The sequence below is a fragment of the Ptychodera flava genome, chromosome 13 (genome assembly GCF_041260155.1).
Source record: "Ptychodera flava strain L36383 chromosome 13, AS_Pfla_20210202, whole genome shotgun sequence".
Lineage (NCBI taxonomy): Eukaryota > Metazoa > Hemichordata > Enteropneusta > Ptychoderidae > Ptychodera > Ptychodera flava.
In genome coordinates, this window is record NC_091940.1 from 14,070,448 (window position 1) to 14,214,626 (window position 144,179).

The following is a 144,179-nucleotide window of genomic DNA, read 5'->3' on the forward strand; positions in this document are numbered from 1 at the left end:
AGTTCAGCTGTTAACAATGATTATGCAACAAACCGCACCCAACGACGGTATGTACCACGGGATTTTGACCAGTTCATGACAGATGTCGCTCGTGCATATATTGAGTGAACTGGTCAAAATCGAGTGGTATACCTGTTGTTGAGGTCGTTTAATGCTATTATATCATCAAATTAAATTGTAATTATGGCATGAAACGTCGTTTTCTCTAGCTTATAGCTCGTGCTTGTTCCAAACGTGCTAGATTGCGAACACAGCACGGTTATTTCACGTCTAGACCAATGAGATCGCAGTATTTGCGCCATCAATATACTTGTATGATATAATTAAGGATATTGCACACAGTAAGGTTGTTGTATGGGCGAGATGAACGCTGAGCATTTCGACGTGACTTTGCCGAGGATAGAACAAAAAAGTATATTCTACAAAGAAGACTAAAAAGATAAAATTTAAATCATATGGTACAACTAAAATCCAAACACAAGATAAGGACAAGATAAATTTTTGCAGTTTATGACGGGTCCAGGATGTCGACTTGGAAGTTCGAGACTCGCTTGCCACAACATTCAACTATGTCCCACAGCAATGGTGTACATGAGGTAATAATAGGATAAAACGTTTCAAATTTAATGATGCTTCTCATCATAACGTTGTCGGCACTTATAGAATGCGCCTCGAGGACAGATATTCGGACTCTCAAACTTTTACAATTGTACACCGCTTGTAGGGATTCATTTTAAAGCACTGGGTGTAAGAAAACTTTTCACATGCTTACTTTTCTGTAATTCGAAAATTTTATATTTCTCCATAGTCTATAAGCTTAAAAAAAACACAGGGATTGCGGCCATTTTGAATTTCAAATATTGGTGGATCCGTTGCAGTGGTAGGCCTAAATCTTGGGTAATTTGATTTTCTAGTACCAAAATTTGCACGGTGACCCCCAAATTTTATTCTTGATTTTGAAAGAGAACGGATGAAATATTCTTCAAGAAAAGTTTGAGCAAAAGCTTCAGTCGATCTTTCACCTCAACACCGTCTAAATTACTAGGATTGTTTCGGTCAGCTGATTTAGGTGTTTCCCGTTCCTTACCGACAGATGCCGGGATAGGATACCATGTTTCACACATCACTCGAACAAATGCTGAAATTCGGAAGAGAAGTCGCCGTGGCTTCGTGGTTTACATGTCTGTAGACTGTATTTCGAAAGTAAGCATTTTAATAATACACGGAGGTGTCCGGTTTATGCATAGCCTCCCTCCCTCCCCGAACCCCGCTGATCTTGATGGAAACGAGCTCGATACGAAACAGTCGTGAAGTAAACAAATAGTGAAATATCCTGGATAACAACATGTGTCTAAAAACTAACTTTAAATTTGCAGTTGTACAATTCCTCAGAATTGCATTTGTCCGTATGTTACTATTCAGCCTCAGAACAAAGTTGTCACTGATTTACGAAACCCGTCCGACAAGCCTCGGCTGGTGGTATGTCGTTATGTATTCATATTTTTAAAAAAATCGTTGCCACACACAACCTGCACCATCTCAACCTCTGCGTTAAAACCGAACACATAAACATGTGCAAAGTGCTGAATAATTCTGAATCCGTGTCATATCAGTGGTGGGATCGCTTTGAACAACTTATATTCGCGAAAGGTTGAGTGGATTGCCTCCAGTCTCGGAGCAAACATGATTTTACGCACGCGCACTACTTTCCTTTTTTTTGTAAAGTTAATTCCTCCTATCTTATGTTCTTTGACATTGTAGTTACTTGTTGTGGTAGCGTTAATAGCATGCAGACAATAAAAACAATGAGAAGTGTCCACCGCCTGCATTTTGAGTTACGTTCATGGATATACCTCCGATTTTAGGCAACCAATATTAATTTTTCCTGCTTACAAAGTTAGCTGACTGACATTGGATTACGCGTACTTTCTTCGTTCACAATACACAACATTTTGAGGACTTTCCTCTTTGAAGTGCTTTTATCGACCAAGACAAAGAGACGAAATGGAGTTACTCACCAAATACCGAAGACATGGGATGCTATCATAAATTGCTGTGTCGGTCGGTATGGGATGGCAGAGTTTCTGCGGCCCGTGTGAGACAAAATATCCCCAACTTGTGTGAGAAATCTGATCCCAGGTCCTTGGGGGGTGTGAGATTCTATTATTCTCACATGACCACAAAATGCGTTAAATTCACATTGGACGTACAACATTATCCAAAATCGTGAAAACTATGTCGTCTGCCACTGTACTCTGACCTGCTTACTTTGTAGTTCCGGCCCGTGTGTTACTCGTCGTACCATTGGATAACTTTTGCGCGTGGAACGAAACAGACTGTTTATCATCCAATCAGAACTCGTGTAATATTTACTGCAGAGTGTGGGACGATTTCTGAGAGTGTGGGATCTATTTTTCCCACACCGTCGATCCCGCACTCCCAGCTGCCAGGAATGTGAGAAAAATATACTCTTGCCATTTTATCTTCAATGCATGTATGGTGGTATCGTCTTCGAACACTTTTTTCATGTAAGCTATGCTGAGAGTTCGAGTATAAAATTATAATAATACAGTGTTTTCTGGTACTTTTACAAGCCACTCAATGATATGTGATTATACACTGCATCCTATAAATTGTACAGAAGTCAAATGCACCCCTACGGAAGCCTTTTTTCCTAAAATTTCCCATAAAAGATCTTCAGTGTTATGATTGTATGGACTCTTTAAAATTTGAAAACTGACAAAAGAAAGTTCAGGCTTTTACAATCTTGTTTTTACGAATCTGATTTCACAATCTGTTCTCAGTGATTCAACAGCGAATTGCTGCCCCGGGTACGAGGGGAGTTCAAATAACGGTCAAATTTAACAGAGTTTGTTAATAAACTTGAATAATTCAAAACTTTGAAGAAATGGTCCCGTCTCATACTCCTTGAACGTTATAGAGCCCAAGTTCAAAGTTTTGTTTTGTATGACAATTGCAAGTTCTTGTCCTACTCCCCAAAACATGTTAAAACACGGACTATTTATCTTGTCAACATAGGGTTTTTATGTGTAAAATCTACTGTTATTGTTGACATTTGAATTCTGGCCCTTACGAGAATTCACTTGTCTATATCATGTTAAGCTGTACACCCACCATTTCACGTGAACAGGTCCACGCTAACAATGGATAACAATGGGTTTGGGCTAAACCATAGTGTGAAAGGGTAAAACATTGTATTTGTGACGGGCAGACTAACAGAATCATTAAGAAGGTAAAAACAACAGCCACCATTGCATATACTGGCAAAAAGAAATTTTACTAACACTTTTTTAGAAAAAAATTGTACATTTCTATTGTACTGAAGTCAAATTTATGAGACTGATTGCTGAGTCTAATGGAAAACAAATGAAACGGAACATTAACTTTGTCTATGTTAAATGAAATATATCATACAACTGTAGAAACAACATCTGGTCATCTAAACTTAACATGCAAATTTACTCTATGTATGCTGATGTGAAGGAAAGAACAGTCTAATGCAGCATGAAAAGTTGACCTCATTAACATAACAGAGACAAAATTACCGCAGTTGCAGTTTAAGTGAGTAGTCATGTCAATTGCTTCCCCCAAAATAAAACTAGATATATTTCGCTACCCATAACTGTAACCCCTGGAATGAAATCTAAAACGAAGACAAAAAAGTGGCTGCAAAATTTAAGGTTAAAGTGCACAGTATGTAAATATGGATATGCAAATATATGACATACTAAATATGCATTTATTCATTCATTCAGGACACTCCCATCACATTGACCTGCAACATGCATGCCAGAGATACGAGCTTATTGGTTTCAAAATTTATGCACATGTTACGCAAATTCCCAAAGTGGTCTACCCAAGAAAAAATAATATTTAGAACACAACTGCACCAATACAGACCAATTACAGATAACTTTGACAAACACCTGCCAGTTTGCTGCACTGCACCATCGACCCAATCCGGCATTGGACCGCATTAAAGTTTGACTGGAGGTAATATTTGACAGAGTGCAGTAGAACTTGACGAAGACAGAACGATACCAGGCTGATCTGTAATGGCCAACCCCATAATGGAGACATGTCTGTGAACCTGGATTCGGTACACTGGAAAGTTTACGATATAAGAAATCTATTTTAGAGAAAAATCTCAGAAGAGGATTTGAGTACATTTGTATTCACAGGACAGTTTACCCCAAGGATATTCATCCACTCAACTCTATTCCTACCCATAGTGCAAAGTGGCTGGTGGAAAAGGTCTCGGTGTCAATAAATATAGCATATGGGGTAACATTCGCTAAAAACCCCAAATGATTCTGGAGACACTAGCAACTCAGCACAGCTTCATACATATCAAATTCAGTCTCTGTTAGTTGTGATGACATTGTCCCTCTTCCTGTTTGTATGGGACTACCCTACTGCAAAATGGGTAGTTGACCTCTGCACCCTACACCTGCACACACAAGGGCAAAAGTTCAGAGTTCACTTTAATGTGTCACACTACCACGGAGGGACCGTGACACTACATTAGATCACAGAGGGAAGGTGATTAGATACGGCGAACACTGCTTTGCAATAATGTGACTGCATTTAAAGAGCAGCCGTAGTTTATGCAAATGTAATAATGATAATGAAAAGTCACACACAAGACAATTTTTCACAAGCAAAAAATTATGACCAAAAATTAAAATGAAAAAAAATTTCAAGGATACTGTAAAATAAACTAAAAAGCATAACTATCAAGGCACCATTGAATCAGTGTTTGTTTTTTTCATTTCTGAGATTGCTGTAGACAGAAATTAAAAACAAATTAAAATTTCATTGGTTAAATTTTCGCATATCAAAAAACTTCATCTTTATACCACATATGAAATATCTGCGTTATTTCCATTTATAATAAAAGTGAAAAAAAAAGGAAGAAAAACATTTCACATAGCTCATAGCAAAATATATAGACAATTTTTTTGGGAACACATAGAGGCACAACCCTCGTGATTTTGGAAAGCCATTGCTGGATGTACTCTTTTCCAAACAAAAAAACATGAAAATAACCGATTTTGTTTGTTAGATTTTCTACAATATTTGAAGACTAAACTATTATACAATATATAATTCTCTATTTTTTTCTATATTCTATGAAATTTGCAGCCAACTCAGTGGAAGATGGCATGAAAGGTGACAAGACTTGGTGCACGACATTGAGTTATACTGTTCATGTCTGCATTTCAAGGAAAAAAACAGAAGCAAAAAAAATCCCATAAAAATCCTCTGAAAAGAGTCCCCCCCGTAAGTAACATTTAGGAACAGTTCATAAGGAAAATTATTTTTTTCAAAAGTATTAAATATGGCACTTGTTTTATGAGTTGCTTTAAGTGATTTCGCTCTCGAGGGATATTTTTTAATATCATAACAAAATTTTGAAATTTGCAAATCATGTTTGCATTCTTTCTTAAATCATACAATATAACTTAGTACTAATGGTTTTCTTAATTATGGGACTTTACACTTGTTTTGAGTGGAATACATTGCTACACATCATCTGTTTATACTGACTGTTGAAAAAATCGACCAGGTATGAAATTTAAATCTCTGTGAATTTCACTACCATTATGAAAGGACTGAGCCCAGGGGAAATAAACATTCGATGCCGTCTTTATTTAACACTGAAAAACAGATAGAGTGGGGGATCTATCCTGCGTTGGTTTGTCACATATTTCAACCTCCATAAACAGTAACTTTGATGTGTTTTTCGTTATTTTTGTCACATTTGTAAAATACAGTTTCTTGCTCTACTCCCAAAACAATGTCAAAATGCCAAGTATCCAAATTGTCAACACTGCCTGTATGTGTGGTTAGAGTAGAATACACCTCGGGTACAAATATCTAGACTGTCAAATTTCTACAATTTTTTTCTGATCTATCACTTATGGGGGCTCATTTTAAGGCTCTTAGAGTAAGAAAAATTTTCACTGTCTTAGGTTTTTGAAAATTGAAAACATTACTTTCCCCATAGAGTTAACACAGGGATGACAGCCATTTCGAGTTTCAAATATCGCAAAATGTTGGGTATTTTGTTTCTCTAGTACCAAATTTTGCACGGTGACCCCTGATTTTTATTCCTGATTTGGTAAGACAATGGTCGAAAGTTTCAATGAGGAAAGTTTGAGTGAAAGTTTCAGTATTTCCCTTTTGAGGCACATTCTGCCTTACTGACCAATGTTATTGTTGATGACCAAACTTTAGCCAGGGCTGGAATTACTTTGTCAGCAATAACATTGCATTTTTAATACACACATTGTCTTGTGTATCAAAGGCTGACACTTTGGGCTCTATTCAGGCTGAAGTTGAAGAAAATGCACTTGTTTTCATGAACAAAAAAAAACCCATAAATTTTATCAAAGTTACAGCTACTGTCCATCTCAGGAAGACGTCTCACCCAATGCATATACTGGTACTGGTATACGTTTAAGCCTAATGCTTGTCGGCACCAACAATAAAAAAGAAATGCCACTTTCTTCAAAAAAACTTTTTCGGAACTATAAAAGTGAATACTTGTCTCATACATGTACACACACATGATGTAAGATTTGGATAACATAACTGATGAGGCTGTTACTATGACGATGGTATGCTATCTATGGAATGAAAACGTCCAACAAAAATGAACTGATTGCCGTAGTTATTGCGATAATTAAGCAGATATTTCACTTTTATGTTAAAATAGTTACTGTGAGTACTGGAAGCATTAGCGTATATAACTTTTTTAATAAATTTTAAAAATTCCTACATTTGGAAGGCACTTGAGGCATTATAATAATATATGAATTAATTTACTGGGAAAAATAGTTTTGTTATCACGACAATTAGAACAATAAATGGGTAAAATCTATGGCTTTATAACTTCAGAGCGACTGCTGTTTACAAGTCTTTTCGCAGCCAGTAACAAAAAATTTCAAATTTGTTAGCAGGTTACAATTTTAAAACTGTCGTCAGTAGGTGTTAAACCAGGTGATTTTTCGGCCACCGCAATTGATGTCAGTGACAGCTAGTGACAGCTCGAAAGTATCTGTACAGTGGGATCTGTTCAAGCCTTATAAGCTGTAACCCTCCCATGTACTTTTTAATGTTTTTTGTTCCAACTCTGAAGTACATTTTCTCATTCTACTCCTAGGATCACGTTGAAATTCTTAGCGTTCAATTTGTCAATGCAGCCTGTATGTGTCAAAGATCCAGTGCTATTGTTGAGCTATGGATTCCGAGTCCAGACTAGAATGCATTTTTCAACCACAACATTGCATATTTCACACAATACATGGCACTGCCAGGGTCTAATACTTCGTATTTCAACATGACTGAGAGAGTCAAGTGAGAAAATGTGGTTGTTTTCAACGACAGAATGATTGAAAATCTTGTCAAAAGTTGCAGCTATTGTTCCTCACACGGTAACGTCCATACAACTACGTGTAGAGCCAATTCTGTCAAGGAAGGGAGATATGCATTTTCTCTAATGATCAATTTTGATACCAATTCTACAGCCATGAGTCTTAAACATAAAGACTTACTCATAACGCCTGCTAGGTCATATGAATGCAAAGAAATACATGGACATACAAAGTCACTGAACAAGTATAAATATTATGTTACAATTTCACAGCTTTAGCTACAGCAATCCCTCTGTGTATAACTAACTGCCATAGTAGTGTATGGGACTGTACACTTACTGGTATTGGTGTGTATGTATATATATTTGTGTGTACATATATGTACATGTATGTACAATTTTTTCTTTGTTATATGTGTGCATATATGTGTGTGTTTGTGTGTATGTCTCTGTATGTGTGTCAGTATGTGTCTTTGTGTACATATGTATCATGTCCAAATGATCTCCATGACCGCCTTGGCACAGACGCTGAAATTCTACATTATTCCTGTATTCATTCTTACCACTGCACTTTTACGACTCAAGGGCTAAAATAATGAATATTGTGAATTTAGTAACCAGATTGGTATTATTTTTGATCTATCTTGTGTTCTCTTTTGTTATTTCATAATAACAATACAACACGTTTTGGCTGAGACTGCCCATAAGGGTTTGAGATAGTTTGCTCTGTACACGTCATGGACTGCTCCTACTGGTTTATGAAACTGTTGTCTGATAATTTACAATTTACAGCAATTAAACCAAGAAAAATGTTACAGGAAATTAGTACAGTATTAATCAGAGTTCCGTCATACGAAATCCTGGCGTTGAAGTCAGCGACGGACTCGGCGACAGCTGCGGGCTGTGCGACAAAAGCGGAGACTTGGCGTGGGACGACATGGGTGGCACCTTGGCCGACGGCGGTGACGGGGACTTGGGAATGGAATGGTGTGGCAGTGGCGAAGTCACGGGCGACTGGCCGTAGCGAGGACCGTGCTTCGGGGATGACTGGTTTGGGAACGACGGCTGGAGTTGGTGGTAGTAAGGCTCGGGCTGAGGTGAGGAGTATGGCTGTTGGAGTTCCTGCAATTTACTGATGTGGCAGGCGTGGCAGAGTAAGTGATCTTCGAAGGGGTAACACCATTTCTCTGGTTCGTCCGTTAGTTCAATTCCACATTCCTACAAGTGACAAAGAGCAAATACAATACCAAGGTTCACTCATAGTACTATGCCTTATTACATATTGCAATAGCATAGCATTCCATATGAAAGAAATCATTCAAATTTGCCATTCTCCCTTCATGTCAACCATAACACATCTCTCCTTCTCTCTCTTTACCCCCCCCCCCCCCCCCCCCCGCTCTTTCCTTCTCAAATGGGAGTGTTTTAAAGATCCTTCAGTGATTATATTTTAATACTTACCATAGAAGCAACAAAAACAAGACAAAAATTATGTATCATGCACAAACTGAATCTGCGATGACAAGGTACACACAACACTGTGATCAAACTTAAACACCGTTGCTGCTTTCTTGTGGAATACTTTCAAAGCGGTCTAGATTTCATGTTTTCCGATGTTCACTTAAAGTCAAAAAAGATCATTGCAGATTTACACTTAAGTAAGCAGACATCTTCTTATTTGGCCTTTTTTCATTGAAGCAACTTTCTTGTTTGGAAACCTCCGGTTTGGTTTGTTTTATTTATCAAACTGTATTTTTCTTTTCTGCCGATGTAAACTGAGCATCCTTAATAACTATACTTTGTATTGATTAAAATTCAACGTAGAAATCTATTTTCCATACTTATCAGTATGGATATGGATGGACAGTTTGACATGAACTAAAACTGAGATATATTGTTATGGCGTGTACCTACCTCACAGCGGTAACATTCAACATGGAAGTCTTTGTTCATTGAGACAACTCTGACGGTTTCGTCGGATCCCTTGAAGTGGGTGCAAAAAGAAAGGTTGCAGAGTCAAAATATGTTGGAAAACATATCTCACATAGTTGCTGTTAGTTCTGTAGTTAGTTTAAAATGTGTGTCGTGTCGATGTCCTCATGCCTTTCTTTCTGGGTTAGTGTGGTAGCTTTGGGGTTTGTGAACTTGACCTTGGTAGCTTTAGGGTTTGTGAACTTGACCTTGGTAGCTTTAGGGTTTGTGAACTTGACTTTCACGAAGCAGCAACATAGAGCATCAGCTATTTCATCACAACTGCACCAAAAATTATCAATATTTCTTCTTTGTGAGTGCGTAAATTATTTTTTTTTGTCCTGTAAACACATGCTTGTTAGTTTTGATTTCTGTTTGAAAATCAAAGTAATATCCAATCAAAAAAATTCAAAAGGCATAGATGCAGTTTACGTTAAAACTACTGGTAACACCACTCTAACCTTAAAAAGTTGTTGTCAGTAGTGTGTTTTAGTGCAGCGGCAAGGGAAAAAAAGATGATAGAAACAAGGCAATGTGGGCGATAGGATGATGCATGGATGTTTTAGCAAGCAGCATGGAAGCACTGCGAACAACATAGGGCTGAAGATAGCTGTGGAGACTGAAGAAAAGGTATGTAAGAATGGGTGTACTGTTAAGAAACAGACACATAAAATTTTTATTTTTTTTTTCAAATAATTTTTTTTTCAGACATGCTGTGTTAGAACCAGCAGATGCAGGTAACTTTTTTCTAGCATTAGTGTCTTACCTTCTAGAAAGAAATCTTGATAAACAGTTGATGATATTGGCTAAAATCACTACAAATCACTTTTCTTGTAGAGGTAGTACAGCCTAACAAAGACTTGTGTTTTCAGAATTCTGCCAAAATTTTCATTTGTTTTGTTTTTGAATCTGAGTGACTTTTGTTGTCAATATTTTAGAAACGGTATTCAACAGTTTTCAAAAATTGGGACAGACAACAAAATCTGATAAGCACAGCAAATATTCAATGATTTCAACAGCTCACCATGCTGCATATACAAATAGCAAATGGTGGCTTTGAAAGAATAGAACACACCTATTGGACGTAGAAGTTGTCAGGTGACGAAACTAAAGTCATGAACATGACCAAGAAAATGCAAAGAGAAGAGAAGATGGAAAATGAAGAGATAAAAAAATAATGAACGGGTATTTTGTACTCTGAGAGAAGAGGATGAAGAATGCCAGCTGCACTTGGGTGCGGAACAAAGGAAATACCTGTACCGGAGTGATGCTGTCTCCGCATGCAGCACATTTTGGAGCAAATTGCCTAGAGACAGAGACAGAGAAAAGGTGGTATGGAATAAAAAGACAGCTTTAGAAATGAACACATAAAGCATTTTTTTGGTGATTTTTTTATGTCCTTTTCCAAACTTTGCTGAGATACCAATGCTTGTGGATTTTTTTTTCCAGATTTCTGGTCAAAAAGCTCATTCTTTTAATGTGATTTCTGGCAAGCTTGAAAATGGTGAGGCATTGCATGATTGGATGTTTTTATGACCAGGATGAGTCAGCATTAATATTTTCAGCATTTGAAAGTTTGCAAAAAGACAAGATTTCCTCCAGTGCAATGATTTTATTTTCACCTTGATTGGCAGCGGATGGCTATTTCCCTATAAATTCCCCCATAGTGCATGTGCAGTGACAGATTTTTCTTTTTGTGCAGTCCATCTTAGGACGAACGATTTGCAGTTTATTCTGTGATAAAATTTTTTTACCAAAGATACAGCTGGAGAAAACGCAGAAAGTGAACAGCAGTGACAAAATGGATGGAGATCACCACAGACTGGTCTGGTACCAGTCTTGAGAGCACCGATGTTTTACAATCGAGGAAAGCCGGTTAGAAATATGAAGAGAAACCAACAAAATTAGCAATTATTTATTGTTGTGATTGATGTGGCTTCAGTACATAGATTTTAATATGAAACTTAAAAAACTTAATAGACTATGGTAAAATGGCACATAAAATTCAGATTGCAGATTTGAAGGGGTGTGTTGACTCTCTCCCAGCCCCTTCATGGCAGTTTGGCTTCCTCCTGCCCTGTTTCCACACCAATATATACCCTGACTCTGAGGCACATCAGTGTAGGAAAGAGATTAGGTGCTGTGTAGTGAACCAGGGGCTGCGAGAGAGATCTGGGGTATACTGCAATTGGAAAATGATGAATTGATAGACAGCAAATACACTTTGTACATATCACTTTTCAGAGTTCAGAGAAAAAATAAAACATTTCATAAAGTCAGGAGTCTAGCTGGGATCTAGTAATTTCCATAAAAATATGACAATGTCTTTAGCAAAATGATTTCTATATCACTCTATACTAGTTTTACTACCCTGTTCTTTCAAATAATACATTAAACAAGGACTTGTCATCTTCCATTCAACACTGAAGAAAGATACAATACCAAACGGCTGGTATTATCCAGCCTTGCTTCAATGGCTATCTTTGCTGTGGACTGCCGTGGGGAATTTGACAGCTGGAGGTCAGAGGTCACACAATACTCTGCCGTCAAAGGTGTTTTTTTTATGATCAAATGTGTCAGACAATCTGTATATTTACATAATTTTACGACAGTTACCACAAGGACACACTTAAGTGCCTGCATCTTCAATAACCAGCAAATATGTTTTTGCCATCATGAATGTCTTCATGCTATTCATAATTTCATCCGTACTTCAGATAAATGCAGGTGCCTCAAATGCCTGAGGAAATCTTGGCAAGACTGAAGGAAAGTGGACCCATGCTATACTGTTGCACAATTCCACATCATCCAATGGAGTCTGTTTCTATTTATTCAACATTACAGGGACCATAAGACAAGCACAGATTTCTAACATACAAAGCGCTTAAATCCTAAACTGTTTCTGGTCTCTCTTTTTTCATAGTTCTTTATACAGGTTTTGCAACAAACTCTTATCACTCAATTGCACAATATTACAATTCTGAAATTACTTTTTAATTGACTAAAAAATATGGGTGATATTACACAAACTTCTATAATTAATAGCCTGTGCTGTATTTGAAGTTTGTCTGAGATTTGCCACAGTATCATGAATATTGCAATATTTGTACATTAATTTTACACTGAGAAATTTTCCCTCAATATAGGTCCAACTCCAATCACAAAACAATGAGGTTGTACCAAATCTCGGTAGTGCAAGGGGGACTGAAAGATATTCAGACTCTCAAATATTTACAGTACTCTTTTGGTCTGCCTCTGGTGGAAGCTCATTTTGAAACTCGTGGAGTAAATAAATTTTTCACAGGCTTAGTTTTGTGAAATTTAAACATTGAACTTCTCTCCATAGAATTAAAATATGGATGGCTTGTCTTTATGGAGTATCAAAACTTTCATATCTCCCCACGGCACAATGTTCACCTAGGGTCTAAGCTCCAATTTTGAATTGCAAACATCAATAAATTTTAGGTAATTTGCTTTTCTAATCAAACTTTGCTTGGTGACCTCTAGTTTTCCTTAAAGAGACAGGATAAAATCTTTATTGATGCACGTTTGAGGAGAAAAAATTTCCTTACTGTTTCAAGGTGCATATTACTTCAAGATGAAATATGAAGTAACCATATATAACCATGCATGACCACAGTAAGATGTCTCCCCATACCCCCAACCCCCTCCCCACCTCCCCCCCCAAAAAAAACTGTGCAAAATCCATGACATTTTATACCCCTGCACACAATAACTAGACATAACATAATCTTTGTGGATGAAATCTTTGACAGAAACTCACTTGTGATAATCATTGACACAGTATATCTTATTTTCTGCATCAATAGTGAAAGGCACTCCATCCAGACACTCGTTACACTCTATGCAACGGAAACATCCCGGATGATAGGATCTTCCCATGGCCTGTAAGATCTGAAACGGAAAAGACAGGAAAATCCATCAAATATTCGTTGTTAATAAATTTTTATGTATTTCCAGTATTTTTCAAATGTTTCTTTGTTCCCTCAAAAAAGTATGTTAAAATTCCTAGTATTTGACTTGCAAACAAAATCTGTATGTGCGCTGTATGTTGTGTTATCGTTGATGACTGATTTTCAGTCAGGGCTAGAAGTGATTTATTAACAACATTTCATGATAATATGGTTACGGCTATTACCATTCTCTGTATTTCTACCTACATTGGCAAGCAGAATGACAAAATGTACTTGTTTTCTGGAACAAAAATACTTAAAATGTTATAAAAAGTTGTAGCTCTTTGCTGTTCAAGCAGTCACATGGAGTACCTATTCTGGAACTGGGACGGTGCGTCTATGTTTTACATGGAGGCAGGACACACATTATTGACTGGCCATGAGGGGTAACAGCATACGTTTTGTTTTAAAACCACCATATGCTGTTAACTGAACAGCATGGGTCACCGATATGTGTTTTGTACCACACCTCATCCATTCTCTCACTGAGAATAAGCAAGAAATATCTCTATCACGCATCTCTGTCACACACAATATTGCCATCCTTGTTTATATTTTCTAGAATGTACATATGCATAGATGGTCCTGTCCAAACTCATCAAGGTAACAGATATCTGAACCGTATTTCAGAATAACTGGTATCAATCCACCAGTTTGCCTGGGATATTTGTATAACAACAGCAAACATATTCACCGAATTCTGTAATGAATTTCCACTGTAGTTTATTTCTGAGCAGAAATTTGCATTTTCAACAGAAAAAACCCAGAATTTTGAATACTACATGCACCGTTAAAGGAAAGGGGTTGGGCTTACACCAATGAGATACCTGCTGACCACACATTCGGCAATGGTTAACCCTTCCATCACAATGGTTTGGCCCAAAGCAATTAAAATTAACAGTGATTGTGGACCTGTTTACTAGGAATTGGGGTGGGCAGCTTAAAGGGAAAGGTTACAGGGGAAACATAAAGTGTGAAAACAAGAAGATTTTCAAAACTTACTGTCTCCATGATTAGATGTCCACAGATGGCACACTTCTCAGCCGTCTGCTGGAATCCTGAATACTATGTTACAGAAGGAAAAATAAAATACAGAGAAACTGGTGTAATGGCAATAAAATATTTTCTAATTTATGATTTAGATTATGCCACTCAGAATAAAATGAGTAGGCCTGTGTTTGTGTGTTTATTGCATTTTCACTACAGAGATACCATATGTGGTACAGGTCTAAAAATATAAATGTTGGTTTTATCATACATTTTTAAGTCATATTAACCAAAGCTTTGTGTGTTTGTTTTATAACATTCAAAGGTGGTTTTATACACAACATCATAAGGTGAATATGGTAATTAATCCATTACCTTCTTGGGGTCAAAGTTCACAGTCACCTTACTGAATTTTAGTTCAAATGATGTGTAGCTTGATGAACTTTTCCAAACAAACAAGCTCAGAGTTCTCCACAAGGAGACTTTCAGAGGTACCCACCTCTCTTTTTGAGCAATGGCCAAACAAAAGAATACACTTTCACAACAAAGGAATATGCAAATTATGCATTGTCATGTAAATTTGCCACCCTCTGATTTTCAAGGCTGTGGAGAGGCCTGTATCTTCAAAAAGTTCCATTTTCATTGTCCTGAGATGTTCAGTATCCATCATTACGCTGACTGACAAAGAATGTTTATAGGTAGCTAATTTGGTCTTGAATACCTTATATTTTTGCAGGTGTCATGAGCTAAAAATGGAACTTTTCATAAAAATTCAACAAAAGTTACAAAAAGGTCAAACCAATGTAGTAAATTGAATGATTAGAAAACTTTGAAGGATATTACAACAGGTGACAGTGTTCTACTTGTGTTTTACTGTAAATGGGCGCATGTATGTACATGTCTATGGTTTGCATGTATTGAACGAGACAGATGTTTGACTTACCAAGTAGTCTTCTTCACAGTACACTTTACCATGGACGTTGTAGAAGGCCTTCCCTCTGAGAGTGCGCCCTGCAAGATATTAAAGCGTAATTTTTAGTACTCATTGGACCATACACTTTGCATTACCCTGTACAGTGCGATGGTATACACTGAAATTTTAAAATCACTTTTTATGTGGCAACTCAGACAGGAAAAACTCATAACTATTTATATGCCAACTCTGTTCCATGGCACGATGTCTTAATATCATGTATACCAAAAGACACGGTTACATTGTTTACAAAAGTGAAAGTTGTAAAATAGCAATGACTGTTTTGGGGTTAAGACACCAACAGAACCAAACTTCTCAAGACATTCTGTTACAGCATTCAAAACCTCTTAACCAAAACAGTCAGTCCTATTATGTACCAATTGAAATTTCTCAAATGCATCATTCATAAAGAAGAGAGAGAGAAATAAACATTCTTCCTTAAAAACACAAGGCAAAGGTGACGCTTTCATATTGAATTTACTACTTTTAAAAAAATGCCATGTAAAACATTGAACCAGTGGCAGGGAACACGCTGCTGGTGACACATGCGATTTAGAGTGCTCAACATTTGTACCATGATATGGAATTTCTACTCAGACTGATAACATGTGAGTACTGGTACCCACATAATCATTGGCTTCTAGACTGCTCATAATCATTTACATTCATACATTTTAATGGACTCCCCGAGACTGTTCCTGGAAAAGCTGAAAACCAACCTGTTTTACCAAAAGCTCTGAGGAGGATCCTGGCATTATTTAGGAGCTTGTTGTTGTAATGTGACAATTCTATTTTTTTTCTAATCACAGCTGCACTGATTTTATTTTATTGTTATCAGACATGAGTATCATATTTTACATGTTACGATCCGTTCACTGCATTTTTAGCTTGTTTGTTTGAAATATCCCTAAAAATATCCAATTGAAAAAAATGATAAAATTGGACTGCCTTCACAAGAATAGGCAATATATTTAAGAGTTATACTCCCACGTGTGCTCTCAATTGAAAAATTGTTGAGAACATTGATTTTGATGTTAAGCCTAAATGCTGCTATTGTTAGCTACTTTCTGTTTGTAATTTGATCTTAAAATAGAGCAGAAAACTTTCATTTATAAAATGCCCATGACAATCAAAGTGAGACTTGAGTGGACACCGTGGGTCATCAGTATGTATTAGGGAGATGGTGCAGTGGCAAAGAATGTGAAATTTTCAGAAGAGTTACTTTCAGAATGTGCTTAGGAATACAATTCAGAATAACATTCAGACACTCACTATGTGAGATAATATTCTGTATATTCCAGAAGAGTCCTTTCAGAATGTGCTTTGGAATACAATTCAGAATGATATTCAGACACTCACTATGTGAGATAATATTCTGTATATTCTAGAAGTAACAAGTCATTGACATTGACATAGTCCCCACTTGTAATAGGAGTATTAGTCTTGATGGGGCAGGGAAATGAGGTCATTAAGAAGTATCACTGGAGTGTATATGTTCAGATCTATGGACACATAGGTCTATGTCATTGTTCCCATTTTGAAACAAGAGGCATGTCTAAGTTATGGTTCTAAATCGGGAAAAAAGATCAGACCTCTAGCTGTATTGGCCTGCCAAGAAATACATTGTGCATAATAAATGAGGTACAAGATGTGACATCTTAAGGTCTACTATCCTATCAAAATTGAAGCGTAAAGAACTTGTGGTTACTGAGTTATGCATATATATGCATATTCAAGGTCAAAAGTCATCAAGGTCACGTGACATTTTGAAAAAAAAAAAACCCATTGTATTGCTAATTAATCCATATATGCCAAAATTCAGACCTCTAGCTCTATTGGCTTGCCCACAATTATATATGGGCATAATTAACGAGGCAAAGCATGTGTTGTCATAAGGTCTCCCATCCTACTAAATATAAGGACATAGCACTTGTGGTTACTTATTTATTGACATAATCGTGTATTTTAGGTAAAAGGTTATCGAGGTACATGACATTTTGCCAAAAAATTCTATCCTATAGTCTGTCCCTATATACTAAAAATCATACATTTACCTCTATTGGCTTGCTCAAAATTAGATATGCACATAATTAATGAGGTACAATATGTGGCGTCATAAGGTGTCCCATCATACCAATTATGAAAGGTGTAGCACTTGTGGTTCCTGAGTTATGGACAAATATGTATATTTGACGTCAAAGGTCATTGAGGTGACATGACATTTTTTCAAAAAAATTGTATTGCTAAGTTATCCCTACATACCAAAAATCAGACCTCTAGCTCTATTGGCTCGCTCAAAATTAGATATGTGCATAATTAATGAGGTACAATATGTGGCGTCATAAGGTGTCCCATCATACCAAATATGAAGGGTGTAGCACTTGTGGTTACTGAGTTATGGACAAATATGTATATTTGAGGTCAAAGGTCACCGAGGTCACATGACATTTTGTCAAAAAAATTGTATTGCTAAGTTATCCCTACATACCAAAAATCAGACCTCTAGCTCTATTGGCTCGCTCAAAATTAGATATGTGCATAATTAATGAGGAACAATATGTGGCGTCATAAGGTGTCCCATCATACCAAATATGAAGGGTGTAGCACTTGTGGTTACTGAGTTTTGGACAAATATGTATATTTGAGGTCAAAGGTCACCGAGGTCATGTGACATTTTGTCAAAATAATTGTATTGCTAAGTTATCCCTATATACCAAAAATCAGACCTCTAGCTCTATTGGCTCGCTCAAAATTAGATATGTGCATAATTAATGAGGTACAATATGTGGCGTCATAAGGTGTCTCATCATACCAAATATGAAGGGTGTAGCACTTGTGGTTACTGAGTTATGGACAAATATGTATATTTGAGGTCAAAGGTCACCGAGGTCACATGACATTTTGTCAAAAAAATTGTATTGCTAAGTTATCCCTATATACCAAAAACAGACCTCTAGCTCTATTGGCTCGCTCAAAATTAGATATGTGCATAATTAATGAGGAACAATATGTGGCGTCATTAGGTGTCCCATCATACCAAATATGAAGAGTGTAGCACTTGTGGTTACTGAGTTATGCACAAATATGTATATTTGAGGTCAAAGGTAATTGAGGTCACGTGACATTTTGTCCAAAAAATAGCATTGCTAAGTTATCCCTATATACCAAAAATCAGACCTCTGGCTCTATTGGCTCGCTCAAAATTAGATATGCACATAATTAATGAGGAACAATATGTGGCGTCATAAGGTGTCCCATCATACCAAATATGAAGGGTGTAGCATTAGTGATTACTGAGTTATGGACAAATATGTATATTTGAGGTCAAAGGTCACCAAGGTCACATGACATTTTGTCAAAAAAATTGTATTGCTAAGTTATCCATATATACCAAAAATCAGACCTCTAGCTCTTTTGGCTTGCTCAAAATTAGATATGCACATAATTAATGAGGTACAATGTGTGGCATCATAGGGTGTCCCATCATACCATATATGAAAGGTTTAGCACTTGTGGTTACCGAGTTATGGACAAATATGTATATTTGAGGTCAAAGGTCACGTGACATTTTGTCAAAGTGTCTGAGATATCTGCGTGAACGGATGGACTCACATGGATGGACTAACGGACTGACATGACCCAATCTATGAGCCCCCTGGACTTTATCTGTGGGGACTAAAAACTGTGTCACTGCATCCTTTTGGCAATATGAATACGATGAGAAACTAAATTTTTATTTTTCTTGGCCTTATACATGGGAGTCTATGGACTGCCTTATACATGGGAGTCTATGGACTGCCTTATACATGGGAGTCTATGGACTGCCTTATACATGGGAGTCTATGGACTGCCTTATACATGGGAGTCTATGGACTTCCTTATACATGGGAGTCTATGGACTGCCTTATACATGGGAGTCTATGGACTGCCTTAAACATGGGAGTCTATGGACTGCCTTATACATGGGAGTCTATGGAGGTGAAAACTAAAAAGTCCTCTAACACGGCCAAATTTGATTGCATTGTGAAACAAATCAACATGCATCTGTATGAGGTAGAGTACTATCCTTTTACCAAGTTTGAACGAAATCGCTCCAGGCGTCTCTGAGATATCTGCGTGAACGAAAAAAGTCATAAAATATGCAAATGAGCAATTAATTAATAAGCCACACCCACCAAAATCTAATCAGATCTAAGTCTCATCATGATAATACCAAATACCAATTGCATGACATTGGACCTAAGGGTTCTTAAGTTATGAGTGGAACAAAATCTGTCTACGGACGGACGGACAGACGGACAGACGGACGGACAGACGGACGGACGGACGGACGGACAGACGGACACACACACAGACATTGTGGCGACATAGGACACCTTTGGTGCTTTGCACCACGGTGTCCAAAAACAGTCAAAACATTAAAATATGCCAAAATATGGCTTCATCATTTCAGGCAATAAGTCTATCCTATCTATACAGGTATCTATGGTAAGTTCCGAGAAGGTCATGTCTGAACAGGGTAAATAAACGGTTCAAATAAATCTTTAACCCTTTTCCTGCCAGACAGTATCACTTCCCCATCAGCCAAGTCAGTAAAAAGCGGTATTGAGCCAAAACATGACGTATTTTCACCCGCTTGGCTTGGTCTGTTATAGCATCTTTAGTCCAAAAAAATCAAGTTTACAGTATTTATGTTTTCAACAGCCTTCAAATGTACAGTATTATGTTAAAATACACCATATGGAATATGTTGTGTTTCATTAATTTTAACCATCTTGACCTGATGGTGAAATATGGACTTGGCAGGAAAAGGGTTAAGGGCCAATAGCTGTCACTTTTGATGATTTTACCACTATTTTTGTTTATAATGTCAACTACAGTCTGAATGTCTTGTTTTACTCCCCAAAGTATTTTGAGATACGCAGTGTTGGGTTTGTCAACTCAGCCTGTACATGTGTAAACTGCAGTCTTTTTGTTGACATGCGAATATTAATCCAAAGTAGAATTTCAACATACACAATAACAATGGTTTTAACATGTATCAACCCTGTTTTGACAAGCTATGTAGTTGATGTGTCAACATGATTTTGGGAGTAGCAAAACAACTTGCAATTGTATATGAAAAAATAAATGGAAAAATAAACATAGGGCCAAAGTCCCTGAAGCTACTATAGACATGGATACAAAATTAAGTATTTCCTGACTGTATGAAATTATCTCACTAAGGTCATCCTAGGGACATGTAAACCAAATATTAAAGCTGTCTGACCAGAAAAAACAAGCAACTCAACAGTTGACAGAGCTCTGCTGTGTTAACCTTTTATGACACATGTATTGATGAAGAAGGTGGATATCTTTGATAGCTCATTTCAGGATGGCCTGACCAAAAATGGAAAAAAAATTCCGTAAAAATACAGATTTTCATATTTCATCAGACTATATTAGTCTATAATAGCAAATAAACCAGAGTAATTACATTCTAATTAAAGTAAACAAGACTTGCTTAAATCAAGATTAAGTCATAAAAAAACAGCATATCTGTCAGGTTATAAAGAATCTTGAGCTGGTTACCTTTATCAGTATTTTCATCCTATTAACCAAGCACATTTTAACTTTCAAATTAACATTGTAAGTAAGTTCTGTTGAATAAGTTGAGACTGTACGTACTCAGAGAAAGCACACTGAAGAGACAAATGTTTGAAACTTAAGAAGTTCAAGGTCATCAAAAGCATTATAAGGAATCATGTTACACTTTCATTGCACTGTTTACACAGATTGCATAATTGCTATAAATAGCACATGAGGAATCTTACAGCCAAGCTTTACCATAAAAACCCTATCACTTTGACCACTCTTTTAATTGACCACTCTATTTTTTCCTCAAAAAGTAATCTTATTCTATCCTTACCAAGTCAACCATAAATGGAAATTAGAACTTTCTCTATCTCTATTTATTTGACCACCCTATCATGACAAACTATTATGAGCAATTTCTTTTAGATAACATAAATGGTGGTTCAGAATATCAAAGTTGGGATTCAGGAAAGTTGCCTTTACATGTTTTAATCCTCCAAGATGGTAAGCATTTCACTATGAACTGTCAAAAAAAGTTGAACTTTCTAATAATTCCACACTAAAATTATTTTGGCTTTAATGATTTCCTAATTAATTCAATTATTTAAAATCTTATTAGTTATTTTTTTCTGGGTGAATTGATAGGGTTTATACAGTACAAGAATTACAAACAATGTAAGTCAAATTTTGACCAAAAATGACAAAAAATTCCTTAAAAATACACATTTGCATATTTCATCACAATTTGAACAAATCTAAGTTGGGTTATCCCTAGGGACCTGTATACCAAATAACAAAGCTGTCTGACCAGCGGTTATAAAGAAGAAGATTTTTTACCAAAAACACCTTTTTTGGCATTAATTTGCCTATTTTCAACAATATCAAAAAATTAAAAAAAATAGTTTCTCAAAATCATATTTTTCATCTACACAACAAATATCAAATCAGTAAGTACTGCGGTTCTCAAGATATTTGAGTGGACGGACGCCTCACAAACGGACATACATACATACATACATACATACATACATACAGACTGACGACGGACGCCGGACAGATACCCATCCCAATAGCTTCTATAGACTATAGTCTATAGTAGCTAAAAATCATCAGAAGTTACAGCCACTGGCCCTGAATCAAGACATAAACTTCCTGGTGGAACAACTGGAGAGCGTAAGTATCATGTCGGGCCTTATTTCTATAATGAAAACAGTGTTAGAAGGCTTGCAGTATTGCATCATTGTGTGGCCCTGCTAACCTACGATACCATCTGGTTTCACACTCTGGCCTTTAACCCTTTCACCACCGTGGTTTGGCCGATGCCATTGTTATCAATGGTGGTGTGGACCTTGTTTACAGGGAATTGGGTGAACAAGGCTAAAAGATGAGGACTTTGCACAGCAAAGCGTAATGATGCCAAGGTGACACAATATGTTGAGCTTATTTAGATTCTCTGGGCAATCAATGACACTTAATTTTGTTGTCATTGGTTGAATATTTGTCTGTAGAGCTTTGTTGACATTCATGACACCAAATTGGGCAGTTTAGTTCACAGCCAATCACTGAATGAATATGACCCTGCATATATATGCCATGGCATCATACTATATCACAGTTGGAGGTCTTCCCTAGTCAATTTTAGCATGACTGAAGAACCCTGGGCTCATGCTCTCCTAGCAGTGAAATTCAAGACTATACTGGGGGGTTTGATTGTATTTATTTATAAAAGAAGGTACCCTCAGGCAGGCACTGATTAGTACAATATACAATAAATAAGACAGGCCAAATTGTTCTTCAGGTGTGTACCATGAGTTCAAGAGCACAAGGTTTGCTGTTCATGAGATTGCAGAGCCACAAAATGGCTGTGTAGTTTCTACACTAGAAGGCTCAGATTTATTTAGTGTGCACGACAGCACAGTCGTGCGGAAGAACGGTTATTTTGATGGAGCTCTTTCCTGAACTGCAGTCCACTGCAGGAAGCAATCTGTAACCGCGCCACAATGGTACAAATCTGTTCTGGGCTGGGAACAAAGGCCAGAGACGGTTGTCATTCAACTACGGGAAATATCCTTTTCCTGGTGTGAGGGATGTCATCAAATCAAATCAGCCATCACGGAAGGAGGAAATAAAATCCAAGGAGGGTGAATGTGGCAAGCGCAGGAAGAGCTTGGATGCTGCCTGATCTTTTAGCACAACACATCAGAGAAATGGAAAGCGAGGTCCTCAGACAATAGATTTTTTTTAAATGCAGTCACCCGGACAAGCATTACTAATAATGTTATATCCTTGGGGTAAAACTGTGTTGAATATGTTTTCTGCTTATGACATAGTCAAATATGTGACAAATCTTGAGAGTAATTTGCATATGTGAAATACTAAATATTCATATTGTTACGTGCAGAGAAAACGAACAAAAGGGTGAACCCAGCAGTTAACGTTTAAACAAAATTTATTACAAAAATAAAACTAATTGCTAAGTCAGGGATAGAGTACAAGCTTTAAAATTGTACAGACTACTTATCTCAGCTGGGACGGCAAAGCTCCAGTCTCAGAGTTGTAACAGTCAGTCGGATGAATGAACAGTCCTTCGGCTTGCAGGCTTGTAGTTGCACAAAGTCCACAGTATAAATCCAGCGTTGGCAGTGAAGGTCTTGAAAAGTCTTGAGAATGACTACTGCTGGAGTTTAGTAACACACAAGAGACACGATCCCAAAAGTCTGACTGCAAGCCTGCTGTCCCAGTATTTATACTCATGTGTTTACATAAGCATATAAGAACAATCTAGAACTTTTATTGACATGCTAATTACTGTTCTAAAATTATCTCTCTTACACAACTAATCAACTTTCCAGAACATTCCAAACATGACTAATTGAATTCAAGGTTGTGAGGTCATCAAGGGCAGTGACCTTGAGAATGTTCTAGACTAATTGAACTCAGGTCATGATGAGTGTGGGGGAAATGACCTACATAACACACCCCTCTTCAAAAAAAGAAAATTTTTCAAGAAAAATCTTTCTTTTGCAAATGTAATCTTGAAAAAGATTCAAGTACTCATTTTTTTCTTACTCTAAAGTAAAACTTCTTGAAAGTGAACAACAATAAACTCTAAATACGAGAGAGACAGTCTGCAATTAAATTGTCTCTGCCTTTGATATGTCTAATGTCAAGATTAAACTCCTGTAAAATTAAACTCCATCTTAGCAATCTCTGATTTTTGCCTTTAAATTTCTGTAGAAATACAAGAGGGTTGTGATCAATATAAACCACTATTGGCTGATTTGAAGAAGTAACATAAACTTCAAAATGCTGTAAAGCTAATATCAAAGATAAACACTCTTTTTCAATTGTAGAGTAGTTTCTCTGGGATTTGTTAAATTTGCGTGAAAAATAGCAAACAGGATGATCTACACCATGACTATCCTCTTGCAATAAAACAGCACCAGCAGCCGTATCACTAGCATCTACAGCTAATTTGAATGGCAAAGTGAAATCGGGTGCAGACAACACTGGGGCACTTTGCAGTATGGCTTTAAGTGTATCAAATGCCTGTTGGCATTGCTCTGACCAAACAAACTTTACTTTCTTTTTAAGTAAGTTAGTCAAAGGCTCAGTATTGTGGAGAAATTTGGACAGAATTTTCTGTAGTAACCAGCCATACCGAGAAAGCGCATCAGTTGTCGTTTGCAGTTTGGTATGGGAAAACTTGAAATGGCACTGATTTTGGCATCAACAGGTTTTACCTCACCCTGTCCTACAGTGTGTCCGAGGTAAGTCACCCTCGCCCAACCAAACTCAGATTTGGCAAGGTTGACAGTCAACATTGCTTTGCTCAGTCTCTCAAAGAACTTCCGCATGAGCTTGATGTGTTCCTCCCAGGTGTCACTATACAGGACGACGTCGTCAACGTAAGCTGCACACCCGTCTAGCCCGGATATGACGTCGTTGATCATCCGTTGGAACGTTGCCGGAGAGTTCTTCATTCCGAATGGCATCACCTTGTAATGGAACAATCCGTCTGGTGTAACAAAGGCGGATATTTCACGAGCACGAGCCGTCAGAGGGACTTGCCAAAATCCCTTCAGTAGGTCAAATTTCGTCACATACTTGGCTTTTCCCACTCGGTCGATGCAGTCATCAATCCTCGGGATTGGGAAAGTGTCTGTCTTTGTTAAAGTGTTGACCTTCCTAAAGTCTGTGCACATACGATAACTGTGATCTGATTTGGGAACAAGTATGCACGGCGAACTCCAGTTACTTTTACTGGGTTCAATAAAGTCATTGTCCAGCAGGTATTTGACTTCTTCCTGGAGATATTTTGCTTTTGTTGGATTCAGTCTGTATGGATGTTGTTTTACAGGCTTACTGTCCCCAACATCAACGTCGTGATAGATGACGTTTGTCCTCGTTGGAACATCTTGAAACAGGTGTTTATATTCATGGAGCAGTTCTTTCACCTGTTGTTGTTGTTCTGGCTGGAGGTGTGCCAACTTTGTAGACTCCAGCTTCTCCAGGATTTCTGAGTTCTGAAGCTTGACCGAGCCCAGCTTTGAGTTTAGAGTATTTTCACTCAAGTCAGTTTCAGTATCACTATCTTCATAATGGTTTGAACTGACTGCACTGACAGGCTGAGTTATAGTAGGATTATCCCTATCCAAATATGGCTTAAGCATATTTATGTGACATAGCTGTTTTTGTTTTCGCCTGTCAGGTGTTATTATGATGTAATTTAAATCACTCAATTTCTTATCAATAGGTATGGCCCAAAGTAACGAGCATGGAGTGGTTTGCCAGGAACCGGAAGTAGAACAAGAACTTTTTGACCTGGTTCAAACTTCCGTTTTGAGGTGTTTTTGTCATATTGGTTTTCATTGACTGCTGAGATGACTCAAGATTTTCTCTGGCTAATTCACATGCTTTAGAGAGTTTTGTACGAAAATCTGACACATATTGCAAAATATTCAGACAATCATCATCGTCTGATAGGAATTTCTCTTTAACGAGCTTAAGTGGGCCACGGACTGTATGTCCAAATACAAGCTCAAATGGGCTAAAACCAAGAGACTCCTGAATTGACTCTCTAACAGCAAAGAGCAAAAAATGAATTCCTTCATCCCACTGTTTCTCTGTGTCAAAACAGTAGGTCCTAATCATGTTTTTCAAAGTTTGATGAAATCGCTCAAGAGCACCCTGACTTTCTGGATGATAGGCGGATGACCTGTACTGTTTAATGCCTAGCTGATCCATTACTTGTTGAAAAATACCAGACATAAAGTTGGAGCCTTGATCGGACTGGACACATTTAGGGAGGCCAAATAAAGTGAAAAATTTGACTAAAGCTTTCACTATAGTCTTTGTCTTTATATTTCTCAGTGGTATGGCTTCTGGGAACCGAGTTGATGTACACATAATTGTCAACATGTACTCATTTCCTGATCTTGTTTTTGGTAGGGGCCCAACACAGTCTATTAGTATCCTACTAAATGGTTCTTGAAATGCAGGAATTGGCTGTAAAGGGGCCTTTGGAATGGTCTGATTGGCTTTCCTACCATTTGACATGTGTGACAAGTTTTACAGAAATGTGCTACATCCTGCCTGAGATTAGGCCAATAAAAGTGACTGAGAATTTTATGATAAGTTTTCCTGACTCCTAAGTGACCAGCCCAGGGAGTTTCATGGGCCAGGCGCAATATTTCAGCACGGTAGGGCTTTGGAACCACAATTGATGTTTTATAGCCCAATCGTCATCAACCAAAACATCTGGAGGTCTCCATTTACGCATGAGAATACCAGATTTTGTATAACAGGAAACAGGGGTATCTGATGTTTTACCTTCATTATCAGCTCTATCAAACAAACACAAAATATCTGGGTCTTTGTGTTGTTCTACAATGAAATTTGATCGAGAATATGTCTGACCTTGGTCAGCAGATGTTTTACTGGAAGTTTCAAATCCACGAGGGATAACGGAATGATCCGTGTCAAACACCTGACTGAGAAAGGTGTCATTTAAGTCAACATCTGTGACATTATTTTTGAGAGTATTTTGATTCTCGGAAGTTTTCTTTGACATGGCTCGAGTAATGGCACATGAAGGAAATAAATCGGGTATCTCTTGTTCAATTGGCTCTGGATCCTGATCTAAACTAGGATTATCAGTCACAAGTGGATTAGTAATGACCTTGTCCCCAGCAAGGTCGTTTCCAAGAAGAAGGTGAATCCTTCAAAAGGCAAAAAAGGCCTAATACCTAAAGCCACAGGTCCAGAAACAAAGTCCGAAGACAAATAGACATTATGGAGAGGAACAGGAATGTAGTCATTACAATCTACCCCCTTAATAAGAACTTTAGAACCTGAAAATGACTTTTCAGAAAACGGCAGGGTATCTGCCAACAAAAGAGACTGGGAAGCCCCGGTATCTCTTAAAATTTTGACAGGGGTAGCGGAAGAAAAATCACTAGAAGTGATATAAAACCATCATGAATAAATGCAGTGTTCGCGGTGACTTTTTTCTCCTTGCGTACGGCATACGCATTAGTCTGCTAAAATTGCGTAATGGCTGGATTTGAGTGCGTAATTTCACTTCCGCACTCGATTGATGAAAAAACTGACAGCAAAATACAATGTGCCGTTGAATAAACCTACACTACATATTCGGATTGTATGATGTAACATTATTTTAATGAAAACAGTTTAACGAACAACTTGAACAATGTTGAAACGTAACAGCGAAGGGTATACATGCAACCGTCACAACACATCGGGCAACCCAAAAGTTAGAGTTATGGCAGCTTATCCAGACGGTTTCTGGACGTTTCAGCACCAAGTCGTTTCGGCCCAAGACGTTTCGGCCTTCCAATTTCAGGCCCCAAGTCCGAGTCGTTTCGGCACCGCAACCCAAGACGTTTCGACACCGCTGAAGGCTACCTGTGGGAACTAGTGCTGGAGCGTAATGTTACAAATCAAAGTACTAAAAAGTATAGTGTCAACTAACATTCACGTACATGCTTAATCTTTGTGAGAACATGGGAAGAGACCGTAAGAAAAAAACTTCATATCATTTTCAAATCTATGACACAAGTTTATCGATATCAATAGCCGCCGACACGGAAAAAGTTTGAAAGCGATGAGGAAACAGCACGGCAAAATTCACACAAAATGCACATAAAGTACTGGTCAGAACGCAAAGGTCACGCTTACGAATATGACGGATCAGTCAATTACTAAATAGTTTGAAAAAAAAATCGAAACACAGATGCCGAAACGTCTTGGGTTGCGGTGCCGAAGTGACTTGGGACCGGAAATTGAGAGGCCGAAACGACTTGGGCCGAAACGACTTGGTGCCTGAACGACCAGTTACCATCCAGATACTTCTGCAGTGTTCAAAATTTATCGGGATTCCGACGAGCTCTACCAATGAATCATTTTTTTCACGGACTCGTAGAGCAAAGTTGAAAGAAATTAAAACAGATTTATCTGCTTCGACGCCATGCTGCATGTGTGCTTGATCAAAATTTGGGAACAGCGAGACGCGATGATCGTGCACGGTTGGCATTTATATAATTTGTCGCAACATTTCTGTCAATCACTCACTTTCAGAAACTATCGCTCGCCTGAAAATTAGCAACGTAATTCATAGGCACAGCTGACATGATAACGTGCCTAACGTGATAACGTGTGGACTACGATGCCGATTTTTGAGACAACGCCCAGAGAATTCGAAACTCTCCACACAAAATGAGTGATTTACAGAAATGTGTTGCAACAAATTTCGTCTGGTTGTCGCCTAAGCTCAGTCGTGGGGAGTGCTTTCGGTATTATCCTTTGCGTATAGAAAACGCATAACGATGAAAAAAATGCGTAGAGAGTCAATTTCAATGCGTAAATACGCACGATTTTTGCGTAAACGCAAACTCTGAAATGGTTCGAAAATACCCATAATGCTATCTTGAGAAGAATTGACCTTGACCTCATTAATTGGGGATAAGAGGGATTTAACCTCAGAAAATGTGTTGCACACATTATTAGACTCTAATTGAGTTGATGAAGAAATAAAGCGGTGGGCTTAGATCCACTTTGACCACTTTGACCTTCACGTTTTCTTTTCAATTTGAAACACTCTGACATTAAATGGCCGTCTTTCTTACAATAATTACAAGAAAGTGTACCAAACTGTTTGTCAGAAGGAGATTGAGACTTGGCATCTGATGATGTGGGAGTGTTACTTGAACTCTGTGAACTGTTGTCATTTGATTTTCTACTCTCCTTTGAAAAATTCTTGGATGAAAAGGACGAGTTAAATTTACCTGCATTGTTTCTGTATGAAAAGGACTGGGATGGTTTGCTGAGAAATGAAGATTTGTGGGTCAACGAATAATCATCGGCCAAACGTGCAGCAACCTCCAATGTATCTGCCTTTTGTTCATTGATAAACGTCTTGATGTCACTCCGGATGCACCTTTTAAATTCCTCAATCAAAACAAGTTGTCGTAATTTGTCATAATTCTGACTGACCTTTTCAGAAGAACACCAACGATCAAACAGTTGTTCTTTTGTTCGAGCAAATTCAACATAAGTTTGATCTTTCGCCTTCTCACAATCCCTAAATTTCTGACGGTACGCTTCAGGCACCAACTCATAACCCTTGAGAATTAATTCCTTCACAGAATCATAATTTGAAGCCTGCTCTACTGACAACTGAATGTAAATTTCTCTGGCTTTACCCACCAAAGCACTCTGCAAAAGCATAGACCAGGACTCCTTAGGCCAATTCAGACTCTGAGCAATTTTCTCAAAATGGAGAAAATATTTGTCAACATCCTTTTCTTGGAAAGGGGGAACTAACCTGAAATGCTTAGTGATGTCAAACTTGTCTGAAGGGAAGAATTTTCCTGACTGTCCAAGCTCTAAACGTTTTATTTCTACCTGTAATCGCTGTTCTTCTAATCGCAATTCTTTTTCTCTCTGTCTTTCTTCCATTTCTAATCTTTCCTGCCTTTCTTTTTCTTTCTGTCTTTCTTCCATTTGCAATTCTTTTTCTTTCATTTCCTTTTCTAATTCCAATTTCTTAAGCTCCAAATCTGCCTGTATTTCTAATTCTAATTTTTTGAGTTCGAAGGAGGACTCCCCGTCAGGCTCATAATCTTTTAAGGCAGACTCCTCAAAATGGCCAGAATTAACTAAATGTTTTGCAATCTTGAACTGTATTTCCCGCTTGCGCATAGATCTTTTGACATCTACTTTAAGGAAATTTGCCAGTGTTATGAGGTCGTCTTTTCTGAGGGAATCAAATGTGTCCTGATCAAGGTCATCCATTTCCTCTGGTTTAAATTCCGCCATGATTAAATTTCGCTGAGTTCACAGTATACAGTAGTTTTAAAAAGGCTGTCAAAATGTTGTCAAACGGCTCAAAATATTCGTATCCCGGACAAGCCCCCAATTTGTTACGTGCAGAGAAAACGAACAAAGGGTGAACCCAGCAGTTAACGTTTAAACAAAATTTATTACAAAAATAAAACTAATTGCTAAGTCAGGGATAGAGTACAAGCTTTAAAATTGTACAGACTACTTATCTCAGCTGGGACGGCAAAGCTCCAGTCTCAGCAGAGTTGTAACAGTCAGTCGGATGAATGAACAGTCCTTCGGCTTGCAGGCTTGTAGTTGCACAAAGTCCACAGTATAAATCCAGCGTTGGCAGTGAAGGTCTTGAAAAGTCTTGAGAATGACTACTGCTGGAGTTTAGTAACACACAAGAGACACGATCCCAAAAGTCTGACTGGAAGCTGTGCACGTCCCTTTTATAAAGGCATATAAGAACAATCTAGAACTTTTATTGACATGCTAATTACTGTTCTAAAATTATCTCCCTTACACAACTAATCAACTTTCCAGAACATTCCAAACATGACTAATTGAATTCAAGGTTGTGAGGTCATCAAGGGCAGTGACCTTGAGAATGTTCTAGACTAATTGAACTCAGGTCATGATGAGTGTGGGGGGAAATGACCTACATAACAATATTCATAGTCTTGACTGGCATTGGATGGACGACGACGACGACTCAAACAATATGGACCTTGTGGTAGTTACTTTGAATCACAAATCATCAAATATTTGGTGTGCTTTTCAGTAAAATTCAACGCAGCAATAGTAAAGTGTAGTCTCTTGGGGGAAATAGAGGATTAGAGGGTCAATAGCTGTAAATTTTTATGATTTTTTTTTTAGCTACATTTGATTTTTAATGTCAACCACTGTTCCTTATTCTGCTTCCGAAATACACAGTACTCAGCTCGTCAAACCAGACTGTACATGCATCAACTGCATTAATGTTGTTGACAACTGAATCCTGGTTTGAACTTAAATTCAAATGCAAGCAATGATAGTGTGTTTCAAATGCATAGACACCGTATTGACAAACTAATATTTTATGTTTTGCTCTGGGGAGTAGAACATGAATGTGAAAGTGACACTGTAAAACAAATACAATGAAACAAGCATCAAAAGTTACAGCTACTGGCCTTTATGTGTTCTCAATCAAGAATACGTGATACTTTACTAATTTTGATGAAAGAGATCAAATGTTGTACTGATACTTCTGTGTAGTGATAATGCATTATTACAAATTCACTCTAATCATGGGAGTTGGACTGTGTGAGATTATGACAAAGGTTGAAATATTCCTGTACTGTTTATGGCACAGACAGAAGCATACTTGGTTGGTACAAAGAGTACACAATTACTGTTAACCCTTTGAGTACTGCAATTTTTTCCAACAAAATGTTAATGCAACATTTTACCAATTTTTATGAATTTTTCCATAATTCTTTTGACAATTTTGGACCAAATGGACATCACATTTCATTTGCTACAGTTTTCTATCAAAATTTTGGCAAAAAATCTGCAAAAAAATTGACCGGAGTATATTTTATAAAGGCAATAAAAATTGACTTTAGCACTCAAAGGATTTAACACACTATTCTAGGTTTTGATTTCTGAAACCTTTACACCCCAAATGGCTCATCCAAAACCTTTCATTATCAATGGTGATTTTGGACCAGTCTATAGGCAATATAGGGGAGAACGGGTTAACATGTACAAAACTCTGAGATAAACATATTATAAGCACATGATATGACCCATCATTTCTACAGGTACATGAGAAAGATTGTACCTTGGGGACAGAAATTTGGACTCTCAAATTTTTACAATACATTTTTTGGTCAATCACATCTCGGTGCTCACTGAGTAAATAAATTTTTTACCCACTTTATATTGTTATGTAAATTGAAAATTTAATTTTTCCTCATAGGGATAACACAGGGATGGCAGCCATTGTGAATAACAGTGATCGCAAATGACGTCACTGTTCTCTCCTATTAATATGCACAAATAAATATGTGTCTGCATTTTCTGCATGAACGACGAAAATAAAACCTGCAAGCATTACAATGGCTACTAAAAGTCACGCTACTTCGTGGTATTTAATGGCTCAGACTACAAGCTGCAACAACAGTCGCGTATGCAACAACAACGTTTGTCCGAATTTTAGGCAGCGTTGTCCAAAAGTCGCGTGCGTGCAGCTATAGTTAGTAACAAACCTGAAATCGCGATCAACGCTATTTCAAGCGTCTGTAAATATTGGGTAATATGTTTCTCCAGTAGTACAAAATTTTTCACAGTGACCCCCGATTCTTATTCCTGATTACGAAAGGGGATGGTTAAAAGCTTTCTTAAGGAAAGTTCGGGCAAAAGTTTGAGTCTTTCAATTTCGAGGCACGAACTACCGTAAGGCTGCAGAATAATGGTTAGTTGGTAATTGCTATGATATTTCTCTTGAATCTAAACATGATTGTTTTGTTGGCCCAGGAGAAGCAGAAGCAATGAATGCAGCATACAACAGGTGTTTTTAACAGCCCTATCATCACCTTCAGCAGTAGTCTAGACATGGTCGTTTTGTGGCTTTGAAAACAACAAAATGACCTCCATGTTTTGAGGTTTTGCAAAATCAAGAACTGGATCAGCTGGATTCTAGTTGACAAATTCAAAGCCTGGCATTGAAGTTATTGCCTAATCTCCCTTGATGAGTTCGCAACTATTCATCGCTTCCTCTTAAAAAACTTGGTTGAATCCTGCATTATATCAAACCACAGGACGCTGCACACACTATTGGAGAAGTCTCCAATATAAACCTGACAAACATACTGACTTAACTCTCTAATTGTATTCAAACCTTTTGTACAAATTGCCACTTTATCATACATAAGTTTACAATGCTATAGAATAAAGTAATAAAAATTCAACTATTATGTCAATTTGATTTTTTCTCTGAGAGGGAGAGAAAGATAGAGAAAGAGAGGGCATTCCTAGTTTGAAGGGTTGTCATTTTTTCTTCTCTAAAAAGCACTAAATGTGTGAAAATCAGTGCAGTGGTTAAGATATTCCTTTTCCTAGAACAGTATCTATCATTCACACATTAAAGCTCCATTGGCTGTAACTCTTGATATATTTTCAAGTATTTTTTTGTTTTTTTCAAAATACAAATACAGTATTTGTTCTACTCCCAAATCATATCACAATGCCATGTGTTCACCTTGTGTAAATGTCCAGAAATACTGAGGACCATAAATTTTAGTCAGGGCCAAAACTGATTTGTCCAACAATAGCACTGCATTTTGTACACAAATGCATTGTGTGGATTAGGCTAACACATTGTATCAATGCACTTTAGGGAGAAGAATACGACAAGATACTTCTTAAATCAAACAAAGATAATGAGAATATCATCAAAAGTTACTGCCGCCGTCCCTTTGGAATGAGAAGGCAAAACTTGGGCTTACCACAGGAGCAGCAATTGAAGCAATCCGTGTGATAGAGGTTGCTCATAGCTTGGCAGGCCTGGGCTGTTCCGGTCACCGGATCTCCACATTTGTAGCAGACACCTGCATGGAAACATAAGATTACAGAAACACAAGATGAATTGACGAGATTGAATTATGGACACTGACTGTACTGCGTTGAATATATCTATCAAAAGGGAACATCGTCAATGCTTGTTTTGTATTGTCTTACAATTTGAAAGACAATGTCTGACATACACCACAGGGTCTACATGTATACCGGTAGTTGTAACAATGAGAATGTATCATCTACAGTGTTCACCATTACTTATTCAAGTTGAACAATACGCCTTTCCTTTCAAAGGGAGAAAAAAATATCATCAAATACAGCAAGTTAACTTCAACAATTACATCACATAAAATAGACATATACCTCAGGACAATCACCCGTGTAATTACTAGAGCTTTAGGGTGATGAAATGTTTTTCATTTTACATGGACAGACAACAGACTCAAATGGCACAAAAATAAAAAACGGATAATAGAATTAAAACTGGTGTCGTGACAGTGCATGTAATCTTTTTTAGATTTTTACACAAGGGAACACACACGCTAATAAAATTATCTTCCTTCGATGCTCTAAAGGCCAACTATAAAAAGCAAAGATTTATATAAACAAGAATGACGTTACTAGACTCTGAACGTGGATTCGAAAATCAGAGAATACTAGCTTTTGAGTGTTAAACAGGATATATTTTTTTTATCCCTTTTTATTTTTGGAACAGTAATGCATCTTCAGTTTAATGCCTCATATCTGAGTTATTTTTACACATTGTACATCTCTTTACATAAGCCATTGGCATCTTAAATTTCCTGTAATCTAATTCCCTCTTGGTGAAAGAGAAAAAAAAAGTCTTGCCAATAATGAGCTATGTTCAATAATAACAGCGTTAATATTGATCAGCTTTGGAGGGTTTGTGGTGTGTTATTGCTGTTGTGGGGGGAAAAAAAATTCAATACGGCATTTTCACAGATTTCAACTTTGAAATCTTTTTCTGTTCCATTCACTCAATGTATGTGTACGCTAGGGAGTTTCTGCGGTCAACTTGTAATTTGGTCAGGTACAATATTGTGGTTTAGCAGCTTTCATTGAGTCAGTGTGTGTGTTCACAAAGCGTATTTATTGAGAGCACATATGGCGTACAGTGTACAACAACACATGCATAGGCTTCTCATGTTTAAACTGTTCCCTGTCAAAACATTTATGCATCAATTATGCTCTGTCTGCTGTCACTTTCAATTTCCATTACGTTTAGTTATTCAGAATGTATACATATAATTCATCCAAAAATATTTATTTCAGAGTTTGTAATAGATATAGGCACTAATTTGTTACAAGTCGCCTTTTCAGTGGCCGTCACTAGTCTCTGAATGTGGCCGTTTCATTCCAGAAATATCAAAACTGCACATCATATTAGCTGTATTGAACTTTGTAATATTTTTGGGAGACGTCGTGAGCCTAAAGCAGATGTTTGATAAATGAGGTTAACTTGTGCTTTGTCAAGGATCTTTTGCCCGTATCTGAAATTAAAATATTATTTGAAAAAATTTATGAAATTTTTTTGTGAAGTACTTCACGTCCACATGGTACAACATACCATGCATATTCATTTTAAATAGTTGTGATGGTGTGTGGCCTGCATAAGGCATTAACCTCTTTTGATCAAGAAGAATTATTTTAAGACATTATTTGAGACTTAGAAAAATGATAGCAATTTACATTCAAAACAACTTACAAAATGAAGTACAATTTTTACAATAGAAAATTTATCCACATGAATGAGATGTACCCAGGTAGTTCTATTGGGCCAAAAATGAGAATATATATAAAATCAAGTTAAATTAATCATCAACTCCTAAGAGATACATGTATATTTAACTAAAGTTCATTGAGTGTTGGGTATATTTCCTATGGAATTTCACCTGCATTTTGTAAACTGTCAGTCCTCTGCTGGCATCATTTGTACTCATTCTGTAGAAATGAAGGCCCCTGACCTACTGAGGTAGTATGCGCCTCAAAATTGAAAAAATTAAACTTTTGCTCAAACTTCTTTCATTTCAATGAAACAAATCACAGGTCACTGTGCAAAATTTGGTACTACATCTACAGAAACAAATTACCTACGATTTTTCTGATATTTGAAATTCAAAATGGCTGCCATCCCTGTGTTAACTCTATGGAGAAAAGTAAAATTTTTGATTTCAGAAAATCTGAAAAAACTTTTCTTACACCGATAGCTTTAAAATTAGTACCAACAAGTAATAGATCAGAAAAGAGTTGATAAAATTTGAATGCCTGAACATATGTCCACACGGTGCGGTCTTCCTTAAGAATACATGAAACCATGAAACGATATTCCTTTTGTTTTTCAACAGATGGCACACACACAGGCAAAACCTTGATTGTCTACTTTTGCAAAGTAGACAAAGCCAATCAAATTAATGAAAAGAAAACACTAATTCCTGATTAAACCATTGTCAAAACAACTATCTCCTGATGAAAATGAAAATAGTTTCGGGGGGAAGTCACTTGGCCTAATACTCCTGCTATAGATTGCTAATTATAAAATGCAAATGATGACACACACCCAGCCGAAAGCCTTATGGTAAGTCACCTTGAATGTCAAACACATTTCAATTTTATCACAACGCAGCTGTTTACCAGTGAGAGGCTTTCTATGGTCAATCTATTACGTACCATCTGCACCCAATGACTGTAATTATCATCACATGCAGTACATTTGTGAGCTTAATTAACTGTTGTCAGAAAGATGAGAATTTTATAACCTGAAAAAAATACTTGATTTTTGCACAAATGTGTATTCAGCCTACATTTGGCAAACGACAAAATCCATCTCAGACATTTGATTCTACCTAGGCCTTAACTTTGTAACATTCCACACTGTGTTCTGTTGTTTCATTTGCATTGTCAACAGATACACAGTGCATTCACGGAGTTTATACAAGTGGTTTTTACCAGTATATTTACGCCCTGTGCATCAAATTACGGAGCTATTAAATATCAAACTATAGAGGGCGCTATTCTGAAAACTTGTGCAAGTAAAATTTGCAGACTTGCTTGGTAATTTTGTCTGTTCACTTGACGCATTCACAGTTATGTAGATTTGATTTAATTGCCATTTTTGTTGGAACAAACTTATCTTTTTTAAAAAAAGAAAAATAAAAACCCCAGTAACTGGAAAGCAGAAATTACAATGCATTCTTGACTTTAATTACTCATATAGCTTAAAAATTAAGCAACAGAGTTGTCAACTTTGTTTTGATTTTCACAGCAACATATGTGCAACTGTCATGCAACTTTTCATACTGATGACTGGCAGATCAGTTTTCAATTCATGAATAGACTTTTACTTAAAAACAAGTACGATCTCACCATGGCAGGTTTTTGTCTGATCAAAAAAAGACAGAGTGGGATCCAAATAACAGACTTCACTTTAGCAAATATGTACATTAATACCACAATAACAGTTTTATAACTTTGCAACATATTTCTGTTTGTGTGCTGCACATTGAAAATTCATAGTTGTATTAAAGTTGCATTTCTGTTGAAAAGGGACTCCTTGCAGAGGTTGTGCTAGATGATACAGGTTGAAATGCCAGTCTATTATTTCAATGATAATGCAAAGTTAGCGAATGTAAGATGGTTTCTACGGACAGCTGTTCTCACAGGACATGTGGCCAAAATTCTAACGTCCATGGACCTAGGAAGAAATTCACCGGGCAGACAAAGAAAGAGGTGGCAAAATTGAAGAAAGCTCAGCAATTGGAGTGAAGCATTTCCATCCTCAGACCCCAAGTTGATTACGAAATGCAAATCAGTTACTAATACTATCATTCTAAAAAAATACCTTTAGGTTCAGACTTAATTTCAAATATTCTGTTTATTTTCATATCAATGCTCGGTTTTATTGTGGATCTCTAGGCCAGTATTTATTTTGACATTTTCAAGCTTCAACTATTCGATTGTGCAGATATGTATACAAGTTAATTAATGGCGCCATTAAATATCGTGATGCACTGCATATGAATTTATCATTTCTATTCAAACCAATAATTGGAAAAGTAATTAAAAACATTGATAAATGGACAGTTAGAGTACTTAATTTGCTGCTAAACTTATGAGGGTATAGAAATGGACGATGAAACTGAGCTGTATACACCACTATTAGTTCAAGAATGAATGAATACCGTATTGCTGAGGCCTAATAGAATGCAAACTAGTGTTACATTACATGTAAAAACTGTTCTGAAGAGAAAAATACAAGCAACAACAATGCAACAACACAAAATAAATGTGTGATGTGAGATAATCGCCGATGACACATTTTTAAAAATATTTTCACTTATAGAGATTTGAACTTGACTTGAAAGCATGGCTGGTGTAAATCCAGATCTGCATGATTGAAACAAACAACTGCAGCTGCCGCATCATCAAATGCTGTACTTTGCTCTGACGACGACAGCTTTGAAATTTATACTCATAATTTTGTGCTATTTCTACTAAAACCAGCACATGGGACAGACTGACTGTATGCAGTGCCTGTGTCTCTGGCTATACTAACCAAGCACCACTGAGGAATAATTCTGCATAGAACTGTGCACAAATGGCTACACAGTCTCAGTTGATATTAACATTCATAATTATGAGACAGAGCATGTAACACATTCAAAAAGTGCCTGGATTAAATCTGAAATCAAGCCAATATTGCCTGAGGGTGTTCCCAGAAGAGAATGAGACTACTAGTATGTAAGTCTTGCAGCATCCAATGGGCATGTAGTAGTACATGGTATAGTCTTTAGGGCAGGACCATGCCTGGCACTGTCTGTTACGTTTGTACCACCATATACCACAGCATGCTTTTCAAGAGCGAATGATTTTAACTTTTGCACAATTTTTCAGAACAGAAACTTTTAACCATTCTCTTTCAAAATAAGGGTAACAGCAAAGTGATGGAAAAATCTGAGTTGGAATATCTGCCCCGATGTGTACAGTACATGTATACTTACAGTACCATAATACGTTTGTATTTATTGGCATGACACTAATTTGTATTTATGTAGGAAGATACATCAGTTAAATCAATTTCTAAATTATTTTATAATTATTGAGTCTCTCACTTAACCGCAAACTACCTCAAGCAAAATCTAGTACAACTGAGTGCTTTTAGAGAGAAAACAGACACTCACAAGTTGTTTAATCACGTCCTGTATAACTATAAATGTCTAGCAATTCTGCAATAAATCTAGAGCACAGCAAAGTGTATGTATATTTATCTCATGATAAAACACATCCATGGGAAGTGAATGAGCTGTACTTTGATTGTACACTGACCATTTGATAGCCGTAATGCGATATTCAAGAACTACAAGTGTAGTTGTCCTGATTTCATCATACCACGCTTGAATTTGATTAGGCAAAAAAAACCCACAAACAATAGCAATTTAATTTAGCACATGTGTACATGTATCTTTCCCCATGTATGAAAAAATAGTTATTTTATATAGTTATTTTATAATTATTTTATTTGAAACACTGCTATTTGTCGTCAATTGCTGTTTAAACCCAAATAAATGTGCCATGCAAACTGTACATTATGGTAATGTAAAACAGCCTGAAAATTAACAAACTGTGTTGCACTTCAAGAGAGAAAATCTCTCAAACCTTGCTGCCACCAGATAAATGACCTACATTCGATGAGATTCCATCAACTCATCACTACCTTATCTCTAGGACTAGTGTCAAGTGTCGATCATGACCTCACTGAGGACAAAGGTCACGCCAGTCTATCACTTTGCTGAAGTAGGAAATTCTGACATCAAAATGGCCATCAATGAGCAGATTAAAGCACCTACACACCCGCCCCCAGAGATGACCTTGATAAAAGAAAGCCAATCGCAGTGAGTTAATCAATCGTAGGTTATCAAATTATGTGCTTGACAAAGGGATTAAGTCGTAAAATGTTGATTTGACATTCTACAGTGATTGGGTCATGGATAAGCTGTACATAGTGAGCTACAGACACAAATACTACAGTTTGTGTAATATGTATGGAATATGACAGCTGCACTTGGTGCATACAAGTCCATGCATTGCAACAGCCTTGGTAATGACTACATTGTATACTATTACTACCATCAACAGCCATGGTCACGGCTATACTACATGTAGTTTCATTTAATGACTGTGGTCAGATTCTTCTCAACATGCACATGCAGAATTCTTACCCCTTTTACAGTGGTATTTACTATGTGGTTCTCACAGTCACATGGTACAAGTTAGACTATACTACTGCAAAATGGGAATGGAAGGTTCACTGAGGATCCTTTCTGTCCAATCCTTCCATATCCTCTCGGATAGTTTTACCCATGCGATATAAAGCTATATGTAGTTGTATGTAGTACATGTTCGGTGTGTCATATTTGGCTAATAATCATCTCGCTAATACATACATGTACTAGAGATTGCATTCATTAAATACAGCAAACCCTACAGAGAATTCACATAATAAAAGACTTGGGCATATCCATGTCCCTACATGACCCATTGAAGACATCACACAAGGTCGGAAGGAATACTTTTAGTAATCAGCATCCACATGAACACGTACTTGTTTAGTTACCCAAATATTTTTTGGCCAGGTACACCACTCAGAGTGTCACACCAAATCCCTTGAGTTTCAAATTTGAGGGTAATGGAGATACAAATGCCAACTTGTTTAGCCTGTGCGTAAATGCTTGGCTTGGACTGATTGGAGCCATCCAAACAAACCAGGTATTGATGATGAGGCCAAGGCCACACCAGAGCAAATATCACTTTTCAGGTATTTTTAGCTGGCCCACACATGCCTTTGAATAGCAAGCATAGTTGCGGGTAAAGACGGTATGTAGAACAACTTCCGACATTTGATACCATTTGCCTGTCGTCTCAGGTGAGGGTATGTGTACATGTCTAGTGTTTGGTGGCGTATCAATTAGCCTTGCAGGTGTGAAAGAGACTGACTCGTGTTCAGAGCAAGTACGATGAAGAGATGCAGTCTGTGATATTAACTGCGGTGTGTCAACACCTTTCATGCGTCTTTCATTCTACACTTTGATTAACCCTTTTTAATACCTAGTTCCAGTACAACCGCTACCATTTCCTGAGGTGAAATCAGACCTCAAAGCAGTAAAACAGCACGTATTGATGATGGGTTACAAAATGCACTGTCTTCATTCAAACACCTTTCACCAAAATTTTAGTTGCTGTCTAGATTGGTCACAATGAAATGTACGCCAGTGGTAAAAACCTCTCTTTCAAGGTGAACTAATTATAATTTCAACCTTGCCATCACCGATGTTCTGTCATGTGTTGGTGATGTCATATATACATGTAGGCCTTGGATGAAGCTTGCATTACAGAAGAGTTGACACATTTCAGCAATGTTGGAACTGATTGGAATGTTTTCAACTGCTAGAGTCCTTGCATAGAGCATGTAAATTTGAGTTTCATTCCTTACAAAACTTACAATAACCAGACAGATCCACAGCGGGGAAGACAAACAAGTGCTGCAAGGTTGCAAATTTTACACTAGAATGATCTACCTGTTGCCAGGGTTTTCCCCAAGGGGATTTTTAGGAGTGGGTCACCCCACTGGTTTTGGAACAATGTATTCATATGTTGATAACTGTACAAAGAATACATTTTAACAACAAAAGTATATGCAAATTATGTATTGTTATGTAAATTGGTATCCCTCTGTTTTTACAAACCATGGAGCGCACTGGTTGTCACTTATGAAGTTTGAACTTGCAGGTGTGAAAGCCAACAAAAGTACATGTAGGTTTTTGCCAACACCACCAACAACAGGAGTGGTGTATGCACTACAGAGTCCAAAACAGTGTACTGTACATATGACACATTGTCACTTCAATGCACTGCTTTCAACTCTGAGACTGCATTCAATGCAAAGGTGGGCTGTTATCTCTCTGATCATTAACCTGGAACACCTATAAATGGCAGTGTGTGTATGTGTGTTTACAGCCGTGTAACAACATTCCGCGATCACATTCTCGGCATACTTCTTCTCCCCTGGTGCTGTCAGGGTGAGAATGTCATGTCCGTCTTCGGTGTTCGTGTCTATTTTTGGCGGCCAATCGGTGTGACTTCCACTGAAAGTTCTGTAACCTCTCCGCATAAGAGAAATTATACCGAGGAAAAAATGAAAAGTTTGGTACGTCAACATTTGCGTCTCTGTTTCACGTTCCTCGGAACGAGAATTTATTTTCTCAGCAGAATCCTGTCACACTTCTTCACTATTATGAATCTATGAAGTCTGTCAACAAGAACGCCTGCTTTCCAGCGCCAGTTAGTGAAAATAAAAATTCAAAAAATTTTCCAGTGGTCAAAAGTTTACACATGCAAAGTATGAGTGGACAAGTAATGGTAACTATGAGTATAGAATTCTTCAGTTGTTATTGTTATGTGGTGAAGATACCCCAGCAGTATATCGGTATACATGGGTATTCCGGTATTACCAGTACATGCCTGTGGTTAAATATCATCGGTTCATGCCCAGGGCCCCGGAAAATTTTTTTTCAAGCTGGAGAGTTCAACGACCTTGCTGCCAAGTCAAAAGGAGACTGTTTGACACTCCTTTTCCTGAGTGGTTTTGTTCCACCCCTGTAATATGCAGATGGAAACTGATAATCAACACAAAAATGATTTAGCTACAGTGTGATGGAAATATTGTACAGGCTAAGATTTTCATGAAGCCGAAATGACATATAGAGTATGCATACCGTAACCTCTACAATGAAATGTTTACCCATCACTTATCAATCCATTACAATGGATATTGGTTATTACAGGGATGACAGACACAGACATGAAGTCCAGCAATTGTGTCTGATTTATTTGTATCTGTGGACAGGAAATGGTTAAAATAAACAATGCGTCATTCTACAGTTATTGTGGACCTGTGGGCATCACGCTGTACCTGTATTTGCTTACACACACACCTACACAAATACTTTTCACTCTTACAGTTACACATCATCAGTCTGTTTCACATTTCAACATCTTCCTTCCATCACTACATGACATGTGTGTGCACATTTCTTTCTGCGAATACTCTACTGGGCACAAATTTCGACTGTTGCATATGCAATTACAGTACAAATTATCTATTTCCACAAACCAGGAACAATACGAGGGACCGGCATTGCAATGATTTTCAGAATTTGTGCCTATGTACAAGTGTATTTGAGGAATCTGTCATTTTTGTCTGTTTTGCCTGAAAATTAAAGAAGTTACAACTTTAAGAACTGTATCTAAGAACAGATTTCCACATAGAGAAGAAAAGCAGTCCAATTACAATCAGTTCTCACCACATAATATACATCTTCAGTTTTGGCTCTGCCGGTACAGTAGGCCTCATTTACAACTACATAATTTGGAGTTTGAAACAAAGGCTAGATGTGAATTTACCAATGCAACAGTCCAACCACACCGCTGAAATAGTGACACTATAACCATTTCCACCCCCTCAATTTCTTTTGGCAGGTGTCCAGTCTCACCACTGAAAACAATACACGCAGGTTACATGTCGGGCCGAACCACAGAGGTGAGGGGGGTTAACCCTACAAGAAGTGGTGAGTGGTGGAAGCCATGTCTTTGAAAGGGATATCTGATACACTCTGTGATAACGAAACTCTGAAAGCCTTATTCTGAGTATGAGTCACAAAACCTTTGCCACACATTTCAACAAAATATGTGCTGCACTCTGCTGGGAGAGTTTCCTCCAATCATATCGGCAATATGTTTAAAATAAAATCTAAGTCTGTTGTTTACACTAGTCATAAATGTGTCCATGAGAAATGAATACACAGAACCGGTGGTATTATCAGAGACAAGTACATATGCAGCCAAAAATGTCAGTTTGATTTGCAAAGGAGTGATCAATTGTCTAGTGTATACTCTGAGATCACATAACTGACATGCATATGTATGAATATTGTGAAAATAAAACGTCAATTCAGGTATAAATTTGCTTTCAAACACAGTGATAAATACACACATTTCACATTTATACTGAAAATGAAACTTTTCACATATGGCTCGACAAGCTACTGGGAATTTTTGAGTGCTTTTGGCCATGGAATTAAAAACAGTTAAGTTGATACACAAAAGACAGTGTAAACTTAAAACAATTCGATCACTCATAACTAGGCTGTTTGTTGAACTGGCTGTTTGGAAGTTAAATGAAAAATCTTCAATTTTACAGTCCAATTCCAAAATACATGGTACCTGCCCTATGTAATGAAACTCCTTTGTGAAGGGTGTGGCATGAACATTTCAATATACGTGTGGGACAACGTGTCCTGAAGCTCATGGTAATTCAACAGAGACAGTGAGTGGTAGCTGGAAAGAGGTCGCTCGTAAGCTGACAAAATATTTTCATTTGGGACACTTGGCATATTTCATAGGCCTCTGCACGTGTGGACTTCATAAAAATGGGTTACTTTTTTTTTCAAAACAAGCTCATTACAGTCCCTCATTAAAATAGCATCATGGATATCGCCACATTTGGCTATATATAGTGCTGTCAAACCTGCTATCTAGAAAAGACAGCAGTTTGTGCCAAGCAAGAACACACTGGAAGAAGAAGTATAAAAACAATATGCATTTACACCTGTATATACCTTTACAACTCAGGACTGGACCATTCAACTGTATATGTATATTGTGCATCATTCATTGAATTAGAATCAAGAAAATTTCACATCAGGCCTATTGTAACATTTGTAAACTCGGCACTCTCTGAATCAACATCAGTGGTGGCCACACAAGGCCTGATACAAAACTTTCCTGTACAAAGGCATGACAAATATCAAAATATACAAATATACTTGTATCTGTAATGTTAAAGGGTCAGTAGTTGTATCTTTTGATTTTTTCACTATTATTATTTTTATGTAAACTACAGTTTCTTCTTGTACTCCCAAAAGCATGTCGAGAAACACAGCATCAAGTTTGTCAACTCACACTGTACATGCGTAGACTGCATTTTTATTGTTGACAAGCGACTTCTGGTCTAGAGTAAAATTTAATGTAAACAATAACAGTCCATTTTCCATATGCAGTATATGTATATGCGCTATGCTGCAAAGCTTAAGGTGGCTGGAAAGGCTATTTTTGCACCAATTCTTTTCTCAGAGTTAATGTCAAGTTTCAAGTGTTAGAATCAAGATATTTAGTTCAAATTTTCAGGATAACTCCCTTAGTAATATTTTCTCCAAAGAATATAAAATTGTATATTTGCAGCCATGATTTTGAAATATGACACCAGTAAATATTAAAATTTAATTTTTCATATTTTTTTTACATATTTGAATTTAATAATAATTGGATAGTATTAATATTACCAAATTAGTTATAAATATGTTGACACTATTTATTGTAAGATTTGTACGGCAGGATTTGTAAATAAAATTTGTTTTTATGATTTTACATAGGTTTATATATCAAAAAATTATTAAAAATTCTTTCAAATTTCAAAATGTGATTTTTCAAAAAGTACTTCAAATACAGAAAATTGTGCCATACAAATCTTATCTGTAACCTTGTTAATAGGCTGTAAAAATTCCATGTCCATATCTCATTTCAAAATTGGATTAAATTGGTATACAATTATGTAGGAAAACTGTTATTCTGTCAAAAATGTTGAAAACAAGCCATATTTGCACCCCTCTTTTGAAGTCAAAGAGCAGTCTTTTTGGTTAATCTCACTTTTGACACCTCTTTGACACTCAAAGAATCTAAAAATGCATTTACAATAGCAGTCACTCACTCTGAATGCCAGCACCACCTTGTCAAACTTTCCTGAAAAACAGCAAATAATGACTTTCCCTTTTCAAACATTTTATTACAAGCTAGGGGACCTCTACCATAGTTAATACACTAAGGACTCCCCAACTTCTTCTTATTTGGTCAGTTTTTCAGAAGTTTTAACAGGCTATAACTCTGCAATGCCTTTGTGCCCAAATGTCTAGTTTTTTTTATTCCACAGAGAATGTTGACTACTTTTATATTTTAATAGTTTTGTTGAAATTTATAACTGACGCCCTAGCCTTTCCAACCACCTTAATGGAAAGGTGTTACATGCTTTGGCAGCAGAACAAAAAACTTGAAACAAAACAAATTATGAATAAATTGTCAAAAGTTACAGCAACTGGCTCTTTAAAAGACAACCTTGGAAATGTGGGTCATCTACATTAACTCATAATCAATTCAGCATATGACCTTTTATGCCTTCTTCATAAGGTCATGAGACCTTACACAATGCATCATGCATTAGTTAAGGTTGGATGTACAATAGACACTGGAATGTAATGAGCTCAAATACCAGTGTACAGACATTGTGTATATGTTGTTGGTGTCTCATTATTAACAATACACAGGTCAGGTTATTGTCCAAAATGACCTTCGTAAAAGAGGTCAGATCAGTTCAAATGAAAATGGATATTTTCAACACTGTAAAAAAGCGGCGGAACAACAAAGGATTTCCAAAATTGTAAACTTTTACAAGTTCATTCGCAAGTCTGATTGAGAAACTGTCAAGATGAAGTGGCTGAACTAACACTTTGTTTTACAGTTGTCAAATCATCAAAATGTTATTTTAACCCTTTCACCACCATGGTTTTTCCCAAATCCACTGTTTTCTATGGTAAAGTTGGACCTGTACACAGGCAACTGGGGGTGAAAGGGTTAAGAGATGTGAAAGGTCTGTTAATGCTGACTCATGCCTGATCATGAAATTAACATCTTAGAGAGGACTGCCTATAAAATCTTCCCTGCATGCAATTTGGAATATCAAGCAGCCTTGTCTAACACACATTTGCACAACCCTGAACATGTATGTACCTTCACATTGTACTAATTTGATCATTTACACATTCATTTAGTTATGATAATCCAAGCCCCCACAGCCATTATCTATGCTACACAATGATGTTAACACAATAGGTCTATCTACCATCAACTGTTAACTGTTATTATGTAAATAAACTTCAGGGTCGTTAGGAAAACTTCTTTGTTTCATAATTAAGCAAGTAATTACATGTAGGTGTTACCAAGCACTAATTGCATCCATGGTCACATTTGCCACAAATAGAATGGCATGTAGAGCATTTAACAGCTTTCAGTTAAATTCTAATTTACACATAGTTAGCCTTGGGGTCTGCATCAATAGTCACAATGTACTGGACAATGTACAGGCTATCCAAATAAACTAACAAGCATGGGTGACTTTGAAACCTGTGCTGTTCTGATCAGTCAAGCATTTCACCATTATCAGGGTCTGTAATGGGGCACTGATAGCAATCCAATGACACTCTTCACTGGCACTGGTGACAAGGGACAACATGTAGAAGATTATGATATCAATATGAGCTGTCTTGATGGTATCATAGACAGCAAAAACGAGATCTACCATCTATGATTGTATGTATGTATGATTGTATGTATGTATGTGTATGTACTGTATGTATGTATGTATGTACCGGTATGTATGTATGTATGTATGTATGTATGTATGTATGTTTGTATGTATGTATGTATGCATGTATGTATGTATGTATGTACATGTATGTATGTATGTATTGTACATATATGTACCGGTATGTACAGCGTATGTACATGTATGTATGTACAGTGTATGTACATGTATGTATGTACATGTATGTATATATGTACGTACATTCTGCATACATGAACATCTTGTTTGATGATAAATAACAAGTCCTTTCCATTTTCTATTCCTCCTGAAATCTTTATGTCCATCACTGGCAGTTTTTGGAGTCGGTCTTCTAGTATTTTTGTCTGTTTGTAAAGTACATGTACATGTACTGTTATCTTATTTTACACCAAAAATCATGTCTGAATACATGTACCTTGTATTCAAGTAACAAACACAGCCTGTTTGTGTACTCTGCCCAATATTGTTGATTCATTTGTCAACAATAACAATGCTTACTGTACATTACATCACTACATAATGGCTTACATGTATAGCTTGTAATTCCACATAGAATGATAAGAAAATAGAAAACTTTTAATGCAGAACACTTGTGATGGGAATGTCATCAATGCTATTGTCTCTTTTGTAAAACATTTCAGAAAATAGATTCATCGTAGTTATATGTTTACTTGGAAGAGCTGTAGAGTTGGCACAAATACACTCAAGAATGAAAAGAAGACATCAGTCATTATGTCAACTGTCTTTTGCTCTGGAATGAGGCAATGATGGATGACATTCTCTGAATAATGCTGCTGACCAGACTGTCTACATTACTTTTAGGTTTGTTGTCATATTCAGCCTTAGATCAAGTCTGGCAGTGACATCATGTGTCCCCTAAGCTTCAGGTCATGTTGTATGTTGACATAGTCGATTCACACGTGTGTTCATGGGCAGTGCTCGCGAACTGTACAGTATTGTACTCACCACATGACAGGACTAAATCATGCACGTCTGACATCACATCCACTCCCCCCTCAAGGTCCTATCATGCAACAGCTGCCACTGTCAGATTCTATACTGCCAAAGCTGCAGTACATATTTAGTCAGGGGTCAGCAAATTTAGTGGTCACAGGTCCGGAAACACCAATTTTGTGCTTAGGCCAGTGAATTTGGCATTCTGCTTGTCCAAAAAAAACTAACGAAAACCACCAGTAATACCAGTAATGTGCCAGTATGAATCTGATAAAGCATTATCAGCTACAGTAGTGAACTAAGAAAGCACATGTAAGACTGCCAACTTTCCATGAATACTGGTTTGGGAATCGCCAAGCAATACATGGATCAGTGGATTAGCTTATCTCTGCACTGTACATTTGTACTTTTCATGAGGTACATGCTATGTATGCCTCAACTATATTTAAATCCTACTTTTTTTGAACTCAAACAGTTCTTTAAGAATGAAATGTGAAGCCAGACATTAAAACAGGAAAAAATATCACCTTGCTAAAGTCGAGAGATCCGGAAAGTTCAACATGCTGGGAGACTATTGTCTGCCCTTTGGTCCTGAGTGATGTATTTTGAAATATTTCAACATTAACACAGTATTGAAACTTACACCTCGACAAATCAAGCGCTATGACCACACATAATGTGGAACACATGGATATCATTTCTGTCTCCTGATATTTCTATTTCTGTGCAGTGTTTTTAAGACTGTGTTCAATCTCTAAGTTACTGTAGGAGAGTAAAACCAGTGACCTTTGAGCCGCATGTACGTGTGTGCATGTGTGCGGGAGACATGTGGCCAAAAGAAGATTTTGTAATACAATGTTCATACAAGCAAGTATGCATGCATAATTGTGTGCCCACAACCCAAAGGCATTTCTGCTATTAGTGCAAGATACGGAGCAAATTATTATTAATTTATGCAAATTATATTAATGAGCATTGTTTCGGTATTTAAATTTTATGCTAGTGATTCTTTATCAATGTGGAATATTCATTTGCCCCGAATTATGCATTATATACATTTCTGAAGTCAGTGAGTCACTTTTGGAATTTCAAGAAATTTATTTCTGTCGGTTCTACACCAAAAAGTGTATTTTCTTCTGTCAAAGATAACTTGGACGAGTCGGTGACTGGTCAATTTGGCTTAGAAGGCAAATTTTTGCCGACCATTATAGCATTGTGCGTCTCGGTACGCTGGGAAACCTGTATTCAATCTGGCCTGGCCTTGTTACAGCATGGCTAAGACAGATGTTTCTTTTACAAGGGAGTGTGTGTGTGTGATTGAAACAGACCAGTACGTGGGCACAATCCAAATGTCAAACCAAAAGCCGCCTATCTTGTGAACTTTCTCTTCAACAGGTCGCGATCTCTACCCCTGATAACATGACCTACAGGAAGGCAGCTGTTAAAAGCAGGACTTATAAGGGCAACACTTGCAACCTGTTAAATTCTTTATGGTTGTTTCTCACAATGCACACCAAAAGAAAAACTGTAACCTTTGATGAAGACTTACAATAATATACGCAATGTTACAATAGCAAACAACTAAGTATACAGCGACACCCTGAGCTACATAGGTTCCATTTATGAACCTCAAAGAGCCCAGAGTTTTGTGATCATTTGGCGATTTGTAAAATCAGTGTGGGAAAATTAAAAGATTGAGAGGGAAGACAAATGCTCTACGCTTACGCAATGGTCACCTATAACCCTGTTTGGTTCAAGACACTCAGACAGTGTGTAGGGTGGGTGAAACTAAAGTTTATACTGGAGGCGTGTAGTAATTACATTCTATGGTACTTTACTACACATTTGCAGTATGGGTAAAGGCGAGAGACACTGAATTTTAACTACTTCACGAGAGCATGAAAGCACCAGATACACTACATGTATGCTGGCATGTTACGGTCAATCTTCAATTTGAAAAGCCTCACCCTAAAAGTCCATGGTGTGAACTCAGACGTATTGTACTGCACAAAGTACGATGACCTTGACCAGGTCACTAGACGCTTCGTTGGCATTAAGATTTCTCTAAAAAGTTATGGGGAAAATGAGTTTACGATGGAAGATTTATGGAGTAATTTCATCCCATGTGTGACAATAAGAAAGCCATCATCAATCGGTCTGTTGGTGTGACAGTAACTTGATAGGAATTTTATGCACAGACATGACTGACTGTAGATACTAGATATGTGTTGAGCTGACAGTGTGTACACACTGCTGCAAAAGTTGAGTGATATTAGTTTTATTGAACACTGACACAAGTTTATTTTGTATTTTTCAAAGTGGGGGAGGGGCAATTCATGGTTTTAAACTGTTTCAAGTTGTCAGTTTAAGGCGTTTGTCAGTCTGTCTAGCAATGCTACCGGCCAAAAATCTGACACTAGTACATGTATTTGTACAAATACGTACACCTGAATGTCACCATAAACCTTAGAGAAATGTTTCACTGGGATCTACCATGTCACTGATCTGAATTGAGCTGAGTGTGCAGTGACTGAAAACAAAAGAATTTACATGTAACTGTTTTGCAGAGGTACATGTACACACAAGGCTGCAAATTTTCCTCATCTGTCAAGTTCAAAACCATTCTCATAGTTTCAATTCACAAGGGCTTCCTGAGCTACATGAATGTAGTATACATGAATGAAAGCAAGCATGCATGCATCAACTGACAGTGGAACCATTCTTTCTAGCATAAGCCAAAAGAAACACTTTTGTCCTTTATCAATACACAGAAAACAGCAAGTTTGTGTCTGTAGGCTAGACAGTCTACAAGCACGGTATGCTACTGTATACTGACATTGTATGTACTGCAGTTTTTTGAGCTGTGATCACCAAGACCCACGCAGCTCATGTGTAAATGTGAGAAGTGATGACAAACAAGTTTGTTTTTGCAACAAAGATGTTCAAAACATAAATAAATACTAACAAGTATACAAAACGTATGAAACTAAGTCATGGGAAGTTGTTTGGCAACTGGAACAGTGGGAAGAATGTGCCTTAGGGACAGTGACCCCTGATTTTTAATCATCATTTACAAAGAGAACAGTTTTAACGTTTTCTTGAGGGAAGTGTGAGCAAAAGTTGGTCTATCAAGTTTTGAGGTAATTCGTTTGATTAAGGTAGAATGCGCCTCAGGACAGATATTTGGACGCTCAAACTTTTCAAATTCTTTTCTGATCTACAACTTGAGAGGGATCATTTTGAAACCCTTTGAATAGGAAGAACTTTCACCATCTTACTTTTCGAAAATCGAAAATTTTATTTTTCTTCATTGAGTAAACGTCGGGGATGGAGGCCATTTTGAATTTCAAATATTGGTAAATCCTGAGCAATTTGTTTTCCTAGTTCCAAAATTTGAACAGTGACCCCTGATTTTTATTCTTGATTTTGCCAGTGAATGGTTGAAAGATTGCTTGAGGAAAATTTGAGCAAAAGTTTAAGTCTTTCACTTTCGAGGCGAATGCTACGTAAGTTTTACATAAGTGGTTTATCGTCAGTTGATATGTGTTCATGACTCTTTGCATTAGCATGCACCAATCATTAATATTAGTATGTATCGTGTTCTGCACACATGAAATAGCAAATCCTTGGTGAATTTCCTTAAATTAAACCTACATGCGTGATGCACATGGTAATACGTACCAATTACACGGCACGCCAGAGAGTTTGTCGAATATGTAGAGTATGCACGAATAGTGCTTGTTGAGTAATCTAATTACACTACTCCATAGAATGCAAAATATGCACTGCCTCTGATGACTACTGCCTGTAGCTGGTTCACTTTTGAAAGTACAGAGTTACCAGACTGTACCACCCATTGTCAGCCCGTGTGTGGGTTAGGAGCTGAGGGTTGTAAAACCACAGATACATGTAGTAGAAGTGAGAGCTTCAAAAGTCTATGGTAAAACTAGACAAGTTTACTTCCTCAACATGGCTGATGACTCTGACAGTTCCCTTTTTTTGTTTTAATACCCTCCCAAGTCTAATCTGCCCCTGATAAAATTAATAAATTGACCTCACCAAGTTTTAGATCATGTAAATCAAGACATACTGGTATTGCAAGGGTACTCATGCTTTTTAAATCTTTGTTTGTTTTTTGCTGAGGTTCACATCTCTCAAGGAGGTGACCTTTCCACTCAAAAAGTTTCTCAAAGCTCATGGGGAGAGACTGAGAACAACTTGTGTGAATCACACTAGGGTGCATGCGGTAATGTACATGTACAGTGTAACTGATGAACTTTGCACTAACACTTTGAGCACTGAAGTAAATTTTTTACAACTTAGTCAATTTTTTTGGATTTCCCCTAAAATTTTGATAACAAACTGCAGCCAATGACATGTGATACCCATCCGGTCCAAAATTATCAATAGAATTACAAGAAAAGTCATAAAAATTTGTAAAGTGTTGCACTAAAATTTTGGTGGGAAAAGGGTTTCAATAAAAGACAAATGCTGTTTTTGACATTCAAGATAAACGTACATGAGTGTGACGTACAATATCTGTTTTGGAACATCACTTATTGGCAGCTTTTCAACCTTGCTTGAAGTCCATGACAGCTTTTGTGAGTCTTCCTGGCAGTCACTTGCTGTGTATGATTCACAAGCACTGAAGCCAATACCACTGGGTTTGCAGTGGACAGACTTGTGGAAACATAACTCAGCCGTGATCATTGAAAAAAATCCCACTGGTGCTTGGATCACCACAGCCTTCATAATTACTAGCCCTCGGTGATCATGAAGTACAAGTCACCGACCTGATTAGTCCACACATAGGCATTTCAAACGTACATTCACTGCTCAGTTGGGGAGCTTATTGAGCCTTGAGAAGCCAAGTTTCTATGAAAACTTTCCAGTCATTGCACAAAAGGGCATCGCACACATCGAAATCTGTCACGTCACTGCCAGGACAGGTGTCTCCACTATTCCAGCTGTGGTGTCATAAATTCCTCCGTGGTAATGTCTTCATCTCTCATCGTCATTTTGGAATGTTTGTTTTATTACATCTACTGAGTCAGTCTTATTCAACATTCTCAGTCACTGGAAGTCATCACTACTGTCATACTATCTTTCAACTCCAGACAAACCATACTTGGATGATCAGTGTTTTGCCCAGAGTGCGTTCTTGCGTCTTTTGACGCAAAATTAGCAACAATGTCCCGCAAAAATACCGGACATGGGTCACAGGGACGCATCAAAATCAGGGCTGTATTGTAAGTCCAGCGTCCACAGAGAGAGACTACTTTTTAGCTACCAAATTACATACTTGATAGCCCGTACAGTTATTGCTTCTCTATTGAGACAATGAAACATTTAAAAATTAGTCTATTTTTTTCGTCATAATGTAAACACTATGGAAAATCAGTTAGTCTGTTACAGTCTACGATTCGTGGTATGAGCAAGGCGATGTGCGTCCACTGGGCCCTGCAGCCTTGGGAACAGACTTAAAATACTAGGCCACGTAAGATCCCGATAACCAGACAAAGATTTCGGAAACGGAAGGCTTGTAAAAAGAACAACAAACTTTTCACAAAGCAAATTTTATTGACCACCAACTGTGAATGAAACGTTTACTTGTAAATATATGCTAGTACAGTGAAGTACGAAGAATCAAATTTTCAGTCACTAGTATTACCACGGTCCTAGCCCGGGCACATGGCATCAAACTGAATTGACTGTACGTGTATTCTGGTGTACTGGAAGCTCATAACTTCACCTAAAAATATCATCAACCCCACAATTTTGTTGAAACACTATATCCCTGACTTTCAAAGTAGTAATTTGCCTCAAATTTCCACAGAAGGAATCTCACACACTCTCCGATCGTCTGCAAGCCAGAGAGATCGAGGTCACAATGCTGAATTCTTATACCGGTATAGTCAAGACCCCCTAGCTCGATTGTAGCTGATCTTAACAAGAACCACCTAGCTTGTCAAAACAGCTTTATGGCAATGTGTTACCATGAGGATCAAGGAGTTCTGTCAGATATTTGTGTTTTTAAACTATCTTTTTTGCAATTTTCAGGGAAAATTGTCAGTCATTGGAGCAATTATAAAAAAGAAGAGAACTTTATAGCAGTAATAAAAAAAAACAGTTACAATGTGCATCAAACTATTGTCTTCAACCACTTCTAGTTCAGGAGTCATAAGTGTAATGAAACATCTTTATTTCTGTTAAACACATGTAATGCAGTCACTGGCAAGAATCCCCATAAAAGAAAAATGCGCATGAAATTGATTTTATCATGATGTCTTTTTTTAAAATTAAAACTGTAAATACAACCAGTTAAAATAACTTTGTCACAAAGCATTATAGGAGACATCCAGCAATCTTATTTTACTATAAATGTATTTATTCATGATATCAAATTTTCGATGGAAAACAACAGCCCTACATGTTTACAATACCTTTCTGCCTTGGTTACTTGCACTTTGCTTTGCGTTCTTCGCTCACACATTGACCCCTATTGTAACTCAGTGTCCCCCTATTTTAACAATCATGGGACACTGTGTCCCACCTTTACAATTCCTGGGCAAAACACTGGATGATGTAAATTTTGGAAATAATACGCATGCTCAAAACATGAGAAACTTCACCACTGCAGAAGAAGACTACGTAGTCATCTGTACGCAGAGCTTGTGGGTACATGTTTAAACCAACTCTAGTATACAGCTCCATTTGTAGCCGGAACTTTTAATGTTATTGTCTATCATCTATTTGTAATTTACTGTTAATTGTTCCTCTCCCCAAATAACACATATACATTTGAATTCATGGAGTTCAACTTGCCAACACAGCCTGTTATTATTGACAAATGAATTTTCATCCTGACTGGAATTCATTTATCAACAACATCAACACTGCCCCTATTTGTTTTGGCATGGCTAATATTCTGTACTTCAACACAGGTGGGGAGAAGAAAGTCAATTGGAAAATGTGTGTTTTGTGGACCTAACATTAACAATCAACAACATATACACGATGTAAATCAAAAGTTACATCTATAGTGCCTTTAACTTGATGTCTTGTACAAACTGCACCTACAATATATCCCTGTTTGGGTCAAGACTGAAGTCGTTCAAAATCAGCATAAAAATAAGTGTATCCAGTTTAAAATACATGTAATATCTGTATGCCATCACTGGTGTCACCCATGACAGTCAATAAAACGTACCTTCTGTGTATGTTGGAGCAAACCATCAGTGAAAAGAGAGGGTGTGTTAATTTTCATAAGGATTGTCAAATGGTTGTATGTTAACCTGTTCACCCGTTTCCCTGTGTACAGGTCCATTATTATTATTGAAAACAATAACTGATTGGGGGTCAAGCCAAATCACGGTGGTGAAGGGGTTAAAATGCATTACAAATGATATCTTATGTTTCATTAACCAAGTTGACTGATTGCAGCGGGTAACTAACCAGAAATATGCTATTTTGTGTCATCTCTTGGTAGAACTGGTGAACTGCCGCCTCAAGTAGTACTAGTACTGTCAGGCACGGTTCGCTGTGGAGTGACGCTGTGTCAGGCAAGCTAACAACTTGCACATTGACAATTATTACTGTACAACTACACAAACAGAGAGATTTTAAGTGTAGGGTTTGTTAACTTTTATGACAGAATAATGGGTTACTTCACGTTTTCCATCAATGACCTCAGTGCAAAGAATGTGACCTAAGTATGAGTGTTCTTGACAAAACAACGGTCTACTGAAATATATCCTTAAAATTAAGCATCAAATTATGTGCGTATAATTTGATACCTACTACTTACACGTTAACTGGAATTATATTTCACACATAAAAAACTTACCGAAGAATTCTCCTTCTGGGTTGATCTCAAGTTCTTCCTCAAGCTGCCGGGTCAGTTCTTCCAATTTTTGCTCAGCGGCGCTTGGCCCCGGCTTTCTGGGGGGAGTGACCTGATACGGCAGCCTGGCTTTCCCAAGCTGCTGGCCAGCCTTGCCTTGCCCAGAGTGCGGCCTTGGTTCCTCGTATGGGCTGCCTGCAGGGGGTGAGCTGTAATCACCGGATGTACTTGACTTTGGGACACTGGCCTTGAAAGTTGCCGACCGTTTAGAATCCATGGGTGTGTAATCATATTTACTAGTATCGTTCCCAACTTTCTGAACATAATTGGCATCCATGCTACCAGGGTAACTGTGTTGCCTGTAACCCTTATTATCGTCTCCTACTTGGTAAGTCTGGGATGAATATGTCTGTGGTTTGTCATTAGACTCCGGCCTGGCTGTGGTGTCATTTCTGCTGTAATTCTGCGGTTTGTGGTACTGCTCCACCTTGGGAGACTGTCTCGGAGGTTGATAATTCTCAACGGGCCTTTGGTATTTTGTGAAAGACGACTGTGGCGAGTAATTCTGGTCCGGGGTGTACTGACTTGGCTTAGGGCTATACTGACCTGCTGCTGGTGTAGTCTGCAGCGCTTGATACTTGCGTGGATCATACTGTCTGGATTGGTGGTTGGGAGTACTGGATTGCAGACTGTTTTGCGGAGACACAACTGATGTTGGGGGCGAGGTGTTCGCATGCTCTTCAATCGAAGAAGCTGGACTTGTCCCACGGTAGATATCTCGCTTGTCTCTCAAATTCGGATGAGTTGTGCTGTTCGTGACCCTGCTGTCTGGATGGTAACCGGTTCTATCGAAGCTAGTTCCACCAGCACTGGCAGCCACGCTGGTCGGGGGACCGGCAGGATGCCTTTCATAGCTGGAATATCCACTGCTCGGTTTAGTGACTGCTGGGTATTTCTCGTAAGGATCGGCTAAATTCGTCTTCGGCCCCGCATACTTGTGCTCGTACGTCGGCAAGGTGCTGCTGGGTCCCGAGGGGGGCGGCCTGCCGCTCGGAAACCGCGATTCCATGACGGCGTCCAAACTCGAACTGGACGACTTGGACGACTGTTTCTGGTGGTCGACTGGCTGCTTATGATTATGAGGCTGTCCGGCGGCTGGGTATCCGCTTTCATTGAAAGGATTGGATGACAAGCTCGTGCGGGGACTGCCCTGTTGTTTGGTGGGACTGAAACCAGAACTAAGGGCGCTCAGTTTAGGGCTGGAATGCCCCGAATCGTAACTGGAACCGGAGCTGCGGTAATGTTGCGGGAGGGAATGGGTTTGCAACTCTCGTTCGTCGTATTTTCTCGGGTAATTGGGCAGACTGTTATAGTCCCTCATTTGCGTCGGGCTTGGCATTCCCTCTGACGAGTAAGGTGATGTTGTGCCGGGCGAGTACTGACTTCCCTGACTCGAATCAGAATCGCGGTATTGGCGACCAGATGCCGAAGCCGAGTCAAACGTCGTCGGCAAGGTTCCTGACGACCTGTCACGCCTGTGACCGCCACTCGAATCACCGCTGTCGCTTCTACCGTGGAATCTGAAAACGTTCTCCCCACTCCCTCCCCTGCCCTTTTGTGAGGGACTGATGTAATGAGGACTCTTATTACCGTACCTGGCAACTGGATCAAGCTCTGGGTATTCCACAGGTTTGGGTTTCCAACTTCGACGGAGCGACTTTTCCATTTCCTCAGGACTGCTCGCCTCGAACATGTCCAGGTCTTCCACGAATTTATTTGCCTCGCTTGAAAGGTTGGCATCGAATTCCTCCAATTTCCACGGCTTAATCATGATGAGTAAGGTTTTTCGAAATTACTAACAGGTGAAATATTTGAAGCCACTGTAATAACACGCCATATCTTCCTATGTGTCGTTTCGTCCTTCAGGCAGCTTTTTGATGCGTGTGGGTTAGAGTCAGTGACATGATCCGGAAACAAAAGGGCTGCCGTTGTGCAGCGTTATTTTGCGTAGTAATATATTTGTTTATCTTTCCATAATTATCGATTTCGACTCCGTATTGACAAACATTCATCGCAATTCGTTGAAAGAACCTAAGCTACAACTCTTTTGATCCAATCATCCCTTTTATGCATATTTAAAGTTGAAATATGCATAGGACTTATTTTAATGTAGGCTATGACCCGGCGGAAACCTTTTACCCACGGTTGCGAAAAGGTGATCGGAATGTACCAAGTGCGCATGTCTGTTTTTAAGTGACTGCAAGACAACAATCTGTTATTGCATATCTCTTGTGTCTTGCGACACAGTCCGCGTGGGCGACTTGAATACTGATATTGCTCGTGTCACATTCCGATTACCAGGATTACCACTGCTCCTATTAGTCTCGAAATTTGACGCCTTAGGTTGAAAAGTTACGTTCAACATGTAATGCCTTGATTATGCAGGATAATTTATTTCAATGTTTGATGACTTTCTCACGACCCTCTCAATATACTATGCCATCCGGTTTAAATTTGCTCAATTGTGTTATATCGCACAGCCCCTCCACCCACGGAGGGACTGGGTGTATCTAAATCACAGCGGACTGGACAAAGTTAAATTAGTCGTACGTCCGCTACGTGTAAAACGTGGCTGTTTCACTATCATTATGTCCTATGCAAAGATCGGTCGTATCCAAAACATGGTGGGCTGATAGTTTCGAAAATCGTCTTTTTTTCGCCTGTCGTGATTCTTAGATGTAGGCCTAAGCTTCACTGTTTTCGTGTTTCAAATACGTAATACCAAGGCACTCAAACCAAAAGTGGCCTGAGTGGTCATCTTAAACTTTTGATTTGTTTGGTTGTCTTTCTTGTGTCTGTTTGGGTTTTTTCCGGGGGAAGGGGGTGTTATAGGTGGCACGATCATTGGAAACAGACGGGATGGACAACGTTCAGTGGATTTTAACCGCCCCAATCAATTAGTTTCATATTTGACTCCACTTTGAACTGCGCCGAGTTTTACTCAGTTCTCCTCCGTCTTGACGCGTACTCTGTACAGTCACCGTAAAGGACCGTTCTAGACTTTTTGGGACACAAAACAGACAAAACAGGCATGGCACTATATGACATTGTTCACGGTCCATCGAGCAGCCCTTGAAATACACCGCTATAATCAAAATGACACCTACCACTTCCGACACCAATATGACAACAAAAGAACTAAGGGACCGTTCAGTTTTTACGGCCGGGGGGCGACAAAATCCAGGGGGGGTCATCATATTTTTGGAATCCGCAAAGGGGGGTCATCGCTTTTCACTGGTAGGAAAGGGGGGGTCACCACATTTTCAAAAACATAATACCAACAATAAAGTTCACTTTATGCCATGGCCATGATCGACCCTCTTTACCGGCGGGCCGCCTTCGGCGGCCCACTACAATAAATATACATTATGTATTACCCATGACCCTCTTAACGGGCAGACGCCTTTGGCGGCCCACTCCAATTAGGTTTACTTCATGCGATGGCCATGATCGACCCTCTTTACCGGCGGGCCGCCTTTGGCGGCCCACTACAATAAATTGACTTAATGTAATACCCCATGGCAATCTTAATGGCCGCACGCCTTCAGCAGCCCTGTCCAGTAAAGTTTACTTTATCAGGGTTTTCAGTAGAAATTTGCCAGGTGGAGAAATGTAAATTACAGGTGGAGAAGGAAGCCGAGGTTGGGGTGGGACATCGTGTCGCGGCAGCGGCAGCATAACATTGGCAAGGTATTTTGAATAGCAATTTATCCAATTTAATTGAATGTCAGTGTAAAAAAAAGTTTGTATATTAAAAACAAAAACTGCTAGTGTTTTTTGTGTTGGAGTAGAAACAATGCACCATCTTACTCATATCATTTGTTTGTTTGTCCTTTCTTCACTGTGACACTGTCTGATGACATTTTCCATGAGAACACAAACAGTTACAGAGCTGGTCAGTGCCCTAAGTTATCATCCTATGTGTTGATATTACAGTGTACTAGAATCAACAGGGAAGCAACAGTAACTTTTGTTATATTCAATAAAGAGTAAGTCTACTGGCAGATATTCCATGAATTTGGTGAAAAACTTTTTTTGTGATTAATGCCAAACTGAATGTAGTAATGAATTTACATTTCAATTAAAAGAATATGTTGTTCCTAATAAAACATATCACACTGAAATTATACTGGAGTCATTAGAAAAACCCGGGTAAGTAGTTCCTTTTCTCTTTCAGTTTAAAGGCAGTTTTGACTTTTTTGATATCAAGAATACAGGGAATACTTGCATAATAATTACACTCAGTATATGCACAATGATGTCAATGCAGAAACTCAAAGTGATGAAAAGTGTGAGATACAACCCCTTTATTTACCAATTCAATGAAACAAAAAAATTAGCTGCTCAAGCAGTAAAACAACTTGACGTAGAGCCTCAGGCTTGGCATTGGATTTTGTTTTTTATTTTCACTTGCAGTTCACAAAGGGCCTCTAAAAAGGTTTTTGGATACACATTTCAGTTAGGTGCAACAAAATGACAATAGAAAAGTGTTTACAGTATCAGTAACAACTTTAATGGGCTTCCTACCTCTATGACTGCCCTTTCAAGTGCAGTACACTGAAACTTGTGAAAGAAAAAGATTGTCTCTTTTTCCATAAGCATATGCTGTATCAAAGAAGATACACAAGTCCTGAAAAATATTGTGTTGCTTTCTTTTCCCCCAGCAATCACGCACTAGTATCAATAGCAAAAAAGAAAAAACGTTGCATCGGCACAAAAAATGAGGAGAAGTCTCCAGCTGGCTTTGATGTATCTAATGAACTATGTGAATAATATTTACATAAATTATAAATTTGCCTGCCATCTGCAAATGCTACAAAATTGGATATTTTTACCGAGAAAACAGAGTTCACGCGGGGCAAAACACATTATTTATTACTAGATTCAAAACTTAGTTGATAAAATTGAGACATTTTTTCAAGCATTATTGAAACGTTTCATGATCTGGCCATTTACCTACAAATGTACATGAAAGCATGGTCGCGTGCTAAATTTAGAGCAGGCGGCAGATACGGTACACTCAGTGTGACAGTTTTCGGACAGGGTAGTAAATTTCGCCCAAAGTCGTTTCGTAAATGACCAGCAATACGAAATCTTATTACCATACCTTTCGAAACTTTATTGTGGTTATCCTCAAACTCAGTTGACACGACAGGAGTGGTATTTCGGGGTCAAAGTTGCCAAAGTTTTGACCCTATGTCAAGGGCGTAGTAATCGGACTGCAATCCCAGAAATCGGACGTCGTGTTTGGAATGTGATTAGGAGCTAAGTATTGATAATTTGAAACTTCAAACCACCGATTTTTAATTTCGATGTGTTTAGAAAACAGTATATAAGAATATTTCATGATAATTAGTTATGTTTAATCCATGGACGACTCAACTATATTTCGACGTGTATAGCGCTTAGATATCGGACACGGGCTGTCTCTGTATGTGTTGCTTTCGGCACCTTGTATCGTACGGTGTGGCTAACTTCGCTGTTTGTTCAGTGAGTATTACTTATAATTGTTTCCATTGCATATTTTGTTTGTATTAGAATCGCACAGGCATTATTTAATAAAATAGCGAGTATATTTCATCGTATGGAATTATTTACCTGTCAAGTTTTTACGCGGTAAGTCACTTTAGGCCTACACATGCTAAATATTGTCTGTCCGAAAACTTGTACACTTCTTACGTTCATTAAATGTACTTTTTTTCTCGAAACAACTGCGCAGTTTTCGTTAAAACTACATGCAATCGTAGCGAACAATGGAATGAATATTTTCAAATTCATTATTCTCCCCAACATTCAAAATTCAATGCTAAATCAGGACTTTAGTCAAAATTTCAGTTACTTTAACCTGACGGCAGTATGTTGACAGTATACACTGACGCGGTGTCAGATGACAATTTGTGACCGCCGCTCGTAGCGAACTCAATAGCTTCTGCCAAAAAAACTATCGAAAACGGGACAACAGTGTCACCTGACATAATATGAGGTCACATGACCTGTAAAACGCTATCGATACGGAGCGAAGTGAGTGTAACTAACAGCATGTCACTAAATGTCCGAAAACTGAGGTCGTCCGGAAACTGTCACACTGAGTGTAGAGCGTGCCCATTCCACTTTCCCTCGAGTTGAAATCAGAAGAAATGTACGTGAAAAGCTAGCCCTGAGACGTACAATATTTCTCAAAATTTTGTACACCGCCAAACTACCGTTTTCGGGGGTAAAATATCGAATTGCAAGCACAACCGCAAGTTTATAACTGACCATTTTAGCATTTTAACGTCAATGGTTGATCACGTAATTTTAGAACAGTTCTAAACGAATCCCTTGCTCTGGCGTCATAGTTGCGTACGCGTACTTAGCGCACGTAATACAACATGTTGGCGATGCATGACTTTGATTTGGCTCTCTGAAGAACACCCTCACCAAATACTAAAAAGATTATATCGATACATTCATCGGACGGCTGCACTCGGCTCATTCCCACATCAAACGTGATCGCTGACAGCTGCACGCTTTCCTATGCCGGTCGCCATTGTTTGACTCGTAGCAGAATATTATGAGGTCAGGGAAAATATACCAAATGATATTGCCGCTTACAGAGGACAGGCGTACTTTCACCCAATGATATAAGATATTAGAACAGTGGCACTGACCTTGTCTGACCTCGCATAGAAAGACCTTGTATGTATACATAGCCCAAGTTGTACACTGCGTACGGAGCCAGGCGTATTACGCGTGTGCACATTCATCTTTTTTTTGGCTCGTTTGTCGCATGTGTTGCGCCAAGCCCAAACGTCGTGTACTTTTGTCACTCAGTCGATGGTCATAATTTGTGAAGTAATAACCAAAGTTTGTGCCATTTTATAATATTTTCCCTAAATTACAGCCGGCGAAAGTGCTGTCACAGACGTACAATTTTCGCCGGCTGCCGGCTTCTAATAATGAAAACACAGTTTATGCAATAGCCATGGTCGACCCTCTTTACCGGCGGGCCACCTTTGGTGGCCCACTAGAATAAAGTTGACTTTACGTAATGGCCCATGACCCTCTTAACCGGAGGGCTGCCTTTGGTGAACCACTCCAATAAAGTTTACTTTATACAATGTCCATGGACATAAGTTGTCTATGGAAATGAAGTTAAAAATTGCCTTACAGTCGTCCTAAGTAACAGACGTTTCAATGGATGTGGCTGAGAAGTTTGTGCACTGGCATCTCTGCTACACGAATAAAGTGCGCCGCGTACCGTAGTTCAAATCCAAACCATGCGGGTAAATTTGACATATGGGTTTTGGTTATTTTTCAGCCGGGGGGGGGGGGGTTCATCAAATTTTTTCGTCTGACAAAGGGGGGGGGGGTCATCTTTTTTTCACGAGAAAAAATGCAGGGGGGGGGTCTATATTTTTTTGAACACCGGCGACAAGATTTTGCCCCCCCCCCCCCAGGCCGTAAAAACTGAACGCTCCCTAAAGTATGTCATGTGCGGCAGCGACACTGTGCTGCATGCCTGCACGTGTTCAACAGGTAGCTTGTGTTGTTGGCCTGCAACTAATGAAGCTGTCATCATTATTTAGAAATTCACAGACCTTTTATGTACCTGTCACTGAAGCTCGGGCGACAATTTTGACGGGCAGACACTGAAGCAAAATGCAATATCAGAAAAATAGTGTACGGTGACTCGACCCTGCATAATGGAAAGCATTTCACGTGCCGGTCGGAATTGAGTTCAAAGCAATATATTACGAATTATGATAATATTTATTAAAATAATCAATCTACGCCTTATTGGATGGTATTCGCTCATACAAAACTATGGCGGGGAAAACTGTTTCGCAGTCAAGTTTCACTCTCAAGTTCTATTTTCTTGACATACCAGTTTATTGATTGCCTGTAGCCTGAAAAATTGTGCGTTCATCGTCAAATGATGGAACTCCCATAAGGGTAATTATCAAACTTTGCCACGTTGGCTTTAAATATATACATATATGCATATAATAATGAAATGAAAACGACAGAATTTTTTGACCGTGGCGTAAAAAAATCACTATTGATGTTTTTTCATCAAATAACAAACATTAATTTTGTCAGTGCCCTTAGCGTGGGTAAGTCAGGAATCTTTTGGCCATGCAATGTGCACGAACTTTTGCTTTAACTTTACTTCGTGTTTCTGAGTTGTTGTTGATCCAATAAGTTACCCTGTACTGCCGACCACAACCGACGGCAGTTGGCTTTGAGAGAAAATATTTATGTGATCATCATTTGATGTGTGTGAGATTTTTGTGTTTCTTTCATTTTTAGTTTATCTAAATTTTACAATTTCATATAGTATCCACAGCTACTTCTACACCAATAGGCGTCGCGCGTCGTTTGATAGAAAATTCTCGTGTTTCGGTAACAGCGCCCTCGACGACAAATCACTAGTAACTTACGTTTTCATATAACAGTGGAGGGACGCTTCCCCCTTCTACTGTCTATCATGTACAGCGCTCGCGATCGTTTGTTCAAAAATCTATTTTAGCACATAATTATTTAGTTAAAAGTTATTATGAGAATCCTAAATTTATCAATTCTCGTTACTATGGCAAAGTGTAGTGAAGTTGACATTTAATCGAAATCACATTGTTTGTCTGGAAAGTGCTTATGGTATCAGGAGACATAATTTTCGCACAGTCGAATTGGTCTAGCCCTCCTGTTGATATCAGCTGTAGCTCTGCAAGTGATCCAGACTTAGTATAAAGAAATAAATCAGTAAAGAAAATAAAAATGACGCATACTAAACACTACTCACACATTGGTCCTCTTGATGTAGTTGTTGGCATTGTTCACAATCATCGTCTTTGAAAGTCTTCATAACTCTTTCTTTCATATCACCACAACACACGGAGCAACGAAAATTTGATTTTCAAATCTCCATCTCTCAAACTGCTCGTCCAATTTCTACCAATTTTCAAACTTACGACCACAGGAATAACTTCAGTAGGGTTTGTTCAAATGAATGATCTAATTTACATAATGTGACATTTTACAGATTTTCTCTTTTTAAGCAAAAACATCCTGTTTTGCATGGCAACTCTCCGACAGCTTTCAATTTCGTACATAGATTTCAAGAGATGGTTTCACTCTAACATATTACAATATGTGTAAACTTCTTCATACATATATACCGGTATATATATATTCGAGGATTTTAAATTGTTTGTAGCTTTCTTCCTCAGGATGATCAAATTCTTGTTTGTTAACACAATGGGGGTAGCTTGCATATGAAAAGTTGTAAGGCCAATTTCGTCACGTTTGGTTAAAGTTTGCTTACTCTGAAATAATCTGTGAAACTGTTTTCACATTTGGCAGCATGTCCCCAATTAGGGAGGATTTACTCTGATTTCATCAAGATAGTGACGTCACTTTATTGATTATGTCACTGGAGTCCTCGTGATGTTTCCATTCGAATCTGTTTGGTTTCCGTCACATCATTGATATTTGGCACACATTACATGTTTGAATATTCTTTGCCAAGAAATCATTAGAACAGCTATCGCGATTGTATTCATATTTGATGCGTATAGAAGTCACTATATGAATGTGTTAATAGTAGAAACCAGAGCTATCATTTTATCGGCCGCTGGGCCACGTGTTCATTTACCAATCAAAGCAATGAACCGCTATGTCTATATTCTTAGCAACCCAGTTGAATTGGAGGAAAATTCAAAAGTTTGCCTTTAAATTTATCGACGTCATACAGCCCCGAAAAATAATTGATAATGAGTTTATTGCGTTTTAAGGCCACCGGCCCATATGCAAGGGTCTTACAAAAGTTAGAAAATACAAAAAGATTCCTCAACCACGCAGAAAACTGTACATTTCATAGAAAATATAAATATACATGGAAAGACACATAGCGAGCTAAATAGTAAAGGAAGAAATGAAAAGGAAACATTATGAATTGATTCTGGACTTTCCTAATTCAGCTGCTTTATAAATAAACTTACAGCAGACCAAGATCCGGATGTACTTGTAAGGTTTGATAGTACATCAGAATCTGCTGCGCTCATTAATAATTGAATTTTTTCATGCTTTTGTTCAATACTTGTATCATTGTTACAAATTGTACAAATCAATAGGAAATGGTATTTATCTTCCACGTCTCCACTACTACACAATTTACATAATCTTAGATTCGAAGCAATACACTGATATCGTCCTTCCTGCACTGCAAGTGGAAGGGTGGAACATCGGCGCATGGATGGGTTTTCATTAATAGTGAATGCTGTATGAGTCACTGTCAATCACCATCATACCTGGCTCAAATCCCGTCGAATATTACAGGTGCATAGTTGACAACACACTATTACGCCATATTGCTTGATTTTTATCAACGTTTGAGAATTATTTCAAGCCAGGTAATTCAGGTGAATTTGACGTAAACTTTTGTAAAAGTAAACGCCATTTGGTCAATTGCTTTAACGCGCACAACTCGTACACGCAGTCACCGTTTAATAGCCCATGATAGTATTATAAACTTTATATTTGCAGGAAGACTTCACAGCTTCGTATCGTCATTTGGTCCATCCGGTCTGAACCTGTTGTCCGATGGACTGCAGACAAGACGACCGCCTTCAGTATATGTAGGTAAATTTGAAGACGGTATTTCTTCACCCTGGAAATGAAAAGTCAAGAGATGAGACGTTTATAGCTACAGTATATTCAGTGGTATCAACTGACAAGTGGTACTGGAATTTCTATCTAAACTTTAGAGTAAATCAAAGCCAACATTGACTTACCTCTGATGAACCTTGGTACCTTAACGTCGCACCAAGTTCGTCTCTTCTCCGCATCAGAGAACTGACGATAAAACTGTGCATAGAATTGGCATGAATGTCTTTGCACTGAATGGGAACCTGGGGAATCAAGAAAATAACCATTACAACAACAACGTCGTTCAAATGACACCTCTACCAGTCCTCTGGCTGTTTTAAAAAGTTGATGTTATTGGTAGATGCACAGAAGAGATGGAAACATCTGTGAACAATTCACGTTTGTGTAGAATAAGCCTCGAGGGGCAGATATTCGCGGACTGTCATATTGGACGGTAATTTTCTAGTTGGCTGCTACTGAGGACTTGTTTTGAAAGGTTGTTGAGTATAAATGAAGTTTTTGTGTTCTTTTTAAACTCGAAATTAAAATCTAAGTTTTCAATAGAGATTGTGCCCGTTTGAAAGTTAAATTGCAGTTATTTGATTAAGGTAGTCTGTTTCCAAGAATCACGATTCGCACGGCTATCCCTTGTATTTGTTCTTTCATTTGCAAGAGATCATGTTTAAAGTTTGCATAAGAAAAGTTTGAGTGAACGTTGTTTCGATCTTTCAGTTTCGGGGCGCGTACTACCTTATACGTAACATAGAGAGTAGAGAAACTACTGACTGTCTATGTACGTAATCAGTTCATTCATGTTCAGGTGTTTCTTGGATTTTTATCCAAACATTTTGAATCGAGACCAAGTGGTTACGCCTGAAACTTGCCTCTGATAGGATTTGATATCTAAACAGTTCACGTCGTCCGTTACCTCTCTGCCAGACGACTTACAGCGTAATCTTGCAAACAACCACCTTCACTCTCTTCGCAAGCAACTGACAACTGTAAATAAATAAATAAATAAATAAATAAATAAATAAATAAATAAATAAATAAATTTGTTCCTGAGCACCAATTTGTGCACGGCGACTCTAATTTTTATTTTTATTTTCAAAGTGAATAGTTTAAAGTCTGCTTGAGGAAAGTTTGCGCAAAGACTATTTAGATCTTTCAGCTTCGAGGCGCGTACACTACACCTTATAATAATTTGATTTGAGTTCGAGTGTTTCTAGGATTTTTTTCTAAACATGATCACTAACTCGAGACTAAATTGTTACGCATGAAATTTAAACTTACCTCTGATGTGTTTGGATACATAAACATTTTACGTCGTCCGTTCCCTTTCTCGGCTGTACGACCTATCATTCACGGAATAACATTCACTATCTTGCAAGAAGCTGTAAATAAATAAATAAATAAATAAATAAATAAATAAATAATATATATATATATATATATATATATATATATATATATATATATATATATATATATATATATGAATAAATAAAAATAAATAAATAAAATACATTGCCTTCAGTTTGCTTCAGTACGACATCAAAACAGCGCATGTGGCACTGCATCTACGAGATCAATTTCTTAACATGCAATCTTGATGAAACATCTATTATTATACACAGTCGTTTGTAACCTAAAGAGTATCATCATACAGTACGTTTCGGTGAGTCCAATAACACTGATGTAGAGTACACGCCACTTGACCTTTGACCTCATAAAAGTTTTATGTAAACACAGGGAAAACACGGCCCAACTTTAATAAATACTATTCGTCAGATTAAATTATGATTTTTTAAAAATTCTTTCAGTACAAAGCTTAATAGTGTATGGTAAATTGGTAAAAAAAGTGAATTTTCAATATTCCTGATCTAGTACAGATTCTCGTGACCAATCAGTACATATCTGTTGGTTATAAAGTTTGAAAAGCAGAAATACAAGTTACAAGGTTGTATTAAAATATTATTTGAAGTTTCTCTGGTCTGAAAAAATAAAGTTTACCTACTATAATGATTCGGTAATACTTTCCTAACACAAGCACACCCCTCATCAGAAATATCATCTCTTTGTCACCCTCAATGCTTTTTATTACATGCCTCGAGGTGAATGCAAATCAGTGCATTGATTTGAATAGGAACATCCGGGATGTTAGCGGGCCGGTGAACGATGTACTGACCGGTTTCCATGGTTACCTGGGCCAGTGAAGCCTTTCGATGTTTTCGACGTCGAAGTGGACGCTTAAAGGTATACAGTCATCTGTAATCTAAATATGCCCATATATGGTCAAAGGCGCGTTCCTTGGTATTCGAAATACCCATGTGAGGGCGCTGTTTTTAAAAAGCGGCCACCCGCTTAAAATCTGTGATTGGTTAGATTTTCTATTTCCATGGTAACTGTGGCAAAATTGGAACAGGTGACAGTATACCTTTAACGCTAGATGTAAAATATCCATGCGCGCACTGCTATTTTGACTTTCGTTAAAATCTGTTTGGTGCTGGTCGATAATGGTAAAATTGTTTGAAAATGCCCTGCTTGTAAGTAAATGTCATATAGCATTAACTGTGAAGGGCTGTAATAAAAATATTATTGCTGGCGCCGTGCAAATTGTCACCTGCTCTCGGGCACCTAAACCCATATATCCAGGCAATAATATATATTGTATTACCATGCCCTGCCCGTCGCATTTTGATTGGTCGAGCTGAACCACGTGACTGACCACAAATACACAGTAATGGTTTATTTACATGCCCGTGAATATGAATAATAAGATTAACAACTCAAAGTATAGTAACTTTACAGCTCAGACGTAAATCATAATCAATCACAAAATAAAATGGAGCACTTGTAGGACAAGTTGAGATACCTTTTTCTGAAAGCATCTCCGGAATTGCCAATTTTTTACAGCGCACGTGACAGTTCGTCGCGTATTGCTCAGTTTCTGGGGCCCAGTTGTCGTTCGCTCCTGAAATTTTCGGAAATTTTGACAGTTTTCTTTGGTTCGCTGATTATATAATGGAAATAACAGACTCCGCTCTGAACATTAACGTTTAATTGTGGGTGCGGGCTCGAGGAAAGCCAAATTAACGGGCTCGACTCGCACTTGCCCACAACGTTAATGGTCAGCGCGTCGCCCGTTATTTCTATAATACTGCCACCACACCATTGTTCTGATGACATCACTTTGAATTACGGCCCGGTGAAGACATCTTCCAAATCAATACTGAGTAAATCCAGTGACTCTGTACTTTTCAGCAGAGTATTTTTGCATTCAGGATTTTTAAGTTTGGACAGAGTGCTCCACCAAGGAGGGTCGATGAACGTTGTTCAGTTGTTTTGGGAACTGTGGAAGAGAAACAAATGGGTTTGCCAAATCTACTGGGGATGTCAGAGCAGTGACCCCGGAGCTCTCTTGTGTTGTGGGTTCTGTGGGTTGCCCTTGCAGAGGCACAGTTAATTGGTTACATTGACTTGTCCCAAATGTATTCTACTTTGTCTATGTTGTTTGGATCAGTTTGTTGTTTTCTACTCATTTAATTTGATGACACAAAATTGTCTACACACTTCGGTCTAGTTATCATATGGGAAGAGAGTAATGCGCTGTTATCCGTAACAGTAACGGTATACAGCCGCAACGGTGAACGCGTTCGCATAATAGTTGTGTCCCTAGGACAACAATTGAGCGACCCACAGAGACTTGATAATGTGTGGTCTTGATCATATTTTAAACTGCAACTGCAGGATAGGTATAGAAGTTTAGACATAACACCACGCTCTCGAGTCTCAAACTAACCATCCACCGATATGCGTCCCTTTCTCTGGACTTACCGGGTATCGAGCTTGATAAATGCGGTACTACGAGTTGAGATATTTTTTAGGTAACAAGCATATGAAACTTCTCGTCTCAGTCGCAAATAATAAGGCCTCAAAGTTGTATTATTCCAATATCCAATATTATTGCGTAACGTTGCCGTTGATGCAAAATGATATTACAAAATATGGCCGTGAAATATGTTTTCTTACCTGGTGGTATATCGGTGGATGGTTAGTTTGAGACTCGAGAGCGTGGTGTTATGTCCAAACTTCTATACCTGTTACAACTGCACTGCTTGCTGTAAACGTAGGCTTACATGGTTGCGCATGGTCGGGTTGTATTGTTTTTTTTTCTCAATTGAACACGTAAATTATTTATACATCTAATTATGGAGCGTACGGGATATTTTTCGTCTCAGAAAATATCAGAGAGTTATTAATCAACTAATCAACTTATGAAAATCGATAACACACTATCTAGGCCTTACCGCGCCTCGAACCTACTATCATCCGATCATGGGTCCGGTTTCTTATCCACTGACCCACGGTGACTCCTTCACTATGCATGAGCTAAAAACGTATTAAAAGTAAAACTATAAGCTATTAGCTAAAAACATATCAAACACGCAGAACACACATTATCAAGTCTCTGTGGGTCGCTCAATTGTAGTAATACTATAAGCTAAGCTAAAAACATATTAAAACGCAGACGTCACCAAAGCTAGTGCGAGTAAGAGTCCCCCGTCAGAACCCCGTCAGATCATGTCCAACCTCGATCTCGTATACACACTTTGGAGAAGTTGGAACTTTGCCAAAGTACATGCAAGCATATTGAGGCACAATACGAGTATTTGTGGCAACATATTTCAAAAATGGATATGCAAAGGCAAGAAAAATGATGCCACGCATATGTGAAGAAATGGCAGTTCCCCCAAATTATTACACTGCATGCATACTTCCTGATGATCATTTGACTATAAATTAATTATTCATGAGGTATGACGTTGAGGACAGGGCGGAGGCAGAGACAGCATAACCGTCAATACACTGTAATTTGTCTCAGAAAGTCCTTGCAGGGCGAATATCCGAGTTCCTCCAAGGCTTATTTTGCCGCAGTCAAGCTCCATCGCCGTCACCATGTTGCGTTGGTGCACTATTTCAAGCTGGCCATGCCGACCGGCTGACTTCCGTTTTCGATTCCCCCACTGTCGTATGTGCGAGAGACTACACCAATAAGAAACCGCAGAATGTACAGTTGACAGTTTATGATTCTTACAGCTTATACTCTTAGGGAACCTTAGTTCAACCTCTTCACTAACAGTTTGACAGATTTCATTTATGTTATGAATCTGCAACGTCCCAAGACTTTACGGTTGCGTAAAGTTTCGAGCGCTGAACACAACGTCAGTGAAAAAAGACTACTGATCCGAACAACTATTGTAAAAGTAAACAAGAATCTGTCATTCTACCTTTTGTGCTTGGAAAATAATACTTGTAAAGTCAAATTGCTTAAAAACAAATATACAGCTATTTCTCATCAATACGTTAGTCATTGTTTGGATTTCAACTCTGATTTGAAATATCTGTGCCCACATCATAACCCTGTCATACCCGACAGTGTCCAAATCAGTCGAGTCTTACTGACAACTTTCAGCTGAACCAAAAGTAAAACCCGCCGAACCACATTTTTTCTGTATTTTTAGTTGATTTTATCTTCATGGTATAACCCTACAGAAATCTTCGTGTTTCTGCCGCATTCTGGATCCATCGTTTCACCAAACTTAAAGCACTAACAGCTGCGAGTTTTTTGCATTATTGTCGAGTCATGACTTTATTTTCATACCAGTATATTGTTTTGAACCACGCTAGGAGTTAGCGTTACTACTGTTAGTAAAATAGAGTCAGGAAATTGCCATGTCTAGTCTATTCATGGAACAGAGGGGTTTTCCAAGTAGGGATAACCTTTGACCCGCCGTGTTCTCTATTGGTCAATGAGAGGGAAATCCCCCTTTTTGCTCACGTGTTCACACACGTGAGCATATGTCGCAGCGATGTCTGTCTGTCTGTCTGTCTGTCTGTCTGTGTGTCTGTCTGTCTGTCTGTCTGTCTGTCTGTCTGTCTGTCTGTCTGTTGGTCGATATCGTCAAAAACGGCTGATCAGATCAGAATCAAATCTGGTACATAGATTCAGTTAGCAAATGGCAAGAACTTATTAGTTTTTGGTGGGTGCTGGCTTGCATAATTAAGCCTCATTTGCATAATTATGTATTTTATTAAAACTTGTTATAACTTACAAATGAATGGTCTGAGTGAAGTGAACGTTTGTAGGCTGTTGCAACAGTGCAATGACATTACCTGTTCAATCAGTGTATGATATGGATACATAATTAGGTAAATGGGCATAACTGAAATTAATTTGATTGGGGTTTTGTTGTCAGTGAAATAAAAAAAGGCATTACCAAATCTCCTGTTGAGGGCGCTTTACAACTGCTTCTTCAAATGGTGTGTATAGACAGAATTAATTTATTACTAGTAAATTTGTTCAAACGCTTGACACATTCATAGTTATGTAGATGTGTTTTGTTTTGTTTTTCACTTTTTTGCAATGAATTTATCTTTTTCAAAAAAGTATGTTGACAGCGGCATGCCTGATACGTTTTACCCACGAACCCTAGCGGCATAGAGCCCCCATATAGAGCCAGGCCGGCTGTGCTTGAAGTTGCACACTTTGTCTCGCCGCCATCGTCGCGTAAACCAAGTTACACCGTCGTATCATAACTTGAATTTTAAGTACAAGCACGTAGTTCTTCGCTTGTCTCCACAGCCTTTCTGTGCTGTGAGTACGCTTATCCGGCTTTTTGCTGTACAAATTCTGAAGCGTGATTTTGGTGGACTGTCGGTGTGGTGTCGCACTGTCGGTAAGTAATTCAAAGTAATCAGATTATTTGTGTGTTGATTTTATGTCATGATTTGATGTATGCACCTTTGTTCGATACCACGATTTGACTGGGATGCTTTGAGATTACGATTGAGTGATAGTGAATAATACGGAACATGCATCAAAAGCATTGAGAAGGAGCGCGACTGGGACTCGATCGCGACTGGGAGCTGTAGTTCCGAACTTGACTTTTTATTGCATAGATTTGTACAGTCGGCTCGATTTCTGTGTACGCTGCAACGTCGCCGGGCCAAAACCCACGTGGGCCCGATAGCGTATCCCTAAGCGTGTACCTCGAAACTGAAGAGAGGTTCTGCACGAAGATTAACAACTTGACTGGTGTCAATATTATTACTACTTCATAAAAATAGTCCACGTAAAGATTGTTTTGTGACAAACGACGAGAGTCATAGGCTGAATAGGCTAATTTTGTCGTGGCCCCGGTCGATGCAAAACCATAGATTAGGGTTAGGGATTTTAGATAGGGCTACAGTTATCGTTCTAGATATCGCGGGGACATCATCACATGGGTACACTGGTAGCAATGATGAATAGTTACTATTATTGTTTGTGTATAGGGTCTGTTGTTGTGCTCCGAAAGGGTTTCAGGTAATATTTTCATGAAATCGCCATAATATGATCTGACCATTTACAGACTTTTTTAGTTTCCTATTAGTACGTCAACTACTATGGAGTCATATTTTATTGCATGGCTGGCAATGATTAAGATGAAACAGTCTATGTTTATGGTATGCCAATAATGTTTGTCTGAGAATGGCTTCGGCTGATTTTCACGTAGCGGTCTACCTTGCTGTTGCCAGTTGTCACTCAAGCGCCATTATGAATTTTCGATGTGTTACTGTTAGGGGTCTTTTATACCCTGCACCGGGGTTGAACCCTAGGCTAGCTATCTCGTGTCTTATAGTATTTTGAAGAAAACAGTCCATGGGTGGGAAGGCTTGTATAATGAAAAAATGACATTTATTCATCATATTCAAAAATTCCAGACAAATATTGCTTGCAAGACTTTGTGAGTAGGCTACCACTGTAATTGTTGATAGATCAATAAAGCCTGTCGGCTGGAAGGAACTGATCAATTAGTGTCTGTGTGTGTAGTGTGGAGATTTCCTGATTTTCCATCCTGTAAATTTTGACAATTTTCTAAAGTACAGCTTGTTACCTATTTACACCTCTTTCCTGTGGATTATGTTTGTTTTTGCCAGAGAACTTCACGCAATGAAAGGCAACAAAATTTTAATACCAACTCTGACTCGGTTGTGATACGATGTAACATAGGGCAGCATGGTAAGGAGTGCAATATGATTCTGTGTATGTGAAGTGCACTGCAAAGGCTACTCACTGGTGTGTGTTTATTAAGGGTCCATAAAAGCTCTGTGATTTCACCGCAGCTAAGAAGTCGGTGCAACGTTTGAAGCAAATTTTGGAACAACTTTACAGACCAATTACACAAGTTTAGTAATATGCAGATTAATTTTAGTGCCCTTTCTTATCCAGCTTTTAGTGTTGAATGAAGTCATCATGAGGACAAAATTTTAATGTGATGAAATGTCATAGGACAAAGTGATGATAAACCATGAATTCATTTATTAGTCGCCATGGACATCGTCCGGGGGGACTTATAGGTTTGGTCATGTCCGTCCGTGCGTCCGTGCGTCCGTCCATTCACGCACATATCTCAGAGATGCCCAGGTCAATTTCTTTCAAACTTTGGAAAAGAATAGTACCCTACCTCATACAGATGCACGTCGATTTGTTTCACAATGCGATCAAATTTGGCCGTGTTAGAGGACTTTTTAGTTTACACCTCCATAGACTCCCATGTATAAGGCAGTCCATAGACTCCCATGTATAAGGCAGCTCTCCATAGTCTCCCATGTACCTGCCAAGATAAATAAAAATTTAGTTTCTCATCGTATTCATATTGCAAAAAGGATGCAGTGACACAGTTTTTAGTCCCCACAAATAAAGTCCAGGGGGGCTTATAGATTTAGACATGTCCATCCGTGAGTCCATCCATTCACGCAGATATCTCAGACACTTTGACAAAATGTCATGTGACCTTGGACCTTTAACCTCAAATATACATATTTGTCCACAACTCAGTAACCACAAGTGCCAAACCTTTCATATATGGTATGATGGGACACCTTATGACGCCACATATTGTACCTCATTAATTATGCACATATCTAATTTTGAGCGAGCCAATAGAGCTAAAGGTCTGATTTTTAGTATATATGGATAACTTAGCAATACATTTTTTTTGACAAAATGTCATGTGACCTTGGTGACCTTTGACCTCGAATATACATACTTTTCCATAAATCAGTAACCACAAGTGCTACACCCTTCATATTTTGTTTGATGGGACACCTTATGACGCCACATATTGTACCTCATTAATTATGCACATATCTAATTTTGAGCAAGCCAATAGAGCTGGTTGTCAGATATTTTGGTATATAGGGATAACGATAGGATAGAAATTTTCTGACAAAATGTCATGTGACCTTGATAACCTTTTACCTTAAATATACGTTTATGTCAATAAATAAGTAACCACAAGTGCTATGTCCTTTATATTTAGTAGGATGGGAGACCTTATGACAACACAGGCTTTACCTCATTAATTATGCACATATCTAATTCTGGCAAGCCAATAGAGCTGGAGGTCTGAATTTTGGCATATAGGGATTAATTAGCAATACAATTTTTTTTTCAAAATGTCACGTGACCTTGATGACCTTTGACCTTGATTATACATATATATACATAACTCAGTAACCACAAGTTCTATATGCTTCAATTTTGATAGGATATTAGACCTTAAGATGTCACATCTTGTACCTCATTTATTATGCACATGTGTATTTCTTGGCTGGCCAATACAGCTAGAGGTCTGATCTTTTTTCCCGATTTCGAACCATAACTTAGACATGCCTCTTGTTATAAATTGGGAAATGACATAAACCTACGTGCCCATAGATCTGAACATATACACTCCAGTTATACTTCTTAATGACCACATTTCCCTGCCCCATCAAGACTAATACTCCTATTACAAGTGGGGACTATGTCATTGTCAATGACTGTTATTAATGAAAAGTATACGCTATGAATGAACTAATGAGGTTGAAATGGGTCCTAAAAGATAAACTTAATTTGAAGAGATTAACATCCGTGTGTTGCCCCTTTATTTCATTAAAATAAAATGACACACCATGCACACATCAAAAACATCAAAATAGCTACTTGAAGAGATTGTTGGACATGAAAGTTGTGTGACAAAGGTTAACAGAGCTGTCGATAATGTTGTATCACTGTTCTAGTAAATTATATGGCACTTCATGGAGTAAACAAAATTTATGACAGTGGTCATTTTAATCCTTGATGTTATGTTTTTTTCATTTGCAGAAGTGGTCTATTGATGATTACATCACCACAGGCCATTTATTAGGACAGTCCAATTAAATCCACGTATTCTTTGTGTGAGTTCATTCACTTTTGCCATTCTTAGTTAGTCCATGCAGCTTTTCATTGTGTGTGCATTCAGGCATCTAGGTAGATATTTCAGACATGCCCAAACCGATTTCAATTTGTTCTTTGATCCTATCAGTGCCATCAGGCAGCCATTATGTTACATTTTCTGGCCATTCACAAAGATATATCTGACATGCCTGGACCAATTTCATGCAAACTTGCCGTTTTGGGAATGGTGTCGTGTCATCAATGATGAACTTGTTGGTCAATAATTTCCATGAAAAAAATGGAATAAGTTCTTTACATGTTGTAAAACATCAAATTCATCATTTTTGCCAATTTTTCTCATTGGTACAAATATGTACATTTAACAGGTGCAATGGATGTCTTACTTTGATTTTTTCTTTCTTTAACAGATTATACCAGGAGGCCATATATGTGGTGAAATTCACTCGCCCATAGGAGGCACAGCTATAACTTGCCCATAGGAGGCGCAATAATCACTTGCCCATAGGAGGCGCAATAATCACTTGCCCATAGGAGGCGCAATAATAACTTGCCCGTAGGAGGCGCAAACAATAGCTTGCCCAAAGGGGTACAACACCATCATTTGCCTATAAGAGGCACAGCCTGCCAAGTTGAGGCACAGTTGCCCATAGGGGGTACAGACTGCCTGTAGAGGCACCTTCAAGATCACAAATTGATAGTCAACAAGCATTGGTTACAACATTGCTGATTAGTACTTTGAGCAAACACTGTTGTGGTTCATTTCGCATTTAGATCACAACTGATTTGATATTGATAATATTCAGTATTAACTTGCAGAAGAAAAAAAATAAGGCAGTACATTTTTGTCTTTGTCTTCCTCAGTGTACATTGTGAAATTATACCGTGAATATTTAACAGCACACAAGTTAGTGCTCTATCATTTACTTCCTGATAGGAAACAAGAGTATTGTTTACAGGCAGATTATTTGCAATCAAATAGAATTACTTCAGCGTACTGAATATATTAGGAAGACTGACATTTCTCAACAATTTCTGAAAATTTGCATTCATTTACTTCATAATAAACAAGAACAGTCACACCACACTCTATCATTGTCTACTTATATCTGACAACCCTTTTAACTGCTTTTTTCTGTCTAGGTCCAGCTTCCCCAATACAGTTGGACCTAAATTTGGTAGTGAAAGGGTTCAACGTTTATACTGCACAATATTGACAAGCAATAATAAATACATAGTCTACAATCTCAACAAACACATTCTTACATCAATACTTCAACTTTTAAGGTTTCACTTTTCATAGAATCAGAAGAAATCAAGGAAACAATAAGCAACATCAGTCAAATTATTAATTTCTATCTACCTACACAAGTGCTTGAATTGACTGCAAGAACTTTATTATAATATTAAGCACACCCATAACACAACGTTACTACAATACAACAATGAGAGTAAAAAAACTGAGCATAAAAGCAAAAAATGAAAGAAGTAAAATGTACATGCAACGAAAAAGACAGTTGCAGATTCTTCACAGATGTTACACAAAGGTTAATGTCGAAGGTGATGGTAATTGCTTGTTCCGTGCTATAAGTCTAGGACTCTATGGGACACAAGATCATCATCATGCAATAAGAGTAGGTACTGTTGACTATGTAATTGAACACTGGGACAGATATGAGGATCCAATTAAAGGTGAATATGAAAGATGGCATATTGTCACTCAAGATGACTATAGGCAGTATATGTCCAGATCAGAACCAGGTAATGCAACTTATGGAGGGGGCATTGAAATAATGCTGCAGCACTTGCATATAACATTAATATTGCAGTTCATCTGACACTTTAAGTGAACCATTACAAACTGTTGGTAATTCTTCTGTAACTATACATCTTTTGTATCATGCAATCCGTGTTGAAGGAGAAATTGATAGTGGTCACTATGACTTTCTGCAAAGCACAGAGCAAAATTTGTCACAAGCAATAAAGGTAAACAGTTATAGATCAGCACAAACAGAGAAATCTTCTATGGCGCAAAATGAAAATTGTGTAAATTATAGAGAAATAGAGAAACAGAGAGACATGATTGCCAAGAGAGAAAAGAGAGAAAAAATAGAGTTTAGGCAAAGCGAAAAGCAAAGAGATTTAACAACTAAGCAAAATAAACGAGCTGATCCGGCATACAGGCAAACTGAAAGGCAAAGAGATATGAATGCTAAGAAAACTATGAGAACTAATGAGCTGTACAGACAAACTGAAAGGCAAAGAGATGTCAATGCTAAGAAAACTATGAGAGCTGACGAACTGTACAGACAAAGTGAAAAGCAAAGAGATGTCAATGCTAAGAAAACTATGAGAGCTGACGAACTGTACAGACAAACTGAAAGACAAAGAGATGTCAATACTAAGAAAACTATGAGAGCCGACGAACTGTACAGACAAACTGAAAGACAAAGAGATGTCAATGCTAAGAAAACTATGAGAGCCGACGAACTGTACAGACAAACTGAAAGGCAAAGAGATGTCAATGCTAAGAAAACTATGAGAGCTGATGAACTGTACAGACAAACTGAAAGACAAAGAGATGTCAATGCTAAGAAAACTATGAGAGCCGACGAACTGTACAGACAAACTGAAAGGCAAAGAGATGTCAATGCTAAGAAAACGATGAGAGCTGATGAACTGTACAGACAAACTGAAAGACAAAGAGATGCGACTGCTAAGAAAACAAAGAGAACTGATGAAGTATATAAACAAACTGAAAACAAGAGAAACACGACATCAATGAAATTGAGAAGGTCTGATGATGAATACAGACAAACTGAAAGACAAAGGAATTTAATTGCTAGAAAGCAAAAAGAAGTGATGATGTATATAAACAAACTGAAAACAACAGAAATAGGGAATCGAAGAAATTAAGACGGTGTGATGATGAGTACAGACATAATGAAAGACTAAGGGATTTGAATGATAAGAAAACGAAACGATCTGGTGAACTATTTAGACAAACTGAACGGAAGAGAAACAGGGCATCAAAGAAATTAAGACGGTGTGATGATGAGTACAGAGAAAATGAAAGGGAAAGAAATGCAAATGCCAAAAAGACAAAGAGAACTGACCAGCTCTTCAGGGAAAGCGAAAAGATCAGAGATGCCAATATTAAAAGTATTAAAAGAACTGATAAATCATATAGAGAGAGAGAGCAAATGAGAGATAGATTAAACAAACTAAACAACAGAAGATGTAGTGCTGCCAAATCTATTGAAGAGCTTATACACATTTTTCACGGTGCAGTTCAGAATGGCCCAAATTTTGTATGTGTGTGCTGCCAACAGCTGTGGTACAGAGAAAGTGTGTTGAACTACAATAATGTTAAAGAAAAGTTAAACACCTTTGCATCATCTCAGGCTACAGATAATGATATGGCACCATTATGTAAAACTTGCTATTCATATTTAAAAGAGTCAAAGTTGCCTCCTTGTTCTGTGGCCAATAACATGTCATTTCCATTGATTCCCCCTGAGTTACAGTTACATCCACTGGAAGAAAGACTTGTTGCCTTACGCATTCCATTCATGCAAATAAGAGAATTGCCAAGAGGTAGACAAGTTAGTCTCAGAGGTAACATAGTCAATGTTATAGCTGATGTATCAACTACTGTCTCTACATTACCTAGAACCTTGAATGAATCACAGACAATACCTGTCAAATTTAAAGAAAGATGAGCTACAGTCATGCCTATCAGGTAGAAAATGTCAGACCAGTGAAAGTGTTAAAAGCAGCTAATTGGTTAGTTAAAAATAGCCCCTTATATAAAGCAGAACAGATTACAATATCTACAGATTGGGTTGTTTGCAGAAAGGATGAAAACCACAATTGGCAGGAATTTTGTGAAGAAAATGATGGTCACGATTATTCTCAGATATCTGATAAACAAACATGTAAACAAGATGACAGTAATGATCATGATGATCATGATGATGATGATAATTGGACTGAAGAAATAAAATTGGAAGATCATCCTGCTGGCACATTGGATACAATGCTATCACCTTTATATGATCAACACACAGACTCTGATGGCGCAGTTTGTTATGCACCAGGCGAAAATAATAAACCACTAGGCATATTTCAAGACAAATATTCTGAGGAACTGTCATTTCCAACAATATATTGTGGTCAGCCCAGAGTAAAGAAACGCATAGTCCCTGTACTATATAGTACATTGTGTAAATGGGAACTTCGACACAAAGATAGGAGGGTTGCAAAGTCGATGCCTAACATTTTCTTTAAACTGAAAAATTACAAATCAAGCAGATTAAAGACAAGGCAACATTGTGTTTGCGAAAATGTAATCTGAAAGGCCGTAAATTAACAGCTGGTGAACTTCAATCACCACAAAATGTTGATAAAATTGTTCGACTTGATGAGGGATTTAGAGTGTTAAAGACACTTAGAGGTTCACCACCATACTGGGAGAGCGCAAAGAAAGATATATTTGCCATGATACGTCAACTTGGTATTCCAACATTTTTCATGTCATTTTCATCAGCAGAGTCTAAATGGATACATCTATTGAAAATTCTTGGTAGGACAGTCCACAATAAGGAATACACAGATGATGATGTATTGAACATGTCATGGAATACAAAATCTGATTTGATAAAATCTGACCCTGTTACTTGTGCTCGACACTTTGACTATTCATTTCAACGATTTATGCATGATTTCCTAATGAGCTCACATCATCCAATTGGTGAAATACAGGATTACTTTTACAGAGTTGAATTCCAACAGAGAGGATCACCACATATACACATGCTTGTATGGGTTAAAGATGCACCGCAATATAATGAAAATAGTGATGATGAGATCACAAAGTTTATAGATCAGTATATTACATGTTCAAATGATACCACTAATGAATCCTTCGCTGAATTGATAAATTATCAGATGCACAGACATGCAAAAACCTGTAAGAGAAAAGGCCAATGTGTTTGCAGATTTGGATTTCCTGTACCACCTATGCCTAGAACAATGATATTGCAGCCACTGCCAATGGATACTGATGAAAGAACAGAACAGATCCTTCAAAAGCACTATGACAATATCAAGACTGTACTTGCTGATTTAAAATTTGGAGAAACTGTCTCTTTTTCTGAATTCTTAAATAAACTACAACTTGATGAACAAACCTATATTAATGCAATACAATCATCTCTAACATCAGATAAAATATTCCTCAAGAGGTCACCAAATGAAATAAGAATTAACAGCTACAATGAAATCCTACTCAAAGCTTGGAGAGCAAACATGGACATTCAATTCATACTAGATCCATATGCATGTGCCATGTACATAGCATCTTATATTAGCAAAGCTCAACGTAGAATGAGTAATTTGCTCAGTAGAGCTGTGGAAGAAGCAAGGGAAGGATGTCATGATATCAGAGAAAGTGTCAGACATATAGGAAACAATTCCTTAATCATGTTGAAGTTAGTGCTCAAGAGGCAGTTTACCTTGTTATGCAAATGAGACTAAGAAGAGCTTCACGCGGCTTCATATTTATTAACACATCACCCCTGATGACAGAGTTATCCTATTGAAACCTCTTGATGACATACAAAACATGCGTCCAAATGCTACTGACATAGAGAGTGATAGCATCTTGAAAAATATGAGAGGCGCCCAAAAGCTCTTGAAAAATTGTGCTTGGCAGACTTGGCAGCATGGTACAGTTTTCAAAAGTTAAAAGATAACCCGCAAGATCATTATCAAGATAATGATGACTTGTACAAAACCGATGAAGAGGATGATGATGATGAAAACAAAACAACATATCAGATACGTGGCCTTCTGTATAAAAAACGCACCAAAAGTAAAGTTATCAGATATGTTCGTTTTCATAGGGAAAAAGACAAAGAAAATCATTACAGAGAGTTAATAATGTTGTTTTATCCGTGGCGAAATGAAAATGAACTCCTTGCAGGATGTAAAACATACTATGATCGCTATATGCAAGTAAAATGTGAAGTAGATTCTAAAGAAAAGGAGTACAATAAAAATGCTCAGGAATTAGATCAAGCTATTGAAGCAGTACAGAACACAGCCATTGATATGTTTGATAATGTTGCTCCAAACACACAACATCAAGAACAACAAGACATTTTAGAAGGATCAAGGCCAAGTGAAACATTGAGTATGTTTGCACCACGTGATGACAGTCATTCTCAATATGACATTGGACAGGACATTGGCATCAGTACTAATAATCCCATTATTGAAGATCTTCAACAACCACGAATGGCTGATAATGAATTATATCCACTTTTACAGAAACTCAACAAGAAACAAAAAGAAATATTCTATCACATAGTACATTGGATGAAAACAAGGACAGAGCCGTTGCATATTTTTGTAACAGGTGGCGCTGGTGTAGGGAAATCTGTTGTTCTCAAATCATTGTATCAAGTACTTTTAAAATATCTTTCAAGTCTTCCTGGTGAAAATCCTGACAACATACACTTATTACTAGTTGCACCTACTGGAAAAGCCGCTTACAACATTAAGGGTACTACAATTCATTCAGCTTTTCAAATTCCTGCATCTCAAGGTTTCATTATAGACCACTGACATCTGAAAGACTTAATACTCTACAAGCAAAATACAGGAACTTAAAAGTCATATTCATAGATGAAATCTCCATGGTTGGTAATGGTATGTTAAATTATATCAATCTCAGACTACAACAGATAATGGCCAACAATAAAATCTTTGGTGGTGTCAGCGTCGTTGGCTTTGGCGACTTATATCAACTAAAACCTGTCTTTGATGGTTGGATATTTAACGACCTTCAACATGATTATGGGCCATTGGCTGTCAATATCTGGAAAGACCTGTTCAAAATGTTTGAATTAACAGATATTATGAGGCAAAAAGATGACCAGAATTTTGCTAAATTACTCAACCGTATACGTGAGGGAAAGCATACATCTCATGACATAAAAGTTCTGCAAACTCGAATAGTCATGTTGATAAAGAAACCTCATCTATTGATGAGTCAACAGTACATCTTTATTGCGAGAACAGACTTGTTGATGACCACAATGCAATAGCATATGACAGACTTGCAGGAATAAAAACATGTATACCTGCTACTGATACTGTCATTGGCGATGTCTCTGAAATCATAAAACACAAAACATTAGGTATTGTTGTCATGCTTCCTGCTCAAAAAACAATGGGGTTAGTTTCTAAATTATCAATTGGAACAAATCAGCGTATTGAGCTTTGCATTAATCTGTCTGTAAATGATGGATTGATAAATGGTACTCCAGGAGTAATCAAATATATCGATGGACCTGATTTGGATCATGTCACTATTCTATGGATTTTATTTGATGACGATTGTGTTGGGAAAAACCTGCGACGAGAAAAACGACACTTAACACATGCCAGAGTATCTCACAGATGGACGCCAGTTTTACAGATATCATGGCAATTTAGAGTGGGAAGACACAAAAATGCAGAAGTTGTGAGAAAACAATTTCCACTCAGACCAGCTAGTGCCAAAACAATACATCGTTGTCAAGGTGATACACTTAACAATGTGGTTGTGGACTTCAGTACAGCAAGCAAGAGAAATCAGTGTCATGTACACTATGTTGCTTTAAGCAGAGTGACTAGACTTAGTGGTCTCAACATAACCACATTACAAGAAAATCAAATATCAGTTAGCACTGATGTTACACAAGAGATGCAACGCATGAGAACCCATTCCATGTTACAACTCTGTATCACATTACCATATATTATATCGAACAGATTCATTGTTACTTATCAAAATGTGAGATCTCTTCATTGCCATTTTCAAGATGTTGCTAGTGATTTCAGCTTAACTTCAGCTGATGTACTAATTTGCAGTGAATCAAGACTACAAACCGGCGATCACAATGATGACTTCAAAATAGCAGACTTCAAACTTTTCAGACAGGATGATGAAACCCCTCAACACAACACCAGGCCATATCATGGTATGGTTATGTACAGCAAAGAAAACACTCTTGAAGCTACCCCACAGACACTGCATTGTTTTAATACAGATTTCTTAATTGCAATACACAAAACAACATTTGGTTTAGTTCAAGTTGTTGGTGTTTACAATCCACCATCATCACCTACATCAAACTTACAACACGCTCTCATTCAGCTCATCCATACACTTGAGTACAATCTACCAACCGTGATCACTGGTGATTTTAATGTTGATTTACTAAAACAAACACAATCTACAAAACAACTAACTGAACTTATGACAAAGCACTTCAACTACACGCAAGTTATTGAGCAGTCAACAACAGACTATGGATCATGCCTTGATCACATTTACACAAACATCCATTGCATGCAAAGTGGTGTACTTGAGTCATACTATAGTGATCACAAACCAATATGGATTGCATTGTAAATAGAATAAAATCAAAAAGTGCGGTCATACTAATTACTGCCCGTGACTGCCCGTAGCTGCCTGAGGACTGCCCGAGTTCTTAAAAAATAAAATGGTTTTCTGGAAGAATGTGTGTATGGCGTTCAATTACTTTATGGTGATATTACTTTGGCCTATACAGTGTGAAGCACTGTACCAATCAATTGCACTTGCTATGTAAATGCTGATACAATGCCAAAAACCAAAGACATTCAGCATTTTTTCCACCGAATTCATATTTGTTAATATAAAGGCCTTTGTCTTTGGTCCGTCGTGATTATGACCATGATCTTGATCATCACAACTTCAAAAAACTTTATACTGTTGGCACAAGTTTAAATTTACAGACAACTGCAATATCTATGAAAACACGTGAGCATTTTCAGTTCATGTCTGGTTCTGATTAGCCGGGTGCCCAGCACCAGGCTTGCCTTATGTGTAGGCGATGTTTGTCTGTTGGGCTTATTGCCATAGCCTGGCATACGAATTTGTAAGTAAGTAAGACCGAAGGGTCAATAAAAAAGAGTACACGAAGACCTCTTTCCTCAAGGGTCTTTGAGAAGATGTAATCATTTCTTTCCCAGTTTGTATTCTTCTTAAATGATATCAAGCACAGCAAAAATGCTTGTAAACCGACGAAGCCTGATCTACCGGGCACATCCTGTGACCATGCTTACATGACAATAACATCGTGACCTAATGGCATATTGCTTGCATATGCAACGTTTGAAAAACCCAAAGGACACATCGAAGTAACTGAATTGGGCGCGATTGGTGACATTAAGTTAGCTTTTTCAGTGTTTTAACTTTATGCACAAAATTATAATTCTTATAGTAAACAATTCATCGGTACATCTAAAGGTCTTCATTTCTCCTCTCTGCTCTGTGGTGACATAATGAGTGCTGTAACCTCCACAAATGTAATAATCTCCACAAATGTAATATCAACCACAATTGTAATAAAATCAACCACAAATGTAATAAAACAGTCAACCATTAATGTAATAACCCGCAACCACAAATGTAATAAACAAATTAACCATAAATGTAATAAAACTCAACCATAAATGTAATAAACTTGAACTTGCATATGTGATCATTTGTTTATCAATGCCCTGAGTAAATAATAACTTTAATAAGACTAGTGTAATATTATTGCATACTTTCCTGAAACTAGGTTTCCTTTCCGAAACACAGAATAGAATACTTTGAGAACGCTATCAGAAAACGGCGAGGTACTGATCAAACCGTTAGATAATGGAAGTGGAACAGCAGTTCTAGACACTGATAATTACATAATAAGGAAGCGTCAAAATAACTGGTCAACCAGTGATACCACACAAAGTTTATGACAGATGACTCAGAACAAATAACAGAGAAATATAAAACCTTATAACAGAAACTTACGACACAAAACATGTTGACGAGAACATATATTTGAATCTAGTAAAAAAACAATACGAACTCTACCTTGAACACACAGTAGAACAAAATTAGACATCCTGGCATCCCTAGTGAAGGAACAAACTTCAAGTGGGACAACATAGGAATACAGACAATCTATCGGTTATTCCACACAATTTATCCACTGAAGACGAATTTGAGGTAATTGATTAAAAAAGTACGGCAATTTTCGAAAAAACGGCGTTAAAGGATCGTAGTGTTATACAGTCTTCCCCACTCTGGAGTAAAGACTGCACAGACATTCACATTACAGCTGGGTCTAGCCATGGCCAATCAGTTCTGTACACAAAACAGGGAAACGTAAAATACACTTTCAAATATGCAAAACACACTAAACGCAAACAATTAAGAAATGAATAATGTGTGGAGTTGCTTTCCTTATTACATAGATCAATATTTAAGGGATAATTCCTCAATTGCAACGACAAAATAGATTTATTACATTTATAAGTATTACATTTATGGGTGTTTTGTTTATTACATTTATGGTTATCATTTATTACATTTGTGGTTGGTGTTTTTATTACATTTATAGTTGATTGTTGTTACATTTATGGGCGATATTACATTTATGGGTGCATTTTATTACAATTGTGGTTGATATTACATTTGTGGAGATTATTACATTTGTGGAGGTTACAAGTGCTGTAAAGATTGTTATATTGTTATTATCTGATAGTGGTTACTACGCCGTTATTGCGCATCAAAAAATCATAACTCTCTCTCTCTCTCTCTCTCTCTCTTACCATCATCAGTGCTTGCACAACTTTTAGATGCTAGAAATCTGGCTGCGTCCTGATTTTTCATATTAAAAATTCAGAAAGCTCTGCGACCTTGAAGGTATGCATGTCATTCATAGGTTGTGCCTCTAAAGTTATTGTGCCGTGTCCAGCTCTGAAACTCTTTTGAACCAATCACTGATCAGTATATTTGGCAGCCATCAATGGCCTAAATTCTTCACTGCTGGTTAGCACAAATTTTGTCTTCATTATAACTGCAATTTTTAATGCGCAAATAAGAAACTGAAACTCGTGATCCCGCTAATGTTTTCTTTTGAGAGACAGTGTACTTTTAAAAACGCTGCAGACTGTTGTCATTTTGTGGTCTGGATAAAAAGTTTCGTTCTGTGACTGTGCACAGCATTGTTAAATTGGCTGACAAAGTCAATCGGTAACTCGTCAATGACAAATCTGTGATCTACCAAGAACTAACGATTTCAGGCTGACCTTAAACTTTTACCAAGGAATCTCGCTTCTACCTCCATGCACACTGCAAACAAAAACTTTGCGGTACTTCGTTCGACCAAGCTCTGGACTGAATGTCTTTTTTCTCTTCTTGCCGTTTCCTTATTTCCTATTTTTCATATTAGTTGTCATTTATACATTTACAATAGTATGAACTTTGAACTAGTGATATTATTGCATGTTTAGTAACGTCCGGTATTTAAGTCAAATATATCCAACACAAGAAACAAAACCTGGAATACGGGCGTTCGGACACACTCGATGATACAGTCACTGTGACGGTCTCATTTGAGAGAAAACTTATTTTCATTCAAAAATACGTCACAAAAACATGTATAAATAAGCAGTAAAACATTAGTATAAAGTGATAATCTTCATGAAATTCGAATGATAGGTTTACTTTGACTTCGTCGACCAGTCTTTCATGTAATGTGTCGTGCCTTATTCTAAAAATTTGACTCGTTTGCACAGAAGTTTTCCATGTATTATCAGCAGAGCCTCAGTATATTTTGTAAGAGCCTTTATGAAACGCTTTCTCAACGTACTTCAAACAGACAGGGAAAATACGGTCCAATTGCGTTGCCGTATTGAGGATACATGTTGGAAGAGAAGTCCAAAGAATGGGTGCACACCAGTTGCCAGCGAGTTCCAAAGTGTCAGGATATCTCCCCAAATACAGTATTCCTTTCCTGGAGATGCCAACTCGAGTGACAGTAACCAGGGTAATAGTTTGCATATGTATTAGGAGCAAACAAGTTGACTGTCTAAACTTGGAGAGGACTGGATCTCACTGCGCATGCCCAATAAGGTGTCGTGACTACGAACCGTTCATGAAACCACCGTCCCTCCACCCGGTGGAGGGACGGTGATGAAACACTCGGAAGTTTGCGAGAGCACGCGTTATTTTAACGCCTTCTCCGAGCTAACGCTTTCTGACCTTGTATAGTATTACATGACTCTGACTGGAAAATTTGTTAACGATGTTATTTCTACTTCCAATAAAATCATGTACTTCTACATCGAGATGGTAGTTTGCGTCTATCGTATCACCTCCTGAATGAAAGCCCGAGTGGTGGCGACATTATCACACAAAGGACCATGATGTTTTGTATCAGCGCATGACGTCATTATGGTGTCATCAAATAAAAGATGACATAATGGACAAAACAGCGACTAAAGGCGCACAAGATGTTGAAGAAAGACATGAGTGCGGTCTCATACCATGTGTACAAGCGATTTTGACGAGTGTGCACAGTGTTTAGAACACGTTTGATATCGCATAATCTGTACATTTATCAACTGTCATCATGATTTTATTTCTCTAATTAACTAAGTGTTAATGTCATCATCATTGATGCAGGCCTTTGGTTTTGTTATGTTTTATGTTTTGACTGAAACAATTTTATTTACATTGCATATTGTAATAATAACTTAAAGCCCCATAAGCTGTAACTTTTACCTATTTCTGCCTATTTTTTGGTTCAGTAAAACATGCTAAAACGTCAATAAAATATGTTCAGTTCTTGCAAAATGATGCATTTCGGTAAGAATTAATTGTAAATTACCTCCCTCGCCGACGCAGAGTCGCTAAAAAATCAGCCGCGCCAAGCGCCAGATGTCAACAACGTTGTATTCTAGTCCGGACCAGAATGGAAATTGGCAACATAAAATCGCTTGTTGTTGGCCGACGGTACGTGTTGTGATCCCAAACTAATGTGTGATTCTGCGTTATTTGGTAGGACAATTAACATTAAGTAAGTCATCATTGAAAACAAAACTAGGTGGGAAATGTCAAATGTTACAGCTTATGAAGCTTTAAACCGTAATATAAGATATGAAGGCATTTTACTTTTCCTTAGTGTAAGACCATAACACAGAGGACCATGTAACAGAGGACCATGGCTCTTAGGAAATGGGGTTCTCAGTGTTGTGTCGTGTATATGCCAGTGAGAGATTGGGGCTAATGTGCAGCGCTGAATAAGATCTGACCCAATTGGGTAGCTGAATCTTACCAATATAATGAAAACAATACAAATAGACTCCCTAAGTGGCTGTGAATAGTGAAAATGGACCAATCAGAGAAAGAGCTTATTCAAGCTGCACATCAGCAGAGAGATTGCATCGATAGTGAAGCAGTATATTCAGAAGATAATGTTTAACCAAACACATATGCTACAAATAAACGTCTTAGCCCGGAAGCAGTGTCATAATACCTGTTGCATCTACTAAATGAAGATGTCAATGTATCGTTTTATCGTGATTTTGCTAGTATACTGGCCTTTTTATTGCGAAGTATCTGCATCCGAAAGGACTTTGACCCAGAAAATCACGATGTCTGTGTCTGTAGTGTGTTCGCGTGTTTGACTCGGGGAACCATGCAGAGTGTTCCCTGACACAGGATAACCTGACCTGAAAAAAAAGTAAGACAGAGGTCGCAAAATTACAGCAGTTTGGTAGTAATATCACCGTGGTTTGCGTCGTAAGCTATATAGACAGCTCACTTCCGCCATGTCTGTACCGATGATCTCAAGCGCGACTGTGTGAGCTGTTCTAATTTGTCTATTTTTTTTCAGTGGTTTTCAGTTGCATTCGGTAATTCGGCCGATTGAGGCGCACCAGCTCATTCATCTGGCGATAGAGTTATAATCTGAATGATGCATTACCGGTCGAAATAAATAACAGATCGTATTATGAAGTTTTGATGTCATTACAGATGTAGATCGGTGCTCTCAACTTGAAAGATGCTCCCAGAGTCGTTCCCCGGAGTATAAGTACTACTTGATTGTTGTACTGAACAACACGCCCAACTCATTATTTTGCCTTGATCGTGTGTCATAAGGTCACCGTGGTCTTACGAGCGTCTACTGTAATTTCATAATCCGCATGTTTATCAACTGGAATCATGATTTCATTTCTCTTGTCAGCTAAGTTTTAAATGTCATCATCATTGATGCAGGCCTTAAGTTCTGTTATTCTGTTTTGAGTTCTGTTTTGAGTGACACAACTTTATTTACATTCATATTGTAATAATAACTTAATTGCCTCTTATCAGTATCACGGTTAGCAAGTCCGCTGTTGGCGATAAGGTAACTAACGTTTATATGGTTCATTGGCATTAAATGCGGAATAACGGCGTACTTAACCACTATCAGACCCCAGCAGTCTTTACAAACCTCGTAATGTCACTACACTGCCAACTATTGTAGCTGACCACGGCTTTTAAAACTCAAATCTGGATCACTTGTGATAACGTGAAGTACAGGGGTTGTGTATTGACACACTTTTGGTAGACTGACGTGGCGAGTGAAGCCTTGAAATTACATGTCGTCACCCGTCAGACGTCATCCACGCAAGTGTGAGTAAAATTCCCTGCGTCCCTGACGAGATCATGTCCAAGCCTCGATCTCGTTCACACTGTTGAGAAGTTGGAACTTTGCCAAAGTACGTGCAAGCATATATTGAGGCGCCATACGAGTATTTGTGGCAACACATTTCAAAAAAAAGAATATGCAAAAGCAAGAAAACTGATGCCACGCCTCGATGAAGAAATGTAGTTCCCCCAAATTATTACATTTCATGCACACTCCTGATCATCCTTTCACTGTTGGCAGTCTGAAAGACTCAATCCAGCCATCATACAATAAGACCTAGTACGTCGTACCCCAGACTTATCCTGCCTGGTTTCCGTAGATAACCGCTTTTATGTGTTTTTGTTAGTTTTTCCTGGTTGACAATCAAGAAGTTTTCTTAACCGCTTACGGCTACAAGTTGAGCGTTGTAACGATCGTATGGCCCACTTTAGAGCTAGACCACTACAATTATTCGTATATATATTTGCGTGCACGTATGTGGGGGGATTTTTCTGCCTTGCACTACATGATGTGTATTCGATTTTCTTGCTTCGTGATCAGGACGGAAATTATATATTGACAAGTCAATCGCTTCCCTATATCTAACACAAAATAAAAAAAAAACATACACCTCTTTCTTTTAGCCCTTTGGTTGTGGTCGGTACATTCGTGGCAATAGCTCATTGAAATTGATGGTTACACTGATTCTTACGGCTTTTTACTGTTACAGCGCTCACAGTTTACCACGTTTATAAATCTTACTTCTACTTTAACCTGTAGACTTCAGAGAGTCGCAATCATGTCTGGCGTAATGTTCTCCGTTTTATTCCACTTTCTCTCCTTCATCCGAAATACAGAAATTGTCCAGGCGTTACCTTGATAAAGCTCTCCTGTGTCACGTTTGTCGTTTTTGGCAAAATGGTTGGACCATTGCTACGATGCATCACTAATCAATTAAACCGTAATATGAGATATGAGAACTGCATGATGTGATCTTTATGAAGGCATTTTACTTTTCCTTAGTGTTAGCCCACCACAGAGGACCATGTTTTTTGAGAGAGGGGTTCCCAGTGTTGTGTCGTGTAACTCTGCCAGAGAGAAATTGCATCGACAGTGAAGCAGTACATTTAGAAGCGAACGTTAAATTAAACACATATGCTAGAAATAAACGCTTAGCCTGGGAGCAGTGTCATAATGATGTACCTATTGCATCTTCTTCTTGAGGATGTCAAAGTATCGTTTATCGTGATTTTGCGAGAACACTGGCATTTTTATGTGAAGTAATTGTATGCGGAAAGGACTTGACTCAGAAAATCACGATGTCTGTGTGTGTAGTGTGTTCGCGTGTTTGACTCGAGGAACCATGCAGCGCCTGCTGTGTTCTCAGACACAGGATGACCTGACCTGCAAAAGTAAGTAAGACAGAGGTCGCAAAATTACAGCAGTTTGGTAGTAATATCACCGTGGTTTGCGTCGTAAGCTATATGGACAGCTCACTTCCGACATGCCTGTACCAATGATCTCAAGTGTGACTGTGTGAGCTGTTCTAATTGTCTAATGTGAGCTGTTCTCATTGTCTATTTTTCAGTTGCTACTATAATTTGTGCATTGACAAGCCTTGATAATATTCTTCAAATCCGTGCATTGGATTTCCTTTATTTGCCTTTGGTTTTTGTTATGCACTATTGAAGGAGTAAGACTAAAGTGCTTTTGAAGGAATTGTAATTGTCGCGCCAAATAATTTGAATGGAGAATCGGAAAAAATTCGCAGACACGGATTTGAAGGGTATTGCTAAGGCTTGTCAATGCATAAATTTCAACCCGAAATCTTGCAGCGTGTACGTTACAGGGAGGAAAATCGGATTTTTGAAAGGCTCAGCAAAATGCTTGTCACGTGACAATTATTGAAAAATGACTGTGTACTGTGCACGGTCGGATTCCCAATATCAGGGCTTTCAGAAAAGATATAGTTTATTGGATTTTAGGACTTCTATAACCGAGAAAAAAAACAAAACCTGAAAATATCTATAAGGTATGTCGCTATGATCCTTGAGAGGGGACGGTATTGGTGTCCTACCAACTGCGGGCTATGGAAAATCCCTCCCTTACATGCGAAAGAACGGATTGTCTGAATCAAGAATCTCGTCACGGTAATTTCATCACTCTGTGTAACTGCACTGCAGTACATATACTCATAGCCCGAGGTTTTGCTTTGGGTAGCGGGTCGGACGGCAAAACCCGATTGTCTTCCGACACACCACCCTAGGCTGCCCGATAAACCCCGAACTACTCTATTGCAGATAAACTCAGCACTGTCACGGAACAGAACGAGGGCCTTAAAAATGAAGTCATGCAAATAACTTCCACTTTTATTTGATCATTGAGATTTCGAAGTCACTTTCTATGCTTGTCATCTTGTGTCTCTGTAAATTTTTATCGCGATATTTTCATTGTCGTTATACATTAATTTTAATATCATATTATGTGATCAACTAAGTTTGATTGAAACAGACGCAGAAAGATTTGCTACAGAAGCCAATGGAGTGGGTGCAAATCTTGTCCATTGGTTTTGATCACGTTATCTTGTCAGGTGACTTTCCTCATTACTATTCAGTCAGATATCTGACTGAAATGGCGACCAATACCTGGCCCTCTTCGTTAGCATAGTGCCGCCAGCGGTAGGAATGGGACAGGGGACCAGCAGACAAGCGCCTGTGCCTCTCTGCAATTAGGTCAGCTTGTCGTTATCTTGTTTGGGTACATGAAGTCTGTCAGTCTTTCTGGTCTGTCGCGGACATCGTTGTCACTTTGCGAGTGTGGCCAAACACCAGACATTGGAGAATCTTTCCTTCTGATATAACGTTAAAATTTAATCCTATCATAAAAAATGACAAAAGCATTTACAAAAATTATCAATCAACGGTTTTTCATACTGTTCTTGTAAAGGCATTGGTATACAAAAAATAAAATGCTTACTTCTTTTTTATGAAGCGGAAAAATTACTATCATGAGCGATGAAACTGTGACTGTACGTACGAGTTGTGCACGTTCAAGCAAGTGACCAAATAACTTTTGCTTTTACAACAGTTGATGTGAAATATACCTGATTATTACCAGGCGAACAACTCTCAAAAATTGTCAAAATTTGGGTAATACGGCGGCGTTGTGTGTTGTCAGCTATGCACATGTTTTTAACGAGATTTGAGCTAGGTATAATTGACAATGACTCATACAGCATTTACTAATGAAAGAGCTCATGATTACACCTGATATCGATTATATTCACCTTGTACAGTATTTGCACAAATGCATAACATTCTTAAATAATAAGAATAACACGATTGGAACTAATTTGGGATAATTGGATTTTCATATTTTTCAAATTTCTCAAAAGTGTTAGGTGCCGTATAGCTGAATGTTGCAATATCGCAAAGTGCTCAAGAAAAACAAGTGTGTAATGTGAAAAGAAAAGCAGATGAGATGACATTTGTAGATTAAATCGACATTACTTTGCCATCCAATTATTCCAAATTAGTTCCAATCGTGTTGAATGCTTCTGTTAGGTGTCTTCGTAGAAACTACACGTAATTTTAAAATTTGCATATTGCTAGACATTGATTGTGAGCATGTATTTTCCTTATTATCATTTCTTTAATGACGTAACATGGCAAGGAGGAATACTGGCTTCGAAGGATATAGAGCGAAACGGGATAAATATACGACCGTCAGGCAAATGTTCACTATACAATTATCATATTTGAAGCAAAGACTTCATAGCTTTGTGTCGTCATTTCCATTTCCGTTTACCGTAGTCCATCCGGGCTTGACCTGTTGTCCGATGGCCTACAAACAAGACGACCACCTTCAGTATAAGTCGGTGAATTTGAAGACAGCAACGCTTCACCCTGGAAATAACAAGTCAAGAGATGAGACGTTTATATGTTCAGTGGTATAAACTGACAAGTGCTCTAGTGGTACCGGGATTTAAAGTAAATCAAGGCCAACATTGACTGACATGTGTGCCTCTGATGAACTTTGGTACCTCAGCGCAGCACCTAGTTCCGATCGTTCCTTTTCTGTTTCACAGAACTGACTATAAAATCAAGCAGAGAATAAATCGTCTTTGCATTAACGGGGACATAAAAATACATTAAAAACTATCTACTGTTGATTGACCAATCAGAGTGCTCAATTCAAGGTGTTTTATTTACTCATAAAGCCTTGGTCACCAAATTCCAGAAACGAATGACAGCGCTGTAGTAAAGTACTGTCCAATCAAAAGTGAACATGTCATATTCTGTAGACATCTGGTACGTTTTAATATTCAAATTTGGTAACACAGCGGAAACCAGCTGCAACACAAAATCTGCTGTGCCTAGGGCATTTATATAATGTGCCCTAGGGTATTTATAGGATGTTCCATTACATTGGAAGGCTATTTCACAAATAAAAGTTTAATTCATATCCTAAACATGTTACATTGACAAAGGGACGGTTGACGTAAACACATTGAAAACGAAAATATATCAGTTAGGGGCGATAGTTTTTAAGTCGGTACGTTTTCAGTATAAGTCGGTAAAGTCGGGTTGGACTTTATATACCAGAATAGCCCTCGTACTCGGGCTTTATCCTATACGAAAACAACGATTACAACAACTACTGGCACCACAACGGCTACTCGGCACCGATTGTGTATCGTTCAAATGACATCTCTATACATCTGGACGTTTTAAAACCTTGATGTCAGATGCACAGAAGAGAAGGAAACATCTGTGAACAATCACATTTATCTAAAATGATCCTCCTTCATTGATTCCCAAACCTAGACAATAATTTTCTAGTTCGCTGTTTCTGAGGACCGTTTTGAAAGGTGTTGGGTAAGTGCAGTTTTTGTGTTCTTTTGAAACTCGAAAATCGAATTTCCCCCACAGAGATGGTGCCCGTTTTGATTTACGTAGCGGTTATTTAATATTTTAGGTAGTGTGTTCCTAGTATCAAAATTTGAATGGTGAGACCAAAATCCGTTTCTGGTCCTTGACAGCCAACAAAGGTGATGCGACGATGCGATTTTCTTTTTTAAAAAATTCCTTTCTTTCTTTTTTTATACCTAACAATGCTGGTTTGACACTCAACAAAGAGTATTTCATCACTGCCTGCATAATACCTTCGTTTTCTGTTAAGCATTTGGACATGCAAAACAGAAATATCAAGGATAGCTGCACTGATGAGTATGTAACCAAAGAGAAGGACAAGGTTCTGAAATAACGCGTGCAAAGAAACAATTTTTTTTGGTCAATTCCCTGGTTTTTTTCACTCTCGACAGACAACTTCCTTAAAGTTTGTGTGAGAAAAGTTTGAGTAAGCGTTGTGTCGATCTTTCAGTTTCGGGGCGCGTACTATCTTATACATTATCAGTTGATTCATGTTCGAGCTGTTCTTGGATTTTTATCTAAACATTCCAATGAATCTGGACCAAGTGGCTACGCCTGAAACTTGCCTCTGATAGGATTTGATATCTAAACAGTTCATGTCGTCCGTTCCCTCTCTCTGCCAGACGACTTACAGCGTAATCATACACAGAACCACCTTCACTCTCTTCGCAAATAACTGACGGCTGTAAATAAATAAAATAAATAAATACAAATAAATAGATAAATAAATAAATAAATAAATAAATAAAAATAAATAAATAAATAATACATTTATTTTCCGATTTTAGTTTTGATTTTCATATGGTTTAAAGTTTGCTTGAGGAAAGTCTGCGCAAAAATTGTGTAAATCTTTCAGCTTTGAGGTGTGTACACAACCCTTATAATAAGTTGATTTGAGTTCAAGTGTTTCTTGGATTCTGATCTAAACATGATCAATAAACCGAGACCAAATTGTTATGAAAGAAATATACCTCTGATTGTGCTGGATGCATGAACATTTCATGTTGTACATTCCCTCTCATATCATACACAGAATCACCTACACTCTTGTTCAAAAACTGGAAGCTGTAAATAAAATAAAATAAAATAATAAATAAATAAATAAATAAATAAATAAATAAATAATACAATGCCTTCATTTTGGTTCAGTAAAAAATTTAACAGCTCATGTGGCAGTGTATCTGCGTGATTAAAGTTGTCTGTAACCTTAAGAGTTTCATCGTACTGTAAGTTTCGGTATAGAGAACGCGGAGTCCAATAACACATACGTAGAGTACACAGCTTTGCACTCATAACAATTTTATGTAAAGACAGGAAAAACAATAATTAATACTATATGTCAGACTAAATCATGATATTTACAGTAAAGGTTTTAATAATGTGAACTGATATTGATCTTTGGATAGCTACTCGGTAATATAGAGAATTTTCATTGTTTTTGATCTTGTACAGTGTACATTCTCGTGACCACACAGCACAAAGTACTAAATGTTGGTTACAAGTTTGAAAAGAAGAAATGCAAACTTCAAAGTTGTATTAAAATATTATTTAAAGAATTACAGGTTTCTTTGGTCTTTAATGATTCATTAACACTTTCCCAACACTAGCACACCTCTCATCAGAAATATTATCTCTTTGTAGCTCTTAATACCACATCATCGTTCTGATGACATCACCATGAAATACGGCCAGGTGAAGACATCTTCCATCCTATGCGCGCGAAAGGCGTTATTGAGGTAGAGGTAGAGGCAGCATTAAAGGGACAAAGTCGACCATTTTTTCATGAATTCTGTTTGATGCTAGATACTACTTATATTGTTTGACATGTTGAAAGATACTGAAAAAATGGGTGACCATACATATATGACCCTGATTTTACACAAATTAAATTAAAACATGGCGAAAATGAATTAATGGTCATGACCATTAATTCACTTTCGTAATGGTTCCATGTATGGTAGTCTCTTCGGTTGGATAAAAATCCAAGAAACACTTGAACATGAATCAACTGATTACGTCTATAAATTAATCAATTGGATACACTGCCACATGCGCTTCTTGATTTTGTACTGAGGCAAAATGAATTAAGTTATTTGTTTTTTTTATTCATTTATAGTTGGTCGATCAAAGTACGTCAAAGATTTGTCTGCAGTGTGCATGGAGGTAGAACTGAGCGTCTACAGCGCAGCGATATCGACTAGTTCGAACTCCGTAACCCGATTTGTGCCACTCACTCTACGTGACATGAACTTGTTACGTGCATGCTGGGTTGACGACTGGGTAATTATTTCAGCGAGAGTGTTGGTATTACCATTTGTCAAAAAAGGTGAAACCTTTTTCAAAATGTCGAAGTCGGGGACTAAAATTCATCAGTCTACCTTCCAGAAGTTGGAAGTACAAGGTTTGCGGATTGAAAGTCAAAACCATCTCACTGCGGTATTAAACGTATGGTCGTCAACCTAACTTTACATGCAAGTCTTTAAATACAAGCGTGTAAAATTTCTCACCTCTGCAAGTGGAGTTCACGTGCCTTTTTCTTCATTCTGCATTTTGCGGCAACCGATCGATTCCTCATCCTGCGCACTTTGAGACACTCTTCGTTCTCGGCGGAATACTGAAAAATCGACATAGAGTTATTATTTTAAATAATTCTAAGACACTAGTCATTCAATGCTCAGCAAAGTTTTGGTACACTACAAGCTTAAAGGTCGAGAGAGTTGGTTAGCTGCCAGCCGTATGGCTATAAATCTCGCCTAACCTCTTCTGGTTTCTGCAGCAGATGTAGCTGTGGAATTGGCGGTGCGTGTATTGCCATGTCGTCTGCTCCTGTGGTGTGCAATCGCAATCTGTACTGCGGTTGGGGCACCTCAGCTAGCAGCTCGTCAAATCCAAGACTGACTTGTCCGGATGTTTTCAGCTCTTGTTTCATGGCCTTTATAAGCTCTCGAAAATCCCGTGATGTCGAGGGTTGTTTTTTTAGTTTTGATTCATGTAATCTCGAAAACAATATCTCTACCACGCATTGTTGCCAGAGATTGTGAGGGCGCTCTCTGAATGGGATGACTAATCGTTAAGGAATTTACTCTGAAAGAGCGTGGGTTGATCATTTTCGATAGCTGTTTGAAAGGTATAAGTTTACGTTATAGTTTTAGCAACACTAACAAATTATGGCTTGCCATTTCGTGCTAAATTTCAGTTAACACGGACACATCTGTCGTTTATTCAGATGGTCATGATTCCCAAAGTATAGTTTCGCATTTCTGCATGGGATATCGAAACTTCAATTCCATCATGGACGTGTTTGAGATTGTCGTTTGTACCTCCATGGTTCCATGAATTGAGGCCTAGATCATAAAAACTCCAACCCGTCGCCTTTTTAGGCATCGCATTTATCTACGCCGTAAATCCAGGGACTGAGCCATACGTCACGAAGTCTTTCAGAAAATCAAATTATTTATGAAATCAGAGCGAATAGTAGCCATGTCACGAAGCACATATCATTTTGAAGTGTCGTGATTCACTGTCAGTTGTCCGACCTAATGTCACATCGACATTATATTTGATTACTTTCCCCGACGCATTGCTGAGCGTCGTTCGAATCTGAATTTTAAAGGAGTCCAGGCCAGTAGTTTACTAATTATTGTGTATACAACTGGTAGACATGTCAGGAAATGCCAAGAGGATTTGACCGGTTAACCTCGCTGTTAATTTTATGCAGGAAATTACAATAACAATGCTTCAATAATATACTTTATTGCTTTTACAGGCCTCCGGCCCAAATTGCAAATCAAATACAATAATACAACTTTATAAACAGAGGAGAAGTACAGAAAATTGGTCAAACACATTCTTCCCTTAGTTTAAATGCTTTATAAACAAAAATTGACAAACTGATAATAACAGTGTCTCTGGAGCTTGACATTAGTGAATAAAATTTTTGCTGAGTTGGATGTTCAAAAGACCACTTAGGTAAATATTCTTTCTCAAATTATGATATAGCGGACATATTAAGGTGAAGTGATATTCATCTTCAATCTCCCCAGACTCACATATTTTACAAATTCGTTCTTCAAGTTCTAATCCAAGTGACCGACCCTCTTCGACTGCTAGACGGGGGCTAGAGCTTCTTAGACATGCTAGAGCTCTTTTAAATCTAGTATCCATATTGACGGTCAAATAACCTTCAGTGAAAATAATATTTTGAAATTACGATATTGGCGTAGTGTTTCTTTGGTACACACTTCTGAGAACCAATTTTGCTTAAAAACATCAGTTACTCTAGTCATAAACTGGCAAAGAAATGCATCAAAATCCCCGGGACCCTGCCACATCCAAACCTCACCAAACCCGTGCTCTTGCAATAGATTTCTAATATATGTCGCCCACGTCACTTTATTATTAGTGTCAAGAGACACGGCTAGTTGATAGGCGTGTTTTTGCTACTCTGTTCTGTGGCATTTTTAAAGCTTATACCAATACAAAATAACTTTTTTATGTATGGACAAAAATTGGAAGTCTGCCGCAATCACCAATTACACATGCATCAGCTGTAGAAGATTTTACCCCAAGGAAATATTTACAATATTTAAGTTGAACACGTTCAGCGACATGGTGTATGCTATACCCCCACACTTCTGATCCGTACGTCAAAATTGGCAGGATCATGGCATCAAATAATCGAAAATATTCCTTGTAAGGTAAACAACCTGTGGTTTCATCATACGAAATACCACTCCCATGGCCTTTCGAGCTTGATCTGCAAGCATAGCAACGGCTTTGCCCACACGTTCCTACTCGACATTAACAAACCCAAATATTTATAATAACTAACAGTTTGCATCCTTTCCCCTTTAAATAACCACTTCTCATTTCTTTTCAAAATTCCACCCCTCCTAAAAACCACAATTTGGGATTTTTTTATATTTACTGAAAGCTTCCACTTTTCACAAAATGTTTCTAATATTCTGAGTAAACGTTGCAAACCAATTTGAGTGTCACTAAAAATTGTTACGTCATCGGCATAAAGCAATAGAAATAAGTCATAAAGCTCCTGGGTTATTTGAATCCCACAATTACCTGAGCTTGTTAACATACTTTCCAACTCATTAATAAAAGTGAAAACAAAAAGGGACTCAGCATGCATCCCTGTCGGACGCCAACTGAACACTGAAAGAAATCTGTGATACCATGCTGAGCTTTGACACAGGATTTTAAATCTGCATACATAGCTTTTGAAAATATTCAAGATTTTTCCTCCGATACCCTCCAAACATAGCCTATAAATTAAAAGGTTATGGTTAACAGAGTCAAATGCCTTACTAAAATCAATGAAGGCACAGTAGAAACGACCCTTCGGTTTACACAGGTATTTTTGTACCATCACGTGCAATATGAAAATGTTATCTATTGTGCTGAAACCTTTTCTGAATCCAGCTTGACATTCTGTAATAGAGCCAACCAGGTCAGCCCATTTAACTAATCGCTGGTTCAAAATGGAGGTAAAAATTTTCCCAACTGAACTGAGTAAAGTAATTCCCCTAAAGTTATTTGGATCATGACAACTGCCTTTTTTATATATCGGGACTATAAGTCCCTTACTCCATTCCTTAGGGAAAATGCCAGCATCAAAAATCGCATTAAACATAAAACTTAACACAGGAAGAAGACTGACTGAAGCACTCCTGTAAAAATCATTAGAAATGCCATCGGGACCTGGTGATTTGCCAGCCTTAAGTTTGTTCAAAGCAAAAATAATTTCATTGTCTGTAATTTTACCGTTAAGTATTTCCCCTGCATCCCCACTCTGAACATCCAGGGAAATATTAGCATTTTCTAAAAATTCTTCCACAGAAATATCAAAATTTGTCTTCTGTAAAGTTGGATTGTGCAATGATTCAAAGTGATTCACCATTCTGTAGCAGTGATATTTGAGGCATGTGGTTTACTTCCCTTGAAACGTTTAAGGAATTTCCAAATATTATTATTACTCTCTCCCAGATTTCCATAGTTGTTGTAAATTGTCTTACTGTAATTGTTTTTATTGGCTCTGCAGATAGATCTGAAATTTAACTTTGAATCTTTGTAATTTATCAAGCTTTCCTTATCATTATATTTTCTAAATTTACGAAGTGTCTGATACATAAGCCTCTTTGCTGTCTCACATTCATGATTAAACCAATGAGGCTGTGTCTTCTCTTTGAGAATTGTATCTTTCATATTAATCTTTTGTAATCTCCTGCAGCCCAATTTAACAAAATATAATTTGTGCTACTAGATCATCAACACACTCCCACTCTGTTTCTAAAATACTATTGACACGAGTTACCCCCTCTCTTGAACTTAAATTTGTATTAAAACTATTTGAGTTTTCTTCATCCCATTTGAAAAAGAGAACTCATGGAGAATTGAATTTGAAGGTTCGACCTTACGAGGGACATTTCTATTTATAGAAATTTTAACGTTGCATGATAAGGGGAAATGGTCTGAATCAGTCCTTTCTTCAACTTTAAACTCAGAAATACTTTGGAAAAGCTCAGTTGAAACGATTATGTAGTCAACGACACTGTTCCCCCTGTTAGCAATACATGTAAACTCCCCCTTTTTATCCTCTCCCCCATCGCCCATTTAAAAGTGTATGGAGTGGTCCTGGCACATTTCCAGCAGCCGTTTACCAAAAGAGTTCATAACAAGGTCCTTTGAATTGCGCTCCATGTCAAATCGTCAATTTCATAATTATCCATTTCAAGTGGAATATAATTAACTGAATCATTCATTATGTAATCATAAGCTTTAGCTGTCCTCGCATTGAAATCTCCCATCAACAGCCAATTACAATTTGGATATTTAACTTTCAGATTTGAAAACTGCTGATCTAATAGCTCAATACCATTTTTTTCTATGTCATAACACTTCGATCCCTCAGGGGGAATGTATACACAACCCAAAATTACACTTTTTGACAACTCGAACTTATTTCCATCAAGCATAAGGAAAACTGAATCAGACAAGTTTGATTCAAGTCTTGTAACCCACTTATCACAACAATTTTTAACAAAAAACAGAAACTCCTCCCCACATCTACCCTTTCGGGATTGTTTAACTCTACATGAGTGATATACATTATACCCTTCTAGTGTAACAGGTGGTAGAATGTCCTTATGGAGCCAAGTTTCAATGATACAAATAATATCAAAATTTAACAAATAATCACGGATTGACTTTACAGAAAATTTTGCATACAGACCATGAATATTCCAAGATACGAAGCTTATGTTCTCAAGGCTAGTTACATTTTGGGACCTTGGCCTTCTCCCTATCTCGGAGAGCCTTGACACACGACACAATTTGTATTTTCATTGTATGTGTACACTCGTTAACACCATTCTCATATGCAACTAACTTTTTGTAATTAACAAAGGCTCGAAAGCCTTTGCTTGTTAATTCTTTCCGCTTATTGAAAAGTTTCTTTCGAATAAAGTTCGTCTCAGCCGAAAAGTGTTCGTCTACAAAAATAGAAGTTCCACGTAATGATTTCCCTTCCGCCAGTATCCTGTCCTTGTCTTTATATCTACTACACATAGCGACTATTGGCTGTTGTTTCCAGTTCCCGACGTAATTCTGTGAACTCTTTCGAACTCAATGTTTTCTTTGATATTCATTTTCTCTGATAATAATGTTTTCACCTTCTGTTCAGTTACTTCCCACGTCTCGTGCTCGTCTTCTTCTACTCCCCGAAAAACTAGGTTATTTCGCTTAGAGCGATCTTCCATTTCTGACTTAGCTGAACGTAGATTTCTCATCTCTGTCTCAACTTTACCAATGATATCTCCCTCTAGACTATCTATCTTTTTAAGTCTCTCTTTATTACCTTCAGCGGTTTTCCTCACGTCTTCAATTGCATCTTCCATGTTACTTAACCATGCTTCCACTTTCTCCATTTTCTTGTTTAATGATTTGGTGTCTTTCTTGAGCTCTTTGACGTTATTTTGTATGTCCTTGAGCATATCCATGACAGATTCTTCAGTACTTGCTGCTGCAGTCGCCGAACGCAATTCTCCCGTACGGGTCAAAGTTGCCTGTCTCGTCTCTGGACCGGGATTCTGTTCTACATCTCCTGATAAAAGCAGCAATTTTCGGACGCAAATTATCTTCACTGGTGTTGGCATAGTGGTCAGTAAACTTTGAGGGAATTCAGTAGAAAAAGTATACGTGTCCAAAAAAGTTTCTTTGTGGGATGTCGCCCATGGCGTGTTCAAGTTGGCCTCTGTTGCGCTCACGGGTTCAAACCTTTCTGCTTGACGTGGCAAAGACATTCCTATTCTACCAGATTCGATGAGCCAACCATGGAACAGATTGTTGCAGTGAAGAATACAATTGGTACCAAGTATTATGTAAGAACCTACAATTATGCAACAAGCTATCCGGTATGCCAACTCGTTGGTTGTAGACCATTGTGAAAATGGCGTGTACGTCGGAACCGTTATTCCTCTCCAACTTTTTGGGATGGTAAATGTCCCAATGGAGGCTCTCCATGTCAAAATTCCTATACCCATACTTTGACACTTGCCTGTACTACGCGTTGCCGAAGAATTATAGCAAGAAGGTCTTCTTGTAGACTCAAAATGACAAATTTATCGGAGCTGTTGAATGTGCGTGTCTACTGTACTCTGCCTCACTTTGGTAATAAGTTTATGTAAGTTCCAGGACAGAAAGTTGATCTTTCTACAGCATTGACTTGTTCCTGCGGTGTGTTCCATTCCAATCTGCTGCCTGAAATGAAATTATTGGATACTGTTATTCAGTACAAACTGTAGTGGAGTTATTTTGGCTTCCTTAGTTATGTGCTGTGAGCTCAGTAAATTTAAGTCTGTGAAAAGTCATCGAGATGGTAGCGAGAGTGGTGATCTACAAATCTGTCGTTCCTACCTGCCAAATGAGCAGCTTTGAGCTATACCAACATTGAACTCTCAGCTGCAAATACATTTCGCATTCTCTAACGTTCGAACTCTGAAGCACAAAAAACCAAATTGGTATACAAACCCAGCTGTTTCATTAACACTAAGATAAGAACTCCAATTTCTATACTCCCACAGCATTATGGGAAATCTTTGCTGCGAATCCGTAGCCTTTGCCACTCGGGTAGCTTGGTCATTGGAGTGACTCAAAAAGAACACTCCAAAAGAACATGTCAAGGAGTGGCAGAGCTCGTTTTCGCAGCAAGGAAAATCTGTGAACGATTCAACAATCCAACGCTGAATGTCTATGCGGGTCATGAAAAGGTCAACCCCACCATGGCGGTTGACCTTTTGATGACCCGCACAGACGCACGCTACCCATACCCGCCACAGATAACTGTGTCTCCACAGCTAAACCTACTGTAACTGTGTGCTGTCAGCCTTGGTCAAAAGCCTTCTTTCGCCTCAAATATGTCATTGTTGAACCCACAAATATCCTATTTACATGCTCTATTCAGTTGCCCTCAGAATAGACGTTTTATTCGCTTCACGCTGACAACGCTTGCTTTTTTATTTTTTTATTATTTATTTAGTTCAGGAATCTATACATCCCATATCAAAAATACATATCTTACTATGGTATAAAAAATAGTAATTAAAAGAACACAGGCAAGTATGAATATAGATACACATTATAGACAACAAATAAAGCAGCCAGACTAGAAAAGCAGCGAGAAAAACGGACGATAAAAACCCACGAAACATGACTGTTTAAAAAGTTAAAAAGGATTAATTAATAAGGAACCAAGCGGGTACTCCCGATTACACAGTATACATCGACTTTCTATACGATTCATTATATTTTGAGACGACGAATGCATGAGACTTAACAATGTGGTTCAGAACACAATTCTTACTATTGTGCAGTCTGATGAAGAAATTATACGATAGTTTGCGTCTGAGAGCATCAAAAGATGGAATGTTGTTTGATACAAACATTCTATTTGCACTGCAGTCACGTGGTAAACTTAAGAGAATGCGAAAAGCATTATTATATGCCACTCTGAGGTTATTCATGTTTTTCTTAGTGTATAACCACCATAAATGGGAGCAATACATATTAGTGCAATAAGAACGAAATAGAGAAACTTTTACATGGTTATTGCAATTTGAGAATTTACGAATCAATGAATTAGCTTGACCATAAAATCTACGCACTTGCCTCTTGATATCTGCATCATCTGTCATTGTGTCAGAAAAAACATAACCGAGATATTTATGTTCGGAGACAACGTTTAAAATCTTACCCTTAAATAAATTGGAGGGACCATGTTTGTAGTCAAACCAAATTTACGTGGTAAAAAGTACATACATTCTGACTTATTTGGGTGAAAAACTATATCATGTTCAAAGCCGTATGTTTCACAGATTAGCATTAAATTACGCAAACCACTTAGAGAAGGACACATCAACGCAATGTCATCTGCATACATTAGGTGATTGATGATAAGTCCACCAATGATACAGCCTTTTCTACAATTTTCTAAACGAGCACTAAGCTCATCCATGTACACATTAAACAGGTATGGAGACAGAATACTACCTTGACGGACGCCGTTTATCACTGAAAAAAAGGAAGAAAAACAATCTCCCCACTTAACACAAAATAACTGTGTGCGGTACCAGACCATTATGATACGAATTAAGTACCACGGCATATTTCTATCTATGAGTTTTTTAAATAAAACCCAATGATTGACACGATCAAATGCTTTGGTCGCGTCTAGAAAACATACAAATACTGGACTGTTGAGATGACTGTAGTAGGAATTTATTTCTTTCATGGCATAAATACAAAAATCAGTAGAATGTTTCTGTTTAAAACCAAACTGAAAATCTGTAGTATTCAGACTGTCCTTACACGCTTTAAAATAATTAACTCCAAGATCTTAGAAGTCACTGTTGCAATGGCGATTGGTCTATAGTTATCTTTACTGGACATATCACGAGTTTTGTCTTTGACTAGGGGAACAAGAATAGTTCTCATTAGACTTTCAGGAAGAAAGCCATGATTTAACATTGCAGTAAAAGACAGAGCTAGCATTACATGCACACGTTCATTAGCATATTTGAAGTGTTCGGCAGACAGATGATCATGGCCGATAGATTTTCCAAGAGGGAGCTTTACAATCGCTTCAGCTATATCAGATGATAAAATATTTGGACTTTCCCTTATGGTGTCAGGATCTTTTAACCACGACGTCACAAATTTCTCATAATTATTGTTCGTCACAGATGAAAGTAACGAACTGAAGTGATCTTTCCACATATTCGCTATATTTTGTTGACCTGAAAAGCCGTGCACATTAGAAGATAAAGGTAAACTTTGACTATTTATCGAACGAACCTTCTTCCAAAAAGTGTTATGATCATGAGATTGTAGTGAGTCAGCCAGACCGTCAGCCCTCGCTTCTTGTTCACGGCGTCGACATGTACGTAGTGCTTGCTTAAATCGGGCACGCGCTGTGCTCATTGTCATGTAGATAGGGCCATTGCGTGGTTTACCAAAGTAACCCATAATTTGAAAGCATTTCTTGCGTCAGTATGGAATTCCTTTACATAAGCGTTCCACCCTGGAATCACGTGGTCAGTACTACAATTCTTATTCACAAAGCATTCCTGAGATGCACATTTCAGAGAATGTATAACATCATTGTAAAATTTCTCAATTTGGCACTTGTGATCTTCCAATTCACAAAACTTGTTGTCACACCGAAGAACTTCAAGGGGTACATTGATACCTTCTAGGAGTCTGGCAGACATAACGTTATATAATCTGATGGAATGATCCTTCACTTTGGACCAATTTACATTATGACTTTCGTTTACACTCTTCGTACTGGAAATGTCTAATGATGGCAAGTCACCAATGGAAAGAGCGATCGACATTGGCAGATGATCAGAGGCTACAAAGTCATTTAGAACTTGAACAGACTGATTGCGTCATGAGCAGACTTCGACGAGAGACAATGATCGAGCCATGAAGTTGTTCTATGAGCATCACTAACGTATGTAAAGGTATCATGACAACTTAGAAATTCAATGTCCGAGAGAATATAGCCGTACTCTCTACAGAATGAGACCAGCTCCCTGCCGAAAGATTTCTGCGGATCAGCATTCCAATCGCCAGCGATAATAAAACTGCTTAAGTTGTGGTCCTTTATAATAGCTTGGATTTTTGTTAAATATTGCACATACTCATTTTCCGCACCGTGCTACATAGTCGATGGCTGCCTCAAGACCTATATCATGAGCTGTGGTCATCGCCCTTATTTCAACAACTTTTCCAATGCAGGCCTGAAGTGAGTCGATACTTAGTGTGTTTGAGTAGTGTATGTAGATAGAAATAATGTTTGATTCAAGAATGCTAAATTTTGGGCGATAGGTCAGCTTTAGACCAAGGATGAACGAGGCAATCAGTAGGTTCAAGGTCACAAAACTTAAAATATTACAGGCATAATTTAAACATTACAGGCATGAAAAAATTAAAGGTATGAACAAATTACAGGCATGAAAAAAATTACAGGCATGAAAAAAAGATTACAGGTATGAAAAAAAATTACAAGGATGAAAAAAAATTACAGGCATGAAAAAAAAAGTTACAGGTATAGAAAAAATAATTACAGGTATGAAATAAAAAATTAAACCTGTGGCCTAATTAATCCATTTTATTGTACAGTTAATTCATTCAAAAAATAAAAAGTCAGAACTTGTGCATAGGTTGTGGCACGAAATGTTCTTGGCAAAGTGATTAATGGCATCTAGGGGATAACATATGACATGTGGACAAGCCAAATTGCAAAAAATGGGAACTCTCATCTCAAAATTAGACCAGCAATATGAGGAAATCTTTTACACATTCAACGATGCGACCTCGACCTTTGAAGTGAAATACGAACAACTTCACCTTATATGCTGTGTGCAGTCTTGTCAATTTGAATTACTGCTATTTTGACACGCGATTTGAACGAGGGAGTTTGACGTTGGTTCGTCGAAGTATAAGAGTTTAAAGATGGTCCCACAGAAGTGTCTGCATTGTGCATATACACATAAGCTTACCTTTTGCCGTTGTATGATATTAAAAAAACTGACCCGGAAAATATACATTGTATGTAACCTTTAGCGGGTTGATGTTTCACCGAGAAACATAAGATCGAATTGGCAAGATTAAAATACGAAGTTCTGGACCCGTTCAATGTTTACAAGCAAATATAAAATTTTACAATAGTATAAACTTTGAACTAATAATGTAACTGCATATCTAGCAACGTCCGGTATTAAACTCAAATGTATTCAGACCAAGAAACAAAGATACGGTCGTTCGGACACAGTTGATAGCGGAACGGTCCTCATAAGAGAAAAAAAAAAATTTTCAGTGAAAACTACCCGACAAAATCGATAAAGTATAAATAAGCATTACTGTGACTGAAAAACACCAAAAGTGATAATCTTATTTAAATTCTAGTGACTGGTTTGATTCGACTTCGTCCAAAAATCTTTCATCGAATGCGCAGTGCCGTATTTTTTCAATTTGAGCCGTTTACGCAAACGTATCCCACGTATTAATTGTAAAATATAGAAAACGTAAAAAAGCCAGGTATACTAGAACAAGGTGAGTTGCCCAGCATTTATTTGGTGCTCAAGCCGCAGTACAATTTTCTCACTTCCATTTACAAAGAGTATGCCGCCTGTAGGTTAAACCAAGGTCTATACCGTGGTTAAACCTGAATTCGAATGGAAGACGATACAGACAGAGCCATATACACAAAGGTGAGCAGATATAAGCGCCGTACACGTTTGTACACATGGGTTTGTCAGGGGGAAGAGGGCGCTGTTAAGTTGAAAGCCGGTTAACGGCGACATGTCACTCACTGTGAAACTTCCGGGTATTACCAATTTGTCGGTAAACAAAATGCTCTTACTCCAGTTATGTGGTTTTGACTTCGAGTGTAAGAGGAGGGTGTATCAGGAGGATGTACTTTGACTGTCATCACTAAGCGTCAAAAATGTGGAAAAGGTGGAGTTTTCATAGCCTTACGCGCTGCTCTTAACTATAGTCGTAGCACAATGTAAGCAATTACGTCATAGTCACCGGATTATGACCACGATTCAAAAGGACTTTACCGACGTTGCGGGGGTGACAGAACGGGCAATCACATTTGATTGAATGCTGGTGTGTTATAGGGCAGAAAACTATACGTCATAAACATCTCAACACAGACGTAGAAAAGAAATTGGCCTGTCTATGGGGAAATGCTGGCAAAAGGACATTCTATTATAGAGCGACAGAGAATTGCCTACCAGTTGACGTAAAACTCGCATGTAATGAAAATAAGTTTAAAAGTTTATTGAAAGACTTTATTATGACTCGCATTTCGTTGTAAAAGAATTGTTTTGCTTTTTTTGTTTGTTTTTGTTTGTTTTAATCCTATTTACTTATGTTTGCTTGTACTTATTGGCGTGAGCCCCGAAGAATATTGCTCATTAGAGTAAATCGGTCGCTCATAAAAAGTGTAAATAAATAAATAAATAAATAAATAAATAAATAAATAAATGAATAAATAAATAAATAAATAGCTGCAAAACATTTTATTGTTTTTATGATAATTTCGTTATCATTTGAAATGGAAAGTAAGTATTACAATTTAAAAACTACATTATGTTAAATTTCGGCCACAAATATTAATTTCCACTTCTTATGAATTATTCATGTTATAAAAATTAGCTAAGAGTTCTGACCCATCACGTGGCGATACCAAAACAGCAATAAAATTACCCCAACTAGTAACCTATAGTGCATGCATTACAACACGAGTATGTTTGCATGTCTATGTCCCAATCGGGACACCGTATTCCCCAGGCTCGAGAACTCGACGTTCGGCAACAAAAATACATTGTGACTTCAATTAAAAAGCCAGTTCTATTCAATGATTTTGATCTCGCTAATGACGGAGACGAAATAAGAAGCTATAACTGAAGACAACTGTAGAAACGAACCAAAATTTCTAGACTTAGTTTACTCAGTACGTAGCTTTCAATAACATTGCAGCTCCAACCATTGTAAATTCAGTATATCTGTACTTTTAAGTTGAGTAAATGAGCGTTCAAGATATTCAGGTTTGGACAGCGCGAATCAACAAAGTAAGGTAGAGGATCGCTGTTGAGATGGTTGAGGGAACAGTGGGAGTTAAACAAAAATATTTGCTCTATGCGACAGGATTTCACAGCAGACGCCAAAGCCCCCTCGTCTCCTCTTCCGTCATATTTGTATTGTATATATATTTTTGGTATAAAGGTTTTGTTTTCAATCTGCTCGTGATATTGGATGACACAGAATTGTCTACACACCTTGGTCTAGATATCATATAGGAAGAGAGTGATGCGCTGTTATTGGAACAGTAGGGGTAAAGATATCAAGCCACAACAGTGAACGCGTATCCACCCACATTGAGTGACCAAGATTGAGAGACTTGATACAAAGCAGTGGTTATCATATGTTGATTTTTAATTGACACCGAAGTTATTGCGTAGGTACAGCAGTTTTGGCGTGAGACCGCCGGCTGGGGAGTTTCGTTTAAACCCATTAACTACCGACAATCGCCCAATTACAGGATAAGGTACCCACTACCCTGAACATAATAAAGCGATATGGAGTAAATCGTCCCGTTCAAGGATAACACAATGTTCTCGAGTCTCGAACTATCTACCGATAATGCGTCTCTTACTTACAGGGTATCAAGCTTGATAAAACAGGTTTATACGTTGAGTAAAAATATATGAAACTTCTCCTCACAGATCGCAAAGTATCAAATAAGTTTAAAGACTCAAAGAAAAATTGTATTATTTTAAAGGCCGCTCCTCATTTCGCGTAGCGGCGTTGACTATGTTACATGTATTCTTGTCAACTGCAAGCATCTCACAAAGTATATATTCGATTCCAAGTTTGAACTCTGAGTCACTTGCTAGCATGTCAAAAAAGTACACATTCGAACAGAATCTTTCATAAAACCTGAAATAGTAAGTTTTTTGAAAGTCATTTTACCATTCCGTCCGACTCAACAGATTAGTATGGCTAAATAATATGTAAACTTCATGACATAAAGTCCAATCTGTGACCTTTATGACATAAAGTCCCCTTCTGTAAAATATTTCTAAATTTGAAAACAGTGACATTGAAACAAGTTGTCGCTAAATTTTCCTTACCTTGCCGATCATAGCTTCCACTGGACTATCTACTCAGGCTATAATCTTCGAAGAACGTATACTAACCGCAGACAACATTTTTCCACAGTGTTGAGAAGGGACTTGTAAAAATGTCAAATCACCTCAAAAGAAACATAAAACTGCAGCAATTGAAAATGGATACATTAACATAATGACCAACCAGCGGGAGATAAAGCACTTGTAAATGCAAAGGATAATAACACGATTCGGATACAATGAATAATGACTGACCAGCGGGAATGCATGTGTGTCAATCTAGCTTGTGCTTTATTTTTGCTCACCGTCTCCCTTCGGGGAACAGCTATGCATGAGGACGTCGGGATACTGAAACAGCGTAGAGGCTGATAGTCTTCAAAGATAACACCGTTTATAGCTTATACAAAGACGTTACATATTGTCGGGTGTTGTCTACCCGCTTCCCTCTACCTCTTGTGCCTCTGTCTGCCTGCTCCAATCTAGCTTCTGTGCCTGTAAAGACACCGTCTATATACAATCTTTACAGTGGTTATTTACATACAATTACCATCTCATTATTGTCCCTTCCCTAGTAATGGCGTATTTATGACCAATATTCATATCAAAGGCCAAGACCATAAACATCAGAACAATTATTTACCTGTTTGATTCTCACAGTCCTTATTGCCATCGCTCATCGTTCACAATTCTGAACCTGATCATTGACCTTTATGCAGATTGATATCACGTGAATGACCTCTGTGACATTCACCTCTACTCTATGAATGAGCCCTACATGAAAAATTATTCCGAAATAAACCGTGAAATCAAAAACATACAACCAGTCATATCTAGAAAATAAGGAAAATTACATAACTCAAGGAAATATGATTAATTATTTTACACAACACAGTTGAAGCACAATATTGCATCGTTTTGTTTCTTCAACACTTCATCTCAAGTATTACAAAAACATTATCAATACTTGTTTCTCGAAGCTTTCATTTCTGTTCAGACATTGTATTATCACTTTGCAACTTCAGTTACACAAATTCATCATTATTTGAGACAGAGGGGCTTTTATCGCCGATTTCATAGCTTCAGAGAATGACGGCTTAAACTCTTTCGCCCCCCCCCCCCTCTCTCTCTTCTTTGTGAAAAGCTACTTACGAAACGCAGAACAGAAATCAGTACAAAATCATTTCTAGAGATCAAATATTTATCAAATCATCGAATAAAACTACTCACAACACGCATCATATTCTGTATAAACAAGACTCAAATCAACAATGTGTCAGCTGCTCTATGTCGATGCTTAAACAACCGTTACCGTATCTTCAAATGAAAAATAGCACATAAATCGTCCCTACAGCACGAAGTTTCTTCATAACTTCGTACACGAACAGTCACTTTTACTTGTCGTGACTGTATAAAAGTCCCCTTACATCTCTTAAAAATCGGCTGCTAAATAAATAAAAACTACCAAGACATTTTTCACGTGTTGTTTACACAGGCAATACATCAATTACTGAAATACGTTTCGCAAGAAATTCCCTAAAATATTAACATAACTTATTAAAACACCGTCGTATGAAATAAGCGTTCATCGGTAGATCATAATTAGAGTTCATCAAGACTTCGCCAGTCATTAATATGTACAGAGTCCCTGATGTTTTCAAAGTTCGCTATGATACTCACGGATATCTTCACTGAAGAGGACAATGACGTGTAATCCTCCACGCGTCCGATCGGTTCCCTTTTCCCGGTCTACGCTGATCGATTTTCTCATATCATCCTACGTCGTCGATGTTCTTAGTCATTCCTTTCAGTTGATGATATTTAACCTCGACTCCGACCTTAAGTTGACCACTGAGCTTGCAGTGTTTGTAATTGTACACAGAAAAAGGTCTTACCGAAGTCTTAACTCTCAAAGTCGAATTGCAAGAATCATTTCGTCGTATTCGGATCTTTCGTCGTCGTCATCGTGTTTCGTTGCCGGTTCTTTGTGTCGTCGTGCAGTTTGCTTTGTACCCATCGCATTCCCCAATCGCTTGTAACAATTTCGTTTGTAGTTCACGGAAGGACTTGCTGCCATCAAACCATATTTCTACCTTCGTACTGGGCTGCTGTCAGTTCTTCCGAATTACATTGTATACCCGGATTCTCCTCCAAGTCTTACTACTCACCGTCTTCCTTCAGGGAACAGCTAGCGAGAGGACGTCGTGATACAGAAGCAGCGAAGAGGCTCCTAGCCTTCAAAGATAACACCCCTTATTTCTTTATTTTATTGATCATCATTATTTGATTCATCGCCACAAGATGGAACTCCTATTAGGGTAATATCAAACTTTGTCACGTTTGCTTTAAATATATACATATATGCATATTATAACAATGAAATTAAACAACAGAACTTTTTGACCATGGTGTAAAAAATCACAATTGATATTTTTTCATCAACTACCTGTCGTTAATTCTGTCAGTGTCCTTAGCGTGGGTAAGTGGGGAATCTTTTGACTGTGTGATGTGCACCAACTTTTGCTTTAACTTTTCTCACTTCGAGTTTCTAAGTGGTGGTTGAACCAACAAGTTACCCGGTACTACCGGGCACAGCAATCAATGGCAGGAGGCTTTATTTGAGAGAAAATATTTATGTGATCATAATTTGATTTCGGTGAGATTTTTGTGTTTCTTTCATTAGTTTATCTAAATTTTTCAATTCCAGATGGTATCTATAGCTACTTCTACACCAATAGACATCGCGCGTCGTTTGATAGAAAATTCTCGTGTTTTGGTAACAGCGCCCTCGAAGGACTAATTACTAGTAACGTACGTTTTCATATAACAGTGGGGGGACGCTTCCCACATCTACTGTCTATATCATGTAAAGCGCTCGCGATCGTTTGTTCAAAATCTAATTTTAGCAGATAACAATTTCGTTAAAAGTAATTATGAGAATGCTCTAAATTTATCAATTCTCGTCACTACGGAAAAAAACCAGTGTAGCTAGTTGAAATTTAATCGAAGTCACATTGTTTGTCTGGAAAGTGAGTTTGGTATCAGGCATATTTCGCGTAGTAGAGCTGGTCCAGTCCTCCTGTTGATATCAGCTGTAGCTCCACAAGTGATCCAGGCATAGTATAAAGAAATAAACTAGTGAATGAAATAAAAGAAACATACTTGACACTACCCACATATTGATCCTCTTGATGTATTTGCTGGCATTGTCCATCGATTATTGTCTTTGAATGTCTTCATACCTCTTTCTTTCATCACCACAACACAAGGGGCAACGAAAATTTTCTTTGGTTTTCTTTTAAATTGTAATTAAGAAATTTACATAACGAAATAATCAAACGAGTGAACTGTTGTGGTTCTATTTTCAACAAATTCGCTGGATCGGGGAGGGGGGGGGGGCGAATTCAAAACTTTGAGTTATTTTATCGACGTCATGCACCCCTAAAAATAATTCCCACTTAAAGAGGCAAGTCAGATATTCAGAATATCAAATTGACTTTCTGTCTAGGGAGAAATCCCGTCGATACTTATTTTCAGAAGAAACAATGGCGATCTTATCATATTTTTTCATTTTCAAAAACATTTTTACATTGTACTGCTACATATGTTCTAAGGTAGCACCGTCATATGCCAACCTTATACTGGGTAAAATTTAGAAACCCATCTCACAAAGTACAGATTTAAAACCCATCTTATAGTGTTGTTTCATCGACTACACTCGTTTCATTGTAACCCATACCATCAATTCACTACACTACTTCCACCAACACTGCAATAGTAAACACCCTACCATCAAATCTATACGGTACCACCATGACCATGCGCCAATATACATTTTCTTTACATCATTGATACAGAGACTCTTCTTAACAACACAATTAAAATACCCCCTTCAGTTAATCCAAGAAGAACACTCGTATCTCTGGCATCTATCATGTTATTCCACAAAAACTTTCACCTTAATCACTCGTAATCAATCAATCAAGCCTTTCTCACCGTCCACAAATTCAATTACACCACGAGGCTATCAAAGTAAAATATTCACCCTAAGAAACTTTTCGAAATCAAAGAAACAGAGTTGAATGTAAAATCTGTCAAGAGACACAGATTCTGCAAGCGCAACTTTAAATGCAAGTTTCTTGACTCCAGAGTGAATTTACGATCAATTTTGTCCCCCAATGAAAAGAATTGACGAAAGGATAACACCACGAAATTTTCAGTCAAGTTTTATTTTCTTTCAGTTGTCTTGAAAGTGATGTTGAGTTTTTATACGAATAGAGTATAGTACTTAGTTATTTTTTAAAAATATATAGTACAACCACTGTATAATAAACACACTGTCGTAAATTATCTCATTTTGTTCTCCATCGTTCTAAGACGGTATCTTGCGCAGTAATGTCCTCTCTTTGCCACGTCACGCCATTAAGGAAATGACAGTAAGGAAAGTACATGCTCACAATTAACATATTATTTATAGCTTTAACGAGGACCAAAAAAACACAGGAGGATCCTTATCATTTAAGAATGTTGCACATTTGTGCAAATACTGTACGAGGTAAACATAATACATATTAGATGTAATCATAAGCCCTTTTGTTAGTGAACGAGTCATTGTCCATCATACCTAGCTAAAATCTCGTCGAATATATACATCTGCATAGTTGACGACACACTAAAACGCTATAATATTTAAGGTTTGTCAATTTTTGAAAATATCGAACGTGGTATTTCTGGAATATTTTCATCAACCGTTGTAAAAGTAAAAGTCACTTGGTCACTTGCTTGAACGTGCACAACTCGTACACGCAGTCACCGTTTAATCGCTCATGATAGTAATTTATTTGCTTAACACGAATGGAACTAATTTGGGATAATTGGATGGTGAGGTAATGTCGATATAATCTTCACTCATCTACTTTTCTTTTTCAGTGACACACCTATTTTTATGAGTAATTTGTAATATTGCAACATTCAGCTATACGGTGCCTAACACTTTTGAGAAATTTTGCAAATATGAAGATCCAATTATTCCAAATTCGTTCCAATCGTGTTGCTTGATATGTGCAGGGAAACTTCATAGATTCGTGACGTCATTTCCATTTCCGTTCACCGTGGTCTATCCGGTCTCTAGCTGTTATCCGATGACCTGCACACAATACGACCGCCTTCACTATATGTAAATAGATTTGCAGACCGCAATGCTTCTTCTGGACATAAAAATCCAAGAGATGAGACGTTTATAGGTACAGTGTATTCAGTGGTATCGGCTGACAAAGTTGCTGTTGCGGTAATGGGATTTAGAGTAAATCAAGGCAAACATTGACTTACCTCTGATGAACTTCGGTACCTCAACGTTGTAGCTAGTTCGTCCCTTCTCTGTGTCAGAGAACTGACAATAAAACCATGCAGAGAACCAGGATGGATGTCTCTGCACTGAACGGGAACCTGGGAGAATAAAGAAAATAACGATAACAACAACAACAACACAACAACTACTGCTACCACTAAGGCTACCGGGCACCGATTGCGTATCGTTCAAATTACATCTCTAACATACGATTTTTAAAACGTTGATGTCATTGCTAGATGCACAGAAGCGGAGGAAACGTCTGTTAATATTTCAAATTTATGTAGTATGAGCCTTGAGGGGACAGATATTCACGTACTCCAAAACTTGGACAATATTTTCTCGTTCGCTGCTTCTGAGAATTTGTTTTGACATCGACAGGTTGTTGAGTAAATGAAGTTTTGTGTTCTTTTGAAACTCGAAAATCTAATTTTTTCCATAGAGATGGTGCCTGTTTTGAATTTTAAATAGCGGTTATTAATATTGTCGGTAGTTTGTTTCCTGGAATCAAAATTTGCAAGGTAACCCCTGGTTTTTATTCTCGTATTTGAAAGCCATGAGAAAAGTTTGAATAAACGTTGTTTCGATTTTTCAGCTTCGAGGCGCGTACATTAGCTTGTAATAAATTTATTTGAGTTCGAGTGTTTCTTCGATTTTATCTAAACGTGATCAAAAAAATCGAGACCAAATTGCTGTGCATGAAACTTACCTCTGATGGGACTGGATATACGAACATTTCACGTCTTCCGTTCCATCTCTCGGCTAGACGACTTACAACGTAATCGTATAGAGAACCACCTTCACTACAAGCATCTGACATCTGTTGATAAATAAATAATAAATAAACAAACAAATTAACGCATTTATGAATAAATTAATTGATAAATTCCCTTCATTTTGTTTTAGTACAAAATCAAAACAGCTAATCCACGTGATTAACTTTTTTAACATGCAAACTTGATGAATGTTGATAATAACATCTATTATTATACACAGTCGTCTGTAACCTAAAGAGTTTCATCTTACTGTGAGTTTCGGTATAGAAGATGCGGAGTCCAATAACACTGACGTAGAGTACTCACCTTTGACCTCATAACAGTTTTATGTAAAGACAGGGAAAACACGAAACTACATTAATTAATACTATTCGTCAGACTAACTCATGATTTTTAAAGTTCTTTCAGTACGAAGTTGAATGTGAAATGATATTGATTTTTGTGTGGCAAATCGGTCAATTTTCAATTTTCAATGTTCCTGATCTAGTTCAGTATACATTCTCGTGACCACACATGTACATACCTATTATAGAAACTTCAAGGTTGTTTTAAAATATTATTTGAAGAATCACAAGTTTCTTTGGTCCGAAAATTAAGGTTTACCAACTATAATGATTTATTACACTTTCCTAACTGTAATATGGATGCACTTTCCTAACACAAGCAAAAACATTTAAAAACATGTAGTGCGAATTTTTGCGCACGGTATCCGAAATACAGCCAAACCCCCTCCCCCTAAACATAGAAATTGCGTTTACCATGCGCGTGTTTTAATTATCCACGGCCCCTAGTGGATTTCTATTACGTACAATACGCAACTTTCTTGCGTTAGAAATAAAGCGTTTCATAATCTAAGTTTTTTAGATTCTACCTTACCCCATCATCTCCCTTTGCTTCAATGCCCTATTATTGCGATTCGCAGTGTGATCGTCACGAAGGGTCCCATGAATAGACAAAGACGTCCAAATGCAGCATTCTGGTTGGTCAATCGCCACGTGATAGGTTTAATCGATGTCTACCGTTTTATTAGGTTGACTGTCTGAGCAATCATTGATGCGTTTTATTAGTCGCAGTGATGTTTCTAAATGTAAGTCAATCGGACCAGGAAATGCCCCTGTTGTATATTGTGCGAATGTTTTCAAATGTTTGATTCGTTTACGCCGTCGAGCCTATTGCTGCTACCCAACAGTATACATACGCCTACGCAGTGGTCGATCCGTATGTATAAGTACGTTCTACGGTAGCAAGGCTGGCGTACGTACGTAGTCTTCTCGTATGTCAGACCTGTACGTAGCTTTGAATGAAACAGGCCCAAACGTTGTAAATCTAGTAACTCTGTATTTTTTTCAGCCGAGTATTTGTGCAGTCAGGATATTTAAGTTTCGACAGAGTGCTTCAACCAAGGAGGGTCAATGACCGTAGTTCGGTTGTTTTAGGGAACTGTGGATGACAAACGAATGCGTTTGCCAAATCTAATAGGTATATTAGGGCAGTGACCTCCGAGCTCTCTCGTGTCGATGGTTGCCCTTGCAGTGGTACATTCAAGTGGTTACCTTGACTTGTACCAATTGTCTATATTGTATTGTATCAATCTATTGTTTTCTACTCGTATAATTTGATGATACCATATTGTGCGCAAAGTATCAAATAAATAGGGACTCAAAGAAAAGTTGTATTATTTCAATAGGCGTTGCACTTTTCTCGTAACATTGACGATAATGCATTTTCGTCAATTATCATATACCTACATTCACGTGCTTGTGTAAAGCTATGGGAAAAGCGCCCTCACATCCGTGCTTTTTTTTACGTATCACGCCCCGGCCCGGTGCCCAAATATGGGCAATCGCGTGCATTTCTGAGCTATCTCGATTCTGGTTACTACGCGCGTTGCTATCCGCAAACGTTCCATTTGTACACAAAGCAAGCGCGAGATTAGGAAACGTCTGCTCGCTCAGATCGTAGTTGCGCGTGGCGACAGTGGAGCCGCGCCGGTAACATTGGCTTTTAATTCTAAATTCTAGTGAAATTCTGTGTATACTAAGTGCGTGCCTGTTCAGTATAAATTACAAGAAACTGACATCACGCTTTTGTCCTTCTTACACCTCGATTTCAGCCTTGATCTCTATCGGTCACATTTTACTTTGCGCGTTCTAGAATTCTGCAGGTAAACTAATGACGTCATTATGTATGTCAATCCGCGACGGGAAGCGGCCATCGTATTTATGAAAAACTGACACAAATGGCGATTAATTTTTGATATCGCACGCATTTTTATCTCCTAAACAATGTTGAATATTATGTAAACTACATATTTATCATTCCATAAGGTATATGATAAAACCTTTAAGTCCCTGATACGGCTTTTGCGGCCCTTGGTCGTACGGCGTACGGGCCCTCGCACGCTCGGGCCCTTCCGCCGTACGACCTCGGGCCTCAAAAGCCGTATCAAGGCCGTAAAGATTATTGCCAGGATCTCAAAGAGTACACCTTCGATTCCAAGCTCGAAATCCGAGGCAATTCCAGGGATCTAGGATCTCTTTGATCGTACGCTCAATTTTCGAAGTAATTGCTAGGATCTCACAAAAGTACAAAATCCATTGCAAGCTCGAACTCCGAGTCAATTGCTAGAATGGGTCTCTACCGGGTCTCTAGAATTTCAAAAAAGTACAAATTCGATTCCAAGCTTGAACGCGTCCGACTCAAGTTCATGTCCATGTCATTAATCGGGCTAAATATCATATAGAGCAAAAACTGTTTTCATTAAAATAATGTTACATGTACATCGTACAATCCGAATTGGTAATGTAGATTTATTGAACGGCTCATCGTATTTTGTAGTCATTTTTTTCCATCAATCGAGTGCGGAAGTGAAATTACGCATGCAAATACAGGCTTTACGCCATTTTAGCAGACTAATGCGTATGCCGTACGCGAGGAGGAAAAAGTTACCGCGAACACTGGTAACAGCAAAGGGTATACATGGGACCGTCAAAACACATCGGGCAACCAAAGGTTAGAGTTATTGCAGCTAATTCAGTGTTCAAAATTTATACATTTATATTCATACATCAAAACGTAGCTATGAATATTTAGTCTCCCACTGCCCTTGGTAGCCTGCGTGTGGTTGTGGACGGGAGTTTTTGGTAACCGGTGCATCATCATCACGGCTCACGGCTTCACTGTGGGTGCTGATCCCCTGTTGTTGTATCGGCTACAACAGGACAATGCGTCGTGGATTCCGACATGGGTTCAATTTCACTGCGCTTCTGCCCAGTAGTGTCTTTTGATTGACCCTTTGAATCATTTTTTTCACAGACTCGTGGAGCAAAGTTGAAAGAAAGTAGAGTTGTTTGCTTCGATGCCATGCTGCATGTATGCTTTGATCAAATTTGGGGACAGCGAGACGCGAGGATCATGCACGGTTGGCATTTTATTTGTTGCAACATTTCTGTCAACCCTTCACTTTGTGTTATAAGTTTCAGAAACTATCGCTCGATGCCGATTTCTCAGACAACGCCCAGAGAATCCGAAACTTTCCACACAAAATGAGTGATTGACAGAAATGTTGCAACAAATTTAATGTTATCTCGTCTTATTGTCACCTAAGTTCAGTCGCGGAAGTGCTTTTCGTAACATTTATAGAAAACGCATAACAATGAAAAAAAATGCGTAAAGAGTTAATTTCTGAAAAACACTGAAAAATAATATGTATACTTTAAAAGTATACACACAAAAAAGAAGTATCTTACCTTACGTACACTGTAATCTTCGTAACGTATACTAACTTAGGTAACTTGAGCAGTCACGCGTTTGTGTGCTATCGAGTCTCGAACTGACCGTCCACTGCGTACGACAACGTACTGACCGTCGGTCGTAAACCCGTTAGCTTAGGTAAAAAGGTATGTCATTGTTGACTTCCGCAGAGACTACGGTATTCAGAAACACGTTATTAATTATATGTGTCATTGTTGATGATTTTTGCATCGCGAATTCTGAAAGGAATTCTGCAGCATGACGTGTACGAGTAGAACCGGGACATACCGGGTCTGGAACCTACCGTCTTCCGATCGTGCGCCCTTTACCATAACCATTGCCCCACAGTGACTCCTTTAACCATATTAAAACCCTGAACCCGAGTGGCAACTGGCCATACATGTGTTCAACGCAGCGCAGAGTTGTAGCATTGGGATTCTGAAGTATGTCCAGAACGAGCAGAACGTTTACGGCCGTGTAGAACGCTTACAGCATTACCCAGGACATACCGGGTCTGGAACGTATCGCCGAGTTCAGAGACGGATTTTCCTTTCAAAGAGCCACAATTCATTCAATAAACCAGCGGCGCTACATCCACTGATACCCTGAATTTAAATGTTTCAAACGACCGCGGACTGACAGTAGATAGCCAATCACAGCGCCGTTACTTTCAAACCACCCACTGACCACCCACTGCTGTTGCTTAATAATTCATTTCGAAAAGGACCAAAAAGGCGCTTCATCAACATGAAGAATCGCTAAAAATAGCCTCATTTCTATTTTCTATTTGACTGAATAAATTGGAATATCGGCTGGCCGTAATGTACACAGATTGTGTTCAATAAGTTAACACATAACTTCAGAGCATAGCGGACCGAACGGGAGAGAAAATACAGCAAAAATCTAAAATTAATAGCGACCAAAGACAAAATAAATGCCCTGTTGGGAGAATGCAGTAAATAAAAAATCTGCACGGTTCTTTCAACTGACCCATTTAACACCAAGGGGTTCAATGCCCCCTGCTGGTTCTCTGTGTCGAAACGTCTCTGCCCCGAAATGCTCGTTTGAAGAGAGACCGTATTCCGATGATCTTACCACGTTATACCTATTTCGACCAACCCAAGGATCTTACTACTTTCGAAGAAAACATATCGGGCCACCATGATTCATCATGATTCTTTGCCTGGCCGAATTAACTACACTGCTATTCATGAATAATGCTGTTCTAGTCATGTGATGACCAACAAAACGTTACGTGATTACTATATCGTATATCCCTGGCCCAGGAGACACTCAATGCCCTAAGGTTGTATCCTCTGGCATCCTCCTCGTGTGCGCCTTCGACTAGAATGTTGCTGGTCATTTTTGAGTGCATCAAATTCAAACTGATTTCCTACTTTTACCCAGAAGGCAAGTGACTGTCGCAATTAAAAAAAATCTATTAGAAGTGCATCTATGTACGAGAAGTATTTTGATTCTGGAACTTTATGTTGAAAGTGTCATTCCACTGTCCATGATAATCTACAGGACGAATCGAATAATGGACAATTTTCTTCCCATACAAAACTAACTGTATATTTGCATTTGTATATGTGTGACAATGATGTAATTTTAATTCATTAAAATAAAGTGATGGGCCATTTTGGTATCCTGGGGTAGTGTCTGGAAGATTTTCGAGTAAAAAATGATTACCTTTGGCGGAAACAGAAAGCCAGCCAAGCATGGCAGAAAATTAATGAAAATAAATCATATTACGACAGTTATTTTTGTCAGCTTCTGTATGTGCTACAAAAGCGCTTGGGACTTATAAACTTTCAAAAGTGTAGGTGATATACCTGGGCTCAAATCCAGGGTATGGCTTTGCATTCTAAAATTAGCTTCTCTTCTATTTAGAATTTAACAGTTGTATCCAGTAATATGCTTCGCGAGACAAATAAACTATTGCATACAGATATTAAGACATTTAAGTAGGTCTATTTGAAGGTAATGCTTGTGCCCTCATCTAACCCTTGTCTAACTGCATCGCTTGAGTTGTTTGAAGTTGAAAAAAGTCAGTTCAGGAAACAGTCTGTATTTGGGGTTGGTGCTGGAACCCCTTCATGTTACAACAAAAACTGTTGCTCATGACAAGTCATGATAATACCGCCCATCCATGAAAAGAGCAACTATGGGTGTCAGGTATCCGATGCAGTCTATGTGGATATCGCCTCTCAAACCACACAACTGTCCGTGGTCTTGCTGAGTGTTTCGGCCAATATTTTGTGAAGAAAATCACCGATATCCGCAGAAACCTAGAATAACATAATGTATCTGATTATCCAGTATTGTGGCCCAGATGTTTTCTACATGTACAAATTCCATGGCATTAATAGACCAGTAAAACACAAAACAATAGTATACCCATCCGACCCATAATGGACTCAACCAAACTTTGTACTCCGTCCATGATTCAACGTAGACTTGGTTCAAGCCGAAGAAATTTAAAAAAATAAAGCATTTTGTAGCAGTGTCTCTTATATCTCTTCTGTTTCATACAAGCCTATTTGAAATTTGGCAGCCCAGTTCAGGTTTTCCTAACGATAGAACGCGTTACCCTTGGGTCTGCACAGTAAAGTGAGTTAGTTTCTGCCTGATTTCGGGTGGAAACACCCTCTATCGCGTTCACCCACTCACACATTCATATGAAAATAGAACATAAATCATGTTGTTCACCCCACTCAAACATTCAAAAATCACAGACTTGAACCAAGTCTAGATTCAGCGTTCTTAAACCTAGATATCATTAGTACATCCTCTTTCTCGTCCTTCAAGCTGATCAGTGATGAAGAAGGTGCTGAACGCATATTTGTTAATCGCTTTATAATAAAACAGTTCTTCCGTCCGTCTATGGTCATACTTTGGTAAAGGAATAAATTGCAATGAGACAACCGGGAAACAGAGTAGAATATCTATCTTCTTCAAAGCCTCCAAGAAATTAAAACATGCCATTCAAGAGGTATTATCCTACGATAACAAAATAGAGCACCGCCCGTAGAAAATAGACTAATCCATAAAAAAGACAAAGAATGAACTGACATTATGAGGTGAGAATTTATTTACCAACAGTGATATGAAATGTGATAAATTCTAGTACATGTACTTAAAACACCGAAAATGCTACATCTTTTAATGTAATCTGAGTACTATTCATATATTTACAGAGAAAATACACTTATCAATGTAATATTTTGAACATCTGATATATAATTACAAAAGTCAAATCTAGGCATCGTAAGATGGGATCATTCAAGTTTCAGTCACTTCGTCTCTAGCTCTGACGACTTTTAGTCATCCCAGCTACAATTCAATGGCACTCATACAAGATGACTGGAGTAAATGTCAATAAACTTAGGGAGTTCTACTGGCGTTCGTAAATTGTCACTATGAGGATCACCTTTCCAAGATTAAATCGCATTACGTCATTTATCCAAAATCTGAAAGAATAAAGGAAAATTAAGATGAAACTACTCAATGCATCGTTGTTGGCTTTAAACTGGAGTGCCGAGTTAACTAACACTTCAATTGGCTAACACGAAAGCATTCACACTGTCTCACCACAGGGAACTTAGGAATCTGGTTGTTGTTGTTTATATTGTTATTTGCTGATAGAATTGAAGAACACTAATTTATCGTCGCTGTTATTCAATCACATTGATAAAATTGCAAATACATATAATAGAACATCGAAATAATTGGGCGTCCATAGGTATAAACATGGCGAGGAGGGGGCGTACACAGGTTTAAGCAAGGGGGGAGGGGTTATCTTGAAAAATCCATTTTCGCATGTGAATCGTGATAGTTTTCAGTCAGGAACAATTTCACCGTGGTCATACTTACACGCTGGTTTGGGAGGCGGTTTCCTCTCCTCTTCAAGTTGTTTTAATTGCTCTTCTTTTGTCTGTAGTTAGAAAGAGAAAAAAACCCAATTATTTTGATGAGCTTATTTCAGTGGAATTACAGTCACTGAGGAAAAATGAGAGTGAAATTTCAAGGCATGTATATTTCTTTTTTGGATTCGGCTACTGTGCGAAATAGATTAGATGATTTTTAAACTCGTACCGGGGGGGGGGGGGGGGCTTGAAAGACCCTATGCCCCGATGCCTCGAGGATATGAGGTTTGTTCAAGCAGTTGCTTCCATCATACAAGTGACAAAACATACTTGCTAGACAGCAAGAAAGTTTACCCCTGTAACAAGTCCTGTACAGACCCTGACACAACCCTGTGGTACAGGTCTGTCGCAAAGACGTCCCATTGTACAATTTCCTCATTTCCATTTACAAAGAGAATTAATATCACCTGTGAGTTAAACCACGGTCCGGACCTTTATTTGACTATCCCGTAATTACTCGACATAATAGAATGTTTAAATTAGGTGTAAACTTGATGACATAAAATTCTCTTCGGTCTGTCAAAAAAGTGAAAATTGAAACAAGTCGTGGCCAAAGTTTCCTTACGCCGCCTTACCTTGTCTATCATAGTTTCCACTGGAACATTTACTGTGTATTTGAAGAACGCTACTACCGTACCCGGTTAAGTTGCAAAACTCCAACAAAATTGAAAATCGCCGCCTCCGCATTTGACCTCAGAGGTCATTATTGGAGTGAGTGGAACGTGCACTACACTCTGCAGTTGTACACGAAGGATTTCGCGCAGAGCGTCTCGAACCTACTATCTTCCGATCGTGAGTCCGGTACCTTATCCACTGCGCCACGGTGACTTCCTTACTATATATGAGCTTACAACATATTAAAACTATATATATGTTTAAGCTAAACTAAAACATATTAAAACGCAGACGTCACCCACACGAGTGCGAGTGAACATGCTCAGAATTTCGTATTTGAACTTGCCAAATTGATCATATTTTCCCGGGGAACTATCAACCCTAAGGGTTACACTTAAATAATAACACATGAGAGCGAGGGCAAGATCACGATTTATTGCCTGCCCAAGGGATGGTGGTCATGATCGAAATATTGATGATGCCCGAGCCGTAGGCGAGGGCATCATCAATATTTCGATCATGACCACCAGCCCGAGGGCAGGCAAAAAATCGTGATCTTGCCCTAGCTCTCATGTGTTATTATTTTTATTACACCGAACAAACTTCTTCGAGTACAGTTCGCCTTTCTGCATGAGTCCGGACCTCAGCGTAAAATGTTGTCAGTGCCAAGTCTAGGGTTGCCGCTGAAAGTTTGCCGATCTCCTCGGTCGCGTATCCAAATTTGTTGCTTGCATAGTCGCTGAACACAGAAATTGCATTCCTTGTTGCCATTTTCGTTCGTTTGCTGTTTACTTGCATCAAAATATCGTCTAACTGTGCCGGTGACAGCTCTGCATGACGTTTCGCAGCGATAGTAGCAAGTACAAGCGAACGACAATTTGTTAAGCGCAGAAAGGATGCGCAGTAAGTAAAATGACGTCATCTATGTAATATCAAATGCAGAGGGCATCATCAAGTTCGCAGAGGGCATCATCACGTTCGCATAGGGCATCATCACGTTCTTTTACATGTCACGTGAGTCGTGTTTAACCAACCGCAGTGCACGCAGAATGAGTGAGGTGTAATAAAAACGTATATTACAGGTCAGATATTTTAAAATTTCATACAACGGCAAAAGGGAAGCTTGTGTTTATAATGTATAATGCAGACACTTCTGTGTGAACATCTTTCAAATCTATGACTCGAACATACCAACGTCAAACCCCTTCTACAAATAGCATATAACCACTCGATACTATCCATGCAGCGTCAAAAATCAGAGCGCAAGTTTGTGTCACTATTTCGAAAAATCCATGTAAACAGGAAAGACGACTGAGTATACCGTCGGTTGTAATCGATGTAATACGCACTCAACACCCTAGCCTAAGGTGGCCTGAGTAGTCATCCAAAAGCTGCAAAAGCTTTGGTTTGTTTGTTTCTTTGTTTTCCTTATAATTGTTTTTTCGAGGGGGGGGGGGGGGGCTACTGAGGTGGCTCGATCATTGGAAACAGACGGGATGGACAATGCAAACCGCGCCGATGAATTAGTTTCATATTAGGCTTCACTTTGATCTGCGCCGAGTTACTATTCAGTCTGTTCTCCACGGGAGTTCTCCTCCGTCTTGACGCGTACTCTGTACAGTCGCCGTAGAGGACCGTCCTTGACTTTCGGGACACAAAGCAGACAAAACAGGCACTATATGACAATGTTCATAGTCCATCGAGCAGCCCTTGAAATACACTTTGCGTCTTATCTGCTACAATTAATCAAAATGACACCTACCACTTTCGACACCAATATGACAACAGAGTCATTACATGTAAAACTGCCGAGAAAAGAACTAGCCTGTGTCATGTGCTGCAGCGATACTGTGCTGCATGCACATAGTGTTCAACAGGTAGCTTGTGTTGTGGGCCTGCAACTAATCATAGACCCTCGAAAACTAATGAAGCTGTCATCACGATTTACAAATTCATAGACCTTTTTTGTACCTGCAGGCCTGTCACTGAAGCTCGTGGCGACAATTTGACGGACAGACACTGAAGCAAAAGGCCATATCAGAAGAATAGTGTAAGGTGATTCGACCCTGCAAAATGAAAAGCATTTCGCGTGCCGGTCGGAATTGAGTTCAAAGCAATATATTACGAATGATAATATTTATTATAATAATCAATCTACGCATTATTGGATGGTATTCGCTCACACAAAATTACGGCGGAGAAACTGTTCCGTAGTTTCACTTTCAAGTTCTATTTTCTTCACATACCATTTCATTGATTGTCTGTAGCCTGAAAAATTGTGCGTTCATCGTCAAAAAATGGAACTCCCATAAGGGTAATTATCAAGCTTTGCCAAGTTGGCTTTAAATATATACATATATGCATATTATAATAATGAAATGAAAACGACAGAACTTTTTGACCGTGGCGTAAAAAATCACTATTGATGTTTTTTCATCAAATAACGTTAATTCTGTCAGTGCCCTTAGCATGGGTAAGTTAGAAATCTTTAGGCCATGTAATGTGCACCAACTTTTGCTTTAACTTTACTTCGTGTTTCTGAGTTGTGGTTGAACCAATAAGTTACCCTGTACTGCCGACCACAACCGACGGCAGTTAGCTTCGAGAGAAAATATTTATTTGATCATCATTTGATGTGTGTGAGATTTTTGTGTTTCTTTCATTATTAGTTTATCTAAATTTTGCAATTTCATATAGTATCCACAGCTACTTCTACACCAATAGGCGTCGCGCGTCGTTTGATAGAAAATTCTCGTGTTTCGGTAACAGCGCCCTCGACGACAAATCACTAGTAACAGATAAGTACGTTTTCATATAACAGTTTTTTTTGGGGGGGGGGGTGGAGACGCTTTCCCCCTTCTACTGTCTATCATGTACAGCGCTCGCGATCGTTTGTTCAAAAATCTAATTTAGCACATAATTATTTAGTTAAAAGTTATTATGAGAATCCTAAATTTATCAATTCTCGTTACTATGGCAAAGTGTAGTGAAGTTGACATTTAATCGAAATCACATTGTTTGTCTGGAAAGTGCTTTCGGTGTCAGACATATTTTCGCATAGTAGAATTGGTCCAGTCCTGTTGATATCAGCTGTAGCTCTGCAAGTGATCCAGGCATAGTATAAAGAAATAAATCAGTAAAGAAAATGAAAAGAACATACTACACACTACTCACACATTGATCCTCTTGATGTGTTTGCAGGCATTGTTCACAATCATCGTCTTTGAATGTCTTCATACCTCTTTCTTTCATATCACCACAACATACGGAGTAACGAAAATTTACTTTGATTTTCTTTTCAAATCTCCATCTCTCAAACTGCTCGTCCAATTTCTACCAATTTTCAAACTTACGACCACAGGAATAACCTCAGTAGGGTTTGTTCAAATGATGATCTAATTTACATAATGTGACATTTTACAGATTTTCTCTGTTTAAGCAAAAACATCCTGTTTTGCATTGCAACTACTCCGGCAGCTTTCAAATTTCGTACGTAGATTTCAAGAGATGGTTTCACTCTAACATATTACAATACGCGTAAACTTCTTCATACACTTATTCGAGGATTTTAAATTGTTGTAGCTTTCTTCCTTAGGATGACCAAATTCTTGTTTATTAAGACAATGGGGTCAGCTTGCATATGAAAAGTTGTAAGGCCAATTTCGTGACGTTTTGTTAAAATTTTGCTTACTCTGAAATAATCTGCAAAATTGTTTTTACATTTGGCTGGCATGTCCTCCAGGGAGGATTTACTCTGATTCATCAAGATAGTGATGTCATTGTAGCTGATTTTGTCACTGGAGTCCTTGTGATGTTTCCATTCGAATCTGTTTAGTTTCCGTCACATCATTAATATTTGGCACACATTATATGTTTGAATATTCTTTGCCAGGAAATCAATAACACAGCTATTGCATTTGTATTCATATTTGATGCGTCGGAGAGCTGTAGAAATTTCGTTCATTAGTTTGTTCAGAAAAAAGTAAAAACAGAGGTATCATTTTATCGACCGCCGGGTCATGTGTTTATGTATCAATCAAATCAATGAAGTGCTATGTCTCTATTCTTAGCAATCCTGTTAGATTGGAGGAAAATTCAAAAGTTTGCGTTTAAATTTATCGTCGTCATACATTCCCGAAAAATAACTGCTAGTAATTTAATTGCGTTTTAAGGCCACCGGCTTATATGCTAGGGCCTTACAACAGTTAGAAAATACAAAAAGTATTTCTCAACCTCACAGAAAACTGTACATTTCATAGAAAATGTAAACATACATAGGAAAGACACATAGCGAGCTTAATAGTAAAGAAAGACCTGAAAAGGATACATTATGGATTGATTCTGGATTTTCTTAATGAAATTGCTTTGTAAATAAACTTACAGCAGATCTAGATGTATTAGTAAGTTTTCTGGTATCTGCTGTGCTCATTAATAGCGCGCCAGCGGCTTACTGACTACGCATGCGCTTATTCATAATATACTATGCGAGTAACCGGAAGTGTACCCTTCTTTCATGGGCGCCGCCATGTTTTTTTTTTGAGTACTCGTAAATAAACAAATACAAAACAAATTACTATGATATAACATGCCTTTTATAAAATATACCTCTTTTATTAGCCAGTAATGTTATTATACACCTTGTCGCTGATACAAAGTATCGTTGATATGGATAAACGGAGAAAACTGTCGTGCATATGAACGGGGGCATACGCAAAGAATGCTGGGACTGGATTATAGAAGAGCGCCCCTGTGTCAATAATTCGATTCAAAAATTGCAAGTTTTCAGACGGAACGCTATAGTTTTCAGCTTGCAAGTGGAAGGTGGGCAGTGCGGTTACCATTGCAATGATAATTATTGCATAATACGTCCCTTGTTTAACGAAATAGGCTGTTATCATTGTAAAAATTGCTAATTTTTGTCCAAAATTTTTACACGCTACAGAAAATCTATACCTGCCCTGCTGCAGGGTTTGACGTCGTGTAAGTACGTGAACTGCTTTCATCAGAGGGAAACTGGGCATAGTTGTCATATAAACGTTTATGAAGTAACAATTACAGTTTATCATGAATCAATACAAATAACATTGCCAATCTTAACCCCTGGCGCGACACCAAGGGCTGAGCCCTATATAATATTATTTGAAATACTTTGGTTCAATACATGTATCACATAGTACATATTCAGGTCTGAGATTGTTACAAATTGTACAAATCAATAGGAAATGGTATTCATCTCCCACGTCTCCACTATTACACAATTTGCATAATCTTAGATTCGAATTAATACCCTTATATCGTCCTTCCTGTACTGGAAGAGTAGGGTAGAACATCGGAAGCGTGCCAGCGCATGGATTGGTTTTCATTAGTGAATGCTTTATTAGTCATTGTCAATCATAACTAGTTCAAATCTCTTCGAATATATACAGGTGCATAGTTGACAACACACTTCAACGCCACATTACCCAATTTTTCAATTTTTGAGAATTATTCGAAGCCTGGTCAATCAGGTATATTTGTCACAAATTTTTGTAAAAGTAAACGTCATTTGGTCAATTGCTTGAACGTGCACAACTCGTACACGCAGTCACCGTTTCACCGCTCATGATAGTAATTTTTGCTTTATATTTGCAGGAAGACTTCACAGCTTCGTGTCGTCATTTCCATTACCGGTCACCGTGGTTAACCTTGTTGTCCGATGGCCTACAGACAAGACGACCGCCTTCAGAATATGAAGCTACATTTGAAGACGGTAATTCTTCACCCTGGTCATGAAAAGTCAAGAGATGAGACATTATATAGCTACAGTATATTCAGTTGTATATCAAGTGACAAGTGATGTGGGAATTTCAAATAATCTAAATTTTAGAGTAAATCAAAGCCAACATTGACTTACCTCTGATGAACCTTGGTACCTCAACGTCGCACCAAGTTCGTCTCTTCTCCGCATCAGAGAACTGATGATAAAACTGTGCATAGAATCGGCATGAATGTCATCGCACTGAACGTGTACCTAGAGAATAAAGAAGATAACCATTACAACAACAACTACTGCTACATGGCTACTGAGCACCGATTGTGCATCGTTGAATGACATCTCTATCTCTGGATGTTTTAAAAAGTTGATGTTATTGGTAGATGCACAGAAGAGAAGGAAACATCTGTGAACAATTCACATTTATGTAGAATGAGCCTCGAGGGGACAGATATTCGCGGACTGCCAAACTTGGACAATAATTTTCTAGTTGGCTGCTACTGAGGACTGGTTTTGAAAGGTTGTTGAGTAAATGAAGTTTTCGTGTTTTTTTGAAACTCGAATATCTAATTTTGCCCATAGAGATGGTGCCCGTTTGAATTTTAAATAGCGGTTATTTGATATTTAAGGTAGTTTGTTTCGTAGGGTCGAAATTAACACGGCAATCCCTTGTTTTTATTCTTTCTTTTGAAAGAGGTCATGTTTAAAGTTTGTGTGAGAATAGTTTGAGTGAATGTTTCGATCTTTCAGTTTCGAGGCGCGTACTACTTTATACGTAACATAGAGAGTAGAGAAAGTACTGACTGTCTATGTACGTAATCAGTTGATTCATGTTCCAGTTGTTCGTGGATTTTTATCTAAACATTCCAATGAATCGAGACCAAGTGGCTACGCCTGAAACTTGCCTCTGATAGGATTTGATATCTAAACAGTTCATGTCGTCCGTTCTCTCTCTCTGCCAGACGACTTACAGCGTAATCATACACAGAACCACCTTCACTCTCTTCGCAAGCAACTGACAGCTGTAAATAAATAAATAAATAAATAAATAAATAAATAAATAAATAAATAAATAAATAAATAAATTTGTTCCTGAGCACCAATTTGTGCACGGAGACTCTAATTTTTATTTTTATTTTCAAAGTGAATAGTTTAAAGTCTGCTTGAGGAAAGTTTGCGCAAAGACTATTTAGATCTTTCAGCTTCGAGGCGCGTACACTACACCTTATAATAATTTGATTTGAGTTCGAGTGTTTCTAGGATTTTTTTCTAAACATGATCACTAACTCGAGACTAAATTGTTACGCATGAAATTTAAACTTACCTTTGATGTGTTTGGATACATAAACATTTTACGTCGTCCGTTCCCTTTCTCGGCTGTACGACCTATCATTCACAGAATAACATTCACTATCTTGCAAGAAGCTGTAAATAAATAAATGCATAAATAAATGCATAAATAAATAAATGCATATATATATATATATATAGATATAATATATATATATATATATATATATATATATATATATATATATGAATAAATATAAATAAATAAAATACATTGCCTTCAGTTTGCTTCAGTACGACATCAAAACAGCGCATGTGGCACTGCTTCTGCGAGATCTATTTTTTAACATGCAATCTTGATGAAACATCTATTATTATACACAGTCGTTTGTAACCTAAAGAGTTTCATCGTACAGTAAGTTTCGGTAAAGAGGACGTGGAGTCCAATAACACTGACGTAGAGTACACGCCACTTGACCTTTGACCTCATAAAAGTTTTATGTAAACACAGGGAAAACACGGCCCAACTTTAATAAATACTATTCGTCAGATTAAATTATGATTTTTTAAAAATTCTTTCAGTACAAAGCTTAATAGTGTATGGTAAATTGGTAAAAAAAGTGAATTTTCAATATTCCTGATCTAGTACAGATTCTCGTGACCAATCAGTACATATCTGTTGGTTATAAAGTTTCAATTGATCGACGATAACCTGGACATTTTAATCATCACTGAGACGTGGCTAAAATGTGACGATGATCCCATAATTGCCGAATTTCATGCTTCCATCAGTGGGTATAACATCCATCAACATCATCGCACGAAACGTAGGCGTGGCTGTCATAACACGTTCCAACCTTCAGGTCATCGAAAAACGATGTTGCACATTCCAGTCATTCGAATCGTTGGGTATTACTGTGCGTTCGTCCAGTCAGCTACTGAACATTCATGTCTTATATCGTCCACCACACTCATCGAAGAACACTTCTACAACAAATCAGTTTATTGCGGAATTTACATCTCTTCTTGAAAGCGAAGTACCATCGCCCGGACACCTCTTAATCGCAGGTGACTTTAACTTCCATGTTGATGACACAAGTTCGCCAGACGCAGTCAAACTGCATGATTTGCTGGACTGTATGGGCTTACAACAGCATGTTCACACTTCTACCCACGTTAAAGGACACACTCTTGATCTTCTCGTGACTCGAACAACTGACCAGCATCTACATTCTGTCAGAACTGATAACTCGCTCATCTCTGACCATAGTCTCGTCCACTTCAAGCTGAAAGTACAGCGCCCAGCAAATACGATGCTAAAGATCTCTCGTCGCAGCTATGATAAGATGGACGGTGCCGATCTACATAACAAACTTTCATTAAAACTGTCGAATCGCCCACAGGATGCTGATATTGAAAATCTTTCTTATTTTTTCCGTGAGGCTGTCACAGAAGTTCTCAATGACGTTGCTCCAATGACTGACAGACGTATAACCACAAGGTAAGAGCACCATGGTACAGTGAGGAACTCATAGAATCAAGAAAGAAATTGCGACGGCTCGAGATGAAGTGGCGTAATTCACAGCTGGAGATTGATCGGCAGATTTTCATTCAAGAACGATCTAAGTACGCCCGACTTTGTGATCAGATCAAGTCTCGTTACCACCGATCGCGAATACAGGAAGCGGACAGTAGGAAACTCTTTTCTATCATTGCTGAACTGTCATCTGTGAAATCGCGTTCTGCCAATTCCGAACCGGATAACATCAGTAAGGATGACCTGCCATCGAAATTTCTTGAATATTTCGAATCGAAGATATCAAACCTCCGGAACGGGCTGTCTGTGCAAATTGACCAGTGTGACCATACCAGACTACCATCCCAATATAATATTAATTCACTCCTGTTACAGTCGACAACGTTAAGGGCCTCATCAAGAATGCTCCATCAAAGTCGTACGAACTCGATGTCTTGCCGACAAAGTTACTCAAGAACTGTATTGACGCTGTAACACCTTTCCTTACACATCTTTACAACAGCTCCCTATCGTCAGGTATAGTTCCTAGCCATTTCAAGACAGCTATTATCCGACCACTGTTGAAAAAACCCAATCTCGATAATAACATACTGAAAAATTATAGACCTGTGTCTAACCTTCCCTTCATATCAAAAATTCTGGAAAGAATTGTAGCCCTGCAATTACGCGATCACCTCACCAAGTTTCATCTCTTCCCACGTCATCAGAGTGCGTATCGTCCTTATCACAGCACGGAGACAGCCCTGCTTCGTGTACATAACGACATCATGTGTGCGCTAAACAAGAAAATGGACGTTGTTCTCATCATGTTGGATCTGTCGGCTGCGTTTGACACCATAGACCACGAAATCCTACTTCAAAGGCTTGAATCTCGTTTGGCATTACGGGAACGGCTTTATCTTGGTTCCGCTCTTACCTTGAAAATCGGACACAATCTGTAACAGCTGGGACTGCGTCATCCCCTAGCTCTCATGTGAAATATGGTGTTCCTCAGGGATCGGTGTTGGGACCACTTCTTTTACGCTCTACATAGCACCTTTAGAGGACATCGCGGAACACGGCCTTGAATGCATGATGTACGCGGATGACAGTCAAGTTTATGTCATTTGCAACACACCGGCTGATGTGCGCTCTTGTCTCGAACATTGCATTGGCAACATTCGGATCTGGATGAAATCAAACATGCTGATATTAAATGACGACAAGACAGAGGTTATCCATTTCTCATCAAGGCTCAAGTCGGACGTGTCGGTGATGGCCAATCTCAGGATTGGCGACTTTGACATCACACCCTCCACCTCTGTGCGGAATCTTGGTGTTAGGCTGAACAGTGACGGTTTTATGTCTGACCAAACACTGTGGGCAAAATGGCCTCTATATTGTTCACTCAAAGTGTGACAATTTTTTGCCGCACATACGCTGAATGAGCGTAAAGAGAGCCAAATCAAGCTTCCGCGTAATGTTGAAAACTTCGCCGAATTTCCTAGCCGCACAGCTAAATATTCAGGAAAGAGATGCAGATTCCATTTCCTCATATGTTCCTCTGTCCATTAAATAGGCGAAAACACGGCCAACAGCACAAACGATCGTAAACTCGTCATTTCAGAAAAATAAGAGGGAAATTCAAAAATCGAAAACCATAGAGTTTTAGTGAACCTTCATGAGATGCTCAATCTCAAATATTGTGAGAAATAACAGCGAAATGAAAAAGTTGGTCCGGCGGGTTTTTTCAGATGTATTTTTCATTTTACGATGTGCCGAATAATCTCGATTCCCATAGAAAACAATGGCGTTTATGCGCGTCCGATCGACCGAACACATTGCAAACTTCTCGCCGGTTCAAATTTTTCAATTCTGAACCAATGATAACGAAAATTGGTACAATGACCCTCTGACTAATAAGCAAAAATCGTATCGTTTTAGATTTTTGAATTTCTTCGTTAAATTTTTTTTTATTGCCATTCTATTTATTCTGATCACTGAAATATACTGTTGCCGTCAACAATATGGCGATCTGACGGCGATTACATGTGCAGAACAAGGGTCTGAAATTGACGCAAAATAATCAGCAAGTGTGTCCTAAATTGTACAGATCAAATACCTGTCAGGTTGTTGTCTTTTATACAAAATTTGGGTGAATATGAACCATGAATATCGCAGTAAATTGGTAAAAATAACACGAAACGAAAGCGAATGGTGTAGAGTCTCCACTGTGAACGTGTAGTGAACGTTATCGATCGATATTCTTTTGTTGCGAATTGTTACAATGTCGTGTTGCATATCCGCGGATCGCATGGCGCCAAACTTGTCCAAAGAGCGCCAAAATATGCTGAGACATAAAAGTATCACCAAAACTAAACAAATTGTCTTCGATTCAATTTGAGTGGAAGAAAACAACCGATACGTTGATTTTATGGTACATAAGTCAATGTATACGGGCTGTCATGGAAAAAGTCATGGCGTAACCTGAAAATACGAGCGACAGGCGAGCAAATTTCGATCGATATTTTATTGAAATGAAATTGATACAATGTTCGCTGTCGTCACTAGCAACCAGCCCAAAGCGTTGTCCGGCGGGGGCGCTGTACCCCGCTGTACTGAACAATTTAGGGTCCTTTTTGCCCATAGTGAAATCAACCAAATATGCAGGAACGGATATTATTCTCTATACCGTATCAGCAAGATCCGCAAATTACTTGATAGAAGTACCATCGAGACATTGATCCATGCCTTCGTCACATCCCAACTGGACTACTGCAATAGTCTCTTGTACGGAGTATCAAAAGAACAGCTTTCACGAATGCAGTCAGTTCAAAATGCTGCTGCACGTCTCGTCACTCAATCACGCAAATTTGACCATATTACACCCTTGCTGATCGACCTGCATTGGCTTCCAATCGAAGCTCGAATAAGATTCAAGGTTCTGTTAATTACTTATAAAATTATTAATGGTATTGCACCCATGTACTTGAGCGACTTAATTGAGTTGTATGTTCCGGCAAGAAATCTCCGGTCCATGGAAAAGCTTCGTTTAGTCCCTCCTAAAGGGAAGTATAATAAGTCCTATGGCCATAGGGCCTTTTCTGTTCATGCTCCTTTCCTTTGGAATTCATTGCCATCAGAGATTCGCTCTGCAAAAAATGTTGAATGTTTTAAACGTGCTTGAAGACTTACCTTTTTACTGAGTTTTATCAACTGTGATTTTTAGCCATTTTGCTCATTTTACGCTGTTTTTACTTCCTTTCCAAATTTCTTTGCGATATTTGTGACTTTTTATTTTAAAAACTACCTTTGCTCTCATTTTAGTCATGTATTTTGTTTTCTTAGTCATGTACAGCGCGCTGAGACGTATGTGTAGTGCGCTTTAAACAAGATTTTAATAATAATAATAAAATAAAAGCAGAAATACAAGTTACAAGGTTGTATTAAAATATTATTTGAAGTTTCTCTGGTCTGAAAAAATAAAGTTTACCTACTATAATGATTCGGTAATACTTTCCTAACACAAGCACACCCCTCATCAGAAATATCATCTCTTTGTCACCCTCAATGCTTTTTATTACATGCCTCGAGGTGAATGCAAATCAGTGCATTGATTTGAATAGGAACATCCGGGATGTTAGCGGGCCGGTGAACGATGTACTGACCGGTTTCCATGGTTACCTGGGCCAGTGAAGCCTTTCGATGTTTTCGACGTCAAAGTGGACGCTAAACGCTAGATGTAAAATATCCATGCGCGCACTGCTATTTTGACTTTCGTTAAAATCTGTTTGGTGCTGGTCGATAATGGTAAAATTGTTTGAAAATGCCCTGCTTGTAACTAAATGTCATATAGCATTAACTGTGAAGAGGCATGTAATAAAAATATTATTGCTGGCGTCGGGCAAATTGTCACCTGCTCTCGGGCACCTAAACCCATGTATTCAGGCAATAATATATAATACTGCCACCACACCATCGTTCTGATGACATCACTTTGAATTACGGCCCGGTGAAGACATCTTCCAAATCAATACTGGGTAAATCCAGTAACTCTGTACTTTTTCAGCAGAGTATTTTTGCATTCAGGATTTTTAAGTTTCGACAGAGTGCTCCACCAAGGAGGGTCGATGAACGTGGTTCAGTTGTTTTGGGAACTGTGGAAGACAAACAAATGGGTTTGCCAAATCTACTGGGGATGTCAGAGCAGTGACCCCGGAGCTCTCTTGTGTTGTGGGTTCTGTGGGTTGCCCTTGCAGAGGCACAGTTAATTGGTTACATTGACTTGTCCCAAATGTATTCTCTTTTGTCTATGTTGTATTGTATCAGTTTGTTGTTTTCTACTCTTTTAGTTTGATGACACAAAACTGTCTTAAACACTTCGGTCTAGTTATCATATGGGAAGAGAGTGATGCGCTGTCACCCGTAACAGTAACGGTATACAGCCGCAACGGTGAACGTGAATGGTTGTGTCCCTAGGCCTACAATTGAGCGACCCACAGAGACTTGTGGTCTTGATCATATTTTAAACTGCAGGATAGGTATAGAAGTTTAGACATAACACCACGCTCTCGAGTCTCAAACTAACCATCCATTGATATGCGTCCCTGTCTCTGGAGACTTACCGGGTCGCAAATAATAAGGCCTCAAAGAAAAGTTGTATTATTCCAATATTATTGCGTTAAGTTGATCTCAAAACTTTCATAACACCCATAATAATATAAGGCAATATTACAAAATATAGAAATATATTTTCTTACCTGTTATCTTCGAAACATACACCACACAATACAACCATATACAACCACACCGGTACCTTATCCACTGCCCCACGGTGACTCCTATGTTTAATTTTAACCAGGCAATGTAATGACTCCTATGTAATGTCACCCGTAACCGTAACGGTATACAGCCGCAACGGTGAACGTCATATTATTATTGATTGATTGTTGTAGATGATTAACCAAACAACATGTAGGCGCTTGATTGATTGTTGTAGATGATTAACCAAACAACATGTAGGCTGCGAATCATTATCATTATTACATATTAAAAGTGAGCGCTGAATTACTTTGTAATGTCACCCGTAACCGTAACGGTATACAGCCGCAACGGTGAACGTCATATTATTGATTGATTGTTGTAGATGATTAACCAATATGATTAACAACATGTAGGCTGCGAATCATTATCATCTAAGCGCTGAATTATTTTGTTACCAGCCAGAATTATTATGATTAAGTCGTAACCTCGTAAGGACGTACTAATATACTATCCGTGGCATACCATACATACGTGTGTACTGTTTACGTGTGTACTGTTTACTCCGAAGCTACCAGAGTTAAGTTGCGTACTAATCATTTACTCTATGAATGAAATGAATGAAATGAATTTACCGCGTCTCGAACCTACTATCTTCCGATCGTGAGTCCGGTACCTTATCCACTGCCCCACGGTGACTCCTTCACTATGCATGAGCTAAAACATATTAAAAGTAAAACTATAAGCTAAGCTAAAAACATATTAAACACGCAGACCACACATTATCAAGTCTCTGTGGGTCGCTCAATTGTAGTAATACTATAAGCTAAGCTAAAAACATATTAAAACGCAGACGTCACCAAAGCTAGTGCGAGTAAGAGTCCCCCGTCAGAACCCCGTCAGATCATGTCCAGCTTCAATCTCGTACACACTTTGGAGAAGTTGGAACTTTGCAAAGTACGTGCAAGCATATTGAGGCACAAGATGAGTATTTGTGGCAACACATTTCAAAAATGGATATGCAAAAGCAAGAAAAATGATGCCACCCATATGTGAAGAAATGGCAGTTCCCCCGAATTATTACACTTCATGCACACTTCCTGATCACCATTTGACTATTAATTATTCATGAGGTATGACGTTGAGGACAGGGCGGAGCCAGAGGCAGCATAACCGTCAATAACTTGTCTCAGAAAGTCTTTGCAGCGCGAATATCCGAGTTCCTCCAAGGCTTTGCCGCAGTCAAGCTCCATCGCCGTCACCATGTTGCGTTGGTGCACTATTTCAACCTGGCCATGCCGACCGGCTGACTTCCTTTTTCGATCCCCCCCCCCCCACCCGTCGTACGTGTGGGGACCACTTTGAAGTCAGGGACCACTTTGAGGTCTTCACATACGTGCGAGAGACTAACACCAATAACAGACCGCAGAATGGACTGTCGACAGTCTATGATTCTTACGGCTTACACTGTTAGGGAGCCATAGTTCAACCTCTTCACTAACAGTTTGACAGATTTCATTTATGTTATGAATCTGCAACGTCCCAAGACTTTACGGTTGCGTAAAGTTTCGAGCGCTGAGCACAACGTCAGTGAAAAAAGACTACTGATCCGAACAACTATTGTAAAAGTAAACAAGAACCTGTGCACACTCGTCAAAATCGCTTGTACACATGGTATGAGACCGCACTCATGTCTTTCTTCAACATCTTGTGCGCCTTTAGTCGCTGTTTTGTCCATTATGTCATCTTTTATTTGATGACACCATAATGACGTCATGCGCTGATACAAACCATCATGGTACTTCCTACCTCCATGGTGTAACAATGTCGCCACCACTCGGGCTTTCTTTCAGGGGGTGATACGATAGACGCAAACTACCATCTCGATGTAGAAGTACATGATTTTATTGGAAGTAGGAATAACATCGTAAACATATTTTCCAGTCAGAGTCATGTAATACTATACAAGGTCAGAAAGCGTTAGCTCGGAGAAGGCGTTAAAATAACGCGTGCTCTCGCAAACTGCCGAGCGTTTCATGAACGGTTCGCAGTCACGACGGTTCCCAGACACTTCGCACCAAAACCACTTCGTACCATACCATCTCGTCCCATACCATTTCGCACCAAAACCACTTCGCACCAAAACAACCTCGTACCAAAACCACTTCGCCCCAAAAGTCACGTCGCCACAAACCATTTCGCCCCAAAAACAGTGCCACTTTGCCCCAAACTTATCGCCAACCGGTAAAGCTGAAATAACCAACAACTGCTATCGAAGTTTCCATCACCTTTCTATCATCCCAGGACACAGTGAAATCTTGAAATTGTACACATTTCGAGGAAATGACATCGTGCGATTCCGCGCACGGCACCCGAGTTGTAGCATCGAGTAGTTTGCGTGTTTCTTCTTTCTTAGTCTACTGTTTATGGTTTCATGCATCAATAAATCTTTCCGTGGTAGCCAAAATGAGTTGCATGTAAAATAAACGTTATGATACATCGTGGCATCGTTGTTTTAGGACGAGTTGATGGTATAATACTTTGGGCAAAGTGGTTTTAGTACGAGGTGGTACTTGGGGCGAAGGGGCTTTGGACGAGGTAGTACTTGGGACGAGGTGGTTTTGGTGCGAAATGGTTTTGGGGCGAAGTTGTGTAGGGTGAACTGGTTTTGGTGCGAAGTGTCTGGACCCCGTCACGACACCTTATTGGACATGCGCAGTGAGATCCAGTCCTCTCCCAGTTAAACAATCAACTAGTTTGCTCCTAATACATATGCAAATTATTTACCCTGGTTGCTGTCACTCGAGTTGGCATCTCCAGGAAAGGGATACTGTATTTGGGGAGATATCCTGACACTTTGGAACTGGCAGGCAACTGGTGTGCACCCATTCTCTGGACTTCTCTTCCAACATGTATCCTCAATACGGCAACGCAATTGGACCGTATTATCCCTGTCTGCAGCAACGATGCATGCCCGTCGACACACATTTCTATAAAATGGTTTGTGTCTTTTTACTTCCTTTTTTCTGATTTTTAACTCAACGCTAGGAATTTACGGTGTGATGATTGATGTTATTCAGAATGTTCACTCAATATTGTTAATAAATTGTCTGTTTGAAGTACGTTGAGAAAGCGTTTCATAAAGGCTCTTACAAAATATACTGAGGCTCTGCTGATAATACATGGAAAACGTCTGTGCAAACGAGTCAAATTTAAGAATAAGGCACTACACATTAGATGAAAGACTGGTCGACGAAGTAAAATTAAAACACTCATTTGAATTTCATGAAGATTATCTTTATATTAATACATGTTTTTTATGACGTATTTTTGAATGAAAATGAATTTTCTCTCACATGAGACCGCCAGTGTATCATCCCGGTGTCGAGTGTGTCCGAACGCCCGTATCCCAGGTTTTGTTTTTTGATTTGGATACATTTGACTTAAATACCGGACGTTACTAAACATGCAATAATATCACTAGTTCAAAGTTCATACTATTGTAAATGTATAACAGCAAAGTGCGATGCGTTACACCGTCTTAAAGTGCTACTATAAGATATGCTTTGAAACATTGAACATGCTCAGAATTTCGTTTTGAACTTGCCAAATTGATCATATTTTACCCGGGGAACTATCAACCCCAAGGGTTACATAATAACGTTTATTACGGGTCAGATATTTTAAAATTTCATACAA

At 38.2% G+C, this 144,179-nt stretch overlaps 2 protein-coding genes and 1 long non-coding RNA gene across 8 annotated transcripts; 2 read left to right on the forward strand and 1 right to left on the reverse strand.

The window, feature by feature from the left end:
* Nucleotides 1–3,279: 3,279 nt before the first annotated feature.
* LOC139147518 (Wilms tumor protein 1-interacting protein homolog) lies at nucleotides 3,280–58,082 on the reverse strand. Of its 6 annotated transcripts, none has more exons than XR_011555739.1 (9): nucleotides 56,110–58,082; nucleotides 33,715–33,816; nucleotides 15,275–15,342; nucleotides 14,347–14,409; nucleotides 13,155–13,285; nucleotides 10,631–10,676; nucleotides 9,314–9,382; nucleotides 7,480–8,617; nucleotides 3,280–7,443 (listed from the first exon to the last, which is right to left on the reverse strand). XR_011555739.1 is itself a non-coding variant. In XM_070718637.1 (8 exons), the coding sequence occupies exons 1-8, from the start codon at nucleotides 57,935–57,937 to the stop codon at nucleotides 8,237–8,239; spliced, it is 2,688 nt and encodes an 895-aa protein (XP_070574738.1). In that variant the 5' UTR covers nucleotides 57,938–58,082; the 3' UTR covers nucleotides 3,280–8,236. The 6 variants fall into 6 exon arrangements, 3 of the variants coding, with proteins under 3 accessions (XP_070574738.1, XP_070574737.1, XP_070574739.1); XR_011555738.1 differs by having other exon boundaries at nucleotides 10,625–10,676; XR_011555740.1 differs by lacking the exon at nucleotides 10,631–10,676.
* Nucleotides 58,083–73,173: 15,091 nt separating this feature from the next.
* On the forward strand, nucleotides 73,174–78,144 carry LOC139147520 (uncharacterized). The gene is made up of 3 exons (XR_011555741.1): nucleotides 73,174–73,532; nucleotides 76,988–77,061; nucleotides 77,470–78,144. It is a non-coding gene; the product is annotated as an uncharacterized lncRNA (long non-coding RNA).
* A 940-nt stretch (nucleotides 78,145–79,084) lies between these two features.
* Nucleotides 79,085–79,975, forward strand: LOC139147013 (octapeptide-repeat protein T2-like). Its single transcript, XM_070717864.1, has one exon. The coding sequence runs from the start codon at nucleotides 79,085–79,087 to the stop codon at nucleotides 79,973–79,975; it is 891 nt and encodes a 296-aa protein (XP_070573965.1).
* Nucleotides 79,976–144,179: the final 64,204 nt, after the last annotated feature.

Bases quoted from the DNA above. Each gene is read 5' to 3' on its own strand.
- LOC139147013 (XM_070717864.1), top strand. From the start codon at position 79,085: ATGGCGCAAAATGAAAATTGTGTAAATTATAGAGAAATAGAGAAACAG.
- LOC139147518 (XM_070718636.1), bottom strand. From the start codon at position 57,937: ATGATTAAGCCGTGGAAATTGGAGGAATTCGATGCCAACCTTTCAAGC. The intron at 14,410-15,274 runs GTAAGTCAAACA...TCTGTAACATAG, and splicing joins ACTGTGAAGAAGACTACTTG to TATTCAGGATTCCAGCAGAC. The intron at 10,677-13,154 runs GTGAGTTTCTGT...CTCTGTCTCTAG, and splicing joins TGTGTCAATGATTATCACAA to GCAATTTGCTCCAAAATGTG.